Source organism: Pygocentrus nattereri, chromosome 1 (genome assembly GCF_015220715.1).
Source record: "Pygocentrus nattereri isolate fPygNat1 chromosome 1, fPygNat1.pri, whole genome shotgun sequence".
In the NCBI taxonomy this organism is placed as follows: Eukaryota; Metazoa; Chordata; class Actinopteri; order Characiformes; family Serrasalmidae; genus Pygocentrus; species Pygocentrus nattereri.
In genome coordinates, this window is record NC_051211.1 from 23,383,553 (window position 1) to 23,513,336 (window position 129,784).

Here is a 129,784-nt window from a genome sequence, read left to right on the forward strand (position 1 = left end):
CTCAGTTTCTTGTTTTGTTGTGTTCTATGCAAGTCGCCCATGTAAGCGCCTTACTTGTTCTATGTTTGTGCTCTCTTCTTATCTGCTTATTCACATTCTTCTCTTGCTCTACAAGCACTGCTCCTCAACCCTGATGCAAGCTAGAGGTGGGTAATATGGTGAAAATCTAAAATCGTGGTATTTTAAGGCAGTTACAAGTAAATGTGCTCTTACAAAGGTTTACTGTGCTCCAGTAATGCAACGTTTTAAAAAGCAATCAAAGACTGTTAGTTTATGGTAGTATGAGTTATGCTTTTTAGGACTCGCAGTATCACCAGGAACTCTCAATCTTCCACAAACAGGCCTAGGAGCTTCCAGTTGATCAGTATAGAGGAACTCATGTTGCTCACTATATGGTCAGAAAAACTTATAATGTCATTTGTCCTAATAGTGTTATTATACTGCCTTGCCGCCATCATTACTTTGGACCATCCTGAATCTTGCAACCCTTTCCACTCTACAGAGCCAGTCTGCTTTCCCTCCAATGGAAAACCATTACTGCGAATGGGCTTAGCATCAATGTCTTTGTACAAGAGCTTCAGTTGCCGTGTAGCTCATAAACACACACTGATTGCTCTGGTTTTGCTGGGCTGAATCCAGGAAGCGAAAGCTAGCAACTTTCGGGGTGGTTTTTACATCAGCTATCACAAGCCTCGCCATAAGGACCACTTCATTTTTTCCCCCCAACCTTTTTCTGTTTCTGTCTCCTCTTTATCTTAGAACCATCACTCTTTCCAGGCTAGTGGCCAAGACCAATTCAGCCAAACAGCTCTCACCATGTATTGCCTTCAGTCGTCTCAAACACACACACAGAAACATGAGTGTCTCAACTGCCAGTGTTTTTATGTTGTATTTTGTATTGCCTTTATGCAATGTAAGATAAAAGACTCTTGTGGATAACCAAGTTATGGCCTTGTTTTATTATTGCTTTTCTTTTCTTGTCGGAAAAGAGTGAAATTCCATGCAGCAATTAAACCTGTACTGTCTCCTTGTCTCCCATTATCAGCTTCATAATGCATTCAGTGGTTTCTCAGATGTTCAGAGGTTTCTCTGTTGTTTAGAACATTCTAGGACTCTAAATGCTTGGACTCTTGAAGGAAGAATGGTCATTTAGATCTGCAGACCAATACAGGGATCCTAGAAATCGAATCTAATGGATCTAATCTAACAGACCTTTAATAGATTGTGGTGGTGCCTTATGAACAGCTTAAGGACTCTAAAAACAGACTCACATAATGTTACACAATGCCCACATATGCGATGCCTGAGACATTGTTTTACGATAGTTTTGAGAAAAGGCTTTGACCTAAAATGTTTTTAAAAAGTTATTCAGTGCAGGGTGTTGTGGCAAAACACCACTGTGAAGAAGTGAAGAAGTCGGTGAGTTTCTCTACAGTGAATCATTGTATTAGATGTGTTTTACTGACACAGCTGAGAAACTCTGAAAATTATTTACTGTATTCAAATACTTTTTTTTTTTACTTATACTAACGTTGGGGTGTTAAAGGGCCCTGCCACAAAAACTAGCATATGAGTTTTGGAGGCTGGTATGCTGGTCAACCAGCATGACCATGGTGGGTGATCAACTAAACTGGTTTATGCTGTGTTTTTTCAGCAGGGGGGCCGGTGGTTAAAGCCGTGGAAAATATGTGTTAAGCCTACCAGTGATAGATTCTCCATGCACATTCTCAAGTGGTCCAATTCCAATGTCCGACATTAATTATGTGAGCTTACTCTAACCTTTGTAAATGATACCAAGGTCACTGTATATTCAATTACGTATATCTGAAACAAATAAGCCACTGATGTCTAGAGTCACAGCCCTCCATCAACACGGTGACATAAAAGCCAAGAGTTCAGAAATACAGCATGTCTTGGCAATCTAAGGCTATTTCCATTACACCCTCCAAACTGTACATTTTCTGGGCAATGCAGGTTAGAACGGTGTGGTACAGTATGGTAACTTATAGCTTTGTCTCAAGTTCCCAACACTATACAGTTACACTTTGGGACTGAGTGGAGCGGGTCTGATTAGTGGCATCCGCCGTGGAAAATCCCTTCACTGACAGCATAAATCCCAGCAGTCACACCTCAGTGGTTACTTAATTCCCTCTTGCATTTGAACAATGCTTCCTGTTCCCTAAAAACAGGATGCTGGTTATGGGTGAGACATATACAGTAATATGGTCACCTGGAAATTACAGCTACTTAACTGTTTCCTGCTGCTGTCCTACTGAGTTCATAAAAGTGGAAATTTCAGGGAGCTATTGTGAAGAAAAGGGACTAAGACGAACACTTCTTTTCTCAGAATATTAAGTGGTATATACTGTTACCTGGGTACGGTAATTGAGACAATTTTATTTAGCAAAAAAAAATGATTGTCCTGCGAAATAATCTTAGGCTTCACTGTGGTCCACAAATACAGTGTACACTGTTATTATAAAACATACTATGCAGGTTTAGAAATAAACGTACTATGCAGGTACCTGATTCATTCACCAAGGTACAAACAATGTAAATGTGCCCTCAAAGGTGCAACAGTGGTTTTAAGGTCCAACTGTGTACCTTAAATAAGTTTTTAAATGAGTAAATATTTGTACCTTTTCATAACCAAATGTTTTAAAACAGAACAATAAATTAAAACTCCTGAAGTCGAGACGGGGAGATGTGGAGTCAGTACAGCTTAGAAAATATAATTTCAATGGATTCTGGTTCAGTTATGTTGACTAAAGGTACTGAGATGTACCACCACAGTGTTAGTGTCGTACCTTTTTACATTTATAGCATTTGGCTGACGCTCTTATGAAGAGCGACTTACGATTTGATCATTTTACATAGGTAGGCCAAGGCAGTGTTAGGAGTCTTGCCCAAGGACTCTTATTGGTATAGTGTAGGGAATTTGCCCAGGGGGGGATTGAACCCCAGTCTACAGTGTAGAAAGCAGAAGTGTTAACCACTACACTATCCCAACCACCTTTTTTCTGAGAGTGTACTGTCACAGTGTTGGTACCCTCGGGGGTACATACCAGTACCTTTAGTCAGGGGACATAATGCAACCGTAATCCATTGTAGTTCTGTTTTCTAAGTCGTATTGACTCGACACACCCCGTCTCATCTCCAGGCTTTTTGCTTTATTGTTCTGTTTTAAAACATCAGGTTATGAAAAGGTACAAATACATACTTTTCAGCGGGGAAAACCCTATTTAAGGAAAACACCTGGTCTGTAAAACCGCTGTCGTACCTTTGAGGTACATTTGCACTGTTCGTACCTTGATCAATGAAAAATGTACCTGCACAGAACCTTTATTTCTAACAGTGTACAAATACTCAACTGGTTTAGCCAGTTATATTAGGGGTACTTTAATACACACCAAACATAAATAAGAAGAGATAAGAGTAAATAAATCATTGCAATTGCAAAAGATCTGCTACAGGGGACAGTGGTGTTGGTACCATATATCCCAGCCCTATTATTCATTAGCATAGCCCACCTAGCAGCAATGAAATCTCAACATCATCCCTAAATAACAGATCCTTTTAATATCGGCGAGTGTTTCCTGGAATTGGTGCATTCATGACTAGAAAGCATTCGCTCTAGTATATAGAAATAATTGGAGATTTTGAATTTGAACCAGCCTTCCACCTAATGACTGCTGGAATAGGCTCCAGTACCCTCCATGATCCACACAACAAGTACTCAACGTTTCTACTTGAGTGAGACATAGCGCTAACTTGGCACCACCACATCAGTGTCACTGCAGTGTTGAGAATGATTCACAACCCAAATAATACTTGCTCTGCAGTGAACCAGTGGGCATCCTGATTATTGAAGAATAGGGGGAAAGGGGGCTAACAGAGTATACAGAGAAGCAGATGGACCACAGTCTGTAACTGTAAAACTATGAAGTGCACCTATACAGTAAGTGGAGCTGATTGAATGGGCAATGAGTGTAAAAACAGGGAGGTGTGCTTGATGAAGATAATCAGTAATGAATCAATTCTAATTATTTTTTGTGTGTCAAGGTGAACATTTTAAATAATCAGCACACATTTTTCGACCTGCAAAATGTCCTACTGCTCTGTGCTGTGCCTCACTGTAATTTCTTGCAGTAAAGAAGTTCCCTGCCGTGAGGGCGAGCACATGACACTGCTTAGAGATTTACAACTGATAGAGATGAGTCTCATGTAATGAACTTTGGAGGCCATTACCTTTTAACCGCTGTAGGCCTCTTTATACCTCAGATCAGTTACTGTCTATCGTACAGTTCTCAAGGCTAGCGTGGCGGTGTGTGGGGTGAAATCAGACCCCGGTGCAGCAATCAGGGCCAACACATACTCCAGGTGTAATGGACTCTGTATGCTAATGTGGCCGTGTTGCTTTTCCACTTGCTGAACGTAGAAAGGTCACAAAGGTTACTCTAATCCCATTGAGGTAAGGACTCTGTTACTCTATTGGCAGAGAGAAGAGCGAGGGAGTGGTGTAACCCACCCCCCCCCACCCCCACCACATACACACACTCCCCTCCATGCTCCATAACCTCCAGGCCACACTATTGACCATCTGCAGTTCCTTATAGAAGACACCCAGCTGCTGATGGGACATACGTTACACAGGTAAGTTAGAACAACTATAGCAACAAATTAGACACAGTCTGTAAACTGCTTGAGTAAAAGTGAAAGTGGCCTTAAAATTGTGAGTGGAAAAGAATGCTAATGTGCTTGACGATGGATCACAAGCTACATGTTAAGAATATGTAATAATGCCTGACATTTTAGCTGCCTCATTACACGACCTACAACTGCAGCAACTTATGTTATAATCCATCTGTTACAATACTGTTCAGTTAACCATAGATTATACAGTATCAGTATAATATCTGTATTATTCCTGAGAGCATCTAACAAGAGCTTTAGAACTATTATTATCCAACTTAATGAGCAACTGCAGACTGATTAGCAGTCAGTAACTTGATCTGTGAATATAAATTATGTTTAAATGTGCTTCTTCATCGTTATTGAAGCTCTACTCCTTACCTGGGGTATTCATTTATTGGGTATAGCTAGTTTTGTACTGAGGAGGGACCATTGTTCCTGAAGTTGTCTTCATGTTACAGAGATGCTCCTGTAGTCCTCTTGCTGGGGGTCCTGCTGCCTGTTGAAAATGTAAAGCAAGATGCATGATACCTTAGTAGGGGAGCAGACCATTGAGGACGTTCACCCACGTTAGTATTCACTAACAAGCTTTGATCAACTTAGGAGTCGAAAAACAGACATGTCCATGATGGACGATAAAAATGGCTTTTGTTTTGTCCGTAAACAAAATACCAATCCAGCAGCTTCATTTTTCAGGTGATAGCCTGTTAACGCTTTGATTTGTTTTACCTGGCATGATTTCCAGACTGAGAGTGTTGTCAGTTATAAGCATGTGACGTCCCTCAGACTCAGAAGTTCATCTTTGCTGCTACTTTTGTTGGAATACGACCTACTTTGCACATCTGAGGACAACAGATAGAAGGTGAGATTTCAGTGTCGCCCGCCAAACCAAACTGAACTAGATAGGTGGATGCTGTGTGCGAGGTGTGTCATCCACCTGGCACATCTGGTGTGGGATAGGCTTTAGTATTCATAAAAGCACTGTGGCATACTTGTTAAATTCTTGTGTGTTTGGAGTGAATCAATAAGTCCACTCATAACATTTGCATGGTTTTGGTCATAATTCATTTATATATTTTTAACTTCTTTGTATTACAATTAAACGGGATATTTTTCTTACTGCTATTTTGTTCCCGCTCACAAGTACAATGCAGTAGACCTCATTCAAAAAGCAGTCTGCTCTGAAATGTAAAGAACCAACAGTTAAGTTTATTCTAAAATCCTCAAGGCTGCTAACCTCTGGGCAGCGTCACACTGTGTTGTGTAGCGACTTGTTTCTCATTCTGGGTTTAATTAAACGCAGTAATGGCAAAATAATGAGTGGATTGCAATGGAGACATTGAGCAGTGCTGTCTCTCTGACATGGCAGGTGTGTAGTAACTTCCACTCCACTATATAAGCTACACCTTTTGATTGTCTGGATTTCTGGAAAGCTGCAAAGATGCATTTGTTTTCTGGCAGTCAGGAACATCACATTTAACCTGGGCAAGTGTGCTCACTGCCCCCTAGTGTGTGTGCTTACTAGTGTGCATGTATGTGGGTGTTTCACTGCACAGATGTGTTAAATGCAGAGGTCTAATTTCACAGTGTGACGAACACAGTGACAAATCAATTTCACAGCTGTTGTGTAAATGGAATAGACAACAGGTGGAAATTATTAAATGACTGTTTTCTGGCAGTCAGGAACATCACATTTAACCAGGTAAAGATCATGCGAAATCAGGAAAATGTTGGATCATTCTCCTCAGATCTTTTTTTTGACATTTTTTGACAACATTTTTGAAACGATGTTGATGTAGTACAGTCACATGCAAAAATGATGGCATAGTTTTATAAGTAGATAAATAAATAAATACATATTTATATATATATATATATATATATATATATATATATATATATATATATATATATATATATATATATGTGTGTGTGTGTGTGTGTGTGTGTGTGTATGTGTGTGTTAACCTCAGCAAATAAAGAGATATTGTGCAGTAAAATTCCATATTTAAGTGAAACAAAACATGTAATTTAACCAGGGGTATTCAAACTTTTGCAAATGACTGTTCATTGGGCAGCGAATCAGTAGGCATTTCAGCTAATTGCAGGAGAGCAGGATCACTTTACTCCATCACCCCCCTTCCTGCTTTTGCCCCTTATAGCCTTACAGCCGCCACCCAAACAGCAGCAATGTTCAATTTGAATTAGTAGAGTCAGGTTCTTTCTTGACTGCCCCTGATGGGCAACTTAATTGCTACCAGGGATCATGTTTCTCCTCCCTCGCGTCATCCACCCCTCTCCTCCAATTCTTCATCCCCGCTCCCTCCTTCCATCCTTCACTTCTTTGGGTGCAACGCCTTGCTGTGACAACCTGTGGTCTTAACCCTGCTTGAGTTACTGAGGTGCTGAATAGGGCAGGTGACTGGATGGCAGCCCTGCGTGACAGTAGAACAAAAGGCAGGGCTGTACTGAGCTACGTCCAAACTGCACTCGTCACTATTCAACCCTCCTGTTAAACTATTGATTAAGGCCCATGTGTCAAGGGGAGGTCACGCAGGCGAGCTGTTATGGTGATGGATGGAATTTTTCAATATTTCTCAATAATTCAAAATCTGGACCATTTTGATGTGAAATGGTACAATGCAGTTGTGCAGGCAGGAATGTTTTTTGAGTAGGTCTGTGGACCAATTTGGTACATACATTTCCAAACACGCAGTTGGGGGTTAGGTGTCTTGCTCAAGGACACCTCAGTCACATACTGTCGGCTCTGGGGATCTAACCGGCAACCTTCTGGTCACAGGGCCAGGTCCCTACCTCCAGCACACAAATACCCATGTTCATGGACCATTTATATCCTACCTTTGATTACTTGAGGTATTGATGTAGATGTTTGACATTGTGACACAGCCCATTTCAGCTATGCAAAAAAGAGCATTATAAGTACCAAATCACTGACATTTTTCAACTAACTTTTGGCCTTTAAAGAGTAAAAATCAACATGCTCTATTGGGGGCATAATTTAAATTTTACATACCCCACATGCTGACACCTGTGACTGCTGCACATATGCAGTTGAACCCATATGTGCTAGCTGTGCTCTGTATAAACTGTCATGTGGTGCTCCAGTGGTGTGTGGTACAGTTTACTCTGTTAAACCATAAACGTCACCAAAACAGCCAAAGCCCATGATAAACCATAGTCCATCATCTGATTCAATGGCCTAGGAATAAGTACATTTTGGCCAGGCCTGCGAAAAAATGGGTAGGCCAGCTTAGACACAGTTTCCAAACGCACAGGCCTAAAGACACCAACACGTCCCACTTAGGGGGCAGTTGTGTGCTGGAGATTAGGGAACCAGCCCTGTAACCAGAAAGTCGCCGGTTTGATCCCCTTGGATGACAGTCCATGACTGAAGCCCTTGAGCAAGGCACCTAACCCCCAATTGCTCCCTGGGCGCTGTGGATAGGGCTGCCCACTGCTCTGGGCAAGTGTGCTCACTGCCCCCTAGTGTGTGTGCTTACTAGTGTGCATGTATGTGGGTGTTTCACTGCACGGATGGGTTAAATGCAGAGGTCTAATTTCACAGTGTGACGAACACAGTGACAAATGGTTCTAATATAAAATATACACTGCTCAAAAAAATAAACGGAACACTTAAACACCACAATATAACTCCAAGTAAATCAAACTTCTGTGAAATCAAACTGTCCACTTAGGAATCAACACTGATTGACAATCAATTTCACAGCTGTTGTGTAAATGGAATAGACAACAGGTGTAAATTATTGGCAATTAGCAAGACACACTCAATAAAGGAGTGGTTCGGCAGGTGGGGACCACAGACTTCTCAGTACCTTTCTGCTTTCTGGCTGATGTTTTGGTCACTTTTGAATGTTGGTGGTGCTTTCACACTCGTGGTAGCATGAGACGGACTCTACAACCCACACAAGTGGCTCAGGTAGTGCAGCTCCTAGGAACCGTAGGAGGGCAACAACCCAGTAGCAGGACCGCCACCTTCACCTTTGTGCAAGGAGGTACAGGAGGAGCACTGCCAGAGCCCTGCAAAATGACCTCCAGCAGGCCACAAATGTGCATGTGTCTGCACAAACGGTTAGAAACCGACTCCATGAGGATGGTATGAGGGCCCGACGTCCACAGATGGGGGTTGTGTTCACAGCCCAACACCGTGCAGGACGCTTGGCATTTGCCAGAGAACACCAGGATTGGCAAATTCACCACTGGCGCCCTGTGCTCTTCACAGATGAAAGCAGGTTCACACTGAGCACATGTGACAGACGTGACAGAGTCTGGAGACGCCGTGGAGAGTGATCTGCTGCCTGCAACATCCTTCAGCGTGACCGGTTTGGCAGTGGGTCAGTAATGGTGTGGGGTGGCATTTCTTTGGAGGGCCGCACAGCCCTCCATGTGCTCGCCAGAGGTAGCCTGACTGCCATTAGGTACCAAAATGAGATCCTCAGACCCCTTGTGAGACCATATGCTGGTGCAGTTGGCCCTGGGTTCCTCCTAATGCAGGACAATGCTAGACCTCATGTGGCTGGAGTGTGTCAGCAGTTCCTGCAAGATGAAGGCATTGAAGCTATGGACTGGCCCGCCCGTTCCCCAGACCTGAATCCGATTGAGCACGTCTGGGACATCATGTCATCATGTCTCGCTCCATCCACCAAAGCCACGTTGCACCACAGACTGTCCAGGAGTTGGCGGATGCTTTAGTCCAGGTCTGGGAGGAGACCCTCCGCCACCTCATCAGGAGCATGCCCAGGCGTTGTAGGGAGGTCATACAGGCACGTGGAGGCCACACACAGTACTGAGCCTCATTTTGACTTGTTTTAAGGACATCACATCAAAGTTGGATCAGCCTGTAGTGTGTTTTTCCACTTTAATTTTGTGTGTGACTCCAAATCCAGGCCTCCATTGGTTAATATTTTTGATTTCCATTGATGATTTTTGTGATTTTGTTGTCAGCACATTCAACTTTGTACAGAACAAAGTATTCAATGAGAATATTTCATTCATCCAGATCTATGATGTGTTATTTGAGTGTTCCCTTTGTTTTTTTGAGCAGTGTATATAATATGTCCAAATCTGACACGAGATGTGCAAAAAACAATACAGCAAACTTAATTACAAAACCGTAAGTATCCTAGGTGAAACATTCTGCCATGGCAGACATGAAACACATTTATGGTAATGTTATATTCTCATCCTACCCTTGATGTACTTTGGTTACATTACATTATGTAATAGTCTGTGTTGACATTTTCACAAAGCTCACTTCTCTCAATGTAGTAAAGGAGCATCAAATTCCCAGAAAACTAGAAAGCTCTGTAGAAACATCCTCAGTTACATCTTTTCACTGAAGTTGGAGCTTCACTTTCAAACACTGGTACACTGATCACAAACTCAGCTTGAGGCATTGGTGGATAGCAGTGGTTTCTGTGCAGTGATTGCAGTGTTTGGAGAGAAGAAGGCAGAGCTTGGCAGAGAGCACAATCATTTGAATGGCTATACAGTGACAGTGCTCGTTATCTTAACAAGTCTGCCTAATAAATATCCTTTCCATATTTGATTGGGCAGGCCTGTTACCAATCTGGATAGGAGGGAAAAAACAGTAATAATACAAAAAAGAACACTCAGTCAGAGACCCTGAATTACTTGGGGCCCCTGCTTCAGCCCATGTAAGCCTTTGCGTTAAACCGCCCCGAGTTACACATGACAAGTGCTATGCTGCTCTTTTTCATTTCAGGAGATACTTACGGCTGTGTCTTCATAAACATCAGGCGACCTACAGATGTTTTTCTGAGAAGATTCATCCTGAAGATGGGGCTGTCTGTGTTCAGAGTGGCATTTGAATTCTGTATTGTGGAATAAATAGCACATTTTCAACATAGGTCTTTGGCTCCACCCCCTTTGCACCAGAAAGTCTCTGGCTTTAGCCCCACTGTGCCAACCACCCTTAAGGGCAGAACTAAAGGGGATCACATCACACTGGTGTAAAGCCAAGGAGAGTAAGCTAATACTACAATAGTGGGAGACGCCTCTGAAGAAGGCTTTGTGCTAGTTCCTGAACCTCAATGGACCAACCAGCACCTCCATCATCTTGGCTAGAGGTTGATGTGGACTTGGGCTTTGCCCTCTTCTTTCTATTCCTGCTCTGCCTCTTCTTGTTTGTCACAATTGTCCGCTGCGCCCAAACGGTGATCGATCCTTATGGAGCCATCTCTACCTCCACCTATCAGGAGGAGCAGATCAATAACTGACGGTTGCTTTGGCCAATCCCGCGCAGCGATTACACTGCAGGGATTAGGCCTGGACTCCTGTGAGGAGCTACAGATGGTGAGAAACTTGGTTCACGGAGATAACAGGGACAGTGCTGGGAAAAATGCTTTGTATGACTATTTGTCAAGGCCAATTTATGAACATGGAGATTTTTGTACAGACACCAGCATTTCCAATTATTGCCATAAATTGTCACAGTGATATTTATATGTTTGAATTCTTAATGCTACCATTGTTTGGATGAAATAATAAAGAAAGCTTTAAAGATCATCATGTTTTGTTTCTATTGATTAGACATACAATATACGGCCAAAAGTATCCAGACACCTACATGTCCAGCTTTTCTTCTGATATCAAAGTTAGGAAAAGGGAGTTTTTTTTTTGCAGTAACAGCCTCTACTGGTCTGGGAAGGCTTTCCCCTAGATGTTGGGACATTGCATCGCATTCAGCCACAAGAGCATTAGTGAGGTCAGCCACTGGTGTTGGATTATTAGTTCCAATCCAACTCATCCTAAGGGAATTTTCATTGTGCCAGTTCATGCCAGTCATACTTATTAACTCTGAAAAATGTGTTTCCATTGGTCCCCTGTCACACTTCTGGGAGCTCTACATGGTGTGCATGGAGCTGTGTGTATGCACTGTAATTCCTGTTTCTGCCATAAAAAGTAGCTGAATCCACTAATTAAAAGGGGTGTCTGGACACTTTTAGACAAATAATGTGTAGCTGTAAGATACATAAGACACTTTTCTTATACACCAGCAAATTTTACCACTAAATAAAAAGAAATATTCATTGTTTAAACCATATAACAATAAAAATACAATAATTACAAAAAATGACACTGTCAGCAGGTAATGAAACACTAGAATGTTGGAGGACTAGACTGTCCATGTTAAGTCCATGTTAAACAATCATACTTTGGCTGTTGCTGTATTGTTCAGGGCAAGTTTTGTAGAGACTGACAAAGGACATGCAGCCTCTGCATGCCTGTCACATTCTTTTATTACATCAATATGACATGAAGAGTCTTCTCAGTAACCTGTGCATATGTCATGTCATGAATTATGAATCTTCCTGACCTCCTGAACTGTTCGGAACTTTTTATTGGCTGAGTGCTTATCTCAATATTTAATTCATGCAAAAGAAGTTAGGTGAATACTTGTAATGTTAAAGGGGAAATCCACTGATCTTTGTAAATTATGTATGCGTAGTGTATATTTATATAATTTGAATGTATAATTAAATGGTTAAGATGTAACCATTCATGCCGAGTAGTTTGATGGTAAATGATTCTTCCTGGAGAAGCTTACCGGTCTGTATTTTTCACAGTGCTGTTATCAGGAACCAGGTGTCTGAAAAAAGTTTATTGTTCTCACATATGGGCAGCATGGTGGTGCGGTGGGCAGCACTGTTGCCTCATAAGAAGAAGGGCCTGGGTTCAATTTCCCGGCCGGCCGATCAGGGTCCTTTCTGTGTGGAGTTTGCATGTTCTTCCCGTGTCTGCGTGGGTTTCCTTCCACAGTCCAAAGACATGCAGTCAGGCTAATTGGACATGTTAAATTGCCCCTAGATGTGATTGTGTACGTCTTTCTGGCCTGCAATGGACTGGCGACCTGTCCAGGGTTTATCCTGCTTTCCACCCGATGACCGCTGAGATAATCTGAGCCAATTAGAGCCGTTCCAAATCAAAACAACTTTGGTTGCAGATCAGCCAATGAGCTGTGCAGACATTTTTTTTGAAAAACTGCTCTTTGAAAGATACCCCTGTCTGAAAATGATGGGTATTAAAAACCAAAAAGACCTTAAAAATGGACATTTTCAGTAATTTAGCATATAGTAAGAAACACTTTGTATGATCTGGTATTATTTTTTTTGCTATGCCTGTGTGAGCAGATGGTGCACCCTGAAGTGGCTGAATTCGGGGTTAGCGAGTAGCACAGCTGTCTTGTTGGCCCTATTGTTGAGAAGCTGCAAACTCAGTCTCCAGCGATGAAACAGCCATCCGTGACCAGAAGTCCACTCACTCTCTCTGAGTGGGCAAGATGACCCCCCCCATCTCTCAGCATGAGCCAATGCAGGTGGTGACATAACAAAATATATGACTGGTTGTGGCTGGTTTCCAGTACTGGTTGTTTAAATTATCTCACCACACTATTAGAACTCAAAGGAGGCTGACTTTTCACTGCATTTCATTGGCTCTGTGCCTGTGCTCTGCACAATGACAGGTCGACAAACCTTGTTCGGCACCGAGCTGACTGTATGCCATTGGTCTACCCTCAGACCATAAAGTCCTGCATACAAGGACTAACTAGCTTTCAATCTCCTCAAACAGATTTTAAATGCAAGGTCTTTTATTTTGGAAAATAAACAGACAAATGTAGAGAGTAAACATTGAGAAGGCCTAATACAGATTTGGTGAGAATATTACTGAAACTAGGCTAGATTAAAATGATTAGCTAAGCTAATAGGATAATGAAAGAAAGAATTTGAGCAAAAATAAGTAAACTGGACTGTGAGTGGAAAATGAGCGATGAAAAGCAGCAGTTTACTTTGCTTAACCACCAGTGGGCCGCCCATAAAACACTAGCAACAGTGGCCTGCCATCCTCTCGCGAAATGGATGGTAGTCAGCGTGTTAAACTGTCCAGTGAAGTTAGAAAAGATGCAATGACGCTCCACATGTCATGGAAGAAGCATGTGCTACCTTTCACTCTCTCTGCTTAGCATCATGAGATGAGAGAAGCATCAGGTGGCACTGTAAAAAACACTACTACTACTACTAATAATAATAATAATTCTGAAATGGAAAAAGCAGCTGAATTTGCTGAACAGAGATGGTGTGTGGATACCTTTAGACAGCCTAATATATTGTTGGTGGGCTGTTTTGACGTTATTTAATAATTTACTACACTACCGTGCTGTATAATAACGTAATATACGTGATGAGTGTGGCAGCAGGCTGACCTCACCAGCATGGCCATGACAGCAGGCTGACCTCACCAGTATGGCTGAAGGCTGACTTCACTAGCATGGCAGCAGGCTGACCTCACCAGCATGGCAGCAGGCTGACTTCACCAGCATGGCCAAGACAGCAGGCTGACCTCACCAGCATGGCCTCTCCGTCCTGCCCAAACAGAAGCGCGGTCACGTGCTCCGCCAATAACGCCCCGCCGTTTCCGCTGCTCTTCCTTTCCGGCAGCGGCTGAGTCTTCGCCAACATGCCAGTAAGTAGAGGAGACCAGTTCGGTCAAAATACAAGCTTATTGGGCGGCTTGCGGTGTGAAAGCACCGCGCTGTGTGTGTCAGAGTGTGTCCGGCGCAGCGTGGCGTGTGGTTCGGGCGGCTCCGTCCCGCCAGGGCTCAGACTGGCCGCTTTCTGTGGCCGCTGCGCGCCGAGCAGCTGCCTCCGCTCAAATGGCGGCGCACATGTAACAAAACATGGAGGGAGGCTTCTGGGCTTAAGCGCTGAGTGACGCAGTCTTCAAATCTTGGTGAATCTGCGGGGTTTGAAGCGTGTCTGTGGCTGTGTGTGTGTGTCTCGAGAATAGTGCGGGGGGCTCTGAGCCCTTAAGGCGGAGACGGGCAGATTACCAGCGTCGACACGAGCCGCGCTGCCTGCCGTGCTTCTGTGCGGGAAGCAGCGTGAGCGCCTTTCTCACCAGGTTCTTCCTTTCTGTAACACCCACAGCTCGCAAAAGACTTGTTGCACCCGACCCCTGAGGAGGAGAGGAGGAGGCACAAGAAGAAGCGTCTCGTCCAGAGCCCAAACTCGTACTTCATGGATGTGAAGTGTCCAGGTACGGTGACGTGGTGGAGCTGTAAACCAAGTCGAGTGGTTTGGTCTGAGAGTTTTAATCCATTCGTGGCAGAGGTGTGAATGTAGGTTGTGAGGCTAAATAATTGCTAAAGAATAGTTAGTTTTCAGATTTATTACTGTTTTACCTTTTAACACTTCAAATAAGAGCTGAGAAGGTCCATGTAGGGTCTGGTTTTGGGGCGTATAGTGGCTGTTGTTGACTTCTGCTGGCAGGCGTGTGTTTCTTGAAGAAAAGCGGGAGTGGAGACTCGTCTCTTCCCAGCCAAGCAAGTCTAACTAAGCTTACAAAAACCATGAACTTAGTCATCCAGGTAGCCCACACCCTCTGGTTGTCTCTGTCTAAATGAACCCGAAACCCCCCTACTTGATGGGGGGGCTGCCTTTGTAATTAAAACAGAGGTGTTGAGGCCCATCCAGGAATTTACAGCCCCCCTCATCTAGAAGCCAGGATGTCTCCAAGATAACCCTCCAACAAATGGCATTGCTAGATTGGGGGGCTATAGATAACCAGATGTGAAGTAGGACCATTGGAGGTTGTTACATGACAAAAAGGGCTGCTCTCCACAGCCCCCAAGAGAGGCATAGAAAATGCAAATGAGATCAACACAAAAGGCAGGGGAAACAAGTTAAAGTTAAAAGGAAAGACATTAAAATAATATTTAACACTATCTGTGTTGTAGACATTGTATTCTGATTTGTCACCACCACTGGAACGACTGTTTACATATCAACCACTGAAATATTCAGAAATGTTACTGATTTGGTGGAATACTCAAAAATATAACATGGAGAGGTGCCACAATACATTTCATTTGGAATCTCTCTCTCTCTCTCTCTCTCTCTCTCTCTCTCTCTCTCTCTCTCTCTCTCTCAGGATGCTATAAGATCACCACAGTGTTCAGCCACGCTCAGACAGTAGTGCTCTGTGTTGGCTGCTCAACTGTGTTATGTCAACCCACTGGAGGCAAAGCACGTCTCACAGAAGGTTTGTGTCTGTCACATAAAAAGAACCTGAAATTACAGTTGACCCTTTTCACCTTATGTCCCTGGCCATATCAAGCATGTATTCTAGCTGAAAGTCACCATATGTTAATTATCGTGTTATGTTGTTTGTTTGCGTCCCTTATAGGTTTGACATTCACTATTTTTGTGTCCTTTGTTTTCATCCAGCTGTGTTCTCTCACTACAGTAACCAGCATGCATTGCTCTTAATACATCATTCAGCTGCTGGAACTGGAGTGAATGCAAAAAATGCATACTTGCTGGGCTTTTAATTAATCTGTATACAGAGTTTAGTCGTATTTACTAGTTAACCATCTGGTTAATACAACCTTCTGATGAGCACAAGTCCCATTTTCAGAGGGGAGTGGTCTTTAGACTGTTTTGTAGTCTTTAAACTGTAATATCTCACTATAGAGACTTCTGTGGTGCCCCTGTAGGGGGCAGATAGGCTTTTTTACAACAGATGTACTGTGGGTTAATTTATTTTTTTCCTTCTTGGCTGGAGTGCCTCTTAAAAGGGCAAAACTCTTGTCTGCCATTGAAATGTAGTGGCTTTCATGCCACTTAAAACAGTTTTGGGTTTTTGCTACATACACAGTAGTTGACAGAGAAATATTGGCTAATAATGGATTGTTTTACCCCTTTTTTTCCCTTATGATAAATTAGCATTATTCTGATGGTGTTCTGCTCAGAAATACATCATGTTAAGGAAGGAAAATGGGCCATGATTTCCAATTCCTGTTGATGAAAACATAATTTCAGTAATAATGTGGAGCAGCATTCAGACACATTTAGTACATTTCTCAGTCAGAATGTGAAATGGTGAAAAGGACTGCAGTTGGATGGAAGTGCAGTTTGTTACATGAGCCTATATTTTGCATGCCTACCTGGAATTACTGCGCTCTGCACAGGGTGACTATTGCCTCATGTTTACAGTAGTCATACAGTAAGTTAAATTATTTGCAGTATTTAGTTTCGTTGAGCCCAAAATCAAATTAAGTAATTTGGTCTGAGTGATTGACCTATTTTCCAAATTTTTGTTATTGCAGTTTAGTATTACTAATTTCTTAGATCTTTAGTGTATAATGGTAAGTTTGCTTTATGGCTGTATAAATGTTTCTCAGATGGTCATAAATATACGTTGTAAATTTCTAGGTTAGCACCCATCATTTAATCAGGAAACATAATTAACATAGTGTAGTCTGTTACTTTGTCTTAATATGAGGGAATTAGCTTGAAGAGGTAATCATGCAGTTTAAGTGGAATTATATTGGCAGAGCTCCACTAAGTCTTTGTTTTGGATTAGAGTGTGGGCGATCGATTCCATGTGCTCTTTAATTAAAAGATAAATGATTACTAATGGCATATGTTGAACCTAGAGACCACTGATTTCAAATAGATTAACTGGAGCATGGGTGCTCTTCAGGACAAATTACTTCCATACACAAGCTTATTATAGGGACTGCATTTATGCTGGCACAATGAGAAGAAGTAAGATTTTGCAGGGTGAATGTGCTGCTTTCAGTTATAATAACCTTAATTCAGCCGTGCCTGGTGATGAATGGTTCTGAAGTATAATATTCTCGTGCTCTGTGTTTCTCTCAGGTTGTTCCTTCAGGAGGAAGCAGCATTAAGCTCTTTGCTGGTGTTCCAGTACGGAGGAAGAGAGAGATGGGGTTGGACCCACGTGAACTCTGCATCTGGCTTTGATCTTTTGATCACCACTGATTCCACATGAAAGAAGGAACAGAACCATCATCATCAGTTGCTTGGTTAGTTGAAAGGATGGCTCTCCAACCCAGTCTCTTTCTTTCAATAAAATGTTTTGACTAACAAGATGTGATGTGTGCTCTTTCTAAAATATAGAGGTACAGACAATCCATATTACAGTCTGGGGACATGAGCATGTTTTTCCTTCGGTCATAATTATCTTTATTACAGTGGAGGTGAAGCAACAGTTTGTCTCATCACCTGTATTTAAGTTCTACAGAATGAAAATGGATTTAAAACAAAACTTGTGATTGAAGCTGAGACAACTGACAGACTTCACTCTCATACAAGTGCTCCAAGACTACATCTGCTAAAATATTCTGTTTAAGTTAATGTAGAAATGGATAGCAGCTGTTCTGGAACTGTTGGCTCTGTGAAATTATTTTCAGGGTTCAAGCATGCAGTGCATTGAGCCCTATTGGAATTGTCAAGGTTTTTCCTCATTCTTACTTCTCTCCCCTGAAACGGAACGCACAGCCAAAACCGTAAGTCCTAGAGACGTGAAATTTGGTCAATAAAAGTAGTAGTCCTTCCTGCTACTCAGGTGCAATAAATCAGCCCAATTGGCCATAAGGGGGCGCTATTGCACCGGTCAACATGTTTTGGCCTATAAATCCTAAACCAGAGCTTTTGCTAATTAGTCCTACAGTTTTTCGCCCGAAACTCATTTATTTGGTGTAAAAAAAAAATTCGGAAGACCCTGAACCTCAATAATCATAATTTTGGGATCATTGGATCATTTTCCAAACGACGTGGCTGCCGTATGCAAATGAACCCTTCTCGATAAATTAAAAATAAATTAGAAGTAATTTAAAAATCTAACTCAAGACCCCTTCAGCCAAAAAAATTCAAATTTGACAGTCCTATCCAGAAGCACATTCTGAGGTAGCTATTCGATTTTTGTGTGCATATGTAATTAGGGGACAGAGTTATTCAAACATGGCATTTTCTCAGCATCTGCACGTCTGATCAAGCGGAAACTTTGCATGCAGCATTCCAGACTGTAAGTGACGCTATAAGGACAATGTCATACATCAAAATTTGTGGTATTCATTGGCCAATAAGCATTTAGCAGGCCTTTTGACAGGCTTAACATTGACCAATCATGAAACTTGAATGGTGTCTGTATGTAACCGCTTTCTAACAACCAGTCAAGTTTCAAAAGATTTGACCACTGGGGGGTGCTGTTCATTAAAATAAATGATTACATGTTATTATTATAATTAATTTTTTGATAGAAAACTCATATGAACCAATTGTACGTTATGCCTAACAGTTTTGCAAATGCATGTTTATTACAAAACTACAGTTTTTTTTCCAATCATTAACTGTTTGAAAACATTACTTTTCAAGCTAGTCCCTGGATTTTGATCCAAACTTTTTGCAGTTGGTGTCAGCCCGTTTTGGTCCAGATTGGATAGAGGGTTCTTAAACAGTCAAAAACACTTACAAATCAATAAAAATGCTATTACAATGTTATGACAAGGTCAACAGATAAACCGTTTGTGCCATATGACTCATGTCACTCAACTAAATATGTCTGGTATTTTGGCTTATTCATTCAAAGACTACATTATACAAAGGCTTTTTATACAAAGGACAAAAGGTCAGTGTGACCAAAACTTGGGAACTGTTTTTGGATATGGTCCCTGATCAATAGTCATGTCATATTGAGGCCTTGTGACTAATTCTGACCCACTTTCACTGAGCTCCTCTACACCAAAAGAGCCCTTTTTTAGTGCAGTAGGCCTCACTATGGCCTACATAAAATCAAAGGGTTAAATATAGAACCAGTCCACTGCAAGTGGTACTATGTGAGAAATGCTGCCGTTAGTCATGTAGTTTGCACATCTATGTTGAAAACCTGTTGGATATTCTACAAACCAGTGTAGCTCAGTACATATGAATGGAAACTTGTGTGTTTAAAGACCTCTCCTTGCTGTTTATGACAACTGAAGGCCTTTTGATGATCTGATTTCCTATCAGTTCTATTCATTCTGCCTATAAATAAGGCCTAATGGGCTAAACCTGCAGAAGGGCCGCTTGTAAATTTCAATAAATTTAAGTAAATTATATATATATATATATACCAAGCCTCACTAACAGCCGTGCTCTCAGTTTGAGATAAAGGCTGCTGAGATGACAGTAAACCCATCTGTTGATTGTTTTTGTACTAAAATGCTTTCATCCCTGTAAAGGCCCATGCATGCCTTCAAGCTGATGCTGCAAAGACACCAGTAACTGGTGCTGGTCCTACCGATTCATTTGAATCATTGGATCAAAGTGAATCAGTTGCTCCAATCTGAGCTGAATACAGTCACAGGCTGTTGGTGGGTCTGATGTGAGTTGATAGCTCAATTGAAAGCAAAGTTTGTTGAATTTTAGTGTTGGACATTGCATGGTACGGTCTGCATAAACTAGAACCCTTCATGAGTTGTGTGGATTTATAGAGGCGTATAAGTAATACTGAAGTGTTCACTGTTATGTGAAGAGACTGTTTTCACACAGGCTGCAGTGCTTTTTTCCCAGCTGTTGTCAGCGACAGGCACACATAAGCCAAGCTTTTTTCTAACAGCTCATTTGCTACCCAGCTCATGTCTCTCTCAGCGTTTATATATTAATACCTTTTATGTGTTTGAAATATGTTTCAAATACATTTCAAATGCCAAAATGTATTTCAGAGCATATTGTCATATTGACCATATTTTAAAATGTATGGGGAAATATTACACATAGAAGTGTATTATGCAAAAATCAATGTGTTTATGAAATATATTTGAACGTGTATGAAACAAGCCAAAATACATGTTTGATGCATTTCACTGTTTGAAAAACCTTTTGAAATCAATTCCACTGATTCTGCGGTCTTCAGGTACACTGTTAAAAACTATGGTTCTTCAAGGGTTATTTAGGAAAGAAAATGGTTCTGTTTAGAACCATGAGCATTCAAAGAATGCGTTGCATGATCACAAGATTCCTTGCACCATGATATGGTTCTTGAGATTGATGGAGAATATGCTGAAGATTATTCCATATAGGACCAAAGTGTTCCGCTTTTGTCATGATATCAAGCCTGTTCCAATAGAAGAACCCCTTTTGATGCTATATAGAACCGTTTTTAAAAAGGTGCTATATAGAAGCATCTACAACACATTGTCCATCAATATGAAGAACACTTTAAGGGATGCAAAGAACACTTCAATCATGGAAAGGGTTCTTCGAGTGTTCATGGTTCTATATTGAACCATTTTCTTCACTAAGGAGCCCTTAAAGAACCATTATTTTTAAGTGAGTAGTTAATCTGTCCTCTAAGCTGGTTATCAGAACAGGCTGTCAGTCAGGCCGGTGTGTGTTTGTAGTAACACAGCATGACTTTGACCAGAGAATTATCTACAGACAGAGGTGCAGCTGAAAGAGTAGAGGACAGGTTAAAGCCTGAGTCCTGCCACCACTAATCTCTTATGAAGTGTGAGTGTGTATCAGCGAGCTCCAGATCCTGATCTGATCTGTCAGTAGTGAAAATCCCACAGCACAGCACAATGAGCTCCAGATGCCATTGTGAGGAAAAGTGCTGATATGCAGTGTCAGTGCTGTGTAGGTCTTACTGTCACCAGGGGCACAAAAGACAATGTCACCCGAGTTTTTATGAGCCCTCATAGTCCAGCCGTCACCCCACTTTAGGGATGAGTAACACCACTGATTTTCATCTGATACCAAATAAAAACTGATGGGTGCACTTAGCAGTTCCCTAAAAAGGGGAATCATTCATGATTTCTGCGGTGAAAACCAGGAAAACGGGCATTAGAATTATTCCTGAAAATACATTAGGATGGCGTTAGTATTAAATAAACTGTTTAGGGAGGTAACTCCAAATCATCTGCCATCGCAATGCATTTACCGTCTCCTGTGGCTGTCTGTGCTGGAGGGAAAAGGCGGAAGGAAAAGTAGTTCCTATATCTACACGTTTATTTGCTTTGATATATATTTTTCTTTTTTGTTTTCCATCATGAGTTTAATAATACTGCATAAAGTATAGATAGGACAGATATAGTAAAGATGTCATGTCAGAATCGATTCTAAAGCAGAAACGTCAGGATCAGATGTATCTATATTTCAGTATCAATCCGCCAGTCCTGACCTTACTGTAGGCCGTCACAGTCGAATGCTTATTGTAACTGCACGGCGTTAGTCAGGTCACATTTCTGTCAGTGGTGTAAGTTAATATACTGACTTTTTTGTTCTACCAGGCTGATACTGACTCTTACACATGCGATTTTACGTTTACTTAGTACACTTTTTTATTCCAAAATGCCTCACATATCAGGAAGTAGGGAAAGCATTACAGCCGCGCAGCATGATCGGTCACTTCTGTGATTAATAAACAGTTCTTTTTAGTTCATTAGTCTGTTTCTGCGGATACCAACGTGCTCAAGTGTTTAGAACAAAGTCACAGACATGCTAATATGATTTGAGCTAAAAACAGACACATTGTGATTGAAAACCCCACTGAATGTTGATTCTGATATTAGCATGACATGCTAGTCTAGAGACACCAGATCGAGTTGTCGTAATGAGCATGCGCATATCATCACCGTAGCGTAGTAACGTTTTGTTTTTAATGTTAATTCAGTGCAGACTCAGCTTATTATTACTTACTCCTAAGGTGATTAATGCCATCATAAGATCATAATTCTTCCTTTAAAGCTGGTAATGTCTTATGATAAGGAGTTTTAGGCTATCAAATTCAGGCTTTCCTACCTGTAGATAGACCTATAGGTAGATATGACACAGCTAGGTTTTGCCAAGGTCAGGTCTGAAACTAGCGCTTCAGCAGCTACTGGGCTATTAGAGGTTCGACTGTATTTATAAACAGGATGGCTGTCACTATGGATGTCAGTTTTTTTGGTTAAGAATTAAAATTCGCAGATACTCCCGTTTATTTGTGCAATTTTGTTTATGTTGTGTCCATCCAGAAATGGAATGAAGACAGAGGGAAGAACAGAGGTTTATGAGAGCTCATGAATCTCTGACTCACTCTCACAGCAGTGTTGTAACTGTGCATTAAAAATGAATAACTGTGTTTCACTATTTCAGTTTTACTATCTAAAACATTTCACCCTCTTTCATACACACACACACACAATGTGTGTGTATGTATACTGCTCAAAAAAAAAAGAACACTCAAATAACACATCCTAGATCTGAATGAATGAAATATTCTCATTGAATACTTTGTTCTGTACAAAGTTGAATGTGCTGACAACAAAATCACAAAAATCCTCAATGGAAATCAAATTTATTAACCAGTGGAGGCCTGGATTTGGAGTCACACACAAAATTAAAGTGGAAAAACACACTACAGGCTGATCAACTTTGATGTGATGTCTTTAAAGCAAGTCAAAATGAGGCTCAGTATTGTGTTGGCCTCCACGTGTCTGTATGACCTCCCTACAACGCCTGGGTATGCTCCTGATGAGGTGGTGGATGGTCTCCTGAGGGATCTCCTCCCAGACCTGGACTAAAGCATCCACCAACTCCTGGACAGTCTGTGGTGCAGCGTAGCGTTGGTGGATGGAGCGAGACATGATGTCCCAGATGTGCTCAATCGGATTCAGGTCTGGGGAACGGGCGGGCCAGTCCATAGCTTCAATGCCTTCATCTTGCAGGAACTGCTGATACACTCCAGCCACATGAGGTCTAGCATTGTCCTGCATTAGGAGGAACCCAGGGCCAACCGCACCAGCATATGGTCTCACAAGGGGTCTGAGGATCTCATCTCGGTACCTAATGGCAGTCAGGCTACCTCTGGCGAGCACATGGAGGGCTGTGCGGCCCTCCAAAGAAATGCCACCCCACACCATTACTGACCCACTGCCAAACCGGTGATGCTGAAGGATGTTGCAGGCAGCAGATCGCTCTCCATGGCGTCTCCAGACTCTGTCACGTCTGTCACATGTGCTCAGTGTGAACCTGCTTTCATCTGTGAAGAGCACAGGGCGCCAGTGGCGAATTTGCCAATCCTGGTGTTCTCTGGCAAATGCCAAGCGTCCTGCACAGCGTTGGGCTGTGAGCACAACCCCCATTGCTGCAGACACAGCAAACCTTGCTAATTGTGTGTCTTGCTAATTGCCAATGATTTCCACCTGTTGTCTGTTCCATTTGCACAACAGCTGTGAAATTGATTGTCAATCAGTGTTGCTTCCTAAGTGGACAGTTTGATTTCACAGAAGTTTGATTTACTTGGAGTTATATTGTGTTGTTTAAGTGTTCCCTTTATTTTTTTGAGCAGTGTATATATGAGACATACAGTCGTGGCCAAAAGTTTTGAGAATGGTACAAACTTTGATTTTCACATTTTGATTTTTTTGGAACCTTTTGTCAGATGTTTATATGGTATAATGAAGTACAGTTATAAGCATTTCAAACGTGTGCTAACTTTTTATTGACAAATACATCAAGTTTAAGCAAAGACTTGATATTTACAGTGTTGCCCCTTCTTCTTTAAGACGTCTGCAAAACATCCTCCGAGAGCAGCTTCTCCCAGCGACCCAGGAGCAATTTGGAGATGAACAATGCTTTTTCCAGTATGATGGAGCACCATGTCACAAGGCAAAAGTGGCTTGGTGAACAAAACATGGAAATTTTGGGTCCGTGGCCAGGAAACTCCCAGAATCTCAATCCCGTTGAGAACCTGTGGTCAATCCTCAGAAAGAGGGTGGACAAACAAAAATCCAGAAACTGATCAACTCCAAGCACTGATTAGGCAAGAATGGGTCGCCATCATTCAAGATTTTGCCCAGAAGCTGATATCCAGCTGACCGAGGCGAACTGCAGAAGTCTTAAAGAAGAAGGGTCAACACTGTAAATATCAAGTCTTTGCTTAAACTGGATGTATTTGTCAATAAAAAGTTAACCCACGTATGAAATGCCTATAATTGTACTTCATTATACCATATAAACATCTGTCAAAAGGTTCTAAAAAAGTGAGGCAGCAAACTTTGTGAAAACCAAAATTTGTGCCATTCTCAAAAGTTTTGGCCATGACTGCACATTTGAAGGCTGAAATGCTTCTACATCGAATCATCGCAGGGTCTAGACCAGGCATGTCATACTGGGCACCTTCCAGGCTAAAGTGCTGTGGAGATTAGCATTTATAGCTAATAGCTAAGCTATTTATATTTAGCTCATCTAACACTCTGAACTCAGTTTATGAATGCTTTGCTGATTAGCTGATGAGCTGAATTAGGTGTGTTTGTGTGTCTGCAGTGTGCTGGCCTGCGAGGACTAGAGCCTGACACATGTGGCCTACGCTGTTGTGAGCATTCATGCTTGTGCATTGATGTGCATGCTTTGCTCTGCAATTACACCAGTTTTTGAGGTTGTATTTATTTTTATGTGCATTGGAAGTGATTTGAGTTTATTGTGTGTATCGGGGCATGCGTTAAGCTCGTGGTGGTTTTTTAATATCAGGTGCAGGCTGAATACTATCTGCTGCTCTAGGCAGCTAACCACCACATTCATAGTCATTTATGAAAGAGAAATAAAAGGTACTAAGAGCAACTCAGAAATCTTTATTAATGCACATTACAAATATAGCGCCATGTCAATGATATGTTTAAATAATCAGCAACGTGCAGAAGTGTCTGAGGATTCTAACAAATTTAGTGAAATTTGGTTGAGTAATAAGCAATTTTACCATGAATTTTAATCAGGAAAACTCATATCTCAGTACGTGTGTATTTGTTTACAAGCGAATTTGTTTACCATCCAACATGGTGGTAGCACAGATGAATCACCTCAGATTGAGAACAACAAACATAAGTATTTGTATCAGTGGTCCTACTGCCCAAAACATGTTTGCTGTAGAAAAATGGTAAGATACTGTAAAGTTCATGCATGAACAGGTTTAATTGTTTTCATTCTTAGCCATTAAGCTCAGTTTACCTCATTCATTGAGGAATTGTGGAATCTCTCTCTTTTTTTTTTTTGGTATAATGGAAGAAATAAGAAGTGGTCAGGCAGGCTCCCCTTAAACTGGATCTGTGGTTGTGTTAAAAGAGGAAAATCACCAAACTCTACTGGACTCTGGCCCTCAGTTCCCCCTTCCTGCATCAGTTAAATGAAGGGTGTCCAGTTTAATCCTCCAAGGGCCAGAGTGGCGGCAGGTTTTCAATTCAATCAAGTAGAAGGACACCTGATTCCACTTCTTTAATCATTTGGATTCAGTCCTCAACAATTAATCATATGTCCTCCTGTTTGGCTGCAATGAAAGCCTGCAGCTACACCAGGCCTTGGCAGATAAGATTGGACACGCCTTTACGACACGAGTTTAATAATCAGAGAGTGTTAGCCTGACTTTGGTTTTAACATCTGAAGATCTGATTTAAATTAGATCCATACTGAAAGTGAGTGCACTGACATAGGAAATGCCTGGTGTGCAATTCTTTCTCCTCAGGTTCTCTTAAAATCACATTAACGCTACTAAGATGCTTCAGCTTAATTGCACAGAGTTCTGATTTGATTACCATTAGGCTGTGCTGCAGTTTAATTACTCAATTAGATATACTTGAATTATTTTGGCCGAGTGTTTTAACAGTTTGAACTGTGTGGCTGAAGTTTTGTATGGGCCTGTATAGTTGTGTCATTTTTGCTTATTATGTATGAAGCTCGAGTGTGCTGATATTCTTTATGAGACTTTACCTCATTTCTCGATGTACAGTTTCTGTTAGCCATCCTCCAACTCTTCAATTTCTGACCACAGAGCTGCACTTAGGACCACTCTCAACACAGCAGTGATGCCTCCAGTAACATAACTGTGCATGATACACTCAGACCAGCACCACACACACTACCATGTCAGTGACACTACTGTGGTGAGACCGGTCTGCCCTACGAATAATATCTGGTCAGCAGTGAGTGACCCTGTGGTGTGAAACTGACCAGTGGTGATGTACAGATATACAGGTGTATGCAAAATTTTGGGCACCCCTGGTCACATGATATTTTCTTGGTTTCCTAAGTGAAAACTTAATGCATCCTGTGCAGAAAACGTTCTTGCCCTTTTACTGTTCACATACAGACTTTAACGCATTGGAAAAGAAACAATGTGCCTGTGCAAAAGTGTGGCATATTTTATTTTATGCTTTTCAATATATCTCACCAAATAAATAGAAACTGGGCACTAAACATTGCAGAAAAATGCCTTATTTAAGTTTGTTTTCTATAGAGAATGTTTCAGATTTTCACTTTGAAAACCAACAAATCATATCAACTGACTCAGGGGTGCTCCATAAAGCACAATTTCTCAGTTAGCCAGATAACTTAAATCCAAAGATGAAGACTGTCCAATGGGAATACCCCTCAGCTCAGACTTGACTTTGGGCTTAAGTTATCTTGCTAAACTGAGAAATCCTGCTTTGTGGAGTACGCCCTAGAGGTGTTCAGACGTTTGCGTGCAACTTTGTTGAACAGCAGTAATAAAAGAAATTATAGATCTGTAAAGCAGGTGGAGCTCATAAAGAGCTAGATGAGAGGAAGTAAGTGTTTCTAATATTGCGGATACAGTATATGAAATCTTATAATGAATGTAATTTACAACCCCAATTCCAATGAAGTTGGGGCGTTGTGTAAAACATAAATAAAAACAGAAGACGATAATTTGCAAATCCTTTTCAACCTATATTCAATTGAATACACTACAAAGACAAGATATTTAAGTAACTTGCACATCTGTGAAGGCACCATTAATGTGCAAAGTAGTGAACCTCACCCCATCCTTGCTTGTGAACGACTGAGCCTTTCAGGGATGCTCCCTTTATACCCAATCATGACACTCACCTGTTTCCAATTAACCTGTTCACCTGTGAAATGTTCCAAACAGGTGTTTTTTTGAGCATTCCTCAACTTTCCCAGTCTTTTGTTGCCCCTGTCCCAACTTCTTTGGAACATGTTGCAGGCATCAAATTCAAAATGAGTGAATATTTGCAAAAAACAATAAAGTTTACCTGTTTGAACATTAAATATCTTGTCTTTGTAGTGTATTCAATTGAATATCGGTTGAAAAGGATTTGCAAATCATCGTCTTCTGTTTTTGTTTGTGTTTTACACAATGTCCCAACTTCACTGGAATTGGGGCTGTAGAAATATTATTTAGATTAAATGGGAGAGAGAAGCTTCAGTGTCATTTTATTTTGATATTCCAGTGAAGCTGATATTTCTAGATGCTCACTTTGTTTTGAGCCCTAAGCCCATTTACTAAATGCTACTGACTGTTCCGCTCAGTGTAGTCAACTCTATTAAATTTAACCTTAGACTTGGTCTTAACTATAGGCCCAAAACTGAAACCTAATCCTAAACCCAAGTATGTTCGTACACTGTTTATCTGAATTTCACCCGATAGTTTTAAAACAGTTATAGCATTTGTAGATAATCAACTTGAGGATCTGTCAGAATGAAATACAGCCAAAATTTCAACCTCTTTCAGAGCAAATGAAACTTCTGACTTTCTGTTGTCCTGGCTCTCTGTTAAAGAAAACATGAATAGAGGTTCTTGCTTATGAGATTTAAAGCTCTTAATGGCCTAGCTCTTGTATGTCTTACTGATCTGAAGTGTTGTATCTGTCCAGACTGCCTCACTCAGCTGAGGCAAGCTTGCTGCAAACTTCTAGGATCACCTACAGCTCAGTTGGTGGAAAATTATTGGGGGGTGGTAGTGGAGGGGCTCAGTCCTGGTCCTGGAGATCTACCACCCTCCAGAGTTCAGATCCAGCACGCCTAGCTTGAATATTCAGATGCCCCTGATGCCCTTCATTACCTGGATCAAGTGTGTTAGATTAGGGGTAGAGCTAAACTCTGCATGGTAGATCTTCGAGAACCTCTGGCCTAGATTCTCACTTAGTTACTTGTATATTTTTTTAACGGGTGTTGTTTCATTCAAACTACTGTTTCTTCATGCTGCTCCTTACAACCTACAGCACTGCATAGTTTCAAGCACTTCTTGCCTCAGCACTCCTGATCCAGCTCACGAAGGACTCAGCAATCAGTTAATGAGCTGGAACAGGTGTTCCGACAAGGAATACTTGAACCTGTGGAGTGCAGTGCATAGCCAAGAGCAGGATTAATAAACACTGATTTAGAGCATGATATCTTATCCCTCTAGTGTTTTACTTATAGTTGTATGCAAAAGTTTGAAGACCTTCCGTTAGTTGACACATTCTTTACAGGAAACCTAAATATATCACTTTTTTCCAGGAAATTTTAACATATAATTTTTGCTGAGTTTAACATACTAAAGAAATTAAAACAAAATATTTTAACTGTGTACTGGCCACATTTTTTTAATATGTTAAACTCGTTAAAAAAAAACTAAAAATGTGCAGAAGTGTGTTCTCTGTAGAGGATGTCTTAATATATTTTCATTTTGAAAGGCAATTGCTACATAGCTAACGTTATTGTTATTATTATTATTATTGTTATTATTATTATTATTATTATTATTGTTATTATTATTATTATTATGCTAGAAGCCGACATTATTCTGCATGTTTCATTGTACAGTATTATGAGGATTGCAGTTCCCAGAATTACCACTAGGTGTTGCCAAAGATAACATTTCAGCTACTTTGACCCACTCAGAGGTGCAGTGGATGCCTTTTTATGTTTGTAAACAAAGCAGCACCGTAATCTCTGCTCTGTATTCAGCTGTCGCAACTGTTCATCAGCAGTCTGCCTTGTCTCATGCTCAGCTCAACAGTCGTGACGTTTGAGTGAAAAGCTCTAGAATATTCCCTGATGCTCCTGTTCATTCCATCATGTGAGCAACAAATGAATGAAGAAAGCCTACTATTACCTCAGGAGCCTTAAGAGAGAGCTTAGTGAGGCAAGCAGCTGACAGCAAAGCACCGAACCGAGACTTATAACTGAGTCGTTACTGTAATGAAAGCATTAGTACTGTTAGCTCCGTTGATTTAAGAATAAAAAGCTGTGACATTCATATGAGCCAGTGTAATTAAAAAAAATTAAGCCACACAGAATTTCTTACACAGCAATATGTGGTTTTATAGGGGAGAGCAGAATCTAACACATTTAGACTTTTTGCTAAACTGTGGATTGTGGATTGTATAACATGAGGAAACACAAAACACACTTTGCAAATGATAATTTCATTTATTGAAGGAAAAGATGTTTTGCAACGCCTGTGTCACCCATGTGAAGAAGTAACTGCCCCACCCCCCAAACTTAATAACTGGTTGTGCCACCTGTAGTATCAACAACTGCGACCAAACACTTCTTACAACTGCAGTCTTTCACACATGGATAAATTTTGGTTCACTCTTCTTTGCAGAATTGCCTTAATTCATCCATATGCAATATCAGGATCTTTAAAGACATTTTGAGGGTACAGGATATTTATTGTAATATTTAGTTTCTGTGTGTTTTGATAAATTGGGACAGAAAAAAAAAACTCAGTGCCAAATGCAAATCTAAATTAAAGCGATGAGAATGATTTTCATTCAATGTTTTACACACTGTACTGCACTATTTCCAATTAGACAGGAATATTATGCGGAATTTGTGAAGAAATGCGCAGTTGGTGAGTGTTCTTTAAGTTTTGACGGTATCCATGATATAAACCATATTGTAATAAACCATTATATGTTTATTACATTAAAGATAAAATAGTCAGATTGCCCACCCCTACTTTTGAGCATGAGCTGACTGTTTAAGATCCTGCTACAGCGTCTCAGTGGCATTCGAGGCAGAACTTTCTTTTGAGCTGTTCAGAGGTGGTCTTTTGCGCTGAGGATAATTGTCTTGCTGCATAACCTAATCGACTCGAACTTCAGATCACAAACTGATGAACTGGCAACAAGACATTCTCCTGTAGGATTTTCTGGAAGAGAACAGAATTCATGGTTCCGTCAGTAATGGGAAGTCACCCAGGCTCTTCCCTAAACCATTACACTACCACCACCATGTTTAATTGCTGATGCTGTTAGCTTTATGGCATATATAACAGGATGGGCCTTCGAAAAAGTACCACTTTCGACTCATCAGTCCACATAGCATTATTCCAAAAGGCTTTAAGGTCATCAAGGCTTTTATTTCTGCCAAATGTGATATGAGCTATACATATTTATTTTCCTTTAATAATAGAAATGATCATTTAATGTTTTTTGGTTACTTAGGTTTTGTCTTGCATTAAATGTTGTTTAAAGACTTGAAACGATTGTCATCAATATGCAAAATAAGAAGAAATCAGAAAATCTGTTAATAGCCTTTCATGGCAATGTAATATTTTATACAAGCAACCTGTGCGTCTCTGCTGCAAATGAACATCCACACTTATCACCTATCGTTTATGAACACTTGGGCTGAAAATGGCATGAGCAAATGTTACAACATGCCCCACAGGCAGGGTTAATTATAACAGACTGTGGGGCAGAGTGTAACATTTGCTAGACAAGTGGGACAGTTTCAAATGGTCAAAATGAATGAATGAAAAGACATTTCTATGTTGTTAGGATCAGAACAAGCTCTCCGGTCTAAATATCTCTACCAAATTAAATACGATTAGTAAAAAGAGGCTGTGTCAGATTTCTGACGATGAAGTAGAAGAGCTGATAGTGAAAACACTTAAATGCATCAAAACGCTTAAAATTATTTTATTTGTGCCACTAACAGTGCTCTTTTGACTAATCTGTAAAAACAAAGTTCCAAAATCTTAGCTTTGTAAAATTTATGTGGAACAATATGGACTTTGCTCATCGTTTACTTTGGGAGGCTGACTGGGAGGCTGAGACTTACTTGTTTTTAGTGGGGCCGTTTTGCATCCACCAATAGAGTGATCAGCTTAATACAGGTTTGAATTCTGTGACTCAGCAATCAGAAACACTTTTGACGAGAGAAAGTTACTTTCAAAGGATAAAAACAGACTTCAGGCTGGATCTTGAGAAATATCTGTCTGACTGCTGTGAAAATTCAAAGATGGGGTTGCTATGGGAATACAAGAAGATGATCAAAAGCATGTTCAGTTTGAACCTGTTTTAAAAAATGTTACAGTTAACTCTATTTTAGTTTGTGCCCTGTGATGAGCTCAGTCTACTGGATCTTTTAAAATAGGGGCAGTGCAGCCCCTGACAAATGCGTTGTTCACTGAATATCTGCAGCAGCTTTTCCTTTTGATTTTTAAAATGGGGTTTTAAATGTATTACGCCAGCATAATGCACCAGTTTGCATAAAATGTTGCTTGGAGGCTAATGCCTATAACAGTTTTATTAGTCGCCAAACATGTAAAGCAACTTGTGATAGATTTGAATAAGTAACACTTGGCCAGTGGTCCTTCCGTCTAATGCTGTGTGTTGCTTTAGTATTGGCATAAGCAGCCTGCCAGAATCACTTCAGTGGCTTCATTAGTTATAACAGAAAGAATTGGCCATTAAAGAATGAGCAATTAGGCTACTTATGAGACTGTGCTAGAGAGATACATTCACACAGTCAGATTCATTTTTTTCTTTTCTAGTGTTTTTTATTTGACATTATATTCTGGACTATTTGAGTACAGGCGTCAACATACAACAATCCAAAGTGTGACACACCTCATTAACCCGTCTCTCACAATCATGAATTTGTAGCTGATATTTACTACCACATAAATTGCCATTAACAGTGTAATTGTTTTTTTTTTGTTGTTCCTTATACAATTATTAAAGTACAGACCTAAAGTGGCTGAAAAGCCAGCTTACTCCTTACCACGCGGTTCAGTACCGGGTTTTCACAAGAACTCGTCCACTCCGGCTGTTCCATTACGTTATGAGCTGAGATGAAGAGTGTTGGATGAACAAGGGATCGAGAGAACACCAGTGTCAACTTCAGCAGCAGAACTTTATTACAACCTGGCGCATTTCCATTCTCAAACCCAAAAATAATGGCAGACATAGCTGTTTATGAGTCATAGCAATAAATTACTTTAAAATGCTTAGCGTTTTAAAACCTTAACTATTGATTTGTTGCACATTAGCTTCCAAATTGCTCCATTTCTTATACATGACTGCAGATATGACTTCATCTTTTTACTCACACTGCTGGAAAAATCTGCATAGAGCAGCATTGCTGATCACCTCCAAAACCAGGATGTTGTATTTTAGATCATGGTCAACCATGTGACAATTAAGTAAGTCGACCAGGTGACAATTAAGTAGCATTTTTTGTGTTTTAATGAAAAATCTTCAGATTTTATGTGTGTAAATCCACTATCATGTTCTGGCTAGTGGTTTTGAGATGTGTTCAAAATGAGCTAAAATTGTCACCATTGAAACACTTGATGTAAGTTTCGGCTTGGAGCAAATTGGAGTGTTGAGTCATTTATTCATATGAAATAAACATAATTAAATATAGGGTAATTCAAAGCGGAAGGAGTTAGTCTAAAATCCCAGTCAGGTAGAAGTCGGTAATATGTTTTGATCTCTGACTTTGAACCAATTTGGTAGAATGTTCAATATCTGCCTGCTCAGCAGTTTAGCCCCGCCCACCAACGATGGGTGGGTGGGGCTAGTTTCAATGCTGAAGTTTCAACCTAGACTGTTTTTGAGTGTGGCACAGTACAGGACAGCCAATCAGAATGGAGAAAAATGACCTGTTTATCATGTAAAGGAAAATTTATCATGTAAGGATAAATAAGGACTGTTTTTGGTTTCATAAGTTCATCTTTTGGCACTTGGAGATGCGATTGTGAATATCAAGGCAATCGTGGTAATTAGCGGCTGTCTCAGAGTGAAATATGAACTACTGTAGTTTCTCTTATTATATATTGCTGCCTGTGTCACAACTGCATTTCTCATTTTCAGTTCTATTCTCTGTTTCCTCTCTTAGACCAATGAAGTGTGAAAACCTCCATCCTGCAGAACTCCTGGGATGCCTGACCGTGCTACACACACAAGTGCGTGTGTACGCACACACATACTGGCTACCCCTCCATGGAGGCTTTGGAAGGGCAGCTGAAGTAATAGGGTAATCTATTACACCGTCTCTTCCTCTGTACCCCCCTCTCTCACTTTCTCTTGCTCTGTCTCGCCCTCCCTCTCTCTCTCTTTCTTCTTGTTCTCTCCGTCTCATTCCCTCGTTCCTGTCTCAGCACTTCGTGTGGACGAATGAGGAGAAGAGTTTAACTAAGCACATTGGCTTAGGTTGCCTGCAGCTCCCAGCACTTTGTCAATTAAAGACCCTCAACATACAATCATTCGTCTCTTTAAATGCATACACTTTCAGCTGAAAATGCACTTCATATTCATAGCCTTACATCCTCGGTCTTTGCATACATTCTACACAGCCTATACAGTTAAAAAAATAAAGCAATAAACTGTGAGAGATGGTGCTAACTGTGTCGGTAAGTTACTCAAAGTAAACCATCACAAATGACTAAATTAGAAAATTATATATGACTAAGGTCAGGGCTCTGCAGCTCTCTTGAGTTCATTCACACCAAACCTGTCAAACCACATCTTTATGGACCTCACTTTGTGCACAGGCGTACAGTCATCCTAGAACAGGAAAGGACTTTCACCAATCTGTTGCCACAAAGTTGGAAGCATTTAGTAAGAAAATTTCTTTGTATATTGTAGCATTAACATTACCTTTCACTGGAACCAACGAGCGGGGCCCCAGATCATTATCCCTCCTCCACCAAACTTTACTGTTTGCCTAGTAGGTAGTGTTCTCCTGGCATCGACCAAACCCAGATTCATTCATCAGGCTGCCAGTAAAGTGTGATCCCTCAATTTAAGGAAACCTGCAACAGATGCTTGTATTCAACTGTAAAGAGAAATTACTCATAATTATTCATTTTTGATAGTTAACGCATCATACCATCGAGTAGCCTACTTTATAACACACACACAAATACACACACACACACACACACACACACGTGAAAATGTGTGTGTTATCCTTGCTAAAGGGACCCAGTGCACATTCACTTGCCTGTTAAATTGGCCACAACAAGATATGCTAATTATTAAATTTATCATCATCAGACTTTTATAACTGATTGGTAACTGCACTAAAGGCAGATTTTCACCAAGAAGCATAATTGATGTTTTTTAAAAGATTGCTGAGGGTCTCCATGTCCATAACTGGGGTGATCAGGAGCATGGCCATGCTTCATTCCAGGGTGGCACCGGCTATCCTTGGCAACCCCCTGGTTATGCCTTTGAGACCAGAACTCTCCATTTCATCATAAATGTTCCTAAATTGTTTTTTGGCCTGCACATACGTTTCCACCAGATTCCTTTCATTTGTATGGAACCGTTACATTATATTAAGGATCTTGTAAACTTCAAAAAGGTTCTTCACACTCATTTTTGATGGTTCTTTGAAGAATCCTCCACTGAAAGGTTCTCTAAGGACCCAGAATTGGTTCCTCTGTGGCATCACTCCTAAGAACCTTTTAAGACAGCGTTATTTATATGAATGTATATGATTAAAGAAAGGTTCCACGTAGTTTTGGAGTCAAAATATGTTAAATCTAAGGCTCGGGAACCTCTCGCGAGTGTGAAATATTTAAAAGCTGCCTAACAAAAGCGTACATGCACAGCATTTTAAATGAATAACAAAAAAGGACAAAACAGTTGCTTTGGTAGGAATGCATTCATTTCCTAAAAGGCATTTCAAAGCAGACTAATTTGCTCTGTTCTCCAGTTTAATGATGCAAACTTGGAAGAGTCATCATTCACTACGCTTAGCCACAGGTTGTGTGTACAAAGATGTGCTAATAGCTTTAGCGTCCCATACATCAGAGGACACGGCAAGCACTTCAAAGGGCTGTTCCATGGTGCCTCAGGCATGGGTCCTTGCTTTAAGTTAGAATTGACCAACCAACAGAGAGAAAACTACTGTTAAAGGAGACTTTAGAAATGAAATGACACAACAGAGGTTCCCCACCTGCAACACCATGACCCAGCCAAGCACGTTCCCTTTGGGCATGCACAGTAATAAAGGAACTGTCGCTCTCCTTGATTTTGTTGTGATATATATATAAACAACACAGCTTGTGTTTAGAAATGCACTTCAGGCTTATAATACTTCATGCTGTGCATGTCCATTCATACTTCACGGTCCAGGCTGTTTTACTGACTTCTGTTCAAGCTTTTTATTTGGTTCACATGCTGCGAAAAATTGATCTGATGCAGAGACATTTCAGGTTTCAGTCGAGATTGGCAGGCTCAGTAATTCTATGCCAATAAAGCATCGCTCTACTCTACCATTCTGTCCCTGATGAGAGTTTAATTGAAACCATAGAGCACTGTTCTTTAACCAAGTATTGAGAGCGACTTTGCTGAGAGGAAACTGAAAAGAGGTAATTTTTCCAAGGTAGATCAGTTTTTTCTGTCTTCTGTATGTATGTTGATGAGAATTCAAAGCAAGCAGACTGAAGCTCACCTCCAAATCAACACAAAAGTGGCTCTCTGATCACAGAATCAAGGTTCAATTATGGCTGTCCTCATCCCTTGAAAGATTGTGTGTGGAGGAATGGTCTCAAATCCCTTGTGTTCTCAAATCCCATTAAGCATTATAGGAGAAGAGACAGAACTGTTGTCTTTGCTGCGCAAGGTATTAAATGAAGAAGTGCCAACAATTGTTGCTCAGAGATTTGCAAAATATATTTATTTCATGATAAGATGCAGTTTTTTGTACTTCAATAAAGGTTGGATTTTGTTTTTGAAAGATCAGAAAGGAATAATACCTTACAGCATCTTCTCGCAAGTTAGGAAAATTTACATTTAATCAATTGAAGTCAACAATCAACTGTCATGTCTGTTAGTAACCGACCATAAGCGCACAGCTGAAGTGTGAACATGTAATCAAATAATCTAGGCAGCTAACAGTATGCTTGTTACAGTGAACTATGCTGCCTGATACTGCATAAAACAATAGAAACAGACAGTTCAAACAGAAGTGAACACACCTCTGGGGTTTATCTTAAAGTTTGGACAGAATTTAGGAAATTTTGTCTAGTTAGGATGTTTTTGTAATACTGTTTCTTATTTGGAGTTAATGGATAAGATGAACTGAAGAACTATTCTGTAATAGCTTCTGTCCCAAATTCAGTCCTTACTGAAGTCGTCATGGTAACTACACAGATGAGATTTTAGAGTTAAGAAGTTTCCAGAATGCTAAGCAAAAAGGAATGTTGTTGCTCATGTATTCCAGGGGGTACCAATGTTTGTGGAGGGCACTGTAGAGATTTTGTGACATTTTTGATGTGGTCGGTTGCTTATATAGTCTTCATTTTGCAATTTTGTCGATTATGAAAGTGGTAAGATTTGCACCCTAATATTCAGTACTAAACTGTCACTGTCACTCTTGCCACTAGGGTGGTACCTGCCCTCAAGGGTAGCATTAGTTAGGGAACACAATTGTACCGTTATCCATTGCGGCTGTATTTTTTGTGACTCCACACACTTTGTCTTGCCTCCAGGTTTTTATTTTGTTGTTCTGTTTTGTGGTTATGAAAAGGTAAAACTATGTACCTTTTCCCTTAGACAAAAGGTACAGTTACATTGTTTGTACCTTTATGATAAAAAAATATACCTGAACAGTATCTATTTTCTATTAAAAATTTCTTGGCATAACAGACAAATACTGTATGTGATATTTAAATTGCACATAGTGAGTGTTTAAAAGGTACTTTGGTACTGAAAGGAGAAATGTGCAAAAAACTGTTTAGGTTACATTAAAATGAAATTGGGAAGGAACCTGCAAATCTGACTCTTGAACAATTGCCAGCGTGTTATTCACAGTGTGTGCTTGACCCAGTTGTTGAGTGTTTACACAATACTGGGAAGTGGCAAGTCACTAGGATAACAGACGTTTTCTCCTCTCACTGGGATTTTAGGAGAAACGCTAGAACGTATTTATCTTGGGTCCTTGGAGGTTTGTGCCCATGGCCCTGGGTTTTTAAATATGTCCTTGCTGCTCATTGTTCAGTGACCTTCTTAAAATATGACCGCGAGACAAGCTTGAGCCAGAACTATGAATGCAAAATGTGATTTGAATAACATACATTTTTCAGAAATAGTTGGAGCTTGAGGAGTGCTATTGATATTTTTGTTCTTTTTTATGTTTAAGAAGAACATATGAGACATCAGAACCAATGATCTTAACTCACCAGGAGGAAGATGGTAGTGCACCCATGAAGAACCCCAAGTAGCCTTGTTAGTGCTGTTCTTTAAGACATACTTAACGTATGTTCTTTTAAACAAGCTCACAAGCGCTGCTTTAATTTTTTTGTGTAGTAGTTGCCTCTTACGCACTGTGTCTGTCACATTGGGCTTAGCTACAGAAGTGCTAATTCCACTTTGCTAGGATCAGACCCTTCATTTTGAATAGAATATATTGTGTTTGAAGAGCATGCACTGCAATGAGACAGATAGAGAGAGAGAAGTGGGCCAAAGTGGTGTACACTTTCAGAAATTAAGGTTCCTGAATAGTTCTTGGCTTTGAATGTGCAGTTCTAGGAAAATCTTTAATAGCTATAGAACCTTTGTACAATGTGGAGGTTCTTCAAACTTTACTAAAGGTTTCTTTACATTTAGACAATCATTCTTTAAAGCCTGCTAGCCTTATGTGGACACATTTGGGCCATGTGTGCTTCCATAATGTTGTTAAATAATATTCGTATGTGAAATTTCCTCACTTTTTTCAAAGTAGGAGTTTGATTTAGGCTAGTATATAAATTTTGTGATAGTTTCAAAATGTACTGTCCACTCACCAGTCAGTCTCTTCCATATGTAAAAACTTGTTTTGACCTCATGTTTCTGTGAAGTCATGAAATTCAGTGCATTTGCATACATCCATCTATTCTGCCTACTGTGGTCGAGCCCCATCCATTTACACTGAAGTTCTGAAGAGTGTTTCAGCCTGAACTGCTTTTTAAATGCGCCAGCCAATTAGAACAGAGGGCCTTTACATATATAAAGGCACAGCAACAAAAAAAAGTTGGTTTAATTGTATTCAATGAAGAGAGGCCATGTAAAATGAATTAGGACTGTTTTTAATAAATCACAATTGCAGAAACATCACAAGAGGATGAATACAAGAGGAAATGTAAGATATGCGCCCTTTAAAAGTCATTTAAAGTACACAATTGGCTAAACTTGCTTAAGTTTTAAAACATACCATTCATTGCCCTTTCCATGTAGTCCATATATCTAAACAAATCTCCAAAAGTTCCCATTTTAAATTTAGTGTTTCTGTGATGTCATGGGGTGGCAGAGTAGTGGCGCTGTGGGTACTGCTGCTGCCTCACAGCAAGAAGAGCCTGGGTTCGATTCCCGGGTCACCAGTGTCCTTTGTGTGGAGTTTGCATGTTCTCCCTGTGTCTGCCAGGTGCTCCGGTTTCCTCCCTGTCTAATTGGCTGCCTTGTGATGGACTGGTAACCAGGGTGTATCCTGCCAAGATGACTGCTGGGATGGGCTCCAGCTCCTCAGAAGGATAAGTGGCTTAGAAAATGTGTGTGTGAGATGAAAACCAGCACACTGACATATGTCCTCCTGTTAAGCCTACAGTGGTTTACCCCTGGGTATTCTCATTGAAGTTATAAGGAGTGTTTCAGCCCAGAATGCTTTTCGACTGAGGCAGAGTACAGGGAAACCAATCAGAACAAAGATTCACTGTATGGACAAAAGTATTGGGACATCTACACATTGCATCTACGTGAGCTTTCATGATACCCCTTTCTAAATCTATAGGCATTAATATAGAGTTGGTCCCCCCTTTGCAGCTGTAACAACATCCACTATTCTGGGAAGCTTTCTGCAAGATTGTGATGTGTGTCTGTGGGAATTTCTTGCTGTTTATCCAGAAGAGTGTTTGTGAGGTCAGTCCCTGATGTTGGACGAGAGGGCCTGGCTTGCAATCTTTGTTCTAGTTCATCCCAAAGGTGTTGAAAGGGGTTGAGGTCAGGGCTCTGTGTCTGTCAGTCAAGTTCTTCCATGTCAAACACACCCAGCCATGCTGTGGACCTTGCTTTGCACCCTGGTTCTCAGTCATACTGGAACAGAAAACTGTTCCTAAAAGTTGGAAGCGTACACTTGTCCAAAATGTCTTGGTATGCTGAAGCATTAAGATTTCCCCTCACATGAAGTAAGGCCAGCCCCTGAAAAACAACCACATAGCATTATCCCTTCTCCACCAAACTTTACAGTTGGCACAATGCAGTCAGGCAGGTAATGGTCTCCTGGCATTTGCCAAACCCAGACTCATCCATCAGACTGCCAGACACAGAGGTGTGATTCATTGCTCCACAGAATTTGTTTCCACTACTCCAGAGTCCAGTGGTGGCATGCTTTATACCACTCACTTCTTAGGCTTGTATATAGCTGCTTGGCCATGAAGCTCCTTATGCACAGTTCTTTTGCTGACGTTGCTTCCATAGGCAGTGTGGAACTTATTAATGAGTGATTCTTAAGAGAATAGAAACTGTGCGCTTCAGCAGTTACCAGCCCCACTTTGTGAGTTTGCGTGGTCTACCGCATTCATGGCTAAACTGTTGTTGCTCCTAAGTGCTTCCAATTCACAATCATAGCACTTACAGTTGACAGGGGCAAATTTAGCAGGACAGAAATTTCACAAACTGACTTGTGGCAGGGCTGGCATCCTATTACAGTGCTATGTTTAAAGTTACTGAGCTTCTCAGGATGACCCATTCTACTACCAGTGTTGTCTATTGAGACTGCAAGGCTATGTGCTTGATTTTATCCACTTGATAGCAGAGGGTTTGGCTGAAACACCTGAACTCAGTCATTAGGAGGTGCATCCCAATACTTTTGATTATATAACATATTTTACAAACCCCAATTCAGAAAGGTTGGTTCAGTATGTGAAATACTAATAAAAACAGAAAGCAGTGATTTGTAAATTCTGTTTGACCTGCATTACATTGAAGATGATACAAAGACACAATTTCTTGTACATTTTACCTTATCAACTTTATTATTTTTGTAAACATACAAAAATACTGAAGTTCATGTAACAATGAATTATGACTCTTGTTGGTACATAAAACTACACAACTGTTGAAAGGGGACATAAGTTGTAAGATATGGGCACGTTTAAATCCCACAGTGGTTTCTTTGCCTATAAAGCAGACTGCTTGTCTGTACATTCACTAAAAAGAAATTCTTCACACTAGTGGTCTACAAAATCTCCTGCACATGCCATTATGACCATTTCTGTCATTAGCTCATAACCGGTAGATGAATAATATCATATGGAAAAGTTTGGGTGCCCCAGTGAAATAACACGTTTTGTTAAGTGAACATATTGCCTACACTTCTTCACATTTTAATGTACAATTATTGTTCATTTGCTGATTTTAACACATTGGAATAAAATTAAAATCTGGCAAAAAGTTAAAGTCTTATATGCAAGTTTTAATATTTTCCTTGTTAAACTTATCAAATGAATAAAATTTAGGCACTAAAATAGGCATAAAATTACCATATTTAAATTTGTTTGCTGTAGAGAATGTTTTTTCACTTAGAAAATCAGCAAAACAGAAATTTGTCAGGGGATTTTTAATGTTTTACACATGCCTGTATGTGTTGTTACATCTGTGTTGCAGTTAGTGATGACTGTGGTTTAGGACTGGCTTTACATGTTGCATGCAGCATAATTTCCATACAACCTGACAGTTACACAAAGCAGTTCAAACGCAAAGTTGCATGCAACACGTTGAATTACTGCTCTAGTCGTTCAACATGACCCTGTGATGTGCTATCAGTGCAACTCAGATACAATTTAGTTTGTTCAGCAACTAAAGTTGTGTGAAAGTTTCACCATGGTAAGCCAACATAATAAGGGTCATAGATTTTTGTAAAAGTTTTTTTTTTAAATTACACTACAACTGTATTTTTTTAGAATACATTTCAGGAATTTAATCTTCAAAATCATCAAAGTGTGTTTGCTTTCTTGGCTGGGGGGGTGGGGGTTTGGAGAAGGAGCAAGGGCAAACATCCGGAGGGGCAAATCCAACCTCTGTATGGGCTTCACATTGTGCAGCTCCCTAGAATCACTCTAAAGGACCTGTTTTGGCCTTTTTTTAAGAGGGGTGAAATTAAAGAAGACGACGTCAGGATGGGCGAGTCTGATGGTCTTTCCTAGCTTATTCTCTCCATCTCCTTCTACTCGGCCCCCAGTGTTCTTCTCGCCCTCTCTAGGGAGCTCTATCCATCTCTCTCACATAATCCAAAAGACATGCTGAGAGAGAGTGAGAGAGTGAGAGAGAGAGAGAGAGAGAGAGAGAGAGCTGACTTGTGCATCTAGAATCAATCAAATGTTTTTCTTCTCACTCATGCTGATTCGCTGTTGGCTCTGAGAAGCAAACGTAGGCCCCCCCATCACTGCCCCCCCACCTCTCTGCCTCACACTCTCCCTCATTCATTCCGTCCAGTGCTCGAATCGCAGTGCCTCCTGCTTTCCTCTCCTCTCCTCCGCTCGTCCAGTATTCCTCCTCCTCTCCTCCTCCTCTGTGCTCCGTTTCTCCTCCCAGCGTCTCTGCGTTTCAGTCTTTTTCATATCACTTGGAATGTGGCACTCTTTGGCTTTGACTCTGTTTGGAATCTCTGCTCTGGTTCAGGGTAGGTTTATTCACTCTCTCACTGTGTGTGTGTGTGTGTGTGTGTGTGTGAGGAGTGTAAGAGTGTAAGAGTGTTAAAAGGTGTGAAGAACACTCAGGAACAGTTTGCCTTTGCTCTACTGTATTTTCCTTTTTAGTTACTGTGCTGCTGGTAGACCTGTTTGCTTGTAGAGTGAGTGTAGAGAACTGCACCACTTCTAGCTTTCAAATGAGGGGGAGATTTTGCCTATGTTGTAAAAGAGGGCGAGAGAGAGGCAGAGACAGAGAAGAGAGAGAAGCATGCTTTAGCAGTGAAGCGCTGAAAGCTGCAATCATAAATTTCGACCCCCCCCCCCCCCCCCCGTTTCTCCCCCCTTTTCTCTCTCCTGCTTTCACTCTCTGTACTTTACTGCTTCTTGCTTTCATCCATCCATATCCATGAATAAACACACAGTACGAGAGAGAGGGGGGGGGGGGGGAGAGTCACTGTCATCTGAGCAAGGATCTGCTCTTCAATCCGGCAGCCTTGTTATTTTATTATGAACATGTTGCTGCAGTGGAGCCGAGAGCGCTTGCCTGTGAATGTGTGTGGTTATGTGTACCATCTCTGTCCCTCTCTCTGTCACGCTCTCTCTCTCTCTCTCTCTCTCTCTTGAACTTTCACTGCAGCTGTCACCCTCCCACTGATTCATGTGTGCTCGCGTGCTCTCATAATTCATACAGTCGTACAGCATCCTACTGCGATATGTGTCACATCACTGTCATCAGATATCCCGAACAATGATGCAGATGATGTTTCTACACACTGGGGTGCAGAAACACAATCTGATCCATCCTGCTTTTCTCATCCTACACTAGAGTGCAGCTCCATATTTGTCCCATAAGGTACAAACAGTGTAAATGTACCCTTAAAGATACAATATGGTCCTTAAGGCATAGCTGTGTACCTTAAATGAGTTTTAAAGGGCACATATCCTACATTTTTCCTGTGCTTAATAACTTCCATGAGCTCCTCTTATGAGGTTTGTGCGGTTTTATGTACCAAAAAATATCGGAATCTGGGTTTAGTTTGAAGGGGGCTGGGGGATTCCCCCCTAAGAGAAACAGAATAGAGCTTGGTGAAGTCTAGGCTATTTCCTTGAATCAAATGTAAATTTTCCAGCAAAATGAATGGCCTCACATAAGGTGGTTTTCATCTTCACAACATAATGTAACCGTGTAGTCTGGAGCACCGAGCCGAATCACGGCAGCTTAAAGCTGGAGAAGATTAAATGCAAGCTGAGAAACTTTATATACCTAAATTTAGCCATGAAGACAGAAAAAAATACTGTTAGCAGTCATGCCATATACCAACTGATGTTTTTGTTAGCAAAGGGTTCATTTTAGGCTGCGTGAAAATATAGTGTTCATACTAGCCCAGTGGTGCACAACTCCAGTCCCGGAGGGCTTATTTCCAGCACAGTTTGGGGTTTTACCTACTCAAATACACCTAATTTCACAATTGCCATGGTTAGTGGGTGTGTTTGTGTAGGGAAACCGCCAAACTGTGCTGGACTCTGGAATGGTGCATCCATGTACTAGCCTATCACATCATGCGATAACACGTTTTTACTAGTAAGTAATATGTACGTTTATTTATCTAACTGAAGAAGGTAGGCTATTAGACCGCCTTGCTGTGTCTTCTCATAAGTTATGAGAATAAGCGTAAAAAGATTCCAGACTAGTATTACTTGTGAAACAAAATTACAGGAGAAAACCGTATATATATATATATACATATATTTACAGAAATATTCAATACAAAGGTCATCTCATAGTCACATTTCCATCAAAGGAGCCCCTCAAACCCTCTGCCACAATTTGGGCCCTGGTCCTTTTTCATTTTTACTTGACCTTTTTCCAGCCAAGCACTGTTGCCTCACAGCAAGAAGGTCTGGGATCGATTCTCCAGCCGCGCAACGAGGCTTTCCTCGTCCTTTCTGCATTTGCATGTTCTCCCCGTGTCTGTGCGGGTTTCCTCCCACAGTCCAAAGATATGCAGTCAGGTCCATTATTAAATTGCCCCTAGATGTGAGTGTCTGTGTGTCTGCCCTGTGATTGACTGCTGACCTGTCCAGGGTGTTTCCTGCCTTCTGCCCGATGAATGTTGGAATAGGCCCCAGCACCCTTTGTGACCCAGAAGGTATAAGTGAGGATGGATGGATTTTCCAGCTCACTGTGTGAAATGTTGTTACTCTGTGTTGAACTTCTAGCGGGCAGTGAGGGATGAAAGGGGAGAAAACAGTTCACACCTCTTCATCAAGGCAGGGCGAATCTATTTGTATAGCACCTTTAATTCACTGGAATCATTCAAAGTCCATCCGTTTTCTAAGCCGCTTCTCCATCAGGGTCGCGGGGGGACTCACTCACACATAGGGGCAATTTAGCATGTCCAATTGGCCTGACTGCATGTCTTTGGACTGTGGGAGGAAACCGGAGAACCCGGAGGAAACCCACACAGACACGGGGAGAACATGCAAACTCCACACAGAGAGGACCCCGGCCGCCATTCAAAGTGCTTTACAAATTATGAAGTTCAATGATTCAAAGTATAATATAACACGTAATGTAAAGCAGAGGAGAAGGATTAAAGAACCTGGGTTAAAATGGATTAAAACAATACATTTTAAAAGAAAAGAGATGAATCATTACAGATTAAAATCAAATAAATGAAATTAGGATCTAAAGTGCTGTTACAGAAGAGAAGTGCAGTAGAGCTAAGAGTGTTTTAAACTGAGCTGAAAGCCTGTTCAAATAGGACAACCATGCTGAGAAAAAATAGCCAAAAAAATACAGGTTTCAGTGTTGAAGATCATACATATGTCCTTCATAATATATTCCATCAGCGTTTTTTGATCAAACCAGTGCACACTTCAGCTGAGGGGCGCCCTCCAAAACAGGTGGAAATGGCGTCTTATGGCTACAGTGTAAAGGGGTTAAACATAAACTCGCTATTTATTGTATTAATGTTTGTATTTATTGTAATAGTAGCATTTTTCTGAGTGAATTAATGCTTACTGCTCAATTTAGCTGCATTTTTAGTCTAATTTTTACAGGCGCCTCAGACTTAATGTCACGGAAAAGCAAAAGGAAAAGGAAGGAAAATGGTTTCTGTTTGACTTTAAGTTGCTGATTTATCTGTGTTATCTTGAGATGTAGTCTGTCTCTCCTGTAAAACACTTTCAGCTGCTTCATTGTACGACATTATCATTGTGTTAATCATTACTATTCATTATATTATCATTATATAATAATAACAACTGATGGCCTTAAATTTTGAGAATCTGCTCTTTTTTTCTAGGTCTTATTAAATATATCTGTATATTTGTTGGTATTTTCTACCTGGAGAGAAAATTGGTTTCCCTGAGTCATTATGATAAGCACTCAAAGAGGCTTAGAGCATCCAGACCGTCCTTATAGTGCTACAAGAATGCTACAACTCTGAGCTGCATGTCAGACGTTTAAATCAAAGTGTAAGTTCAGGATTGTGTGTTACATTAGGATGCAAATGATAGATAGGATAGAAATGTATATACACTCTTTTGCATTCAATCACATTTCATACATTCCCTTTGTAAGCAATCAGGTCCAGGCTTAGCTTTATTTTTACCAACAAGTGACACCATTTAATGGTTTTTACTGCTGGTAAACAGATACAGCATAATCCTGAGCTAAAACAGTGCCAAAAACAGAATCTATTTTAGATTTGTTTTCAAGGAAATTATTTAGAAATAAGCCCCATCTCAGAATGAATGCTGCTTAGTAATTACAGAGATCTACAGTGCTGTGCAAAAGTCAGAGACCTCCAATCATTTATTTCTTTTATAATACAATTATAAATACAATACAATACATTTAAAACTATTCATTTTAAAGAGCTATCCACTTGCATAAGAATGGATAAAGGCATAGAAAATTTGAGTTTCCAAAACTGGAGCTCAAAGAATTTGTTAAAAGACCTCAACATAACTGAATGAGGTTGCTTGAATTGTGATAAGCAGAAAATACTGAACTTTGCAGGAGTAAATATAGCTGCAGATTTCTTTGAAAACCTGAAAGCAAGTCTCCTGAATAGAATGAAAGCTTTAAAGGCCAAGAGTGGATGCACTGCATACTGGAATGTTGCTGGGAAAAGTATAGCTTGCATTTAACAGCCATTTCGACTGGAAAAAAGAAAACGAATGGTAGTCTCTGACCTTTTGCGGAGTACTTTATGCAACTGGAAAAATATTCCATCCCTTTCGGGAGTACAGATGAAGGGTTTCTATGAAAGATGCTTAAAGAAAGGAAGAAAGTTAAGTCATGTTTAATTAACTGGTGCTAAAGGAACCAAACAAGGAATGTAGCATGATAAAGAAATCTGTGTATATATATATATATATATATATATATATATATATATATATATATATATATATTTATATATATATATATACACACACACACACACACACACACACACACACACACACACACAGTACTGTGCGAAAGTCTTAGCCACCCTGTACAAATTTTCAAAACCTATTTTTTTGTGTAGTTTGTGTTTATTTGCTGAGAAAAGTGTTAATATTTGAATGAACAACATTTATAGAATATTAATTAATAATTGACCAATCAGTGCTTCAGTAAATTGAGCTCATGATGTAATTGATGATATTAACGAGTCTCTGTGGAGGCTGTAAAGGTGTCAAGGAAAAAATGGACCCAAGAAATTCTTGTTACTTTTTATTGTTTTTATGTTTCTTTGAATTATGAATATGACTTTATTCTATTGTATATTGTGATAAACTCACTGCTGAGGTCAACTGTTTATTTGCTTATATGCCTAAAACTTTCACACAGTACTGTATAAATATTATTTGTCAGTATTTAGTGTGTCCACTCTTTTCCTTTATTACAGCTTCAGTTTTTCAAAGAAATCTGCAGGGATATTTTTTCACTCCTCCAAAGTTCAGTCTTCTCATGATCACAAACACGTTCAAGTGATGTTGAGGTCTGGACTCTGGGGTGGTCAGTCCATTGCTCTGAGAACACTAGCAGCTTCTTTGTTTCATTTGAACATTTTCTTGTTTTTTTTCTGTTTCCTTTTCTCAGTAACAGCTGTTTAACAGCTACCCATCCTCTCAGACTCATAGTGTTGTCTTCTCACAGTGGAAGAATGGACGCAAACATCTCAGAAATATCTCCTGCAAAATAAACTACTTGTACTTAATGGCTGTTTTGACGAGGAATGAAAAGTTTGACCTCTAATTTTTGCACAGTACTGTATATTTATTCTGCTGAAGTGTCTGAATTGTAAAGCTGTGAAACACAGAAACAAATAAGCAACAGTGTTGTTGGTCTTTCAAGCTGAAAACGCCAACATTAAATTAATGTATTGTGTTGTAGCTTTTTTATATAACAGGGGCAAAAATGAACAAAAGCGAATGTTTATATGTATATGCCAAAAAGAATTTCCTTCCGATTAAACTGAAATAAATTGCACTGAAATATTGAAATTTTGCTCAATCAGCGATTGATTTTGATGTCGAGGTGGCAAAGTCTGTCGATAATGATTCTACGCTATTTGACTGAGTGGAAATGTGCGGCGTAATTGAATCAATTTAATAAAACAAGTTATTTTCTTGAGTGTACTATTAAGTGAAATCTCTGAAAAAAAGTTCAGTTCCCCATTTAGCATTCAGTAAATACCACATGGGGACCCTCTCATTTTGCTCATATTTACGTGTTGATAAACAGCAAACATGCCTTTTTTCCACACCCGAGCCAGGGGTGCGTAACCCTCTATAAAGGGTGTGATTAATGTTTTACTCAAATCTGCTGCGCGCCTCAAGAATTCACAGCAGCAAACCAGTGCTCCCGTTCAGCATTTAGTCCAATCAATGATGGATGAAAGATGCACGCGGGTGTCACACATTACAGCTTCTTGCTTTTCCTTCACCTGTTGCTTCGTGCTGTTGGAAGACGTGCCCTTTTAAAAATCGATAGGGGATCAGGGTCGTTAGTTTTTTTTATGTTCACAGGAGCTGATCTCGGGTCAGTGTAACGACAGAACATGCTTAACACTCATCTCACATTCTCCTCCCTGCTCTCTTCCTCTTTTATCTGCTTCCTGCTCTTTGACTCCGTGTTCACTCCTCACTCATCTGTTGTAAATGTATGATGTGTGGGTTTTTTATCTATTGATTGATGTTCTTGGCCATTTTTATGCTTGAAAAAGTCTTAACCTTAGAAACAAGGAATCTTGGGTCAATTTGAGTCGTGCATGTATATACTCATATAATCAAGCTCCACTCTTGCTTCAGATCTGAAAAAAATCTGCCTGTTTCTTTCCATCCTTCCACTGTGATGACGGAACAAAGGCTCTGTAAGGAAGTGTAGCTCTTAAGAAGCCATTACCGAGACCAAAAATAGGAAGCTTTGCAGATCGAGCACAGAAGCCACTAGAGTTCTCAGAGAAATGGACTGAGCACACATCTCTGAATGTGCATAGGATTAATTGGAGAAAATGCAACCAACTTCGAAGACTGAACTTTGGAAGTGTGGAAGAACATCCTTGCAGATTTCTTTGAAAAGCTAAAAGCAAGTCTTTCAAAAAGGACAAAAGCTGGAATAAAGCAAAGCACTGATATTTAGTTATTGAAGCTTCTTTTAAACACGTTTTCTTCTCTTTTTTCTGATGCTGAAAAACTATGACTTGTGAACTTCTTTGTAAAGGGGTCATAGGAAGGGGTTGGAATGTCTACAATACAAATATAGCCATTTTATTTAGTACTCAGAATGACCAGCACAAAGCCTTTCATTTTTATATGGAATATTATGGATATTGGATATGGATATATGGATAATGGTAAATTAGCTGTGAACCAGATATGTTTTATGCCTTAGAACATCCTCTCTACTATTGATTTATTTAAAAAAAAACTATGTCTGAATGAAGTTTCACAAGAGCAAAGCATTTCACATTAAATCTCTCTGCATAACCTTGTGTGCATTTTAACCCTTATATTATGTTGAAAGTTTGGAAAAAAGGGTGGAATTCCCCTTTAAAAGTCACTGAAAGGACTTTCCTTAATTACGATTTTTTTTAGGGTTGACTAGTGTTGCGCAAATGGCCTTTGGCACAGCTTATAACACTGAGCTTATTCAAACACCAGCTGAATCATCATGTATGGTTTTACCTCCTCTATTCTCCTCTAATCCTCTCTGTACATAGCTCCATGGTTAATGTCTGCTTAAAATGTTTTAAGTCCCTTGTTTTTAAAACCCATTCCATTAGTTGGAATGTTGATATAATGTGTAATTAATTGGTATTTGGATGACTGATTAGCATCTCTTAGATAGATGCAGAATAAAGCCAACTCTCTCTCTCTCTCTCTCTCTCTCTCTCTCTCTTTCTCTTTTTTTATCTCTCTCTCTCAGTGTCGGTGCAGGGCCCTCACCAGAGGGCTCTGTTGAAAAACCTGCTGAAGGACTATAACCGTATGGAGCGGCCCGTTGCCAATGACTCGCAGCCTCTCACGGTCATTCTCTCTCTCAGCTTGGTGCAGATCATGGATGTGGTGAGTCTTCGGACTTCTGGTTTTCCATCCTTTCTTTTGCATTTCTTCCTTCTTTATCTTACAGCTGTAACATATTTGGACATGTAAAGGGCCCAGATTGGAAAACTATATTTTCCTTGTGCGTGTGTGTTTTTGTAAATAAGTATCAGCTTTTCACTCCACATATGTGGAAACTGTGCTGCAAAAACAGCCTGTTTTAAATTCACTGTTTTTCTGATATCACAAAAAATAAGTGCACTTACGTGTATCCACTTGTTCAGCCTTATTTAGCCTTGTGCATTTATAAAGTCGTGACGTTATAAGAGATGTTTCCGATAATGACCTTAACATTTTGCAGTCAAGTTAACTCGAGTGACTATAAAGACACAAATCGTACCATACATGAAATATATTTTAGATGTGTAGTTCTGAGTGGGCCGAGACCCGTACTTCACTGCTAGTAAGGGGGTTAAACCAGTGGGGCTGAAGCAGACTGATTATAGGTTTTGCTCAGCACAGCCACACAAGCCTATGGCATGTCTTTACTATTACATCAAACATGTAAACGTTTGAAACAGGGTTGACAGTGGCTTTAAAATGTACTTCTAAATAATACACTTAAATTGATGGCAATTAAATATACTTTTGTTTAAGTATACTTTAGAATGTTGAGAAACCGTTAATTGTACAGCATACTGAAGTCTTAGTTTTAGGATTTAGGATGTGTTACGTTAAAAGTACACTTTTTGAAAAATACAGAAAAATGTATTTTAGGTGTATTTCTATTTAATACATTGAATAAAAAAACATACTTTTTTCTATTTGTTTTTAGTATACTATAGATGTACGTACTGTATTGGATGTATAGTGCTTAGGTATGCCTTTTTGTGAGGGGAGTACACAAACCTTAATGTTAAAATGTTCTTCAGTTTATTTCCCCCAAGAAAAACATTTGATGTTAATGTGTTTTTATTTCAGCACAGAGCTTAAAATCAGCATGAAGACTCAGCCAGGTGAACAGGTTACAACAGTAAACCACAAGCAAATGTTTACACTAGTGCAGTAAGGAGGCGGAAGTACAAGAATATAAATGTCTATTTTTAGAACCATTTGGCACTGTGTTTTGCACACTGTGGAATTAGACCTCCGCATTTAATCCATCCATGCAGTGAAACACCCACATACATGCACACTAGTGAACACACACACTAAGGGGCAGTGAGCACACTATCCACGGCACCCAGGGAGCAATTGGGGTTAGGTGCCTTGCTCAAGGGCACTTCAGTCATGGACTGTCAGCCAAGGGGATTGAACCGGCAACCTTCGGGTCACAGGGGTGGTTCCCTAACCTCCAGCCCACGACTGCCCCTGCAGTCCATTTTTATTTTACATGTGCCCCCTCAGACCAAATACACTGCGCTGAGCAGAAGTCCTCTGAGAAATGATAAAGAGCCATTATGTAGTAAGCTTTCATTTATTCAGAGAAACACCAGCATCAGAATCAATATCTAAATAAATATTGCAAATAAAAATCACAGATAAACAATCTGCTGTGTAAGTACATTAATAATACACTTGAAGTATATAGAGATTACTAAAAGTACATTTTTGTTTTAGGTATTTTATGGAAATGCACTTTTTGTAGTTTAAGAAAAGGTATATTTTCAAAGTAGCACATTTTAAATGATATTTTAGTATACTGTTAGGAAACACACTTAAATAAATGCATTTCTTTTTTTTGTCATCAATATTTTATTAACAAGCAAATGCAAAGAACGCAAGAACTATGTACAAAAAGCTCAGGGCGTGCCCATAGAGCTCCCCACAACAGGCATATTACAGAGCCAACAATCCTTACTAGACATCAAAGTAGCAACACCAGAGACGACAGCAGTGATGGTCAGTGGCACAACCATACAAGAGTAAAGGACATACACACCAAAGCAAAAGACGTATAAAGAAATGAATATCTAAATAGAGAAATTAATGAACTCACTATACTGAAGTTTTTACCCATATCAGTTGGCACAGGTTGCTATGCTCTTATTGCTTTTAACAGTTCTTTCACAGTCTCTGACCAGGACACAATGGTTCTTAATTTGGCCTTATTTATCTTGGCTGTTGTACATTCCAAAAGAGCGATGTCCCGAAAATAAGCCAAAGAAGATGCATAGAAACGGAGGGTTCAAGCTGTGTTTTCAGTATTGTCTTTTTGGCTGCTGTGAGGCTGGTCAAAAAAATCCTTTGTGTACAGATTTTCCCGAAATATTAGAGAGAGTATCTTGAACATATGACCAAAAAACATTGATGATAGGACACGCCCAAAACATACGCATATATGTACCGACTATTGCTGAGTTACATAAATGACAATAAGGATCTTGTCTAACTTTACATTTATACAGCAGATAAGGTGTGACATATGAATAAATGCATTTCTTAACATGCTGTAGCATATTATAACAGAAGCTAAATTAACTGTCATCAACTTAAGTGAATAATTTAGGAAGTGTATTTCACATCAGTGACTTTTAAAGTGTACTTCAATACATTTTAGTTGCAATATAACTCAAATGAACTAGCAATCAAATACGGTTATTGGTACACATAGGAATATACGTTTAAGACGTGTAGTAGGGGTTATATCTCAAAACTTGCTTGAGTTAACTTAAATGCAACCAGTTTAGAAGAGGAAAGCACTTCCAGGTACTGTAGATGTATTTCAGCATTGCTTATACAGTATAGTTAAATATAGTTAAATTAAGATGTATTTAGTTATTTCAGAATAGCATGTTTAAGTGTATATATTTGAAAAAGTGCACTTAAATACGTTTTATTTTTTGGAACGTATTTTAATTATTCAGTCATTTTGAAATATGAGTAAAATGCCTTTAAAAACCTTTTAGTTAGGTAGCACTGAAGTGTACAGAGCCCTGCTGGAGACATCCCATATAAATAAAAACAATGCATGGCCATGACTTAATTATCTTCTTCCCATGCCTTACTAAGTTGTGGCCATGCATTATTTTTATTTACACAGGAAGTCACCGGCGGGCTCCATAGAAGTGCAGCGGTACATCCGGTATTATATTTATAACACATTCCAACAGTTATATCTACAAATTACTTACTTATATGTAATTATGTGCAACTTTAATGGTTTATTCTAAAGAAAATCCACTAAGAAGCACAATGAAATGCATTTAATATACATTTAAGCATAGCAACTATCAGAAGACGTGCGTTTCTGTCACCTTTGTTCATTTAAAGCATGCACGCAGACACAAACATCCAACACGTAAAGAACTCTTTTGCAAATTGCGATGAAACAAATAAATAAATAAATAAACAGGCCACATTTACTCTGCCTTTCTGCCGTTGTGACAGTTTTATGGTGACAGTGCTTAGCTTTGTCAGCTTGCGTATTGCTCCAGCTCGCTCTCTGTGTTCTCATTGCTCTGACATCTCTCTTTGTTTTCACTTGTTACGTGGCAGTGATCTTTTGTTTCGCCTCCTTCTCTAACTTCAAATCACAGGCAGAATTTGACTCATTGTTTTGTGTGAATTTTTTTCTTGCCTGGTCTAAAATCATTTTTCCTTCACTGTACTGTTTACCTTAGACGATTTTACTTTGATCCCCGAATGTCTCCTCTGTCAGCGATGGTGGCCTTCTGTGCCAGTCTTTCTGTTTTCATTTCACTGTCTGTGACGTTGACCTTGAGTGCTCTCAGACTATTGTACTCGATTTTCTGAAAATTGCTCCAATTTGACTGAAGTGTTGTTTTCTTCGGCTTTTCTTCCTGGGCTGCGACTGTTTTATTTTCTGTGGCTTCGACAATACTGGGCCTGGATATGTCCATTGATTTCCTGGAATGTGTGAAACTGTCTGCCTGCCTGGTTTTCACTCAGTCATTAAATGTCTATAGTAATTTTGGACATTAGACAGATGTTGGGTTACACTGTGTATCCTTGTTGTGAAGGTGTGTCTGGAAGGTGTGTATCTCTCTCTCTCTCTTTCAGGATGAGAAGAATCAGGTTCTCACCACCAATATTTGGTTGAACATGGTAAGCCTAACTTTTGACCATAATGTTTACACGTTATGTATGTGTGAATTGCATTATTCTGGAGAAACTTAGAATTGTTCACATTGGTGGTGATAAGAACTTGACATCTAAAGTTTAATGCTTCTTAAAGCTCTCTCAGTGAAGGTTATTACATGGGATGGTCAAGAATATGTTTAGGTTAGTTTTGAGATCATTAATTCTGAGACATTTTTGTCCTAAAACATATATGTAAAATCCTTTAAATGTCTGTTAAAGTGGTACATGCAGGGCGTTGTAAGGCAAAATAAAGAGTTCATTTGCAAAAAAAACGGTAAGCGCTATTCTTAAAAACAAAAAAAAACATTGGTCGTGAGTTTCTTAACACACAGTGCAATCTCAGCCCTGAATGCTTTCTGTCACAAAAGCCATTATTGTCCAGTGTCAAGGCTTTGCAAGTTCTTGTTTTACAGCAGAAACATTCAAACGCCGGCGCTGCTCTTAAGCAGAACCCAATAAATCTTGTCAGCAAATCAGTGCACAGTATTTGAGTCAGGTTGACTGCTGCAAGCTGTTTTAGGCAAAATCTCAAATGGCTCCCCTCTCCCTACAAAGGGCAGCAAGTAGGTCTTAAAATAACAGCTACTGCATCTAAACAGGGCACAGTGTGTCTAACAGAGAACCACTATGGATTCAGACATGTGTGCACAATTTGAACTGGGCATAAAATGCAATGTTTTAAAACAATGAAATGACCACTGGAGTTAAAAAAACATATGTTCAATAAAATTTTATTTTATAAGTTACCTGTATTCTGTTGTTTTTACCTAATTAAAACAACCCAACTAAAGTTTGATTGATATTATCTGGAATGCATAATAAAAAACGATATATGAAAATTCACTAAAATGTTTTTGCAAATGAACTCTTAAAATAGTCCCGAAAGAAAACCTTTTTTTTTTCCAGATTTACCACTAATGATCATCATCATCATTACATATGAAAACGCATAAGACTCATGTAGGTTCAGTGGCGGCATTGGATAGGAAATAAAATGGCTATATTTACATTGTAGACATTATGTAGTGAAAGTGGACATGGAGATGGTTGGTGTGAAAGTAGAGGAGGCAGTGGATAGGGCAAGATGGAGGCAGATGATCCGCTGTGGCGACCCCTAAAGGGAGCAGCCGAAAGAAGAAGATTTACATTGTAGACATTGAAACTTCTGGTTTCAAAAATTAAGGAGCTGTTATAATCTAACTGCTATGAAGGACTATCAAATCAGTGATTTTATCAGTAGTTCAGACTTCACATAATGGTGAAAACCATGCCTCTATAGCCTTAATGGATTCTGAACATTGTCATAATCGGCTGTATTATGGACCTATTGATTTTATTCTGTAATAGTAGGTGTAGGTAAGTATTGAACTTTCTGCATGTATATTTCTGGGGTTAGGAGGCAGAACAGTATTATTGGCAGGTTGAAAATGTTGAGACAACACAGTGAGAAGTGTGAGTGGGTTACTAATCAGTGTGGTACCCACACACCCAGTTGAATGAAGAAGAGCACTGAATGCCCTAGTAAAAATGTTTTATTGCACCATTAGCGTTCCTGTTCAGATATTCCAATATTATTAATGACAATATAGCCTCATGAGGCCATTTATATTCTGTCTTCAGTTTTTTACCCTTCTGATGCAGAATTTTTTAGTTTAATAGCCATTTACAGCATTTGTTGATTAATTTGTTTGGTTAATTTACTGCGCAAAAGTCAGAGAACACTCTTCCAGTCAAAAAATATCTTTTTTTTCAGTATTCAGTGTGTTCACCCTTTGTCTTCATTACAGTTTCATTGCCATTGCTTTTAGGGAGACTTTTAGCTTTTCAAATAAATCTGCTGGGATATTTTTCCACTCCAAAGTTCAGTCTTAGAAGTTGGTTACATTTTCTGCTTCTTACAAGTAATCTCAAAAACATTCAGTGATGTTGAGGGCTGGACTATGTGGTGGACTGTCACTTGTTTTCCCAGTGGAAGGATGGACAGAAACATCTTGAATTATTTCAGAAGTAAGAGTGGAGCTTGATTTGTCCTGTCCTCTTTAATTATGGTGACAGTTTGGAATGACTGTCATTTTTTCTATATTTTTCAATCATTTTTGAACTCCAGTTTTAGAAACCTCTGCAGTTAATTAAATGAAGTGTGGTCTCTGACTTTTGCACTGTACTGTATATTTTAAATAGTAGTTTTTAAATAATATATTGTTGATCTACTGTGCATTTAGTGTTTCCAGTCTTCAAATCTAATTAGGTAAATAGATGAACCTTTTCATGTCCAATTAGCATTTGTGGTTCTAATGCAAATGTTTCTAACAAAGTTGGTCGACAAAATTGTCAGTTTGCCAGTCGGTTTTATGTTTGGCAAAGAGCCATACCTGTTTTGCAGGAAGTGTTAATGGCACTAAATGAAAATAAATATCAATTATAGTAAGCTTTTGTACCTTTGTTTTTCTTTGGAGTCAGATTTTAACATAACTAGCATGTCTGTCTGTGGTTGCAGCGGTGGTATGACCACTATCTACAGTGGAACCAATCAGAATATCCAGGAGTGAAGAACCTTAGATTCACCACTGACCAGATCTGGACACCAGACATCCTCCTCTATAACAGGTAACATATGCGCACAAAAAATCTCTGAGGAGGAATATACACCCACATGATTTGAAAACAACATTCCTCAAATTATTATTTACTGAAGTTTATTATAGGTGGAGTTGGAATTCTTTGGAAGCTGGTTGCATTATAGTCCCAGTTTTCACACAATTACAGTATATTCCATGATTACGGCTAACTTTACTCCTGCAAGGGGAAATTAATGGAAGCTGTAAAGTTACTCAAGACCCTTTTGGTTGCAGCATCGCTAATGACTAGCAGTCTTTTAGATCTCCGACTGTAAAGAATGCTGAAAGTGAGAGTGTAGCTGTGTGTGGACTGCAGTGTCTCAGCGCTAATGCAAACTGCAAAGCTAAACAGACGAACAGCCGCAGATCAATGGGCCGCAAATTTCGCCTTTGGGTAAAACAGTTGTAGTGAAAACCACGGCTGTTCGGAAGTCGATTGACTGACTTTGCACTGGAGCTTCTCTTTTTTTCAGATTTTTTTATCTTTTTGTTGAAAGATTCTGTGCTGCATTCTGGGAGTTCTAAGTCTGACCACAGAAAAATGGGCAGAAAAATGACCAAGATCAGACTTTTCAATGTGGTGAATGAATACAATAAACCAGCAGTTGTCAGTATCCATGAGGGCACACAGTGCTTTCAGAATTATTGACACCTTTGATAAAAATGTGCAGAAAAAGCTACAATAAAAGTCATGAAAAAAAAAAAAAGAATGGAATACAGTAAACAATAAACAACAACTGTCATACTCTACAAGGACATGCAGTGCCCCCTAAAATTTGCACTCTTGTTTAAAAAGAGAAAAAAGTCCATTGAAAAAACAAAGTGCTTTTGAGTGAAATGTTTAATTTGTGTGTTTTTTTTTCTTTTAATATTTTTTGCATAAATGAGGTCTCTTTTCCTGAAGGGCGATGTACAGAAGTTTTATTGCCAGTACTAGAGCACTTCTAAAACTGTAACGTCTTCCTCATTTGTACAGTTGAATACATCTAATACCCAGTTGAATAGATTAGACTTAAATCTTAAAAAACACTCCAGCATTTTTTCTCTGAAAATACAAACATCAGTTTCAAAAACTTGGGACAGTATATAAGATGCAGTGATTTGTAAATCCGCTTTGACCCGTGTTTAAACCATTTTTACCTTTTTTTCTCTGAGCTCAAGTTCTTCTGAATTGGACTGATGCACAGTGGAAATGTGCATTCTAGTGTAATAAGTCAACCTTTAATAGTCATGGTCTGTGGGCCAAAGAACAATCCAGAATGTTACTGGTGTAAAGTTCACAGGCCAGAATATGGTATGGGGGTGTATTAGTGTCCATAGCTTGGATATCTGTGAAGCCAATAATAATTCTGAAGGACTGTTCCATTTTTTTGGAATTTAAGTTTGTAGAAGCGCATTTGCTTCAGTACCTGCTCATTGGTTTCTGTTGTAAATGTCTTTTTAGTCAAGTACAGGACATGTTGAAACTACTGTCTGTCATAACTGAGTAAATGTAGATTGAGCAGATTAAAAACTGGCATATTTCTGTAAGTTGAGCAGTGCTGCTGTCTTACTAACGGTTCTATTGCTGTAACAACTAGCATGTATTCTCTCCGAAATTAGACCCAGAATTTCATTTCAACTTTGCCACCCTGCTTAGAGTGTTTATCCATCAGATTCGATGTTTTCTCTTTTCTCACAGTGCTGATGACGAGTTTGACTCCACCTTTAAGACAAATGTACTAGTGAACTCCAGCGGCTACTGCAACTACCTGCCTCCAGGTCAGTTCACGTCTACCATGTGCAACTGCAAATGTACTGAAGCCATAGACAGTAGGCTCAGCACAATACATGGGTTTGTTAATTGTTGTCGAAGTCTCTGCCTTGGTTACAATTGGTCATAATATGCAACTAACCCACTAACCAACAGGAATTTCTTATTATTTGATCTGACCAAACTGACCAATCACAGATTTTCACAGATGAGTTTCTATAGGTTTTTTGTTGGAAGAATCAAGATAAATCAATAAATATGAAATTATTTTAGGAAAAAGCTTTCACTACTGTGTTTTTAAAATATATACATATATTATAAATATGTATATTAAATATTTTGCAATATTATATTAAGAGGTGTGTAGAATAGCTTGAACTCGTTTCCAAAAAGAGTATAAGCAAAAGTATAAAAGCATCAGGCCAAAACGCTACAAAAAGAATTCCTTATAGAACTACAGCAGAATTTCTTAGTACCTCTAGAATCTATTGGCATAGGAACTGAAGTTTGTAAAGCACCACTATTTAGTTTTGGTGCACCATTGGCCTAAAATAATGTGAAAAACCTCAAAAGTTGTGTGATCAATTACAAATAAGTACAGATGCTGTCACCATCAGACAGTGGGCCTTCTAGATGATTTGATATGGCCTGTAAGTGCTTGCCATGTTGTATTTAAACCCTTGAAATATTACAGTATTGCACATTTCATTAAACTTTGCTTGAAAACTAAACGGTTACAATTTTGAAATTGTCGGAAACAAAGGCTTTCCCCTTCAACCCCAGGCCTCCAACATAATATCATTAAAAGAGAAATCTTTCAATACTGGTTAAACACTTAAACACTAATAACTGTTTTAAGTCTGAGTTCTCAAAAGATGTCAATAAGGAAAAGGTCTTCAGATGCTGAGCTTGTGGAAAGAGAAAAAGGCGTTATTTCAGCATCGATGTCACCTCAAACGTGATGTTCCATTAGTCCCCATTCAACAACAAAAGCTGATTTCAGCCAGTTTGTATTAGTTTATCTGATCCTACAAGGCCTTACTGAACCATATACTATAGGAGTTCATTGAGAGTGTACCTGCAAGTACTGTCATCTGAGTTCATCTGCTTTTGGGAAGCACCCGAATGGGCAGACTGTGGCCTGATGCATCCTATATTGCCTTGTATTGAGACATTAATATTCCCTTTTAGCCAATGCTTAATTATTTGAATATTGATTACATGTCTAATCTGTTTACTTGTTGATTAAGGCCTATATTTATTTATATATTTATCAAAATGGCCAACTTAAAATTGTCCTATCAGGATATTCCCCCAGTTGTATCAAGGCAGATATAGCCCAGCAAGCTCTATTGGCCATATCTGCCTTGGTAAGGCCTTCAAAAGATCTTACACATTGTATTGACCACCAGCATAATTAATAAGTGACTGAGAAATCAAACCTATTTTGATTTACAATGGCTGGAACCAATTGAGTGAGAAACAGTGTCACTCTAGGCCTACTGGAGGTCTGAGAAATGTCACTAAGTGAAGTGGTACCAGGTTCTCAGTTAGTTGTTAGAAATGGAAAACTGTCTCCAGGTCTTAACAAGGAATCTTTACTCAATGAGCCACTGCAAAACTGAAACAAACAATCTAGAATATATTGTTGCTGTTGGAACAAAACCTTTATCTCAAAAATCATATTTTTATAGGAGGAAGGGAAAAAAAACTACTTTAATTTCAATGTAAGTCAATGTAACCAGTTTTTATGGTAATTTTGGACCTTTTCTTTGGTCCATTCATCATGAAATTTGCACTCAATGTAAAGGGCAACAGGCATTTTCAAACTATGTTAAAAACTGTTACCTGGTATGTTATTGTCTGTTAGAAGCTTCAGACCAAAATATTTCCGTCTTAGTCTAGAATGGCCAAAAAAGCGTTAGCTTACACACTACAGAAAATCCCATTAGCACTATTATAGAGGTGGATGGTTTCCTAATTTTTTTACATTTATCACCAGAATTGCTGGCCTATCTCTAAAGGCCTTTACATACCAAATGCAATTTATTTGTGCTGTTTATTCAGATGACAATAAATTATTTTGCTCACATTCATTACTAATGACTTCATGCACACTAAACATGATTTTTCAGACATTACTTTTTTTGCTCTCTGTTGGATTTTTGCTGAGTAACTGAGTAAAAACTGCATTCCTTTCATCAGAAATGTACCTGAGTGGACGTAAAAGTATTGCCATTTGAAAATACTTAGGAAAATATAAATCCATCTAAGAGTACATATGTCTTGCTACTCTGGTTATATCATGATCGCAGTATGTAGCAGTCTCAAAATGAAATGTCGTGCAGCCCTAATAGACAGTGTGGTAAAGTTCTCTAAGGACAGATTCAGAGATCTGAGGACCTAAATATCTGCAGCATTTATGGTGTATAAAAAAAAGATGTTGAGCTGATCCATTGGGCATAAATTACTGATATCTTCATTTCATAATGCAGATTGTACATTAATGCAAATTAAATTACTATAATGCATAAAGACGCAGCATGAAAATTAGAAATCTGTAGTTTGGGGAAATCTGAGCCTTTATGCAGGGCAACTGTGGTCCTTACATGCAAATTGAAGAGCATTTCTATAGAAGTGTTCATGTTCATGTGTTAGAAGCAGTTCAGATTGCAGAAAGCTGTGATTTCCATAAACAGTGTTTTATTAAGTGCAATTTTACTGAGTTTATTTCTTTATCGAGCCTGTGGTTTGTAGATCTATTGATGGATGGTGCAGCGTCATGTGTGTCTACAGTTAAATACAGAAAGCAAATCGATAGACAATACACAGCTAGCTTTGTGCTTAGGGGCAGAACTGGTGGTGTATTTTAAAGGTAACAAATACCCATATATTGTGCACAACATATGTGAGATTATTTTTCAACGCTCATACTAAAGCTCACTGCTGGGTTTAATTATGGGACTGTGACATGTAAAGAGCAAAGGTGAGCTTAATGATCTGAACCAAACAGGGATGTAAAATGTGTGAAACATCTATTGGTGCATTGAAATTCATATTCCACACCTACTGAAGCAAATACACAGTAGTTGCTCTAGGCACCCACAGTCCAGCATCACATCATTAAAAATCAAACCTGCTTAAAATAAACTCTCTCCTTCTCACACACTCACACAACACACACATAGTTCAGTACTGTAAAGCAAATAATCTTTAAATAAACTCACGAACGCAGACACAGCCATCATAACAGCTCAGCAATGCAAGTAAAACATCTTTAAATAAACTCAGAGAGCCTTTCAGTCACACATGCACAGATACACAAACATACACACACACGTATGTATACCTACATTTTGATGTACAATTACTGTTTATTTGCTGAATGTCAAATATTAGAGAAGAATAAAACAAATTGTTTTATTGCATAACCCTATCAAAACTTTACCAAATGTTTCACTAGTGACAATTTTAGCTCATTTTGAGAACAACTCTAAAACGCTAGCTAGTAAATGGCTAGAAAATGCGGCTATGAACAGTTGTGCACACAAATAAAACACAAAAATGCTTCCTTAATTCCAGGAAATGTGTTTTAGCAGCGACAGTTTGTAATGTTACACACCTTTCAGACTTTGGGTCACATTTACTTCCAAACAATGAGATCCAACTGCTCACCATATGGTTATGAGTAAAAGCGATGCAGTCTCACTTCCAGCTTTAAATTGCAAGGATGTAGCTACAATAGGGCTCTGCCTAAAGACTGAAGTTCTTGTGTTTCGGTAGTGACATGACAACATGTGGCAGCATTTTTTATTTAAAAGTTTGAAAAATATTTTATTTAAAAATTAAACTCATAAGAAAAAGTAAAACTTCACTTTAGAAAATCAAAAAGATATTTCTACAAAGATAAAAATGTAAGTGTTAATTTTATAAGTTTCAATTTAGATGTTAGGCTTTGGGACAACCACTTCCCAATACAAACTACCCTATAAATTATGATTTTATATATATTTAGTTTATTGTGATCTCTATTAATTCCTTGGGCTTAAATAGATCATTAAATAATACTTGTAAATATATAAGAAACATCTCATGTCTGAATACTTTGTTATATTTTAATAGTCTTTTCCTGTATGGTCTGTCCACCTTTATAAGAGCTGAGTATGTAACAAAATAAAATGTACCATAAAAATGATTTTAACCAACCTTTATTTATTTTATCAAGAGCTTTGAGCACTGTGCTCTACTTTTAGGAGTGTTAAAAAAAGAAAAAGGTCTCCCTCAATTAATACAATTATAGAAATGTTTTTAGTAGGAGTGACAGTCAGCTTTATTTTCTTGCACTGATTGGGTACACCTCCTTGTTTCTACAATATTTGTCCATTGTATTAGGCTGATTTATCGTATAGGTGCACTTTACACTTCTACAATTACAGACTGTAGTCCACCTGTTTCTCTGCATACATTGTTGGCCCCCTTTTATTCTCTTCTTTAATGGTCAGGACCCCCACAGGACCACCACAGAGCAGGTTTCTTTTGCTGGAGTTTTTAAACACTGTGTCCACTCACTGTCCACTTTATTAGACACTCCTACCTTGTTGGTCCACCTTGTAGACATCCTCTAGTCATCCTCTAGTCCTTTATCAGTGGTCACAGGACTCTGATGGCTGGATATTTTTGGTTGGTGGACTATTCTCAGTCCAGGAGCGACACTGAGGTGTTTAAACATTCCAGCAGCACTGCTGTGTCTGATCCACTCAGACTAGCACAACACACACTAACACCACCATCACCAAATCAGTGTTACTGCAGTGCTGAAAATGATCCACCACCCTAATAATACCTGCTCTGTGGTGGTCCTGTGTGGGTCCTGACCATTAAAGAACAGGGTGAAAGGGGCTAAAAAGTATGCAGAGAAACAGACGGACTACAGTCTGTAATTGTAGAACTTCAGTAGATGCAATGAGTGTAGATACAAGGAGGTGTACTGAATGAAATGGCCAGAAGGTGTGTCTATATCTTTTGATGGGACAACACTATAGAACACTATATAACTTGGACATAACTTAAAGTAGTCAGTGTACAGCTTGTATAGCAGTTGTGGTGTGCCAGAGGCGAGCCAGGGACCACAGGAGAGGGGAAGTAGGTTAGCAGCTCGTAGCCGTGCCGTTTAGATCAAAAGAAAAAAAACAAAGCGGCAGGGGGGAGTCCTGTGAAGAGCACGGCGGAAGGGGAAGTCCTGGCGGCAGCGGCTCGTGGAGCTCCCGGTCGTTGGCTCAGTCTGTGCGCGGAGGGCAGAAAGAGAGAGAGCACACCAGTTAGTAGACGTGGAATCTCGCACAAAGCTACTCACCCGACTGAGGTTCCATGGCTGTTTAAACCAGCATCGCCTCATCATGCAGGGCCTCCACCTTTTTTTCCTAGGGCCGTAAGAGCCCTCTCCCAATACCGTACCCCAGGTAGTGGGCCTCCATGAGCCCAAGGTGGCACTTCTTGGGGTTGGCAGTGAATCAATACCCTCCTCAGATGTCCAATGTGCTCCGAACGCTGCCAAACGGTCACTCCCACAGAGGTCCGTATGTCATGCTGGATAACCTGGGTCCGGCCGGGGTGGCAGAGAATGCATCCCGGAACTGTTCCACCGACTGTGCAAGCTCCTGACGTTGGGCGGGAATGAATTCACCCCATTGAATCTCCGCTCTGGCCGGGATTTCGCTAGTGGCGAAGCCAGAGAGCCTGGGGGCTGGCTCAACCCATCTTTTGAGCAGGTTGATGTGGTAGATCTGTTGGGACTGCCTCCTACCAGGTTGGTCGAGATGGTAGTTGACGGGCCCCACTTTCTCTCTGACGGACCCTGCCAGGTGGCCAGGAACTTACAGGTGGTCGTGGGGACCAGGACACGGTCTCCCAGTTGGAAGTCTCTGGGTTGGGCAGGGCAATTGTAGGCTCGCTGTTGGGCCCGCTGAGCCTCCTCTATATGTTTGTGGACGATGGGGGCCACCACGTCAATTCGCTGCTGCATCTCTCGCACATACTCAATGACAGAGCGGTACGGGGAAGGCTACTGTTCCCACGCCTCTCTTACCACATCGAGATGTCCCCGAGGCCGGCAAGAGTAAAGTAATTCAAAGAGAGGAAACCCAGTTGAGGGTTGAAGTCCCGGCCTGACTTCAGCAGCAGTCCAACAATGTCCATCCTGATCTGCTTGAAGGGGACTCCAATGATGGGGAGCGGGATGAGAGGTGCAGGCAGCGTCTTCCTCGGGGAGGTGAGCTGGCACCTTGGACAGCGGCGGCAGAAGTTTTTAACCTCAGTGTGGCTGGCGGGCCAGTAAAATCTGGGTAAGATGCAGGCCAGGGAGTTTTCCTGGGCCAGGTGTCCTCCCAGCGGGTGGTGGTGAGCCAGGTGTATGACCGCATCGATGCAGGATCTGGGGAGAATGAATGCTTCCTGGGGGCCTTCCAGAAGCAGGCGCATGTGATAGAGAAGGTTATTTTTCACCACGAAGTGCGGGTTGGGGAGAGACCCAGGAGTGTGGGAGACTCCATCTACAACTGCCATGGCCCACTTCAAGTGGTCATCCTCTCTCTGCTCTCTTGTGAAACCGCCCTCAGCTTGAACTTGCTGGAAGAGAGAGGAGAGAGGATTAGTGGCATCCTGGTTCTCACCTTCACCACTCGCTTCCCTGCTATCCTCCTTTGGTCAAGCCACTAGAGCTGACCCCATCTTTGGGCAGGTCCCGTGGTGCCGTTATTGGGCCGGGACCGGGTGGTGGCCCTGGCTGAACCCGGGGAAGTCCTGCCCCACTAGCAGGGGCATGGGAAGATCCGCGACGAGACCCACAGTGAGGGGCCAGTGGTGTCCGTTTTCTTCTAGCCGTATCCGGGTGGTTGGAAAATGCTGTATGTCCCCGTGCACACAGGAGACGGGCAGGGTCTCGCTGGATGGCCGGAGCCAGGGGAACTCGGCTGGGTGGAGCAGCGTGATGGTGCTACTGGAGTCCATGAGGGCGTGCACGGCGTGGCCGTTGACTCGGAGTAGGCGGTGGGAGCCGGCCTTGGTCTGGGAGCCCCCGTGTACTCCGCAGCCGGTGAGCCAGGCCTTCGCGGGCCATGGAGGGGGGCCAGGGTCAGGCTCTGTCAGCATAGTTTCGTCACGGGGGCTGGTGGTGCTGAGAAGTGCGAGGGCCGACATCCTCCAGGCGGTTCTTCCTCCTTTGCCGGGGCTCGCCATAGGGGAAACTGGTCGCAGCGTACCAGGGTGGCCGGCTCAGGCTTGTCACTCTGCATCAGGCCCAGTATGCGCTTGGCCACCTCCCCGGCCTCTACCATGGTGCGCGGGTTCTTGGCCTCTGCATAGCCACCGCCTTCCATATTTCCGGGGGTAAGGTCTGGGGAAAGCACTCCATGGCCACCAGGTCCACGACCTCCTCCAGAGTCCGGACTTCTGGTCTCAGCCAGTGCCGGGTGGTGCGCAGGAGTGCGCATCTGCTGTCTGGGCGGCTGGCCTGGTCGGTATGTCCACCGATGATAATCGGCTGCCGCAGTTGCCGGACTGAGCCCTACTTGTGCCAGGATCTCCCCTTTTAGTTCCTCGTAGTCCTGGGTCTAGTCTGGGGGAAGTGAATAATAGGCCAGCTGGGTTTCACTGGTTAGGAAGGGGGCCAAGATCTCGACCCACAGCTCTCGGTCCCATACTTCCCATTCGGCCAACACCTCAAATGTGTGGAGGTAGGCTTCAATGTCATCCGCCAGAGTCAGTTTGGTGAGAAGGTGGTGGGCCGTTTGTTTAGGGCTGGGCCGGGGAGGGCTAGAGGCGAGCAGGTCTTCCATGAGGGCGCAGACGCCCCTCGTGAGCTCCCAGGTGGCCACCTGTTGCTGGAGGCTGGCCTCCAGGAGATGCTGGATGACCTGATCCATCCATCTTCCACGTCATAGCAGGCTGGAGAAAAAAAATTTTGGGCTGTCGGGCGGTGGACAGAGCCGGGAAAAGAAAAAAAAAAACAAAAAAACCTACTATCCCTTTTCCTTTTTCCTGTTGGGGTCTTTCAGGCAGCCGTCATGTACGCTCTGTGCGGCGCCAGAGGCGAGCCAGGGACCACAGGAGAGGGGAAGTAGGTTAGCGGCTCGTAGCCGTGCTGTTTATTGGCATTTAGATCAAAAGAAAAAAACAAAGCGGCAGGGGGGAGTCCTGTGAGGAGCGCGGCGGGAGGGGAAGTCCCGGCGGCAGAGTCCAGGCAGCGGCTCATGGAGCTCCCAGTCATTGGCTCAGTCTGTGCACGGAGGTCAGAAAGAGAGAGAGCACAGCCGTTAGCAGACATGGAATCTCGCACAAAGCTACTCACCCGACTAAGGTTCCGTGGCTGTTTAAACTGGCATCGCCTCAGCCCGGTGAGTGGCTACAGCTGCGTCGATTATGCGGGGCCAGGCGCGGGTGGTTTCTCGCCCCGCCCCCTGGGCCACGCAGTTGCTTGCTGTCCAAAACAGAGTGCTGAAGAGGGCAGGCCACCTCTTTGCTGGCCACACAGTATAGATTTCCTCTCCTATGAAATATCTCAACACACAGCCATTAATGTCTGCGTAGCTGACAACACAAGTGAGTACACCTCACAGTGAACCTGTCCAAATTGTGCTCAAAATGTCAGTATTTTGTGTAACCACCATTATTATCTAGCACTTAACCCTCTTGGGCATGAAATTCACCAGAGCTGCACAGGTTGCTACTGGAATCCTCTTCCACTTCTCCATGATGACATCACTGTGCTGGTGGATGTTGGACACCTTGCGCTCCTCCTCCTTCCGCTTGAGGATGCCCCACAGGTGCTCAATTGGGTTTAATTCTGGAGACATACTTGGCCAGTCCATCACCTTTACCTTCAGCAAGACAGTTGTCATCTTGGAGGTGTGTTTGGGGTTGTTATTGAGTTGGAAAACTGCCATGTGGCACAGTTTCCGAAGGAAGAGGATCATGTTCTGCTTCAGAATGTCACAGTACTTGCTAGAATTCATGTTTCCCTCAATGAACTGCAGCTCCACAGTGCTGGCAGCACTCATGCAGCCCCAGACCATGATGCTACCACCACCATGCTTGACTGTAGGCAAGAGACAGTTGTCTTGGTACGCCTCACCAGGTTGCCGCCACACATGCTGGACACCATCTGAGCCAAACAAGTTTATCTTGGTCTCATCAGACCACAGGACATGGTTCCAGTAACCCATGTTCTTGGACTGCTTGTCTTCAGCAAACTGTTTCCGGGCTTTCTTGTGCGTCAGCTTCAGAAGAGGCTTCTTTCTGGAACAACGGCCATGCAGACAGAGTTGATGTATTGTGCGGCATATGGTCTGAGCACTGACAGGCTAACCTCCCACTTCTTCAACCTCTGCAGCAATGCTGGCAGCACTCATGCATCTATTTTTTGAAGCGAACCTCTGGATATGACGCTGAACACGTGGACTCAACTTCTTTGGTCGACCCTGGTGAGGCCTGTTACGAGTGGAACCCGTCCTGGAAAACCGCTCTATGACCTTGGCAATCTCCTTATAGCCTAGGCCATGTTTATGGAGAGCAACAATTCTATTTCTCACATCCTCAGAGAGTTCTTTGCCATGAAGTGCCATGTTGAATATCCAATAACCAGTATGAGTGAATTGTACCCAAAACACCAAATTTAACAGCCCTGCTCTCCATTCACACCTGGAACACGTGGGACAACACAATTGGGCACAATTGGGCATAATTTGGACATGTTCACTGTGAACTGTTCTCACTTGTGTTGCCAGCTATTTAGACATTAATGGCTGTGTGTTGAGTGTGTTGAGGACAGTAAATCTATACTGCTATACAAGTTGTACACTGACTAAGTTATAGCTATGTTTTATTTCTGTAGTGTTGTCCCATGAAAAGATATAATAAAATATTTGCAGAAATGTGAGAGTTGTACTCACTTTTGTGAGATACTGTACATACAAATACATATATATATATATGTATCTATGTAAACGTTAACATATTTTTAATATATAATTAGAGTTTTTTGCTGAATTTAAAATATAAGTAAATGTGTGTCTGTGTGTGTGTGAGAGAGAGAGAGACCAGGAGATGGAGTGAGAGAAGAATCCTTTCATGCTTAATTCAGCTTGCATGTTTATTCATTAAGGGGGGGGGGGGTATAAACAAAGTTTTTCCTAATGCGATGATCTGGTCTGGTGCCAAAGACTGACTCTCTCTCTCTTGTTCAAATCCAAAATTAGGGCTGCTTCTTTATATTTATTTATTTATTTATCATTTATTCTATAACAAGTTAATGGGCTTTTGGGCTGAACACACACTGTGTTTGATCCCGAATCTGCCTTTGGTAGTTTTTTATGTCAGCTAATGTGATCAGATGCAGCAAGGTCAGGCACTATGTTTTTAACTCTGATTTTGGTCTTAGTCTGCATCTTTTTTTATTGTAAGGCATCATCATTAGCCACATCACACTTTTCTGCCTATAGATGCTTCTCTGTCCAAGCGAAGAAGAGTAGCTTGCTGATAGTGGACTTGAACATGCCAGGACGTCTGGTTTGATTTCATTTTTCTGGTTGACATTCATTTTTCATTTGATTTCATCTTATTTTTTTGTGTATTTCTTTTTTATGCAGACTGCACGAGTGCTTCACACATGCAAGGATTGGCATCCCTATGGCTTTCTTTGTGTTTTTTAATGTTTCATTGTTCTTGTTGTTTTTGAACTGCTCAGAGAAAACAAAGTTTTGTTATATTTGCAGTCTGTAGTTGCGCACTTTGCGTCATCTTAGTTTTTTGTTTCTTCTCTCTGGCGATGTAGCCTACTTAGTTTGTCTTGAAGGTGGCAGGAACAAAAAAAATTTTTTTGTGACAGATATCTCGGAATTAGAGATCAGAGACGTTCTGTAAAACACTGTGTGTCCTCTGTGTTTCATCTATGGCCATTTTTTCCCTCCACTATGCTGCTGTTCTGCTCTCTCACACAGCTGCTTTTCTCTTTGCCCTCATGCCTGCCCGCCCACTCCAGCTGCTTCCCCCTTGGAGGAATCTATTTGGGCTGAGAGCGCAGCGGTGCTACTAGCTTGCTAGCTTTTGTCATTGATTAGGCTCTGATTTTGAGACACGCGGTTTCCCCAAGGGCGGAATCAATTGCTAGCTGCAAAAATTCCACAAAATGCAGACAGGCTTTGCGGCTTTGCGGCTCTGAGACTTTGAGTCTCGACGGGGAAGAACTGTGGCTAAATCTTGAAGTATTGATTGGGATAAAAAAAAGCCTTTTCTACATGTTAGGAAAGGCCTAATTGCACCAGGATGAGGAAAGCCCTGTGTGCCAATCTGAAAGCAGAGGAACATGAACGGGGTGAAGTGAGGGCCTGGGATTATGAGGGCTGTCACTATTCTTCTGAAATGTGGTGACAGTTCTAGGGTTTCTAGTTTTAGGGGAATACAAAAGGAAGTGTGATACTTCATATCATAAAAATCATGCAATATTCATAAAAGTAGTTTCAATTGCCAGTGCATGACCCCTTCTCCCCTCTGCAGGTTTAACAGATGACAGAACGTGATGAATGAATGAGTATGAGGCTCAGAACTGTGAAAGAAATATAAAAGAAGGAGAGGGACACTAGGGAGCAGTTCAGAGGTCCAGGTCATAACTTCCTTCTTTTTAATGAAGGTAAGTTTATCAAGTATATGAGTGAAAGCCAGAAACATTAGCCATCTGGCTGTGCAAGAACTGTAGCTAACATTAGCTAGCTAGTTATCTGCGCTCCTGAGCTTGCACTCTCAGGTTTATCATTACTGCTTCTCATGTCTGTAATTGTGCCGTTTTTTTGTCTTGCCTCTTTTCCTTGAGCCTTAGCTCCTCCTAAGGACAGGATAAAGCAGGGTTTCTGCCCTTCCATTTGCTTGGGTTGTCCAAGTTTTTGGTTGCCTATCCAGTAAAAGGAGATTGTATTCCTACACACAAAGCAAAATGTGCAGCACAGCAAATAAAGTGACTGTGGTGGTGATTGTCATGCCAGTGTGTTTTTAACACTGCAGTATTTTCACTGGTGTCACTACACAAGAGCCGATCAACATCTACATGTAAATGAGGGCAAACACATTAAAGACCCACTGGAAGTGAAGCTCCAGTTGGCTGCCAAAAAGAAAAAAAGAAAAAAGACAAAGAAAAAAAATTCTCAGAAACGGAGCTACGAACATTAAGGGAAGAAGTACTGGAAAATAAGAATAAACTGTTTTCTATGGATCCTTTTAACTTTGCATCAAGAAACAAAGTTGCTTTATTAGAAAATGTTGTTGATATTAGAAGAAAGTGATGTATAGAAAAGTGATTATAGCTTCTTAAAGTTCAACTTTCAATTGTAGGAATTATATTTCAGCATGTAAGATTTGATTTCTCATTGGTAAGAATTCAAGTCTTTTACCAGCTCATTGCAATTGCAGTAACAGTTTTTGCTAAATTGACATCAAAATCTGGTCAAACCAATTTGGCTTCCTCTTTTCTTGATATTAGAAATTTACCTTGCAAAGTTAACAATTATGAAATAGAATTAAAAGCTAAAACTGCTTGCAGTAAATTCAATTCAAACATGTATCTAGAATATCAAGTTACTCTTCAAATAACTTTTCCCTTTTTTTGGATTGCAAGCTTAATTAACTTTCATAAACTTTTCACAATCCTATTAACTGGAAGCCTCCTCATTTAAGAATGAATAATTCTATATTATTGTTAGCCTGCTTCACCATGAGTTGCACTACAATTCCCAGCATGCACTGCCACATACAGTGTGCTTCAACCCCCATCCCCCAACACCACGCATGTGACAGCATCACTGAAAAAAAGATGTTAGATGTCTAGTTCAAGTAAATAGGCAGTTTAAAAAATCTAGCTCATGGAGAATTTCCAGACTTTTAACAGTTATCTGTATCTGATGGAGCTTATTAAAACATTTGTTTTCTATTTAAAACTATTTTTGATTAGTTACATATTCATATAATATTTCAAGATTTTCTACAAGTGCTTATATTTTGGTGTTGCAATCTTGGCATATTTTGAATAAACAACAGTCAGTACAGGTCATAGCAAAATGTCAATTATTAATAAATTAAAAACATTGCTGGCCCACAGATTTTCATTTTTTAATATGGCCCTTTTAATGGTTCAGTTTGACATCCCTGCTCTAAATAGGTGTTAGCATCAGTTAGCTGGAACGGTACTGTGGTGGGTGGAACATTTAGCTTGCTAACCATCCATCCATCCATCCATCCATCCATCCATCCATCCATCATCTTCCGCTTCTCCGGGGTTCCTGTCGCGGGGGCAGCATCCTAAGCAATGAGGCCCAGACCTCCCTTTCCCCAGCCACTTCCACTAACTCTCCAAGGGGGATTCCGAGGCGCTCGTAGGCCAGCTGGGCGATATGGTCACGCCAGCGTGTCCTGGGTCTTCCCCGGGGTCTCCTCCCAGGTGGACTTGCCTGTGACACCTCCCGAGGGAGGCGTCCAGGAGGCATCCTAACCAGATGCCCGAACCACCTCAGCTGGCTCCTCTCGACGTGAAGAAGCACTCTACTCCGAGTCCCTCCTGGATGACCGAACTTCTCACCCTATCTCTAAGGGAGAGTCCAGACACCCTGCGGAGGAAACTCATTTCGGCCGCTTGTATTCGCGATATTATTCTTTCGGTCATTACCCAAAGCTCATGACCATAGGTGAGGGTGGGAACGTAGATCGACCGGTAAATCGAGAGCCTTGCCTTATGGCTCAGCTCTTTCTTTACCACAACAGACCGGTAAAGAGCCCGCATCACTGCTGACCCAGCACCAATCCGCCTGTCAGTCTCCCGCTCCCTTTACCATCACTCGTGAACAAGACCCCGAGATGCTTGAACTCCTCCACTTGAGGCAAGAGCCTATCCCCGACCTAGAGAGGGCTCTCCACCCTTTTCCGCCTGAGAACCATGATCTCGGATTTAGAGGTACTGATTCTCATCCCGGCCGCTTCATACTCGGCTGCAAACCGATCCAGCGAAAGCTGAAGTTCGCAGCCTGATGTCCCCAATAGGACCACAAAATTGACATCAAAATCTGGTCAAACCAATTTGGCTTCCTCTTTTCTTGATATTAGAAATTTACCTTGCAAAGTTAACAATTATGAAATAGAATTAAAAGCTAAAACTGCTTGCAGTAAATTCAATTCAAACATGTAACTAGAATATCAAGTTACTCTTCAAATAACTTTTCCCTTTTTTTGGATTGCAAGCTTAATTAACTTTCATAAACTTTTCACAATCCTATTAACTGGAAGCCTCCTCATTTAAGAATGAATAATTCTATATTATTGTTAGCCTGCTTCACCATGAGTTGCACTACAATTCCCAGCATGCACTGCCACATACAGTGTGCTTCAACCCCCATCCCCCAACACCACGCATGTGACAGCATCACTGAAAAAAAGATGTTAGATGTCTAGTTCAAGTAAATAGGCAGTTTAAAAAATCTAGCTCATGGAGAATTTCCAGACTTTTAACAGTTATCTGTATCTGATGGAGCTTATTAAAACATTTGTTTTCTATTTAAAACTATTTTTGATTAGTTACATATTCATATAATATTTCAAGATTTTCTACAAGTGCTTATATTTTGGTGTTGCAATCTTGGCATATTTTGAATAAACAACAGTCAGTACAGGTCATAGCAAAATGTCAATTATTAATAAATTAAAAACATTGCTGGCCCACAGATTTTCATTTTTTAATATGGCCCTTTTAATGGTTCAGTTTGACATCCCTGCTCTAAATAGGTGTTAGCATCAGTTAGCTGGAACGGTACTGTGGTGGGTGGAACATTTAGCTTGCTAACCATCCATCCATCCATCCATCCATCCATCCATCCATCCATCCATCCATCCATCATCTTCCGCTTCTCCGGGGTTCCTGTCGCGGGGGCAGCATCCTAAGCAATGAGGCTCAGACCTCCCTTTCCCCAGCCACTTCCACTAACTCTCCAAGGGGGATTCCGAGGCGCTCGTAGGCCAGCTGGGCGATATGGTCACGCCAGCGTGTCCTGGGTCTTCCCCGGGGTCTCCTCCCAGGTGGACTTGCCTGTGACACCTCCCGAGGGAGGCGTCCAGGAGGCATCCTAACCAGATGCCCGAACCACCTCAGCTGGCTCCTCTCGACGTGAAGAAGCACTCTACTCCGAGTCCCTCCTGGATGACCGAACTTCTCACCCTATCTCTAAGGGAGAGTCCAGACACCCTGCGGAGGAAACTCATTTCGGCCGCTTGTATTCGCGATATTATTCTTTCGGTCATTACCCAAAGCTCATGACCATAGGTGAGGGTGGGAACGTAGATCGACCGGTAAATCGAGAGCCTTGCCTTATGGCTCAGCTCTTTCTTTACCACAACAGACCGGTAAAGAGCCCGCATCACTGCTGACCCAGCACCAATCCGCCTGTCAGTCTCCCGCTCCCTTTACCATCACTCGTGAACAAGACCCCGAGATGCTTGAACTCCTCCACTTGAGGCAAGAGCCTATCCCCGACCTAGAGAGGGCTCTCCACCCTTTTCCGCCTGAGAACCATGATCTCGGATTTAGAGGTACTGATTCTCATCCCGGCCGCTTCATACTCGGCTGCAAACCGATCCAGCGAAAGCTGAAGTTCGCGGCCTGATGTCCCCAATAGGACCACATCATCTGCAAACAGCAGCGATGTGACCCTGAGGTCACCAAACCGGACACCCTCCATCCCCTGACTGCGCCTAGAAATTCTATCCATAAAAATTATGAATAGAATCGGTGACAAAGGGCAGTCCAACTCTCACTGGGAATGAGTCAGACTTACTGCCGGCTATGCGAACCAAACTTCAGCTTTGTTTGTGCAGGGCCTGAATGGCTCGTAGCAAAGAGCCATGTCCCCTGTACTCCCGAAGCACCTCCCAAAGAATACCCCGGGGAACACAGTCAAATGCTCACCAGATCCACAAAGCACATGTGGACTGGTTGGGCAAACTCCCATGAACCCTCCAGAATCCTGGAGAGGGTAAAGATTTGGTCCAGTGTTCCACGACCAGGGCGGAACCCGCACTGCTCCCCCTGGATCAGAGGTTTGACTCTCTTCTCCAGTATCCCTGCATAGACCTTACCAGGGAGCCTGAGGAGTGTGAATCCCCTGTAGTTGGAACACACCCTCCGGTCCCCTTTTTTAAAAAGAGGCACCACTACCCCAGTCTGCCAATCCAGTGGCACTGCCCCCGATGTCCACGCAATGTTGAAAAGGCGTGTCAGCCAAGACAGCCTCACAACATCCAGAGCCTTGAGGAACTCAGGGCGGATCTCATCCACCCCTGGAGCCTTGCCACCAAGGAGCTTCTTAAATACCTTAGCGACTTCTGCCTCAGTAATGGACAAGCCTATTCCCATGTCCCCAGACTCAGCCTCCTCACTGGAGAACGTGTCGGTGGGATTGAGAAGGTATTCCTTCCACCGCCCAATGATGTCTTCAGTCGAAGTCAGCAGCACACCATCTCCACTATATACAGTGCTAGTGGCACACTGCTTTCCCCTTCTGAGTCGCCTGACAGTTTGCCAGAATCTTTTCGGAGCCTCACCAAGGCCTCACCAAACTCCTACCATACACAGGTTTTTGCCTTGGCGACAACTGAAGCCGCAGATCGCTTGGCCTGTCGATACCTGCCAGCTGCTTCTGGTGTCCCACAGGCCAACCATGCCCGGTAGGACTCCTTCTTCAGCTTGACGGCATCTCTCACCTGGGGTGTCCACCGCCGGGTTCGAGGATTACCGCCCCGACAGGCACCAACTACCTTACGGCCACAGCTACAGTCAGACGCTTCAACAATGGAGGAATGGAACATGGCCCATTCTGAGTCAATGTTCCCCACCTCCCCCGATATCTGGTCAAAGTTCTGACGGAGGTGTGAGTTGAAGATCAATCTGACAGGTTCTTCTGCCAGACGTTCCCAGCAAACCCTCACTATACGTTTGGGCTTGCCTGGTCTGACCGGCATATTCCCCCACCACCTGATCCAACTCACCACCAGGTGGTGATCAGTTGACAGCTCATCTCCTCTCTTTACCCAAGTGTCCAAAACACATGGCCACAAGTCTGATGACACGACTACAAAGTCAATCATTGAACTGCGGCCTAGGGTGTCCTGGTGCCATGTGCACTTATGGACATCCTTGTGTTCAAACATGGTGTTTGTGATGGACAAACTGTGGTTTGCACAGAAGTCCAAAAAATGAACACCCCTCGGGTTCAGATCAGAGAGGCCAAAACCCCAACATACAGGCACCGAGTCGAGGGGCTATGAGAAAGCCCACACCTGCCTGCTGCCTCTCACCATGGGCAATTCCAGAAAAGAAGAAAAGAAGCTGTGTGTTGAGGTGAGCCAGATTATATCTAGCCGGTATCTCTCAACCTTGTGCACCAACTCAGGCTCCTTCCCCGCCAGTGAGGTAACGTTCCAAGTTCCAAAAGCCAGTTTCAGCAACCGAGGATCAGAACGCCAAGGCCCACGCCTTCGGACACTGCCCGATCCACAAAGCACCGAACCCCTACTACTGCCCTTCCCATTGGTGGTGGGTTGATGGGAGGGGGGACTCATGTAACTCCTTCGGGCTGGGCCCGGCCGGGCACCATGAGTGAATGCCCGGCCACCAGACGCTCGCTGGCGAGCCCCTCCCCCAGGCCTGGGGTGGGGCCCCGGTAACCCTGTTCCAGGCAGGGTACACAAGTCCTGTTTTTGTGTTTTCATAGGGGTTATTATAGATCACACTTTGTCTGACCTGTCACCTAGGACCAGTCTGCCATGGGAGACCCTACCAGGAGCTTTTGCTCCAGACAACATAGCTCCTAGGATCATTCAAGCACACAAACCCCTCCACCACGATAAGGTGGTGATCCATGGAGAGCTTGCTAACTAATGTGATATAATGTGATAACTAATAGTGATATACTAGCCCAGCAGGCTATAGCTCAAAACATGACAGAACAGGGTTGATTTTGGCTTTCTGTCACTCCAATACCAATAAATCGACTTTGCTTTGCTTTCTAAGACATCTAGGACATGAGATTTCATTGTCTACACTTGTAACAGCAAAGCAGGTGGATTTAACCTGTACTGTGTTTGGATCTCTAGGCCACTAGGTAAGTTAACTTGGAAAGAGGAGAGGTAATTTATCCAGCTCCTCTCTTATAGTTAGCTGTGCTGTTTAACATTTAGCAGTTGTTGCTAGATTGATTGATGGTTTAACCTTTATTGAGTGGTGGATTGGAAATCATACACAGCTTTGATTTATTTGAACATTGTGTGAAGGAGCTGAATTTATTTCATTTTTTCACTTTCAGCGAGATGCGTTGACCCAATACCGATGTAAACATAGAATCAGTAATCAAATAGCTACGTCGTTGCATCATCCCAGTGAAGAGTTCTGTGGCCCTGAGCACAGTTAGTGAACTGTGTCAAGAAAACTATGCTGAGCGTTCCATGTCGAACTGTATTGGTGTGGAATTCCCACTAGAACAGTCATAAACACATTATTATAACACATCAATTGTTATAACATGTAAATAAGAAGGGCAATATATTTATATTTACTGAACTTCTGAAAAAAGCTTTCTCTGTTAATACGTTGCTGCTGTGAGACCAAGGAAGCTTCCAGGTGCTTGAGTTTCTCTGCCCTCTGGCTCTGAATGTTTATTGTAACACACATGCTTTGTCTCATAATGATTTTTGATGTTAATTTCATTTTAATGTTTGATGTTAAATTCATTACAGTCTCTTGACTTATGAGATGCATGCATTTGTTATGGCTCTTGATGAAGAAGCTTTCTGACTCCCATCTCTCTTGAAATCTCCCTGTAAATTGCACGTTTTGGCTGTAGTCATGATTAAATGTTGGTCAGTAAATGAATATCGCTGCTGTCGGAACAAAACCTCATATCTCCAAAGCTTAACTTTAAAGGAGAAGGACAAAACATACATTACTTTCAATGTAAGTCAATGGAACCAAACACTTTTCCAAGTAATTTTTGCCCAATTATTTTTGTCATCCTTCATGAAATTTACAGACAATATAAAGGCCAACGAGCATTTTCAAATTATGTCAAAAACGGAAAATCGACAAAAATGGACATACAATGTTTTGTTGTGACAGCAGCGATATGCTGGTCTAGTTGGAGAAAACTCTTACATTTTAGCTAACTTTGTTGACACGGCCTGGTTTCAGTTTACATTACAGTTATCATCATCAAGAAATCAAAAAGTGAAGCACATTAGCTGGTGGGTCACGTATAATGCATTTAAAGTCTGAAGTTGCTGACCAATTAAAACCTGTCTATAGCCCAGGGGCCAGTCTTTGGATGCTCCTCATCTAGACTTAGCATTAAACCTGGCAGCTTCATCACATATTCATATTAATCACCTATAAAAGCTCATTGGTGCTTTTATATATTTCATTTTTAAGGTGTTTATAACATAAGTAATAAAACTAATTATAAACCCTTCAAAAACCCTTTAATTGTTGTCTTATTGAAAAATGGTACTGAATATCTTTCATTTTCAATTATCCTGAGCTATCATGAAAATAGAGATAGTGGATAGAATTGAAAGCTATTCTGTGGACAGAGAAGTTGTTAAAGGGTAAAATTTGGAAGCAATCTAGTTTTATATCATTGAAAACATTGATTCCAAATGGTGTATGGGTACAGACTTTATATAGACTTTTTAAAGAGGGACGGTGGCTTCCGTGCTACGCCCCTGTGAGGGAACATAATGATGCAGGACAATCTGCAGGCATATCATGCAGATGTTAGTGAGATTTCAATCTGAGCGCTGGTATTTTGTTATCTTCAGCTGGGGACTTGAGGAAATGTGATATTCACAGTTCATTTCCCTCGGAGCAATCACAAAAACCTGTGGCGAAAGTACGCATGCTGTTCTGTGAAAGGAGGCAATGGCTTGGCTAACATTTACCTTCAGCAATAGTATTCTCTTCTTCCAGCATGAGAAATAGAGCCAGTGAGGCTTTCAGCGCAAAAAACAATCTAACAATGCAGGGAAAAAAACAACAAAATAAACATACAGATGAAACAAATGCAAAAAAATATTTTGTTGAGCCAGTTAGATCCACATCAATCAAATCCAAAGCTCAGAAAGTAGAACAAGATCAATATTATCATGTTGTTCGATTGTTGCGATGAACGTTATTTTTTTAAACTGTCATTTGTGAAGAGTTTGGAGCATATTTGAACTTCAATATGGAGCAGAGATAAGAGGGACTGTCAGTGTTGTGTGCCAAAGAAGGGATCAGAGGTTCAAAACATGGGTGAATTATTCAGGAGCCTTCTGGAGCTGTCCAGGCCTGTTTGAGGACTGCGCTGGTTGGATCGAAACCACAGCGAGAAAGAGCTGGCCTTGAAACATATTTTATTGTCTGTGCAAAGTGAGGGGACTTCTTTTTTGGTTGTCTGAAACTGTGGAACAAGGGCTTGGTGGGCTACAGTCTCCAACTTTAAGACTAGACAAGACAAGTTTATTCATATAGTACAGGAGTTTCCAAAAGGAAAAATAAAGACAAAGCGCTTAAGATTGAAAAACAATAAAAATAAAGTGCTAAAAAGATGGAGTGCAGTAGCATAAAGAAATAAAACAGATAATTAAAAAGAAGCACTAAGAGCCTCAAAGCAAAATATGATACAAAAAAAGGAAAACAAACCGCTTAAGTGCTGTTAAACTGAGCGAAATAAAGATAAATTGCAGAAATAATAAAGTATTGAGCTCAATATGTTAACCCCTTAAATGGTCAGAGCCCACCAGCAAGTTTTATTACACACTTCTATAACCTAAGAATAACTCAGTTTGCATTGACGTCCCTGTAGTTACTGAATAAATACTATGTGATACTCCTGGGATTTGAATGAGTTAATTAGGATTTTAAAATCACTACATTTCTGGCACTTCTAAGATCTTTTGGCAGTTTGTTTCAGTTCTGTGCAGCAACTAAATTCTGCTTCTGTTCAGTTTGGACTCTAGGCTCTGCTAGTTGTCCTGTGTCCATGGATCTAAGAGATCTGCTCAGTTGAGCTGAGTTAGTTTTACTAAGGAGCTGTAATTTGACTGATTGCTCAAAAGATCTGTGGCAAATCTGCAGTGTGTTTAGTTTTTACGAGTCATAATAATAAGTAATAATTCTGGAAGCAATTACCTTCTGTTATTCATCAAACCCAGAGTGGCTTCAGTAATAGTCCTGTTCAAATTTACCTCACAGCTTTATCATCAAGTTCAAAACAGGACTAATGTAATCTACATTTTTTGTTGAAGGCCTAATTTGAAGGAAATGCAAAATTAAATATCATTAATGGCCTCTAAAAAGGGCCTTTTTTGGGCCAGTATTTAGCCAAGATAGATAAGCCAACTTTACCATCATAAGGGGAAGTTGTTGTTGTTTGTTGAACTTAATTTTAATCTAACCATTGTATTAAACAATGTAAATGATTAAAATTGTATGATATTGAAATAAAGCAGTATATTAAACATTCTTTAGACAAATACAAATATAATAAAGCATGGTTTAAAAAACCCTGACCAGGCCCATCTATAACTCTCCATAACTGTTGTTGGGTGTTGTCCTTGTATTCTAATGAGTACACTTGATTGACAGCCCTCAGTCCAACACCCTTAGCCTGCTATGGTGAAGCAGATCTAAACCCAACACGTGAGTGAGGAGAAATGAGTGAAGTGGGCTCTACATATTACAAGATGAATTCCCCTTGATTTAAATAAAAAGTGCGTAATTCAATCGTTAAGATGTAAACAAAGTCAACAAGACTAGTTTGATGTGAGATGCTTCGTTGTAGAGAAACATACAGACTCAGTTTTCTTTACAATGGTGGGAACCATGTCGACAACAAGATTAGCCATTTGACTAACTATACAGAATCTCCACGTCTTCTGCTACACGTCTTCTGAGGTTTCATATGTAAAAATAAGGGATTTAATTGTCTCATAACACTCTTCATGTACCTCTGGATTAAAAAAAAGATAATAATGTTTTTTGCCCAAAAGGTCTCTCAAAGTGAAAGCTGCAATCCAGGCTATCTGGGGTAATTTGGGGATATTACACATATACATTATCCCGTACAAATCGTTCAGTCATCCAGTCAGTGAATCAGTCAGTCAGTCACTAAGTTGAATTAATATTCAATTCTAAGTTGAATTAATCAATCAGTGACTCATGACCTCTAAACTTTCAGTCACTGCATTCCAAAGCCTCGGCTGCAGCCAGGTAAGCTGCATTTCTCAGTTCCAAAGTGAAGGACCCTTTGTATACAGCCTAGAAATGCAGCCTACATTCAGAGTGATTTCTAGGATACTCCTTCCAAGCCTATGGTTACCCACAGTTCTCTGCGCACGGACGACGCAACGGAAATAAACAGCACCACGAAAAATCCGAGTCATTAGACCGGAGCAGAGTATGTTTTAAAATATAAGTTGTTCACATACTCGTATTCGTCTTCATTACCTTATATATTATAGATATTTCATCTATATCTCGTATTTTATTTAAAAACATTAATATACACATAGTTTATCGTACTACATAAGAACATCTGCATTTTTGTTAAAAAATAAAAAATCAACAAACTTAATGCAACAGGCTCCATTTTCTCTCGCTAGTTCCCTCACAAGGTCCGCACCACTCTGGTGACACCACCACTTTTCCATTTGAGTCTTCATAGGACAGTCCTACCAGGGCTCCGCACTACCGAGGCTGTAGCCCAGGCTTTGGAATGCAACTTCTGTCACATTTGTGCTTGTGAGATTTATGATGATTTGAATTTGATGAAAAGTTATTCCTGTGCAGAAAAAAAAACAATCCTTTACATTATTGCCATGGTTATTAGATCAAAACAAGTGTAAAAAAAGACGGATTTACAGATTTTAACTTATTCACACTGAATGGAAATCAAATAAAATTTCAGTTATTACCTTACTAGCTATGTAATTACTTACATATTTGCATAATTACATTTCTATAATTACATAATGCATATATATCACAAAATGATGACTTTAGACACCTGAGACTTTGAATCAAAGGTTTTAGTGGAGAAATGACAGAAATGATTTTCTAGTGCTGTGATCATGCATGAAGTTACAAAGATCAAACGGTAATTTATGCATGGTGACTTTGTAGATGAAAAGCAAACAGTGCTACTTTCCCTGTTTTGTAAGAATGGCCAATACTTTACTATACAATTCACAATCGTGAGAAACTCGCAGCCAGAATTAGGACTTTTTTCCCCTCGCCATATTCTATAGAAGCCAAGTGTTATACTTAAGAGCTACTCAGTCATTATAAAACGTATGACTTTCTGTCTCATAATGATAACTTTCTATCTTAAAATAATAAGATCTTGTAATATGGAGGCTGTCAAAACTATTCAAAGAAACATTCATAAAGAAAACTAACTTTTTTTTTCAAAGACACATTAGGTGGAGCATATTTTGAGGGAACACCATAGAATAGCACAAAAAACATGATGTACATGCTGCATTCAGTGTTGACAGGCAGCCTGGAGAGTTTTCTTTGTGGTGTCAGATGAAAAGCTGCATTTCAATAAGAATCAGTGTTTCTGTGAGCTGTAATCTCCTCAGCACGTACGTCTGAATGATAGCTTTCTGTTGATCCAGATGGACAGTTTTCTTGTATGAGTAAATGTGTTGAAAAGATGTTGAGATGTATATATACTATATATTGACTTTAAAGGTAGTGAAATTCCTGGCACTGCTGGCTGTGCAGTAGCCTATTATCTCCGGTCATTTAGAGAATGCTCTCATTTCGCCTCACAGCTATGCACATTAGATGGATGTTTCCCGGATAACGTTGGTGTTCATGCTGCTGCCATAGAGAAACAGAAAAGTGTGGTCACTTCAGAAAACGGCACCTGTATACAAGACATTTCATATTACAGCTTATTTAGTATAAGCGAAATGTAGATTGTATGGTTTCTCATTCAGAGACATTTTCATTTCCTGCCTTTCCTCTCTGTTGGCCAGCCAGCAAGGAGGTGAAAGGAAAGCTGGTGAAGTAGATATTAGTCCAGCTATCTCAGCCTCCATGAAGACATCTGGATCTGATACACTTTTGCAGTGGAATTGAGTGGAAATGAATCTGACTGATGGAGTTCTGCATGAATGCGAGAAGAAGCTGCTGAAAGTCATAGCATTTCATGCTAGCATTTTCAGAGGGAATCTGCGCTTCACACAAGCGGACATCTGCTTTCAGAGACATTCTTTTCTGAGGAACTGCATGAGAAAAAATTTTATTGTATTGTAACGAATTGTAACGGAGTCAATCGGGGTGGTTTAATTGTGGTTCATTGTGTTTACAGTAGTGGTCATTGGAACCAAAGGTCTTGATGTATACAATGTAAATACACTGTGTGCACAATTATTAGGCAAGTGAGTATTTTGACCATATTATCATTTTTAGGCATATTTTCTAACTCTAAGCTGGATAAACTTGAATGCTTAATGGATTTAAGCATAGCAGGTGATGTGAATCAAGTGTGAAGCTACCAGGAACCCATTATGTTCCAGTTCTGTCATATTCCAGAACTGCAACCTAGCTGGAGTACCAAGAAGATGGGCTCAAAATCAACTCCCAAGCCTACTGACAGTTTTTAGAAGACACTTTCTTTAAGCAGTGGTACAGGAAGAATCTGCTTCTTTCAAAAAGACAATGATTTTTATGGAGGACAACGCTCCATCACATGCATCCAAGTACTCCTCTGCATGGCTCGCCAGTAAAGGCATTAAAGATGAAAAACTTATGACATGGCCCCCTTCCTCACCTGACCTGAACCCAATTGAGAACTTTCTCAATTCTCAAGGCAATTCTTAAATGGGAGATTTACAGTGAAGGAAACCAGTACACCTCTCTGAACAGTGTCTGGGAGGCTGTGGTTGCTGCTGCACAAAAAGTTGATTGTCAACAGATCAAGAAACTGACAGACTCCATGAATGGAAGGCTTATCACTGTTATTGAAAAGAAGAGTGGCTGTATTGGTCACTAATTTTATTTTTATTTCTCAGAAATGTTCATTGGAAAGCTTTGAGTTGTTTGTTTATAATTCTCACTTGAACAGATGAAAATAAAAAAGTGAGATGGGATAATGTGTTTTTCATTTAGCTGCGTAATAATTCTGCACCATTATAGTTTCCCGATAAAAGTGCACATATAGATAATATTCCCCTAAGAAAACCAAAACTTCACTTTATTTTTCTTAAACATTCATGTTTGAGGTTTATTCACATTTTGGATTAACCGAGAGCACTGTAGTTGGTCATTAATAAAAATAATCCTCGAAAATAAGACTTGCCTAATAATTGTGCACACAGTGTAGAGCCATTTTCATTGCTATCCAAAACAACTAGTGAACCTACCTGTGCTGTTTTGTCTTATGTACCTTTCTGCAAAGTTCAAATACAAATATCTCTAAACCTTCAGATAAAACAATAACTTTCTGCGAAGGCAACTCTTCAGATGTCTGGGTCCTATCACTACCACTGTGAACAACTCTGTAAGTTTCTCTAGAATAAAGCATTCCACCCCAAAGCACTCTGAATGACTATGTATATGTTAATGATATAACTAGCAGACATATTGAAATATCAGTGGGAATCCTTGATTGAATAGTTTCTGCTTTTTTGCCAAAACTAATGTTTCAGCTCTAAATTGATTCTTTTCTACTCCTGCTCAACTTGAAATGTCAAGGCTGTGCTGTGGCTTCAGACACCTCTTGAGTGCCGGTTTCTTTTTTGTGAGGGGACACTGTTTCAGCGTTTTGATGATTAAGAGTTTTTTTAATCAGTAAAACTGCTGCGAGTCTTAAGAGCTTGTTGTTAATCATCAAAACAGCAGTGATTCTTGAACGCTTTGAAATGAAACTTGAGTGCTGTTTGATATTTAGTCACAGCGCCTCATTGAGCTGGGTTGTTTGGTCTGGGTTGCTTTAGTCATCGATTTGATTAAGTCTGCCTGATTGTGTGACAGTGTGTGAGTAACCCATAAAGATCGCTTCTCATCATGAGGGTCACATTCTCTGTGCTCAGGCAGGGCTGTGATGGAAAGAGTGGTACTTTATTTCTTTGAGTTCAAAATGACATGCACTTTGTGGGAGCACTTGGTTGGATTCACTTCACATTGTAATGAATTGCTCACATGCAAACACTGAGTCAGCTTCTTGAAAGCATTTGTCAATAAAACCTTTAGAGAGACACACAATATGGCAAAAAATGTGGACACTTGATTATCAAACCAGGTATGAGCTCATTGGACATCCCATTCCAAAACCATGGGCGTTAATAGGAGTTGCCCCCTCCCCAAAGTTGTGGCTATAACAGCCTTGATTCTTGTGAGAAGGCTTTCCACAAGATTTTGGACTGTTTATGGATATTTTGTCCATTTATTCAAAGAGCATTTGTGAGGTACTGATGTAGAAGGCCTGGTTTGCAATCAGCATTCCAATTCATCCCAAATGTGTTACTGTTGTTGAGGTCAGGACTCTGTGCAGGCCACTGGACTTCCTCCCCACCAAACTCATCAAACCATGTCTTTATGGACCTCACTTTGTGCAAAGGGTCACCGTAATGATGGAACAGGAAAGGGCATTCTCTGCATGGCTGGCATGGTCTGTCACTTTGTGGCTGAGCTGATGTTGCTCCTAGACACTTTAATTTCACTATAACAGCACATACAATAGCACATGCACGAGGGCAGATCGAGCAAGAAGAAATTTCACAAACTGATTTGTGGCAAAGGTGGCAACCTATGACAGTGCCATGTTTAAAGTCACTGAGCTCTCCGTTACAATCCACTGTTTATGGAGATTGCATGACCGTGTGCTTGAAAGAGTGTGGCTGAAATACCTGAGCTCAGTAATTAATGTCCACATACTTTTGGCCATATAGTGCACTTAAAGATGCAGTTCATAAGAAAACATGCTAATACTTGGGGTCTGTTTTTGGGCCACATATTAATGTCAGGCTCAGAAAGAAGTCCGACTTGAAAAATGTCAGCGTTAAACTGATGAAGACATGATAGTAGATTTTTCGTAGGATAAATCACATATTTTATTTCAAACATTATTATAGCTAATTTTGTTTCTTTTCAATACAAATATAAACAACTTGCCAGTTTTGCTCAAAGTGCACATAAACACGAAATATTGTTTCATTTCGGGTTTCAGCCATACATGTGGAAAAAAACAAATCTTTACTTAATTTCTACTAGTGTCCCTGTGGGGTTTCAGTAGTTTTTGGTGCTAAACAAACAGCAATTCACTTTAACATTTCTTCAGCCGTTCTAGATTAAACACAGAGATTTTAAGCTTCTAATAGACATTCCATATTTTACTTGAAGCTTGTGTCAGACACATTAGTGAGCTCTGGTTTAATAATGCTGCTGCTGTTTTCCATTTCAACAACTCATTCATTAGGCTGCAGCTCATATTCACTGTCATTGATATGTCTGGGACCTCCAGAAGGCCTAGAAAAAAATTGGTCCTGCATATTGGAGTGCATACGTGATTGGTTGTATATTGTACCACTGTATATGGTCATACGTGGCCTAGTTTCAGATTTTGATGATGGTTAATCGTGTGTCTGCATTGCTACAATAGTATATTTTAGTATAGTATATATGACACATCTTATTCAGATAAAGAGCTCATCAACCGTAGTTCCTCTCTCTCAATTACATAACATACATACTAGTATTGACCAAATTCATGGTGGTTACTGAATTATAAGTCTTAAATTGAATAACTAAATGAAAAACAGGATTCAAAGGGTTAAATATTAGTCCATATCTCACCTATTTTATAATTATTTTTAGGTATCTTCATGAGCACCTGTAATGTGGACGTCCGCTGGTTTCCCTTTGACATTCAGAAGTGTGAGCTGAAATTTGGCTCGTGGACGTTTGACGGTTGGCTGCTGGACCTCCAGATGAGCGAAGCCGATATCTCCGGCTATATGCCCAATGGAGAGTGGGACCTCGTGGGTGAGTGGAGATGGAGAATGCTTTTTTTCACGGTATACAAAATGTTCCATCTAGAGGCAGGCTCACTGACACAATATGGTCGCACTCACTGGTGGAAATTGGAGATCAATAAACCACAACAATGAAACAACTCATTGAACAATGTCTCAACATAAAATCCATGTTTACTCAGTTGTTGAGCTGTTTATGTGATTGGAAAGTTATTATCTCAGCTCATTTGAGATTTTAGTTCTGACAGTTTAAAGACTTTTGATTTGCAGGACAGGGCCAAGCCAATATGAAATCTTTGTGGCTGATTCAGATTTTTTCTTTTAAAGTTAAAAATTTAAACAACCTATAATGTCAGTAACTTTACATTTATTTACATCCTATTTTGGACTCTCAAGTCTTGGCCCTGATATATTCTGATAAAATATTTAAATTTTATACTACAACATTTTTAGTGAAACAGTACTTTACTGACAGATATGCTTGTCAGTTCCCAGTGATCACACTTCTTAAAATCAAACAAACACAGAATTCCTTGTAGTCATTTTACACTTTTTGTTATTCTGACCATGATGGTGTTTTAGTCACTTGTTCAGCCTGTATTACAGTGATATCATTAAAGACAAACTCTCTATAATTTATGTAAAACATGTAAACATGATCGTCACTTGACTTTGATGTAAAAAGGCCATTCGGAGTGGTTTGATCTGAAATGCTTCATTGTAGAGAAACTTGGTGGCTCAGATGTGTTTACAGTGCTGGTGATACAAACCCTGGGTGGCGATTTCTACAACACATATATAGTCATTTTATTCACTATCCAAAATGACTAGTGAATCTACAGTCTGTGAGTTTGTTTATGGATTGTTGATGATTGTAAAACAGTAGAAATCTGAAAAGAATGTTTGGACACAATTGGGCCTCACCTAAACATATATATGTATCCCTCTGCCATGACTGAGTTAAATAAATACATGTTTTAGGCCAAACCCTTCTCAAACCTATTGAAAAACAATGTCTAAGGTATCAGGCAGCATTTTCAAGTAATAGCTCTCAGTAAGGCATTAAATACTTCAGTCGTCTGGTTCTGACTCTGTAAGTTTCTCTAGTACTGAGTATCTCAGACCAAGCCGCTGTGAATGACGTTGTTTACATCTTAATGATTTAATTATGCACACATTTTGAAAATTTTCAACAGCCCATATCATGAAAAGTACTCCCTCACTTTCTTTAAATAAGAGTTTGATGTAGTATATAAATCTTGTTAAAGTTTCGAAACATAACATTACTCTTCAGTCCATACAGTCTACATAAGGTAACTAACCTGCAAAGATAGTCTGTTTTGGTTGTTTTTGTGATGTCACAAAAAACCAATACATTTATGTGCATCCACTTATTCAGCCTACAGCACTTTAGCTCCGCCCATTCACTCTGAGTGTTTCAGTACAGACTGATTTTTGAATTAGGCAGAATACAGGACATCCAATCAGAACTGTGGTCATTTACATGTCTCAGTCTTAAAAGTAGAGTAACAAACACTGGCAGATTAATTCTAAGGGATAAAGAAAGTTTGGAAAATGGTCATGTAAAATTAATAACTACTGACCTTGCTATATAAACCCACAGAAAAAGAAAATAACATACAAGAAAAATGTAGGTTATTGGCCCTTTATTCAGGTAGTCTTTGCTCGGGGCTTCGAAGTAACCCAACTGTTATTATTACTAATATTATTAGCTATCCTGGGATGTTGCAGGAATGCCACAATGGCAATTAATTAGCTGTAATTATATGTAATATATTTGCCAATAAAAAATTAAACCATTGCAAACATCTACCTATAACATTTTACACCCAATACATCCATCAAACTTTAATTTTCAGGCAACGCTGTCAACTAGACATGTTGCAAAAATACAGCGCATTGGTTTTATTACTGTGAGTCACGTCTTGCTTTCCCAGTGCAGAGTCTGCTCAGCCAATCAGTCTTGCTTCACACAGTTTTACTATAACGCTGTACTGATTCAGTGCAGAACCAATGAAAGTGGCAATCGAGACTAAACTGCACGCAAGATATGTAAAATATTTTTTTGTGTTTGCAATTTGTCTGAAATATTCTCAGCTCAGTTTTGCCTGAGGTGTGTGCTTATGGTTCATGATAACCTGAGACATTCATTGACCCAGATATGTGAATGTGGGTGTTAGAGACTTTTACAGTCCCCAGCACTTATGTTGTTTGACTCAGCTCATTGTTATTTTATTAATAATGTATTTAAGCAGGTTTAGTGGGACCTGATCAAAAGAATGAACGCGCCATAAGCCGTTCCCCCTGGAGTAAGCACAAATGTCATGAGCCGTTTCCACTGGAGTAAGCACAAACGCATCGAGTATGACACCTGACTGAAGCTCTGCTGAGAACAGAGGATGCTCCTGCAAAGCGAAGGCTTCTTCCATACAGCAAATAAAACCATCTGATCCACCCCCATTACATTTAAGCCCACAATCATTCCTGCTGTATCTGATCTGCCAGGGGCCAATTTGATTATGTTCAATTGAATTAAGAGGCTAAGTGGAAGTCGATGAGGAAAAAGCTCCAATACTGCACATTTCTGTCTCTCTTCTCATCTGATAATCCAGTGTTTCCAAAAGCCGATCCTGGAGGCGCACCTGCACTTGAGGCGCATCATTTGCTTGTTATCAAATTATCTAAACATGAAACTTTGTGGCGCAGGTGGGTCTCAGGGACATATGTTGGGAAACACTGTGCTAATCCTTTTGTTGTATTATACTTCAGTTCTTTTTATTGCTTTCATGTCACAAGCCTTCTGTTATTGTCATCCCTTGCTGAGCCTTCAGTTCTTTTGCTGCTTTGACCTGTTTTCCTGCCCTCACTTCTTAGCTAAATGTTAAAAATCCTATTTTCCCTTTAGGTCCACCCCCACCTTTTAGCCTCCTTCTACCATGATACGCTTGAGAAATTAGCAGTTGTTGAAGATTCGGCTCACAGGGCCATGGAAAATACCTCAGGGTGTAGTTCTACTGGCTATAGAAAGGAGTCAGATCAATGGAGCGCCTGTTAAGATGAGAGGTCTGAGGGTACGTGAAACAATTTAAGACCATCCATGGAGAGACACTAAGGCAGAACTCTGTGGGTGTACAGACGACTACACAGGACGCAATCTGGGCTTTCACAGTGAGGCAAACCTGTCAAATTTCCAGTACAGTCTCATAATTGTAAAATCACGGTTTCACAATTTCAAAGGCTCTATAAGCCTATTTATGCTTATAATTTTATTCATGTTATGTCTGGATAATGTCCTGATAATATTTTTCCACATGACATTTACATCGGGAATATACTTTAACATGTTAGTCCTTGTTTAAGCCTGATTTGGTCATTGACAAGAAATTCCAGGTTCTGGCCGAATAACAGCTTTATTGGCCGTCATTTGCCATGCAGAGTGAGGGGGGTTGCAATGCACGATTGACCGCCAAAACAAGCTCCAGTTGAGCAGTCGGATGACCAGGCAGATTTCTGACATACAACAATTGGTTACTTGTTAAAAAGGATTATTTTGATGGTTGATAATTGACTAATAATAGATCATCTTAAATGTGGCCTGTAAATGTGAAAAGTCATAATACTAGATGTTTGGCAAGGTACTGTAATTTTAGGTTACTGTAAGCAATAAGCAATCGCCAAAATATGTGATATAATAATAAATAGTGGATAAATGTTAAGCAGCTGCATCAGTTTATCATTTTAACATGCTAGTTTACTATATAAGCTGTGTGTGAACAGGTTTCCAGGCTGAGCTGGTGGATTTTTTTCATTACAAAACATAGTTAGCATGCTAACTTTAGAACCCTTTAGAACATGAACTCTTTAGAACAGAGGTCACTAATAGGCGGACCGTGGTCCGGAATACACGAGTCAAAGAAAGAGAAAAGGTGGTGTTGAAGCTGTTCAGCTGTTAGGATTTTTTTTTTTTAATTATAAATTGGTTCATAATGTTAAGATGTGAAACTGAGTTTCAAAAGCTTTGTGTTTTATTTTTTTAAATGCAGCTCTTGTTTTTACTTGAAATGAGAAAAGAATATTTATTTGGAATATTTGTTATTGTTCCAGTTCAGTGTGAAAAGTGACAAATATTGTTGAAATATTATTGCACTTTATTTGATTTAATATTCAGATGCTAACTACTGACTTGCTCCTGATATAATCACTAGGCTACTTCAGTATATGTTTTATGCCACCGAGTCATAATTATCATGTTCTGGGCCTTTGCTTGAGGAAATTTAATTTAACTGGACCTTTTTAAATTTGATTTACATGCCCCTGCTTTAGAATTTTCTATAATTTTGCATAAATTGGACCTAAAACTTTCACTGAAAACAATTTTCACACAAGTCCTATTAGAAGATAAAGAGAACCATCATCATCATTAACCTTTTAGCCCAGATTGGTTGCGGTAGCAGTTGGGCAAGCAGAGAATCCCAGAAGACTCTGTCCCCTGCGACTTTCTCCAGCTCATTCCCGGGGACTCAAAGCTGCTCCCAGGCCAACTTGGAAATATAATCTCTCCTGCGGGTCCTAGGTTGACCCCTGGGTCTTGTCCCAGTAGGCCGTGTCTGGTACACCCCCACTGGGAGGCGTCCAGGGGGCATCCGGATCAGATGCCTGAACCACCTCAACTGGCTATTCTCAATGCGGAGGTTTAGAGGCTCTCCTCCAAGCTCCTCACGGATGACTGAGCTCCTCACCCTATCAAATAGAGTGTAGCCCACCACCCTGCGAAGAGGCTCATTTCTGCCGCTTGTATTCACAATCTCATTCTCTCGGTCATTACCCACAGCTCATGACCATAGGTGAGGGTCGGGATGTAGACCGATATGTAATAAAGAGAACCAAATTTAAAAAATGAGACAAAAGTATTAAACGAGGTCATTTACTTATTGAGGAAGATGATCCAGTATTACATATCAGTGAGTCGCAAGCAAGAGTTAGTATTAGCAGATCATTTCAAGGTGAAATTACAGTGTTTTCAATCAGTGGGATGACAATCAGGTGTGAGAGACCATCCTGTTTTATTTAAAGAACAGGGATCTATCACAGTCTGATCTACACAACACATGTTGTGACCCACGCTCTGTGTAACACTGTGACAGGACAGGCTGCCAAAAGTTCAGTACTTTTTGATGTAGCTGCTAAATACTTCGAATTAATAGAAAGTGATATGGCTCATAATATTCCAGTATCAGACGTTGGTAATGTATGGTGATGTGCTTTAATGATCTTTGTGAGAGTAACTTTAGCTCATTCTCATAAATGGCTTACAGTGCAAATTGTGCATCCTCAGACAGGAGTTCAGTTTGAATGTGACTTGTTTATCCTTCATTTTAAGAAATGCTTCCCAGACGTCCAAACCACTGCTCCTACGCAAGTGAACATGAAGGCTAAAGAAACTGAGGCAAAAAAAGTCCATATTTGCCAACTTAGCTCTTTGTGACAAAAGGAATTGCAAGGTATAAAAGTTAATACAGCTGTTTCACTGTTTTCGTTTCAATGCAGAGTGCGGCAAAAGTTAGCAAAGCAAGTTTAGTGGCCACTTTAAGTTGGCAAAACTGCTGTAGAATAAATAAAACAGCCTGAAATTGAAATTGTCTATAGACAGAGCTGCCTGCAAGGGTTGTGTTGATGAGCAGTGTGAGCACCCATGCCATAGTATGTCAGTTTTGAACAGTTTGACCAAATCACAGATATTTACTTTACATTTACACATTTACTTTATCACAGATTTTCTCTTAGAAAATCAAGAAACATTTACATTTAAAAGTTTATACATTTGCATATGAGTATGGCTGTACATGCTGGGCTATTCAATTGTGCAGTGTTCTCACCAAAGGACACGATTTCTAAAATCACACAGTGTATGCCAAATTTTACGCTTTGCCTCTATTGGTGCACAATTTTTACATTTAATAGGAGACACTTGTGCTGTATTTGAATGCTTCTATTACGCTTGGACTTGCATCCTTCTGTTTGACACTGGTGGGCATTTCTAAATGGTTTCTGCTACTGAAATGAAGGAACTGTACAGAACATATCTGGAACAGCAGTCTGATATGCTATTTGCTGTTTCTTAGTTGTTTTAATGTTATGCAGAAGTTTACAATGAGAAGAAAAAAATTTGCCTTATATGCTTTTAGAATTTTTTAGAATTCATCAGACATCCACATGAGCTGCTAGAAAGCTAGCTACATTAGCAAGCACAGAGGCATAGCTAAGGGGTGGCCAGAGGTGGCCAGTGCCACCCTGGAATGAAGCATGTGGTGAATAAAGTGAGACAGGCAGCCATCATTTATAAAACATCACATTATGCTGCAAACTAGCAAAGTTACCAATGAGTTCTAAGAGTCACATGATGATGCTGCAATAATTAACATATCTTCTTGCTAATTTAGCCAGCAAACAGGTGAGGTAATGTGCAGTGGGTTCAGCAGTCCTGCTCTGTGAGCTACGTTATGAAGTAGGCTGTTTGATGGTAAGATGCAAAAACTATCAAAAGTTAGTTATTTTAATAACTTATTCTGCTAATTTATGTTCACAGTTGAATACAATACAGTGCATGTTTCCTTACACAGTGCTGTCTGGCTGGCTTCCTAATCATTAGTAGCAAGGTCAGCCAAAAAGAATAATGTCTATGCCTGTATCTGTATGAAATGTTAAAGTGATGCATTTATTTTACTTGATTTAAATACATCATTTCCCCATGAATGACTAAAATATATCACATCAACGCAGTTTTGTCTTTCAGTTCCTTTTGGCAGTAGCTGTACTGATATAATATTTTATTCATGTGGAGATGGTGGACAGATGTACTTATGTACATTAAAAAACACTTTTTTTAGGCTTGTGCCACCCCACTAAGATTTCTGGGTCTTTCCTGGCCACTACATTTTAAAAGTTCTGGCTATGCCTCTGCCTTATTGGCCTGTATGATTCTAATTTACCTTCCTGCTTTGTAAACAATGTCAATTACCTCCAATTGAATGTCTTTCCCTCAGATTTTCACTGTCAGCAGGTATTTATAAATCCATGTCTTTCATGATGTTGAACCGTCATGGAAAGAAGAAGAAGGCCCCTCTTTATTTTTGGAGGAAGTTTTATTTTTGCCATTCCTGATGAAGACCAGTCTACACTTACCCAATTGGCTAAATACAATGCAGAGGATGGATAACGTTGAAATTTTCAAGACAGATTTTGCTGCATTCTTCTACAGCCATGCATCATGTAGATCCAGTAGACCTCTCCACTGAAATGAATAGGACGTGGCGATTGCAAGTGGACATGTACCATGAGAATCTACAAACGCCAGTCTGGCCTATTAAAGAGCAGTTTCTTTGATATCGCAGCCTTGGCGAACAGACAGCATTGGAAAATGCTTTCATATTTCATTTAGCACACACTGTGTGAGCTTTGGGTAATTAAAAAAGCCTAATGAAAATCAGCCAAGAAATCAGCTATCAGCCTGTTTGACAGTAGAGAATTCTGTTCCATGCAGACATGTGTTATAAAAGAACTAAATGAAGGAACTGACTCCATTTGTTATGATACTAATGGTTAAAGGCACCAGTAGATTTATGTGCAGTTCATTTTCACTAACAATGTCGTTTCACTTGGGAAGTGTAAAGATTACATATTGGGCTTAAAGATACAGGTACATTTAATCAGCTGTGATGCATTTTAAACTGGGTCAAATCAGGTCAAGTTGATGTTTCAGCAGCATTTCTGCTCCTTATCTTCAGGTGTGCCTGGTTCAAGGAATGAGATTTTCTACGACTGCTGTAAAGAGCCGTACCCAGACGTGACGTTTGTGGTGACCATCCGCAGACGAACGCTTTACTACGCCCTGAACCTCCTCATTCCCTGTGTGCTCCTCTCCTCTATGACCCTGCTTATCTTCCTGCTGCCTGCTGATTCTGGAGAAAAGATCTCACTGGGTAAGAGAAAGAAAAGAGGTTAGAATTCTAACAGCGCTTTGCTCTATGACATGCATGTTGCTGTACTATTTATAAAGGTCCACTTTATGCAGTGATCACATCAAATCAGAACTCCTTTCCTGTGTGAAAGTCAGTGACAGCTGTTAATTTCCAGTCAAAACACCCATTAAGTACAAGGCATACATTTTTCAGGAGATATTTCTGAGGAGATTAGATAGAAGATAATCCACTTGTAAGATCAAAGGAAAATGAGAGAAAAACATAAAATTGATATAAAGTTGAAATCATGATGTTGCATTAACTTTGCACATTTCATAATGTCAGTCAAAGAAAGTTAGAAATAATGATGAGGGCTGGGCTCAGACTGTAGTCTATTTTTACTCTATATTTTCTGTATATTTAAATGATTTGAAATCCAGTCCTTTCGCTTGCGGTAAATGCACTTTGAGATTAGTTTGTTTGTTTTCTTTTTTTTTGCATTAAACAGCATTTGATACATTCCCTTTTTGTAATTAAACCCTAACATTTTTTCCAACAAAGGAAACCATTTTATTCTGCTGGTATGCAGTATTACTGTTTTTCATGTTGCACTGGCAGCATAATCCTGAGCTCTAACAGTGCCAAAATGGAATCTATTTACAATGGCAGATATTTTCAAGGAAGTGATTTTGAAAAGAGTCCCAATATTTGAGAGATGTACTGGTTTGTGCAAAAGCCAGTACCCCCCCTTTATTCATTCATTTTCCAGTCAAAGCTGCCGTTATTTAGGTTATTCTTTTTTTTTTAGTGAAAAAATATCTTCCAGGACTGGAGTTCAAAAGATGATTAACAGATTTGGAGAAAATGAGGCTCCCAGCAACCCCTGCAAGACCTGGTAGACACCAAAATTGTGACCATCGTATATATGGTATTTAAAGGTTTCATCTTTGAGAAAGTCAGGCTCCACTCAGTCCACAGGTGTTACTGTCCATCCTTCCAATGTGAAAAGACAACTCAACTCTTTGAGGTTGAAAGAATGCATAGCTGTCACTAAGCCCCTCGAAAACAAAGAAGCTGAAGGTGAAGGTGAATTCAGAAGCTGAATTTTGCTGAAGGTGAAAAGCAAATAACTTGTACTTAATGGCTGTTTTGACCGGAAATAAGTAAATGCGAATTTAGCACAGTACTGTATATTTAAAATCTTCAGAATAGCCAGCTTTAAACATTTTGGCAGTTTTGGAGCCACCTTGGATGCTTTGTTTGATTGTTTAAAGATGAATGCTGATTGTTTCCCCTTATGCTACTTATAGAACTCCTTAACTAGACTAGGTGACTCTTATATGAAGAGTTTCATACCAAAATGCTGTATACACATTTGTGGTAAAATCCACTTCCAACAATGTATAAAAAGTATAAAAAGGAATATTCAGGAAAGGCCTAGTCCTTTATAGCCTGAATATTTTTTAACCAGCCCTGAATCTTGTTGTTCTAATCATCCATGGTTTCATTCATGTTCACATTCACCCACTCCTCAAACTAACAACATTTTAAGTTGAACCGCCAAAACAGTTTTCAGAGTGTGCATAAAAAATCACTAATTTGAAAACCAGCCCAACGCAGGCCTGATGTTGTATATGAAAACTTTTTTTGGACTCATCGGGCTGTGGACCTCTAACAGTGTTTAGCAGGATACAACAGTATCCACATGGAATGCTTTGTTTTAGTGGGATCTTTTTTTGAGGCTATATTTGCTCACTCTCAACTACATAACTTACCTAGAGGTCATTACCAAATAATTAACATACTGAACAGTATGTCTTAAAATGAGTAAATGAAGAATACTCGCAGATGGTGCTTTATGGATCAAAACCATTTAAATGTTCTTCAAAATAGCCCCATCTTTCCCATTCTTTCAAGCAGTTTAATGAGGAAACACTGTGCATCTATAATAATGATAATAATAATAAAAAAAAAAAAAAATAATAATGTTAGATTTATATTGCGCCTTTCACAAACCCAAGGTTGCTTCACATAGCATGGGCAAAAAAACAAAAAAACAAAAACAAACGTTGTTACGTTATGTTATGTAAATGAAAGAATGCAGTCTTAGTGAGGAACTTGAAATGAAGATCAAAATTAAGTGATGGGTCGAGTAAAACACCAAGATTTCTAACAGGTGCAGGCTTAATGAGCAGGCCATCAATACTTACTGACAAGTTGGATGATTTTGATAGTAAAGGTTTAAGGCCAACAAGTAAGAGTTCAGTTTTATCAGTGTGAGATGCATGAGAAAGTTATTGTGCATCCAGAGCTTTAAATCAGGAATACAATCAGTTAGTGTACTGGGAGTGGAATCTGAGGGTGTGTGTACTGAGATATAACTGAATATCCTCAGCATAACAATGAAAGTTAAGGCCATGGCTATGAATGATCTGGCCAAAGGGTGAAATGTAGATTAAGAAAAGTAGGGGTCCAAGAACTGAGCCCTGCGGGAACCTCATCTGACAGGAGAGGAGGAGGACTTCTGTGTACCTAGTGTGATAAACTGCTGTCTGTCTCTAAGATACGAACTGAACCACTGTAAGGCTGTGTCAGTGATGCCAATAGAGAAAAGACGAGAAATGAGAACATCATGATTAACAGTTTGAAAAGCTGCACTTAAGTCAAGGAGAAGGAGAATACTGATAGAACCACTATCAGCAGACTGGAGAAGATCATTAACTACTCACAGAAGAGCTGTCTCAGTGCTGTGGTGAGTACGTAAAACCAGAATGAAATGGCTCATAGAGGGCATTATCACTGAGAAATGTGTGGTGTTGGGAAGCAACCACTCTTTCCATTACTTTAGCTAAAAATGGAAGGTGTGAGATGGGTCTGTAATTAGAAAGAGGAGTTGGGTCCAATTCAGGTTTCTTAAGTATAGGAGTAACTGCAGCAGTTTTAAGGGCAGTAGGAACCAACCAGAAGAGAGACATGACTTTATCACTGTAGCAATTGGAGTGTTGATTACAGATGAACAGTCTTGAATAAATTGGCTTTGTAAATTAGATTTAGTGTCACATCACAGTTTACACAGCATAAAAGGTTGGAAATCTTATAATAACAATAATAATAATGCCTAAATAAATAGCAAAAAACATATTAATAAACACAAAGCAGATGTGAAAAATGACTACTAATAATATTAAAATAATTACAAACCCAATTCCAATGAATTTGGGACATTGTGTAAAACATAAATAAAAACAGACAACAATGATTTGCAAATCCTTTTCAACCTATATTCAATTGAATACACTACAAAGACGAGATATTTAATGTCCAAACGAATAAACTTTACTGTTTTTTGGAAATATTCACTCATTTTGAATTTGATGTCTGCAACACGTTCCAAAGAAGTTGGGACAGGGGTATGTTTACCACTGTGTTACATCACTTAATAAGCGTTTGAGAACTGAGGACACTAATTGTTGAAGCTTTGTAGGTGGAATTCTTTCCCATTCTTGCTTGATGTACAACTTCAGTTGCTCAACAATCCGGGGTCTCCGTTGTCGTATTTTGCGCTTCATAATGCGCCACACATTTTCAATGGGAGACAGGTCTGGACTCTCTTGTACTATGAAGCCACGCTGTTGTAACATGTGCAGAATGTGGCTTGGCATTGTCTTGCTGAAATAAGCAGGACGTCCCTGAAAAAGACGTTGCTTAGATGGCAGCATATGTTGCTCCAAAACCTGTATGTACCATTCAGCATTAATGGTGCCTTCACAGATGTGCAAGTTACCCATGCCATGGGCACTGACACACCCCCACACCATCAGACATGCTGGCCTTAGAACTTTGCACTGATAACAATCCGGACAGTCCTTTTCCTCTTTGGCCCGGAGGACACGATGTCCATGATTTCCAAAAACAATTTGAAATGTGGACTCGTCAGACCACAGGACACTTTTCCACTTTGCGTCAGTCCATCTCAGATGAGCTCGGGCTCAGAGAAGCCAGCAGCATTTCTGGGTGTTGTTGATATATGGCTTTCACTTTGCATGGCAGGGTTTTAACTTGCACTTGTAGATGGAGCGACGAACTGTGTTCACTGACAGTGGTTTTCTGAAGTGTTCCTGAGCCCATGTGGGAATATCCGTTACAGAATGATGTCGGTTTTTAATGCAGTGCAGCCTGAGGGATTGAAGGTCACGGGCATTCAATGTTGGTTTTCTGCCTTGCTGCTTACTTGCAGAGATTTCTCCAGATTCTCTGAATCTTTTGATGATATTATGGACTATAGATGATGAAATCCCTAAATTCCTTGCAATTGCACGTTGAGAAACGTTGTTCTTAAACTGTTGGACTATTTGCTCACGCAGTTGTTCATTCTTGCTTGTGAACAACTGAGCCTTTCAGGGATGCTCCCTTTATACCCAATTATGAAACTCACCTAATTAACCTAATTTCTAATTAACATGTTCACCTGTGAAATGTTCCAAACAGGTGTTTTTTGAACATTCCTCAACTTTCCCAGTCTTTTGTTGCCCCTGTCCCAACTTCTTTGGAACGTGTTGCAGGCATCAAATTCAAAATGAGTGAATATTTGCAAAAAACAATAAAGTTTATCCGTTTCGACGTTAAATATCTCGTCTTTGTAGTGTATTCTATTGAATATAGGTTGAAAAGGATTTGCAAATCATCGTATTCTGTTTTTATTTATGTCTTACACAACGTCCCAACTTCATTGGAATTGGGTTTGTAGATAGTAAGAATAATAAAATACATAAGATAAAAATACACATTATATCTGAAGTTAAGTACAGTAATCAGCACACAATTCATTACAATCCTGTTAGAGTCCTGTAATTATAGTAATCTGCATACTCAGTTGTCTCAGTGAAGGATGAGCAAGTGCAGTGCACTGTGCAGTAATTTAACAACCTTTACAACGGTGCAAAAAAGCAGCATAATACCTTCCAGTCCTGCTGACCAGCATGTTGTGCTGCTCCATGCTGTTTTGTTTAGCTTGGTAGTAACAGTGTGCTTTATGCTACTGATGACCATTTTTAAGTTTGCACTTTAGCACATACAGTAAATAGAAAATGGACACAATAAATAATAACTCTATAAGACAATATTTGAGGGGTGGGCCATTTGGTCAAATCCTGAAGGAGAGGTGAGCCTACCACAAATTAAAAACCTGTTGTTTCCCTTTTTTGGACATAAAAGAAGCTTTTCGTTTCTGAACTGTGACCCTTGAACAACCTGGACTTAGACAGAAATGAACAGAAAACAAATTCTGCAAAACAAGATGGGCTGAAAAACGCTATTATAAAATGCTCTTCAGGTTAATGTGGTAAATATTGTAAAAGCTGAGCTGAACCTGATATTGCCACAATTTTATGCCTCTGTCTGTATCGCAAAAGGCCATGCCCAAAAAAGCAGAAGGATTTACCATTTTAAAAATACATCTGATAAAATGTTTAGCACTTTTTTGATCATATTTTTTCTTTTTTGGGCAGAACTGTTGTAGATAAGCAATACAGAGTGTGTTCTCATGAATAACATCACAACTGTGATTTGGTTGCTGGCATTCATGATAACACACTTCCTCTCGTGTTGTATTGATTAAATATGTAATGGTATGGAAGAAAATGTGCTATGATTTCCAATTCATGTTGAGTTTAAGGTCTAGATTATGGGGCCCAAAGAGCTCAGTTCCAACCCTAATATAACACACTTCATACAGTCAAAGCCTTCAGGAAGTCATGAACATTACACTCAGGTGTGTTGGAGCTAAATTGTCCAAGGTGGTACAGGGCCTGGGCACTGCTTTACATCAGATTGTCTTTAAAATGATCAACTTTTGACTGGTACTGTTTTGTATGTTTTGTACGCCTTCTCAAACTCCTCAAGTCTCTTGCTCAGCCATAGAATCGGCGCTCCTGTGCTAATCTCGCTTAAAAACAGTATTCATTACAATGCTGGCCCTTCGCCAGCATCTACCTCCTACTGTAGCATATTGACTTTTCTGCTTGCCACAAAATGAAATCAATCCAGTGACAGATTTCTTTCTGCTGCATGGAAAACCAAAGATAAATACACAGGTGGTAATCATCTTGCCATATCCTTATATAGAGAAATCAACATATATATGAGTAAGTCTTTACAAAACAGTGAAAGGCTGCTGCCTTTAGTAGACAAAAAGACAGTGTCAACTAAAAGTTACGATCAGAATTGACATGAACATTAACTCCAATGATCCTGTTTAACAGCAACTACATCATATACTGGGTGATCTGAGTCAACTGAGGTCGTCTGCATACCCTCCAGGCCCCCCACGACAAAGATAGGGCTCAACGTGTCCGACTCAGTCAAATTAGGACTGACACTTAGCCTGAGATAAGGACAGCTCTTCTCCAGCTTTAGCTGCCCTTTTGATCACCCCCACAGCAATGCTCTGTCATTTCTGAACAAAGCCATTCTGAACTTTTGTGGCATCTGTCCAGTGATTGTGATCTACTGCATGATTAATTTTGGTGCCACCGCAGACGCACTGTGCAGCTCCATTAAAGCCTCTTCCAACAGTTATTCCACCATTCCACACACACTCACACAGAGACATATAGATATAAACGTGTGTGTGTTTGTGTGTGTGTGTGTAAGGATGTACGTATTCAAACCATTTATGAAGCTCTGACTCGCCAAACCAGACATTGGATGATAAATACTGTTAATGCTGGGCTGCCATGAGGAGGGGTTTGGAAAGGCTTAAGCAAACACATTGACATACCTAAAATCACTTAATGTGTGAATATTAATTGTACTTATTTTATTATGTGTTTTTTTGAACACTTAAACAGATAAATAGTATATATAAATATAATTTTCACAGATTCTGCATACAATTTAAATTTTAGTGCACAATTTCTTTTTATTTAATGAGTTTAACATGGGAAAAAATAAAATCTGAACAAAAAGATGTGCAATACATTTTATACAACCCACATTTTTATTGCTTTTTTCTCCCAATATTTTTTTAATGAAGATTTTTAATGCACAGTAATTGTGCAGAAGTTTGATCTCTGAGGAGGATGAGTTCACTTATTTTCACTTGGAAAATCAGCAGAACATGTCATTTGACCAGGTGCTCCTTTTGTTGGGGACCAACAGCATATTAGGCAGGTGTTCATAGTAGTTTTCCTCATCGGTGTATGTTGAGGGGACTTTTCCCTATTTTATTGATTCTTCATTAAACTTTGTCAGGATACTGGAAACTTCAAAACCCTTTTCACCCCAATTCTCCCACTGAAGTGGTGCTGCATCTAGAAATAGACACTGAGCCATAACCACTAGACCAACTCTTATGCTGTAAAATAACCTTTAAAAAACAGCAAAAATTCATCAGAATATGAATGAAAAGATTACAGTGTGAATTCTATGATTTGTGGCTGTTATCGTTTTTTTTTTGGATATATACACACTTTCTGGTAGGTCTAAAAGCTTGATATGATTGCCCAATCAATAATCCTGAAAGGTGGGTGTAAATATGTCTCTTTTATGAAGGATCTTTTATTAAGCAAAGTTACTGAATAGAATATTTATCCATTTGGAAAAAACATCTGTGGAAAAACGCTGCAGGCTATGTGTGAATGGCCATGTGCAAGCTGTAGCAGTCATGCTGCCACTTTGCTGTCGCATAGAGGCAGTCTGTGTGAAACAGGCTTACGCTTACTGCTGTCAGAGCAGGCAACTTTTTTCCTGCTGATGGTATTTAGCATGATAAACAAAAGTTTAGATTTTTTAAAACTAGGGTTGAGTAGGGCACAACACATTTTTGTTTTTGCTGAATACATTTAAATATATTTCAGCTAGATTCAGGTTTTTTTAACAAGCAACCTACACATCTCAGCTATAAATGAAAACAAACTTTTTCTGTACCACCTGCTGTTTATGATCAATTCAGCTGAAAGAGGTAGGAGTGCAACTTTACAAATTACACCATAGCATAACAGAGCTAAATATAACAGACTGATGACTCTTTTTCCTCTGCTGGTGCTCGTGCCTGGATCTTGAACTGTGATGCGTTTTTCTAGTGTGAACACACTGTTTCTCAGACAGCAAAATTGGTGCCATTTCAGCCCCAAAGTCTTGCTGGTCTGGAACCAAGGAACCCATGATGCTAATGGCAGTGTAACCATGTAAAGTTGTTGACGCCACCATTTTCCAGAAAAACAGGATAATGATGAACATAAAAAGGGTAAGAGCGGCAGTGAAATGGATCATTAGTGGTCTGCAGAAGAAACCAATGCATTACTTGAGATTTGCTCTTCACAAGAAATCCAAGGCATACTGGAAAGCTCTCAAAGGAAAGCCAAAGTGTACATAGAAGTAGGAGAAGATGCTTAAAGCCAGATTCAGCAGAATATCAGAGCAAATTATGAACAAACTGAAAAGGCTTAAAAAGGATTCGACTTCTGTTTCAGTATGAGCAAAGGCCCACATCCAGATATGTATTGGTTTGGCTCTCAAACCAATGAAAATGTGGGTTCGTTCTTAAAGGGTTCGCAAGTTCCTGGGAAGCAGTACAAGCTCTGGCACAAGTACCAGTCATTTGTTAATGGAAAAGAGGTATAAGTGTCTAAATGTAACAGTTGCTAATAAGTTTGTAAATTTGAGGCAGAATGCACATAATTCAGTCTACTTGTATTTTGCTTGAACCAGATGAGCTTAAAATATATTTACAGAATAAATATGATTCATGATTCTGGCAAATGTGGCAAATTTATTTTTGAACACCAAGTAGAACAGCAAGTATCAGACGGCTGTAGCATTTTGATGAGTCTGTGCATTTAACCTCTCATAAAAATGCTTTTTTGAATTTACATGGGAGACTGTTTAGTGCCCCTGGTCAAATAAGATGTTTTGTTGATTCTCTATACAATCAGAAGAAAAGGTATGAAACTGGCATTGGGGCAGGACCCCTCTTGTCACTGTGTTGGTACCCTCACGGGTACATCTCAAGATCTTTAGTCAGGGAGCATTCTTGTACCATAATCCATTAAAATTCAATTTTCTAAGTTGTATTGACTCCTGTATAATGACATAAAATGCCCGTTTTACCCAGTGTAAGCTTGAGAACTTGCTCTGCCCTAAACTGTTGTTAATTTATCTGTTTAACCATCTGCATAATTTGCTAACAGCCCTGTTTCTTGAATTAAATTAGTATTTGTTTTTCCAAATCACTCCTGTGCCCCTGTGTATACCACTCCGAGCAAGAAACGTCCCTGCACACCCATACAAAATAATATCATCTGACATGAATAACTCGTATCGTTCTGAGTGTAGGTATTTGGACAAAAGCAAAGCGGAGTGCTCATTAATTTGAATGGGATATTTGGCAAATGTTCTGTAAAGCTTGTTCAACCTTGGAACGGTTGCTATGAAAGAACATGTCGCTGCTAATAGAGAGAGGGAATGAGAAGAAGGAACATAAGAGTGGGTGGAGGTATAGCAGTGGGCTGGCTCTTCCTCAAACACTTTCAGTATATAGAGAAACAAAGACAGAAAGATTGAGAGACCGTAAGAGAATTAAGCAAAACAAAAATGTATGAAGCTAAAAGGCATTTGGGGAACAACAGTAAAAGAGCAAGAAAGAGTGTGAGCGGGTGACTGTAGGGAGAAGGGCAAGAAATGAATTTTTTCAAAAGGGTTGTGCAGAATTTAAAAGAACAAGTTGGTGGTGTTTGGAAGGAAAACTAGGAACGGTTTAGGGAACTGGGGACTGGGGAAAGGTGCTTTGCTTTAGACCCGTGTGGGTAATTAATCTATCGATGTAATTAAACAAAATCAATGGACGAGAGAGGGGGAGAGAGAGCAACGCGACACCTTTTCCCACATTGGCTTTCCAGGACCAACGTCAGGCCCCACATACCTTAAACACGATATGAAAAATCCATTTTTTATTTTCTTTTAATCTGAATATGTAGCAATGCAGAGATGCTTTCACATTACAGTACTACAGGCCTGTGACCACCCTTCATTTAATTTCCTGTCAAACCAGCCATTCTGAACCGGTTTTTCATTTTTCAGGATATTTCTGAGATCAGATGTAAAGAGGGGAAATTAGGGACACTAAATGAGAGTTTCCAAAAAACTGGAGGTCAAAAAATGATTAATAGACACAGAGAAAATGAGTTTGTTTACATGCACTTAATAATCTGATAGCAGCAGAAAATCACTCTGTCAATATTTCATTCAGCAGGTTTACATAAACTTGGATAGTCAATCAGATAACAGGAAAACTCGGATCTACATGAGTCAGACAGTGATTGGATTTCTGCTTTGCAACCAGCCAATAAACTCACAGAATAAGACACGACGTAACGTCAAGAGTAAAGAGTCACTTTTGTGAAATGTGAATGTACACCATCTAGAAGATGATGTTTAAAATCTTCATTTCATCAAGCGACAGAGCTCTGTTTTCATATATATTCAGACTAAGAAAGGAATCAGTGTAAGTGTATACATGTCTCGTTGCATATTTGATTTCTTAACCGGATTTCTTGGCCTTTTATCCGATCTAAGATATAGGGGTATGCTGTATATGTGGCCCCTTGAATAATCAGATAATTGCCAAAATCTGATTATGATTGGATTTACTAACTGCATGTTAACACACTCAATGCCACTCCAAACAACTGCACAAGACCAAGTGGGTGGTTGGTTAGTGTAGTGGGTAACATCTCTGCCTTCTACGCTGTAGACTGGGGTTCAGTCCCCACCTGGGCAAACACCCTACACTATACCAATAAGGGTCCTTGGGCAAGACTCCTAACACTGCCTTTGCCTACCAGTGTAACAATAATCAAATTGTAAGTCGCTCTGGATAAGAGCGTCTGCCAAATACCGTAAATGTAAGTAGTCCACCAGAACTGTCCCCATCAGATAAACAGAACTTAAAGCTTTCATCTTTGAGACATTCAAGTTACAGTCTTGCTTTAGATCTAAAACGACTGCAAGTGTCCATCCTTCTAGTGTGAGAAGACAAGTCAGCACTATGAGTCTGAAAGGATATGCAGCTCTCAAGAAACCTTGAACTGAGAAAAAGAAATAGACGAAAAAAAAAACAACGCAAATCAAACAAAGAAGCTGCTGGTGTTCTCAGAAGGGGCTGACACACCAAAGAGTCCAACTGAAGTTTGCATGGATTTTTATTCCCTTGGAAATCTGTGACCTACCAAACTCTAGGTGAACAGAATGACCCTTATATAAATATGAATCATTTTCATCAGTTTTTGGTACATAAAATGATACAAATATTGTAAGCGGACTTAGAATTTAGAAATAAACCAGTCCAGACCTCAACATCACTGAATGTGTTTGGGATTATTTGGATCCAGAGAAGCAGAAAAAACAACAAACTTCTACGCTGAACTTCCTCCTGAGTAAAACAGAAGCTGTAATAAAGGTAAAGAGTGAGTGTTGAGGCTTCTGTGTTAATTTTTGGTTAAATATGTTTTCTTCTTTTTTTTCATGACACAAAACAAATACCTTGCACTTAACGGCCGTTTTGACATGAAATGAAAGCGGGTCACTGACTTTTCTCACAGACTAAGCACTGCATGAAAAGCCTCTTAACATCTGGAAGTGTAGCAACACACAATAGCTTGCATATACGCACATCCACTTTTCTTGTTCAGCCTCAGGTGCTGTCTACTGTTTTCTTTAGGTGGCTGAAACTGGACAGTTACTGATATGCCTCCCATTTTTTCAGGGCTCATTTATTAATAGCTGTTTCTTAAAGGCGCATCCATCTTGCCTATCGATCCCAGCGAGTGATGGCGCTGGTGACGGGTATTTTATTGGACATCTGTTATGCCAGCAGAGCACTTCTTGAAATTTGAGCTAAAAGAACGAATAAATAAATAAAGGTCACAAGAGCCTACAGAAGAAGATTTAGGGAGATTTTAGTGAGAAATGGAGATGGATGGGTGGACGAGAGCGGTGGGAGGAAGGAGGAGTGGAAAAGATAGAGAGCAGAGCGAGAGGGAGGGAGAGGAGGACATGAAGAGGAGTAAAGTGTGATTGGAAAAGACAAATGGCTCAATGTAATTCCCCTTATGTATTGCTCCATCAAGCTACACTGCACAGGCCAATCAAATTCGGTCCCATACTAATCCATCCAAAGCAGGGGGTTCCGCTTAGTTTTAAAGTGATAGCACCGGTCAGTCAGGAGAAGATACTGAACCCCAATTAGAGCTCATTTTCACCTCAGTGGATTCTGCCAAACATGTTTTATCTCTTTTCATCTCTCCCTACAGGTATTACCGTCCTCCTCTCGCTGACAGTCTTCATGTTACTGGTGGCAGAAATTATGCCTGCGACCTCTGACTCCATTCCACTCATAGGTAAGTGTGTGTGCTTGAGTGTTTAGACCATCTAAATAAGGCACATATTTAAATTCATTCACAGTGCAAAACAGTGATTTGTATGCATGGTGTACATGTGCAGTTTGAGCCTTGACATCAGTGCTTCTCAAGTCCTAGAGTAGCCCTGCCCTGTTCATTTTAGAGTTCTCTTTTAGGGCTGCAAAAAATGAATATTCAGTTATTCATGCAAATGAATCAACTAACAAATAATTAATCAGCTTTAATGGGTCTGAAAGGGTTGTAGCCGCTGCTGGTGTTCTCAGAACAATGGACTGACCACCCCAGACATCAGTATCACTGAACGTGTTTGGAACAACTAATAATCAATTAATTGGCTTAAATGTGATGTAATAATAAGATGTTTGGCAGTATTCTAACAAACTGAGCAGCTGTTCTTGCTGTTCATCAAGACCTATTTTCCCACCATGGGAAAAACATGTGATGCTTTGTTGCCTATAAACAGTAATAAGTGATAGAATAATGGAATCGAATAGTAAATGTGTAAATTAAAATTACAGCTCATCAGGCTGCAGCCTCATTTAACTAGTGTAACGTGCTATTTCACACGCTATCAGTGAACAGGTTTCCAATACAAGCATTGGCATTTTTTTCACATGAAAACTGTGTACAAAATGAGTTGTATTTGAAGCTAATTAACCAGCTCTTGAGTAGTTACATGTGTAAAGTATGTATCTAACACAGTGATAGCGTGAGCTCTCAAATGTTTGAAGTAGCTGCTAAATACGAACAGAAGCTAACTAACATTAGTGATGTATGATGAGCTACAATGTGAACTGTGCATCCTCACCTGCATATATTTTATGGTGGTTAAAAGTAGTGTTATGGTTCCATTGAAAGCTAAGTTGGACTTGCATTTGTTGTGTGTGGCTTTCCTTGATTTTAAGAAAATGCTCCTTGCCTTCTTTTTTTAACCGTAGGCCATATTTGTTCATATCTGCTCACACAGGTGTGAACTGCTGCTCTGTTCCGGTTCAGTCATTAACTCACTCTAGGTTGTGCGTCACTTTGAAAATATTTGCTGATTATTTCTTATTGTCAACATTATCGTTAGTGTCAAATAATTGTTTCAGTCCTATTCTCTATGCTTAAACACCACAGCCAGCTGTAGACTATAGGACCCCCTTGGCAGAATGTTACTTTGAAGCCCCCCAAGTGAACCTGACTAACTCATCTTAGCATTTGTTTACTTAATCGGTTTTTTGAATGAGGCAGTGCTGGAATAGTGTGAACATCATTGCTTATGGTACGTGCCCGCAATAATAACAACAAATATATTTTGTTGTTATTATTGTGTATTACATATTATGTAACAAATGTATATTACGTTTTAATTATGTATATCTACCATTATGACTAGAGCAGATTAAATAAACTGACTTAGCATAATAACGGTTAGACTCCACATACCCAACCCGAGTCCGATGAGGCCTGACATTATATTGGGTTTGGGGCTTTCGTGTTCAGCGTCTGTCTCAGGACGGGCTCAGGTTTGTTTTCTGAGGAGTGATTTTTTTCTATGTAGTAGCTTTCCTGCACTCTCCCACATGTTCTCTTTCACTTTTTCTGTCTCATGTGGGTGCATGGTCTCTCCTTCTCTTTCACTCTCTCTTTTAATGCTGTATATGAAATGGCTCTGGAGTTTGAGAAGAGGATGAATGTGCCCCTGAATGAAACCATCGATGATTAGAGGGGTGTTTTTGGATGGTGGAAAGGTCACAGAGGATTGTACAAAATTGGTTCGCTAAAGCAGCAGTTCTCAGATTTTTTTTTTTAAATAAGGCTCTTTTTGTGGATAGGTAGTGCCACTGTGTACCTCAGCCCTTGTCCTTCTGTTTCCATGGTTATTAATTAGACTATTACACTAAACAAACTAGGACCATGTCTTGCCAGAATATGTCTGTTTTGCTAGCTTTTTCCACAGGTATTGCTGACCTGGTATGATGTTGTCTCTATGACATTTCAGATTACTTTGATTACACTAGATGGCTGCAAATTGTGATTGGTTGGCATGTATGTTAAATTTGAATAATGTTTAAAGAAGTAGCTCTTGTTAGAAATGGCTGCAGCAGGTTTACTTATTAAAAATCAGTGACTGGAGATACAACTTATAAATTTGAGTGGTGTTTTTGCAGCCACAACACCCAGTTTAAGAACCATGCACTAAAAGGTTCTTCCATGGCATTGTGCAAAGGGGGGGCACCTTGAATCAGTGAGATGGATTGGTATTATGACCATTTACAACCAGTCAACCTATCCAATAAAAAGGTCATTTACTCTTATTGTTGTTATGTAATGTGCAGCCCCCCTGCAATTCAGAGACCCAAAGCTATTGCCCCTCCACCTATAGCTGCTAACACACCTAATTTAACTAGAGAAGGGCCTATCTAATCCACAGACTCTGTCTTTGTCCCCTTTTAGCTCCTTAAATCTGCTCCCAGAGTAGTGTATGTCAGCCTTGATTCAGCTTAACTTATGTGGCTCAGTCACCCTTGAGAAATCTGAGAAATCTTTCTTCGTGAAGTACACTGTATGGCCAAATGTAGCTTCCTATTTATTGCGTTCAGATGCTTTAGCCACACCCTAACAGGTGTATAAAGTTAAGCCCAAAGCTCTTCAATCTCAATAGACAAACATTAGAATGGGTTATACTGAAGAACTCAGCGTCTTAAATGTGGCTTTGTCATTGGATGCCTTTGCCACAAGTCAGTACATAAAATTTCTGCCCTGCTAGATCTGCGCTGGTCAACTCTAAGTGCTGTTATCGTCAAATGGAAGCATCCAGAAGCAACACAAGCTCAGTCACAAAGCAGTCGACCATGCAAACTCACAGAACGGGACCAGAGCTGAAGCACACAGCCCAGAAAGTTTGCCTGTTGTCTATAGCATCATGTAGAACATCAGTTCTAAACTGCCTCTGGAAGCAACATCAGCACAAGAACTGTGCACCAGGAGCAGCTGCACACAGGCCTAAGATCACTGTGCGCAACGAAGCGTTGGCTAGATTGGTGTAAAGCACTCTTTCACTGGACTCTGGAGCAGTAGAAATGTTTTCTCCGCTGTGATGAATTACACTTCACTGTCTGACAGTCTGATGAATGAATCTGGGTTTGGAGAATGCTACTTACGGGGATGTATAGTGCCAACAGTAAAGTTTGGTAGAGGAGGGATAATGGACCAGGGCTGTTTTTCAGTGTCTGGGCTTGGCCCCTTAGTTCCAGTGCAGGGTAATGTTAATGCAGCAGCATGCAAAGACATTTTACACAATGATATGCTTCCAATATTGTGGCAACAGTAGGGGGTTTGAAAAAGGTCCTTTCCTGTTTCAGCAAGATTGTGCCTCTGTGCACAAAGCAAGCTCCATAAAGACTTGGTTTGCCAAGGAACTGCAGTGGCCACAAAGCCCTACTGTACACATTTGGAATGAATTTGGAAATTTGGCTATGATCTGGCCTTCTCATTCAACATTCTGATTGAAGTCCTGACAGACTTGAATACATTTTCACAGACACACTCCAAAGTCTTGTAGAATACCTTCCCAAAAGAGTGGAGGCTGTCAACAGAGTGTTGATATGTTTTTTTGGAATGAGATGTCAAACAAGCTCATATAGGCGTGATAGTGAAGTGTCCACATCCATTTGGCCATAGTGTTCCTCTACGCACTGAGAAACCCTATATTAGATGCTATGCGACACTTTCAGTTGATGTAGTCCTCATTTAGTTTCCACTTAATTAATTGACAGCAGGGTTGTTCTGAATTATGGGGTTATGAATATAGATGTTAAAGGTTTGGCCTGAAAGCACTGCAGGCTGTTCTTTTTCACAACGAACTGAACTTCATTTTGTGCAAAAGCCAAACGGCTGTGGTCTCACCCTGGCGACCAGACCATCTGCTTGTCTTCTAAATGTAATTGGCTGAATAAATTTTGGAACAGAAGTAAAATCAGTTCAGTGGGAATGAATGGGCATACAGAAAAAACGTGGAGGCAAGGATGAGCTAGTGAAACCAAGGCCTTTTGTCAGCCCCCCAAATCCCCATTTTTCTTTCCTCCCTCATTTATGGCCTCCTGAAAAGCGCAGAGTCATGATCTGTGGGGATATATAGCAACTGTTGGCATGTGTTGGGTTATGAATGGCTCACTAGCTCTCGTCCTCCCTCCTTGTCACTCCTTCTCTTCCCCTAACTGCTTGCTTATGAGTCATTCCTCTTTCCTGCATGCTGCTCCTTCTCGGTCTCACATACTCTCCTCATTGCTCACTCTCTTACTCTCTTTCTTTCTCCTTATTGCATTTTTTTGTAAGCCAATCATTGTTTTTGCAGGTGGAGAGAAGCCATCGTACTAAGAGACATATATTAAAGGTTAATGCATTCTCTTTTTCCTCTTTCTCTCCTCTGCTCTTTCTCTCTATCAGGGCAGTACTTTGCTAGTATAATGATCATTGTCGGAATGTCAGTCATAGCGACGGTGGTTGTGCTACAGTATCATCATCATGACCCAAATGGAGGAAATATGCCCAAATGGGTAAGTCTGTTTAAGCACGTGCTAATATGGAACTTGTGAGCTGTCACAAAAACCGATAATTTACATCTCCCTGTGGGCCGATACTAATATCAATAGCCATTTCTTTAAATATTTATTTGCATTTTGGAACAATTGCAGTACTACAATCCATATCTGCACTATGCATAAAAAGTTGACATATTAGGCACTGATTAATTTCCAAGATATTTAAAGCTGCGGTTATCGAACTGTTGTATAACATGTCTATCACTAAAAAAATCCAAAGGCAAAACAACTTAAAATGGTTGGTTAGTCTGTAGGTTTTATAGCTATGCTAGCTTGTGCAATAGATCATTTTTTATAGCTTATATAGCTGAAGTTTTATTAAGTTACATTGCTTTCAAACTTACCAAAAGTTGAGGATTATTCATTGTGATAGCTAGCTAGCATACTTCCTATCCTAACAACAAACTAACCAACCTTTAAACACCACATTTACTGCATTTAACACGTCAGTTCTGTCCTTTAGATTGAAGGTTCTTCTATAAAAACAGACAGTCTGTTGAACCAGGCAGAGTTTTTGTACGATGTAAAGCCTACCGCAAATAACGATACTAAACTAAAATTGTCTGCTAAAGATTAGAAATTAAAATAGAACTGACAAGATGTTATTCATGAATATCTCTGCTTCATAGTTCATCCAGCATCTATCAGCTTCTGAACTGATGTTTTTTGGGGCTGTTCTCCTCTTTTTGGACTATTTAAGGTCTAAAATAAAGTAATAACCTCAAAAAGTCAGAAGTAAGCACAAATGCATTACAAAGCAGAACAGATGAAATTAAACATTAAAAAAGGAATTAATAACTAGACATTAATGACTAAAATGTAAGAAGTACAACCCTTTCCTCACAAATGTACTTGAGACAAAGTAAAAGTATCAATATTGGAAAAATTTCAGGAAAGTATAAATCCATCAAACTTTTACTTGAGTAAATGTAACTAAGCAATTATAACTAATTACTGCCCACCTCTGGTGTTCTCCACTGTACTGTGCATTTTAGTAAGCTGAAAAGGATTCTGGACGTGTCCAGAAATGGTGACTACATAGAGTCAGCATGGGAGCAAGATCAAAATGAAGTGCTCAAGGCAAAAAAATGCAATTATCGGTTGTAATTCTGATATTAGATTAGAGGTAGTAATAATTAGGGAAACAATATGTAATATTTTTACTGTACTAAATCATAAAATGACTACAATATGTGATCAGAGATTAAGGAAACATGCAAAGTTGAACTCCTAGCTTCTCTGACAACAGTGCAACAGCCAGTATGTTCCCCTTTGAACTTTCTGTTGCCGGAGCGGAAAGTCTGTTTGTGTTTTGGCCTGTGATCACACCCACTGACAATTCCCCAGTACCGTTTCAACACCCCAGGGTGGCAGATTTGAAACCAATTGGTGAACACAGCGTGCTGCAGCCATGGATGCAAGCAAACGAACTGGATTCCGACCTTAAAAACCTCTGTATCCTTCTAAAAAGCTCCATGGCCGGAGATTTAGTAAAATGCGAGTAAATATTGATGATGCATTTGAAAGACGTAGACCCAGAGGGACTTTTAGATGAATGCCGATTTCACTGATTTTCTCCTGAACGGGTAAGCATTGAGCCTACCTAAGGTTAGCTAAGCTTAACTAATTTCTCATGGCTGCTAGTAGGGATGAGCATTTTAAGTCATTTTAACATTTGAGTACTCACATTCATACACTGTGGTCTATTACTGTTTATTTGCTGAATTTAGCCTATGGGAAAACAAAATAAAACGAAATATGCTCTGTGCAAATGTTATGGCACATTATATTTGGTGTTGTTTTTTTTTTTCAATTTTCAAACTTAGCAAAAAAAATTAAAATACGTTTCACACTAAATTGGCAGAAAATACCAGCTGTAGAGAGTAGATGATAATCTCTGTAGATAATGTGGTATGTTTCCTTAATTTCAAATCAACAAAACAAGCCATTTGACCAAGGGTGATAAGACTTTTGCATATGTCTGTATAAATGCATATCCATTACTGCAGATGTATGCATCTCAACTCCTCAAGGTAATTTATTTCCTACTTGTTTTCTTGCTGTATTGATAGGTGCCATTAAGTTACCCGAGTCACTAATAATATGGATCGGCCTTGCCAGGGTGGTACGACTGAGTAAATGGAGTACAGATGGACTTGGATCTGCAATCTATCTGTTCTGATGAATGGCCTTACTTTGGCATTTTGCTGGCCAATTAGCAATTCAGCCAATGTTTTAATCGAACTTTGCCTGCTCATAATGCCAACTTCACCAGAAGCCACCCAGTAATGAGCACGCTCATTCAGCCTGCAAAGACTAATATCAACCACTGGCTGCCATTGCAGATGTGTTGTGACCTTAGAATCACAATAGGGGTAAAATGTCTATGATTATTCACAGACAGGCAGCTTGTTTACAAAGGAAGTGCTATATTGGCTGGCTCAATGCAAATTTTTCATTCATCAGTATCAATGGGGACTAATGATAACGCATTAGGATAAAAGCACTCAGCTGTTCATGATGGCAGTGTTAAGGTTGTTTTAGGTCATTTTTGAATGACTGTGTGTTTTTGGTGCGTTTAAATTTAAATATGTAATGATGTTATAAATGTGTGATTAAAAAAATGCCTCGGAAATGAATAATTACAGAGCGCACGCCGTTTTTACATGACTAATATGGAAAAATTAGTAAAGCATTATTCTGTGTGTTTGTGCTTAGTCGCACTAACGCACCCCTCCCCACACAATCAGTGGGTTAGTCACTCTCTGTCCCAGTCGTCTCTATGGTAATCTAGGTCATGAGGTTCTGATCAGGACCAGGTTTCTAAAAACGTCTTTGCGCAAAGATCGTTTGTGTGCTGCCAGAGGAAATCGTTCTAAGCACCCTCTCAGATAATGATAGTTTTAGAGACAGTGCGGCACCATGAATGCAAAACAAGGCTTGTCAAAGATAGCGTGCCAGCATATTCACATTCATTATCTGGAGAAAATTTCTAACATGCTTCATATATTTGCTAGCAATTCATTTTCCATTAAGTATGCATAGTTAATGTAGTGTTGGTTATGGTTGTACTGAACGGCTATAGAAATAATGAGACAGATAAATAATGACCAAGACCATTTCAACAGAACACAGTGCTGCCCTTGAGATGTAAAGATAGGAAACCCAGGGTTAGGCTGTTTGCACGTCTTGTGAGAGATCAGCTGCAACTTTATGTAAAGGTATGAAGTGAATGTATGAAGTGCAAGTACAGTCTAGTCTCACTTTCAGTCTGAGTGGCAGGAACCTTGGATTTAAAGTACTGTATAACAGTCAGAGACCAGCCTTTATTTGTGTAATTTCCATTCAAAACAGCAACTAAGTGAAAATTATTATATTAGAGTTCATTCTGAGGATAGGAAAGTAAGTGGAAAAACGGACGTTTCTATAACTACTGCTCAAAACATTTTTTACAATATGTACTCCTAAGAACCATGCAAGACCTGGTAGACCACCAAAATTGTCCTCATCAGGTAAACAGTACGTTCATCTTTGAGAGGGAGGAGAAAAATCAATCTCCACTCTTGTTTCAGATCTGAAAAAATCCATAGATATTTCTGTCCATACTTCCACTGTGAGAAGACAACACTGTGAGGATGTGTAGCTGTTACCGAAATGACATCATTTAATGTGTTTAAGATTAATTGGATCACAGGAACTATAAAATGCAACCAACTTCAACGACTGAACTTTGAAAGTGTGGAAAAATATCCTTGCAGATTTCTTTGGAAACTGAAAGCAAGTCTCCTGAAGAGAATGGAAGCTGTAATAAAGGCAAACTTTGGGTGCACTGCACACTGAAAAAAATATACATTTAGTCTTCTGTGTAATCTTCTGTTATGTCTTCTTTTTTCCTGACTCTAAAACTTGCTGTTTTTAATCGGAAAACAAATAAATAAAGGTACAGGAACAGTACTGTAGTTCCAGCTAATCAAATACTTGTCTTTATATAGATACTCTATATAGATGAGACAAAGGCCTGTGGTCTACCCTATATTTGCTCCCACATTTTTGTGCTTTAACATTTCCTTAAAAAAGTTTCTAAGTTGTGATTATCATTTCATATCATTTCAGAGCCTAATCACTGTCTGGAACATTTGTAGCATATGATCCATTATCCCAAACAGTGATTTCACCACTTCCCTGGAATTAGTTAAGAATAGGAAACTCATTGCCTCAAAACACACTTATAATAGAGGACAATAGGAAAACTATTTCTACTGGACAGTACAGTTTGGGCTTAAATGGGAATCCCACTGATTTTTTTTATTTTTGCAAAATTCCGTCACTGAGATGCGATTGAGGAGTCAGTCAGAGTAGTATGATGTGGAACGGTACATTGTAGAGAAACCCACTGACTCTTCAGTGTTGGTGATGGGAACCAGGGCTTGTGATGTCTACAACACAAATGTACTCTATTTATAATTCAAAATGACCCATGAACCTACATGTCTTCAGATTTCTTATATTTAACGTTAATCATTGGAAATAGTGGTAAATGTGGAAGAAAAATCCTTTAATGTATCTCTCCACCAAGAATAGATTTTTAGAAAATACATGCCAAAACCTGATTGCAAAAGGATTGTCAAACGGTCACCAGGCTACACATACATTACGGTTTCATGTAAAATACTTTCTAAGGGAGTTTATAGAAGCATTACACTATTTATCTGGTTCCTATCACCTCCACTATGAACAGTTCTGAGTCTTTGTCTTTCTGAAACATCACTTCACATCGGCCCACTCTGAGCGACTGTTTACATCTTAACTTGTTAATTATTCAGAAATTTAGAAAAATCAGTGGAATGTATCTATAATTAAGCAGAATTTATCCAGATTATCCAACCCTAAGCCTTGACTAATCTTTTACAACGAGAGCATGGATACTTTGGTTCTTCATGGTTCACATTGATGAATTATCTAATGACATGAGGAACAAGGTCTTGCCTCAAAGGAAGATATTGTGCTGTATTGACTCATTGGAAACAGATGTCGGTGTGTGCCGCGTTTTATCTTGGAAATGTACGAGTCGCTCTGTGAAAAAGGTTTGTCTCCTTAGCCAGCGCTTTCGTCTGTTGGTGACAGCAGTGGCACCTTCACTGAGCATATCATTATGGTTTATGCCTTCCCTTGGGCAGGCTTCCGGAGAACAAGACAATAATGCTGTTCTGTCACTTCTTTCTTTCTGCCTCAAAGCCCTCTGTCCCCTACAACCACCCTGTATGTCTGTCTTTTTAAAATAGCTTTCTGCCTGGCACGTCTTGCCTTAGCCAATGAACAAAGGCGTTTTTGCATATGTTTACTTCAGATATTTGTCAACATTAATCATGCTTTTGTTAAGGTGGTGCTTATCTACAGCATTTCTTGGCTGGTGAAATGACTGCCTCCTCTCTAACCCTCTATATAGCCTTTCTATCGATTATATCACACAGACTGAACATACTGAAATGCTGCCGTGGGAGTAGGTGAAGCGCAGTAATTTCAGAGCTGTAATAAGGCGAGATTTACTGCCTCATTCCTTTGCATGTACTGCACAGACCCAGTCATTCCCCATCTACTCAATTCCACTGTGAAATTATACCAAATCCATGCGGAACTCATGAAGGCTTGGACTTGTGAGACAAGCCTTCAGCTAACCTAATAGCATATTTAATTTAGTATTTACTCAGCATGACAGTCTACAATTGCTTTTTCCACCAGTAGTCTATTTCACTATCAGTGAAATAAGAAAATCATTTTTTATTTATTTCCTTTTTCATCATTTGAAAAAGCGAACTGGCCTTTACATGCTAACATTTCACCCTGAGTGGGTCAACAGAAAATTAGAGAAACGAACATTTAAAGTTACATCAATACACAAAGTGTTTGGAGATGGTTTTCCTATGACAGCAAAAGGTTTTATGCTGGTCATTCAAGGTTCTGGCTGTTGTGCAATAGTCATGCCTAACTGTATCTATAATACAGACACTACTACCTCTACCACCAAACTTTTAATACTTACATATCATTGCTGTCTTCAAAAAAATAACTTTACAATAGAAGGAAAAACATTCTTAACTTTTATAAGTTAATGTAACAAGACTTTGGTCCAAAACCATTTTGGAGCGTTAGAATTGGTCTGTTCAGCATGAATTATTGATAAGTATAGAAAAAGCAACAAAAATTGAGAAGTACTCTTTGTAATGCTGTATTATTGTTGTGGTAGTATAGCTAGTATAATGTATATGGTTTTAAATGGAAAATCTCAATTTTCTTTGTGGTTTTGAAATAAGAGATTAATGCTTTATGTAAAATTTGCTTTAAATGAGCAGTTTGCACCCCACTCAATACACTCCATATAAGGAAAGTAACGTGGAAGTAACCTTCAGCCTAGAGAAGTTTATCCTTGTCATTCATGTGGAAGTGATAAGGAGTGTTGTTACTGCACATGGACTCTAGAAGTGGTAGATGATGATGAAGTTAATTTTTTCACATCACAGACTACTTTAGTCCAAACATAACAACATGTTCATTCATTTTTTCCCCGAATGAGGCATAATACACAGCAGCCAATCAGAAGAGTTTATGTATATGTGTGTCTTAAAGGAAAAACAAGACCAGCATGTTGAATTCTCTTTGATAAACAGAAGATGGAAAATATTCATGTAAATAAATATGAAAAAGATGCTAAAAAACTACAAAAATGTTACAAGAATAATAAAATACCAGAAAAATTGTGTCAACGTTTTTAGCTCCTGTAGTTTTGTATTCTTGTGTGTGAGAAAAAGCTTTTTGTTATGTCATTCTGACATAGTGAAAATTACATAGTAAAATTAAGTTTCTTGCATTTTCTCTCTTCCCTCAGGTCCAGCTTGTGTTACTCCAGTGGGTGGCATGGTTCTTGCGGATGAAGCGGCCTGGCGAAGGAGAGGTTCCTGAGCGTCCTCCCTGCGCTCCTCACCTGCGCCGCTGCTCCTCAGGCTCTCAGAGCGGCAGCATCCCCAATGCGGGAGGTTCAGCCTCGGCCGACTTACACCATCACCACCATCACCCTCCTACCACTCTTCACCCGCTGCACCCTCAGAGCCTGCTTCATGTGGCAGCTGCTGCAGGCCACCCCAATCACCTGCACTCACAAAGCAACAGCGCCAACAACAACGGCAACCTGCTCTACATTGGCTTCTCCAGCCTGGATGAGGCTTCACCACCACCACTACTGGCAGAGTCCGTCCAGAGGAACAGCATGCAGGGTGGCACCCGTCCTGCTGTGGTGTCGCCCCCGGCTGTGCCATCCTCCAGCCCACCCCCACATCTCCCTTCGCAGTTCTGCAGCCCCCCGCCCCCTCCTACGCCGAACGTGGAGGCCCCTGGGTGTCCCAGCACAGTGTCGGGTGGTGGGGGAGGCTGCTCATGCTCAGGAGGCAGTGGAGGAGGTGATCCGCAGCTCCAGGTGATCCTGGATGAGGTGCGCTACATCGCTGACCGCTTCCGTGCACAGGACGAAAGCGAGAGCGTGGCAGAGCAGTGGAAGTTTGCCGCAGCTGTCATCGACCGCCTCTGCCTGGTGGCATTCAGTGTCTTCAACATCATCTGCACCATCTCCATACTCATGTCGGCGCCCAACTTCGTGGAGGCTGTGTCCAAAGACTTCATCTGACGAGTCGTCTTTAATCGGAGAGAACCCAAAATTGTGGATGCTTGAAGGTCTGACTGGAACTAGGAGATCTTTCACTCTCCCAAACTGTTAATCAAGGACCTTCATGTCAGACATTTATAAATTGTGGACGAAGATTGCACCATGCCATATAACTAGAAGAAGAAGGTATGATGGGGTACAGTTATTTTTCAGGCGCTCTCAGTTATGCCAGACTTTATTGGGGCATAGTGGAGAAGGAACACCTCACTGGAGGCTGTGAAGTGAAGAGCATGTGGAATCTCCCTAATTGGCCAAGCATTCTGGATTCAAGTTAGGCTAAAGGATAGAAAACACACAAAAGACACACAATTGACCTCAAAACTGTGGCAAGGGCATCTAGCTGGACTTTATCCCCAGAGACAGGGGAAGACAATTTAATTTCAAAGGATGTAACTGTTGTCTGTTATGTTCTCTTAGAGCAGTACAAAGCCGCTCTGAAATGTCAAAATATGTTTTGAGAATGTGTTTGTCTGGGTGAGTGTGTTGTTCTGAATGGAAAAAAGTAGAGGTGGTTGAAGGTGAAGCAGAAGTTCAGGAAGTCTGTCTGTGAAGAGGCGGAGTGGGCGGTATTGACCGAAGGCAGAAATTTTTGTTTCAGAAGAAGAGGAGGGTGAGTTTTTTTCCCCTAAAATATCGACAGCACACAGAGGAGAGTGGGCAGGCTGTATCTTCACTTGAGCAAGGGATAATAGATTGATGCAGACGTTGGGAGAAAAAGAAAGACAGATCTACTGTGATAGAGATGGATAGAGAAAGTAACATCACAGCAGGAAGAGAAGAGGGGAGGACAAGGACAAAGAGTGAGAGCTAAAGAAAAGAAAGATAAGGCAAGGAATGATAGGAAGTAAATGGATGAAATGGGTTATGGTAGGGCAAGAAAGGGAGTGTGATGGAGAGAAAAAGAAAGAGAGAAAGCAGGAAGGATGAGCAGAGTTAGATAAATAACACAGTTAGAAGAGAGCGAGACTCAGCAACACTTTACTGGCAAGAAAGGAAATGACCTCGCCGCTGGAGAGAGATAAAATAGTGCATCGCATCCTGAAACCAGTGCAGAGACGACATCAGTCGTTTAGAAAACGAAAGAAGCGAACAGGCTCACTCGGAGCAGAGAAGAGAGATAGATGAAACTAGAGATGGAGAACTAGAACGATTCCCTTGAGTTAGCGATGGAGCAGTGGCACAGAGACAGTAAAGACGCCTTCAAAATCCTCTAGACTTTCTCTTTTCGTTCCCTCTTTTCTCCTCATAGCAGAAGGCAACAGACAATAGAGAGTAGCTACAGCAGGAATAGCAGAGCGGCTGCAGAACCCACCCAACGTCATTTTCCAGTCCTGGACCAAACGGAGCATTTCTAGCATTCACGTTTAGCTGATGCTGTTGCCCAAAGCAACACGCTTGAAGCTGCTGCAGGGACAGTCGCTCTGGGAAAAAATGCCTCGCTCAAAGGCACTATAGCAGTAGCCATGAGCAGGAATCAAACCCACGAGCCACAGCCAAGTACATTAACAACCTGGCAACCACCACTCAGTGTGAACATGGATGGCTTTTGATATTCCAGTTTTGATGTCTCCTTTGACCTCTGTCAGTTTCCTCCGAGGGCCCACATCATGAAAATGGCCGAATTCTCCTTAACATTTTTTTTAAATAAAAGAGTTTGATGGAGTGTGAACTCTGTGCCGTTTGCTCTCGAGTCCACATGTAAAAACTAAGCTATAAAAAACAGTCCATGTTGAATTCATCATGGTTGCGATGTTCATATTTGAACAGGCTGTTGCAGAAACAAGAAGTAGACTGCTTGTTAAATACGGTGTTTCACTTGTTAAGTGGTCAGCTGATCAGAACTTATGCATATCATTTACATACAAAGACTGGTGAAGCCAAGCTCTTCAGGAAAGTAGAGTACTGTGCAGAAGTCAGAGACCACCCTTCAGTCGAAACAGCCAGTAAGTACTAAAGTGTTCATATTTCTTAGCATATTTAACTGAAAACTACTCAGAAGCCACGTTCGTTATTTAGTGTTTGTGCACTCTTTGCCTTTATTACAGCTTCATAGAGATTTGCTTGCAGTTTCCTTGCAGTTCAGTTGTTACTTTTATTCTCTGCTTCTCACAATCCAAGTAATCCCAAACACGTTCAGTAATGTTGAGGTCGTAACGGTCCAGTAACGAAGGCTTAATAAGTAATTAATTCTAAGGAATTAAAGAGTCCATTTATAACATTTGTGTGGTTTTGTGTACCAAAAAAAAACATAATTCATATTTACATGCAGGTCATTCACATTACGGATTTCCGTAAAAAAAATAAATCCTGCAAATCCTTTTCATGTTTTATCCTTTTGTTTTTTATTCATGAAGCTTTAAAGAATTTTAGATCTGGGTATAAATACAACACTTAAGTTTATGACTTAACATTTAATCAGGACATTTAATCCTTCTTGTTTTGGCCAGTGCGCCAGAAAGTGCTCACAAAACCTTTAAAAATGGTAATATTCCTACATTTCTATGACACTATTACTCTGTATTTTCTCAGAAGCGAATAATTTTAGCCCTTTTATTATATGTATTTTATCCTGATTGTATATGCATTTCTGTTTGGGATTCAAAGAGGAAGGTGATTTGATACTTTGATACTATGATCACACAAAAACCCCTTTACCCGAACAAAGACAGTTACGTTTCATTAATATATAAAATGTGTTAACTATCTGATCATTTTTTAAGTATAATGTATTTGACTAAAAGGCATATTTTAAAGAAATGAAACAGTAAATAGAAAGCCCTGGCTATCTACATGAACATATAAAATGCTTCCAAAAATCTTTATCCTTTTTTATTGATGTTTATTGATGGGGGATTATTTTAAACTTTTTCATTAAATGAAAAAGGGTTACCTACATCTAAGCTGCAGACGAGATCTTAAAAGTTATGACAAATGTCAGATGACATTTTTTACATTATCCAGACTTGGTAAGGTCAAGCTTGTGAAGCCACTTTGAACTTATGGTGATGTTTATTATTATATGTTTTCTATTATTATTATTATATATTATCCATGGGTTTGTTTTAGATGTACGAAAACTAGTAGGCAAAATTTATTTTGAAGACTGAAATAATAAATTCAAAGATGATAGATTTCACACACAGACATTAAAAATGTAACCTCACCCTGCAGTAAAGTGACCTGTAGTGGGATTTTATATAAAGTGAAATATAATTCTTAGTCTGTTTATAGCTAGTTAATCTCTTAGCTCAGTTTAGACGCTCTGTAAGCAGTTCAAGTCATATTCGAAATGCGATTTAGAACCTGTTGGGGCAAACGTTAAAAATTCATAACTAAAAAATTATTTGGAGAAACTTTGCGCTTTTGTGTTGTTGCATGTATTAAATAGAAGGTTCTTGGAATGCATAAATTGACATGCTGGGCACTCAGTTGGTCAGTTAGTGTAGAACAACCCTCATGTAAAATGAATTACGACTGTTGCTGAGTAAAACCACACAAGCTATATACGTGAGCTTCTGTCCTGGAAAATAAATATATAAAATACAGGGCAATTGTAAAATATGGTCCTTTTAAAATAATGATGATGAGTTTTTCTTTGAAAAACCTTTTAACAGTCATTAGAGCACAAAGCCACTGTATAATTTAGAGGTAAAAGATCAATCACTCACATGCAAGAACTTTAAGCTCCCTTGCTGCAGTTTGTAGTCTGGTTTATGTAGTCTGAACTAAATCCAGCCTTGTTCAGTGATAGTGATGTATATGATGAGAAGCAGAACTGTAGGTTTGGTCTCCTGGGAACATCACTGTATATGGTTTACCAGTATAATGTGCTGGAATGGGAATTTTGATTGGATGTGACATTGAATGAGGTCTCATAGACCTCATTGCTGACTGAGGTTGTTACCATACGCTGTTTCTTTTTGACAAATTGCTGTTAAGGAGAGCCTTGAACAGACATACACAGAATGTGTTACAACATATGAAGTTCCCAGTGTTTTAATGTCTTGAGTCCACTGTCTTTTTTGTTTTTGCCTAATTTCGGTAGAAACCTGCCATTTGTCAAATGACATCTTGTGGAAACTGAGTCAAGAATATGAATTGCCTAAGAGTTTCAATAGCTTTCTCCTGCCCTTGTGCTCGGGGTAAGATCCAGTCCAGCTGACAGGTGTTCTCTTGAGTGGTAGCAACATGTAGTTGTTTGATCCTGTCCCTTGGATGGACAGATCCAATTTCAAGAAGACTCTGAGATGAGGTTTATCTTTTAATCTGTTATGAGTTTAAATTAGAGCTATATTTCTTTTATGAGTTTTGGGCAAAACTTCCCCCCAGTACCACATGCACACATTGAACATTCCCTATGGCTTCACGTGGCTGTGTTGACTGATCTAATGTTATTGATAAAATAATGTGCTGGTACTGTCGCTGTCAACTTGTTCAACCTGGAAAAACTAGACTAGGCCCACCAGAGGCGCTTATCACTGACAGCTTAGGCCTGTGAACCTGCGGCTGTCTTCACTTCTGTATAATTGAGATTTTAATCAGGCAGTAAATATGGTACTATATTAAAGTCTCATAGCAGAGACTGCAAATCTGACTGCACAGTTGACAGCTCTGTCGGTGCTTGGAAAATAGCAAAGAAAGGCTTTTGTAAGTGGGAATCTCTTTGAAGCTGGTATGAATGGTGGTCATCAGTCTTGGTCCTGGAGATCTACCTTTCTGCAGGGTCTAGTTCCAAACCGCTATCGGTCATCCCTTCTAATGAAGTTGTTTGGGACAGTCGTGGGCTGGAGGTTAGGGATCTGGCCCTGTGACCAGAAGGTTGCCAGTTCGATCCCCAGGGCCAACAGTCCATGACTGAGGTGTCCTTGAGCAAGACACCTAACCCCCAACTGCTCCCCGGGCACCGTGGATAGGGCTGCCCACCACTCTGGGCAAGTAGTGTGTGCTCACTGCCGCCTAGTGTGTGTGTTTACTAGTGTGTATGTGGTGTTTCACTTCACGGATGGGCTAAATGCGGAGGTGGAATTTCCCCGGTTGTGGGATTAAAAAAAAAAAGTATCACTATTTCTATTATTTGGCTGAAGTCATTAAAACTAATGTATCTCAGACACAGGTCAGTACCAGATAGTAACATAAGTTATTACATTTTCAGTGTCAGAAAAAAGCAGAAAACATATTTAATGGTAAATTATACAGAAGCTTCTAAAAATTACAGTGTTTTTACAGTGTGTAATATGTCCGGTGACCGTTTATTGTCATTATCTGAGAACGACAGCAGCTTCTTTGATTTTGCAGATGATGTTTTTCTTTTGTATCCCTTTACTTTTCTTAGTAAAAGCTTTTTAACAGCTACACATCCTTTCAGACTCATAGTGTTGAGTTGTCATCTCACAGTGCAGTGGACAGACAGATGTTTCAGATCTGAAAGAGTGGACCTTCTTGATTTTCTTTGTTAATGATGAAAGCTTTATCTACTGTTTGTCTGGTAGTGACAGTTTTGGTGGTTTACCAGGTCTTGTATGGTCATTAAGAGTCTCTGTTATCTTTTACTGATTTTTTTAAATCCCAGTTTTAGAATCTCCTCTTTTTCACTTTGACTTTTTCTTCATTATGCAAGTGGCCTGTCTTATATTTGATATCTCTCTTGAAAAAGTGAGAAACTCATACTTAAGTGCCATTTGACTGGAAATTATAAGATGACTGTTGGTCTCTGACTTCTGCACAATGCTGTAGATCTCCAGGAGGAGGATTGGTGACCACTGGCGTAAACAACTGTTTAAGAAGTAACAGCCTCCAACCTTGCATTCAATAAATTTCTTTTTATCAAGCCTAGAGGTGAGGAATATGGCAAAAATATGTCACAAATATGTACTTCACACAGTACACAATGCATATCTCTAAATGTAGAGATATTTAATAAGTTGGAACTAATAAAAAAAAAATAAACCCAGTGCTACATTTCATAAAATACTGTCCAAAACTATAACTACACTGTCGGAAATAAAGGTACATTTTTCATTTATTGTGGTACAAACAATTTATATGTACCCTCAAAGGTACAACAGTGGTTTTAAGGCCCAGTTGTGTACCTTAAACAAGTTTTTCACATACATATTTGCACCTTTTCATAACTGAATATTTTAAAACAGAACATTAAACTAAAAAGGCTGGAGATGAGACGGGTGTGTGGAGTCAATACAACTTAGAACATAGAATTTCAACAGAGTGCAGGACAGTTACATTCCCTAACTAAAGGTACTGAAGACGTACCCTTAAGGTGTATCACTCCAGTGACAGTTTAATACATTTTTGTACAATGATTTTGTTCAATGTTTTACACACTGTACTACAGTAAATGTGCTTAAACAGGACTATTGATGTTCTCTTTGTAATAAAATGTGTCAGTGTTAAGTACTGACCATATGTACCATCTGCTCAGAAAGAACACATTGTGTGGTAATTTATCACAATAATGGTAATATACCGTCATATTGCCTGTCCCTGTTTCAGCCTTACAGATGGCATTTGTCAAGCCTGAATTTGTGAGATCAGCTTGTTGATTCCTTGCTTCTCTCGAACCCCTTACTGTGCAGTTTCTCCTGCACCCATCTTTAGCCTTAATGGCTGAGCCAGTGACAGGGGGTGATTTTCATTCATTCTGTCTCCCTCTCTCTCTCTCTCTCTCTCTCTCTCTCTCTCTCTCTCTCTCTCTCTCTCTCTCTCTCTCTCTCTCTCTCTCTCTCTCTTTAACCCCTCAAACCCAGCAGACGAAGGCACACTCCACTTCTTAACCCTTAAATATTCCTTTCTAATATGCTGTCTTCTTCGCTCATCTGATGAGTGACTGCAGTGTGGAGAAATGCTGGGGGTAAGGATGAACAAAAGAAGGATGGAGAGCAAGAGGATGAGACAGGGAAGGAAAGAACGGTGGAGAGTGCTGGAGACAGGAAAAGAGTGTGAGAGGGGAAATGCTGACGTGCGCTCAGGGCCGGACAGGGTTTTAATTGATCGCTCGTTCAGGAAGGAGAGAGAGAGAAGGCAAATGGGATTGTGGTGGGGGTGGGGGGGGGTATGAATGAGGGGATGGAGGAGGCAGGGGAGGGGCAGTCTCTTCGCCTCGGGGTGGATTTATGGGGGAGAGAAGTGGAGCGCTTTAAAGAGACCGGCCCCGGGCTGCTTTTGGCAACGGCAGATTACAGAATAAACTCTGACTGCAGCAGCAGGACGTCCAGAATCAGAGATACTAAGATACTAATGAAGCAGAAGAGGGCGATTAGCTGTGCTGTGATAGTAACACTTTAACAGAACAGCTAGAGTGTCTCTTTAAAAATCTGTGCATATTGTCATCAGCTTTGTGAGTCATAGCAGTCTGCACACACCTCACAATCATGTGTGTGTGTGTGTGTGTAGTCAAGCTGCACTCTCAGAAAGCAGACAGTTCTGGGCTGATTTTGGCTTTCCTACCCTGGCATTGGTTGACTTCCAGGGAGATGTTAGGCATGCGGGCCAGAAAGTGGCCGGATTCTGGACAACTTCATACAGTTTTGCCTCGTGTCTATAACTGTGTACCAATTCTGCAGTTAGTGTTGTTGACCAGCAAAGTAGCTGGGCCAGATTTGGGCCACATTCATTGATTTGACTTACTTAACAGGTTATGGGCCAGATCTGGGCCAAGGACCCAGCTGTATACTGGGCCAGAACAAACATGGGAATGTGGCCCACGAGTGACAAACTTTGCTAACTGGCTAGGACTAATTATATCTGTGAAATAATGTCTTTAGTTGCTTAATATAATTATAATCAAAACTGTCATTGTATTGGCAGATAATTTTGGTTGTTTTACGCATTATTTACTGAAACAAGTGCAGTTACTTGCCAGTGACACATTCACTAGATGCGAGTACTACAAGTGTAAGATTAGAGATACTAAGCTCTGAGCTGCTGTCTGTTCATAAGTGTGTCAGATAGCATGATTGACGGTGGCGTCTCTCTGGCAATATAAACAACCCAACTCCAGTAGCAGTGGTGAGTGCGGCCGCCAGTGATGCTGGAGAGGCACTCGCAGCAGGCAGGAATGGTGTGGTTCAGCACTGCATTTGATTTAGGAGAAAAAGACCCTGCCCTCTGCAGGAAAACAGACCACTTCACTCTCTCAGCCAGTCTCTGAATGGTGAGTGAAAAATGCAAAATGGAGAACAAGCTGTCAAACGGTCATTTTAGAGATCTAGTTACATTTTGCAGATAATGTTAGAGAACTCAGGCTTTTATCTTATGATGAGTAAATTTTATATCATATCTGAGATTTAAACACTCTGCATTAACATCATATCCATAACCTTTAGCTAACTGCTAGACTGTACTCCTGAAACAGGTCACACAAGCTCCCGTTATGTATACGTCTGTATAGACATATTCGCAGACAATGTCAAGAAATTTCTAGTGTGCCTTATTGTGCATCATGCTTGTGAAGTACTACTGTGGGGAAACACTGTGAGTGAGCCTTGATGTCTGGGAGGTAGTTACATTAACACTAGCTAACGTATCAATGTATTCCTACAGTTAAAGCAGCCCAATGTAAGCCAGCTATCTCACTGTCATGAATGAATTGCTTACAATAGGATCCTGCAACAGATGGCCAACGCAAGTAGGAAGGAGATTTGGCTGCGCTACAAACAATGGCGTACTAAACTTGCAGAACAAGCACTATGAAAACACATATAGAAAAGCTTAAATCAGTCTGAGCTTATATAACTCATAACTGAGTATACATGAACATATGAGTGAGTAGTAGTTGTATACAGACTGCTAACTTTCATTGTACTTTGGCAGATCTGATGTCACCTGTGCAAATTTGTCCCACCCAACTCAAAATGGGGGGTTGAAAACTCAATAAAGCTTCGGGGATCCAGCCCCAGGAGCTAAGCCAAAGTCCTGAGGTGTCAGATTAGTCACCAGCATGACACGTTAGTGACAGTGGAATCAACCAATCATGTTTTTATTTAGAATGGGTGGGACCAGTTTTGTGGTAAAAATAACTTTTAGGCCTTCTGCAAGTTCTAGATACATCGCTATGAGTTTCGGCTATGGGGAAAAACCTCATAAGATGTGTGTTAATGTGTCTCTTACAAGCTTCAAATGAAACAAGCAGAGCTTCTAATCTACAAACTTCTGATCTACAACGGCTAATTTGCTCACATTTATCATGAGTCCTTGCCTGTGTACATACATATCTATATACATACCTGTGCTGCATTGGGTCCAGCCAGGCATGTCAACAGCACCGCCCTTTTGGGGCGGTCAACATCGCTGCTGGACCACATTACAGAGCAGAGGTTTAAGAAAGATTTATGCTTTTTCAAGAATATTGCCCTCAGAAAGCAGGATAGTAGCATACTGTATAACGGAGTGAACGCGGCGATCCACACTCATGTTTGTGTGATGTTTATGCGTGGATGTGTCCGTGTGGTTTGTGAAGCACAGAGAACCTCTTGATGTGATTGTTTATCCTGTGCTTTTATATTAAGCTTATTTAATTTATATTCCTTTCAGGGGATCTTAACTTTATGTAGCAGTTTTTTATTTACAATGATGGTTAATGCTTTGTGGCTAGGTAGGTTGTAGCATTCCTTAATCCGTGCACACATTCAGAATAGATTAACATTAGCACCTTCGTACTCAAACCTGAAGTCAGCTTCTTATTAGCCAGCTTTTTGTTCAAATTTTCCCATTCGACCTTAAATGGTGCAACTTCCGGCACTAGAAAGTGACTGCTACATGAATTAAGGTGGAACAGGAAAATTCGAACAAGAAGCTGGCGGATTGGAAGCCAACTTCAGCTTCGTCCTTCTTACTGTGTTTTGGGGGGTTTGTTTCATTGTTATGTGTATTAAGATTAAAGGTGATTCACTCATTGATGGATTTGCTGATATTGGTGAGATCATGTTTCTACTGGAGCACTAAACTGTTTTTAACGTCAGGTACAGACTGAATACTTTTCCGTTGGTCCAGATGACTAATTAGCACGATCAGTTATTAAAGAAATGTGCAGCCGAGATGAGTCTGTTTCTGAAGATTATAACTAAACAAATTGGGTGAATATTGGTTGAGTAATAAGGAAGTTGAGGCCAATTAAATCCTGTTCACAAGCGGATCTTGACTGCTGCAGCATGGGGGACGCGCAGACGTGTCACCTCAGAGAGAGAACAACAGACAAGGTATGTATATTTATGATGTACACGCTGTTTCAAATGTCTAGATTAAAAACGGGTAAAGTATCAAGCAGGAGAAGAAGCTACGCAGCTCTTTTGCCTCTACTGTGATGCAACTCATTAGATGGTCCTTTGTATCTGTCGGGGACGGACTGGGACATTTCAGTATCCACACTACACACGTTATGCGGTTACATGTGTCCCTGACCACCTCTGAAAAGTGGCTGCCATAATTGCATCATAATGTGTCTTTGAGATGCATTAGACACTCTTCACATCTCTAAAGCTGTGTCTACCTATAGTCAGATCCCCTGGATGTTCCTTAACAAGTGTAAGCAGGGTATCTGTAATGTGCGATACTCCTTGGTCACTTTATTAGGTAGTTATTTTGTAGTTCTACAGTTACAGACTGTAGTCCATCTGTTTCTCTAATTTATTAGCCCCCTTTTTACCCTGTTCTTGAATGGTCAAGACCCCCACAGGACCACCACAGAGCAGGGATGGTAGATTATTCTCAGCACTGCAGTGACACTCATGTGGA

The 129,784-nt window shown here is 40.2% G+C and overlaps 4 protein-coding genes across 5 annotated transcripts in view; all 4 read left to right on the plus strand.

Moving 5' to 3' along the window:
- Nucleotides 1-943, plus strand: part of cers2a (ceramide synthase 2a) — a 24,389-nt gene extending 23,446 nt beyond the window's left edge. For both annotated transcript variants that reach the window (XM_017715346.2, XM_017715347.2), the window contains exon 11: nucleotides 1-943. This exon is cut by the window's left edge and continues 3,281 nt beyond it. The gene's annotated coding sequence lies outside the window, so the exon portion shown is untranslated.
- A 9,841-nt stretch (nucleotides 944-10,784) lies between these two features.
- On the plus strand, nucleotides 10,785-10,970 carry LOC119263245 (cortexin domain-containing 1-like). The gene has a single exon (XM_037537983.1). The coding sequence runs from the start codon at nucleotides 10,785-10,787 to the stop codon at nucleotides 10,968-10,970; it is 186 nt and encodes a 61-aa protein (XP_037393880.1).
- A 3,116-nt stretch (nucleotides 10,971-14,086) lies between these two features.
- On the plus strand, nucleotides 14,087-17,645 carry rps27.1 (ribosomal protein S27). Its single transcript, XM_017715345.2, has 4 exons — nucleotides 14,087-14,214; nucleotides 14,679-14,787; nucleotides 15,682-15,792; nucleotides 17,415-17,645. The coding sequence occupies exons 1-4, from the start codon at nucleotides 14,209-14,211 to the stop codon at nucleotides 17,441-17,443; spliced, it is 255 nt and encodes an 84-aa protein (XP_017570834.1). The 5' UTR covers nucleotides 14,087-14,208; the 3' UTR covers nucleotides 17,444-17,645.
- A 24,379-nt stretch (nucleotides 17,646-42,024) lies between these two features.
- On the plus strand, nucleotides 42,025-121,356 carry chrna11 (cholinergic receptor, nicotinic, alpha 11). The gene is made up of 10 exons (XM_017715344.2): nucleotides 42,025-42,215; nucleotides 49,655-49,794; nucleotides 53,794-53,838; nucleotides 56,372-56,481; nucleotides 58,174-58,253; nucleotides 86,183-86,350; nucleotides 94,146-94,340; nucleotides 106,628-106,714; nucleotides 111,167-111,276; nucleotides 118,205-121,356. Exons 1-10 carry the CDS (start codon nucleotides 42,164-42,166, stop codon nucleotides 118,994-118,996), a joined length of 1,779 nt encoding a protein of 592 aa, XP_017570833.1. The 5' UTR covers nucleotides 42,025-42,163; the 3' UTR covers nucleotides 118,997-121,356.
- The last annotated feature ends 8,428 nt before the right edge of the window (nucleotides 121,357-129,784 follow it).

Bases quoted from the DNA above. Each gene is read 5' to 3' on its own strand.
- chrna11 (XM_017715344.2), top strand. From the start codon at position 42,164: ATGTGGCACTCTTTGGCTTTGACTCTGTTTGGAATCTCTGCTCTGGTT. The intron at 94,341-106,627 runs GTAAGAGAAAGA...CTCTCCCTACAG, and splicing joins TGGAGAAAAGATCTCACTGG to GTATTACCGTCCTCCTCTCG. The intron at 106,715-111,166 runs GTAAGTGTGTGT...TCTCTCTATCAG, and splicing joins TGACTCCATTCCACTCATAG to GGCAGTACTTTGCTAGTATA.
- LOC119263245 (XM_037537983.1), top strand. From the start codon at position 10,785: ATGGACCAACCAGCACCTCCATCATCTTGGCTAGAGGTTGATGTGGAC.
- rps27.1 (XM_017715345.2), top strand. The intron at 14,788-15,681 runs GTACGGTGACGT...TCTCTCTCTCAG, and splicing joins CATGGATGTGAAGTGTCCAG to GATGCTATAAGATCACCACA. The intron at 15,793-17,414 runs GTTTGTGTCTGT...TGTTTCTCTCAG, and splicing joins CAAAGCACGTCTCACAGAAG to GTTGTTCCTTCAGGAGGAAG.